Source organism: Centruroides vittatus, unplaced genomic scaffold (assembly GCF_030686945.1).
Source record: "Centruroides vittatus isolate TY-2023 unplaced genomic scaffold, ASM3068694v2 scaffold_769, whole genome shotgun sequence".
Classification (NCBI taxonomy): Eukaryota; Metazoa; Arthropoda; class Arachnida; order Scorpiones; family Buthidae; genus Centruroides; species Centruroides vittatus.
Genome location: NW_027122717.1, coordinates 2,527,555 through 2,646,112, shown reverse-complemented (window position 1 = coordinate 2,646,112; position 118,558 = coordinate 2,527,555). Strand labels below are relative to the sequence as shown.

The following is a 118,558-nucleotide window of genomic DNA, read 5'->3' as shown; positions in this document are numbered from 1 at the left end:
CGGAACGAGTCTGTCGTTCCGTGCCGTTGGAGGAGCGGGGGCTCGACGAGCGAGAGGCAGCGGGTGAAGAAGACCTTCCCCAAGTGCGCGTGGCGTGGCATCCTCCCGGAGTCGGGATGATGCGACGCTACACCCTGGGTCCAGTGCACTTGGCCAAGGTCTTCGGGGGTCATCTGGCCACAGACCTTGTCGTGGAGGATGCTGAAAATGACAGCTCGTCCGAGCTGACATTTTCTGGTTGGTCGCGTTCTGCCCGTTCGTCCGCGACGGCGACGCCACCGCCTTGCCGAAGTCGGAACGGGGAGGAGTCGAAGGAGAGAGCCGCCGAAGTTGAGGGACCGTGCTGTCCGTGGTTTCGTTGCTGCGGACGGCTGCGGTTCCCTTGGCCTAGGCGGTGATCCTGTTCGATTTCCTCTTCTTCACCCGGATGCGACTTTCTTACCGGAATTCGACACTTTTCACCCGGACTCGACACCTTTTCCCGGACATGACTTCTCTTACTTGGTCGTGGCCCACGGACTTGTCTTCCGAACGTGACACTCGGGAGACAAGTCCGACGACAACGGATTTGACTCCCGATTGCGACCACCCGGACGTGACACTTCTACTCACCGGACGCGACATTCGGCCGACCTTTCTTCCCAAACAGCTGTTATGAGGATTGAGTTTCCGGTTAGGGTAGGTTAGATTAGGTTAGGTTGGGCTAGGTCAGGTCCTTCGCTCTTCTCATAACACTGTTCGGGAAGAAAGACTGTCTGATAAAGGTAATAATATTAACCTTAGGTAATAAATGAATGAACTTCTCGTTTTCTCATTGCCTTTGTGTTTTCTAGGAACATTTGGGAGGGAGAAGAATCTCCCTCCCCAACTTTACCACGAAGAGGACCAAGTGGACAAGTGAATATTTTCCGAAATCTCCGATGGTAAGAACTCTTTCGTTTCATTTTTTAACACATCTTATTCTCGTATTGTAATTTACTGTTTTTCTGTTTATAGACATGCCGAAGATGTTCTTCGATTACACACACACACACGCACGGACATAACATCACTGTACACGAAGATACACACCGTTTAACCTTTACTCGAATTCTCGCACTCACGCACTTATACGCCAAGCACTTTGTTCTGTGTAATTCCACACAATGGAACAACCCGAACACTCGCTTCCCACAAATCCAACCCCTGGGTCCTCGTCCCGGGAAGTGGAAACGCCAATTTTAAAGATTAAAAGACTTTAAATTGGCGGCCGAAGGGGCTCTGGTAATTACACATCTTGCATGGATTAAAATCGGTTATAAAACATAAAACTAGTGAAACCTCACATTTTTTTCTTCCAATAACCGTATTGAATCAGAGAGATAGTGGGATTTAATTATTTTCTTTTTATAATTGACTTCTAAAATTGTAAAGGGTTGGTAAGGGGCCTTACAGAGTTCAGCTTAGGGCTTCGAAATGCTTAAATCCAATCCTGTGTCCCACACAAAATTACTAGCATTTTAAACTAAGAAAATACGTTTTAAAATTCTCAGCATAACTTGTTCATGTAAAGCTGGACAATCGGGAAACTGCCAATTTTTAACAATGTAAATCCTCTCTTTCAGAATTCAGACAAGCTGATAAATATAATTAACCAATTTCCGAATAATTATCTGTTTTCCATGTGGGAATAGATGAAAACTTATAGTAGGCTCCCGTAAATCTTTGAAATTGCAATTTGGAACGCAACAGAAAGCTTTGCTTTTTCTATTGCTATTCATCTTCATTGCTGATAATACACAAGAATTAATCAAACGACCCAGATAGAATAGTTTCGTTTTTAATCACCAGAGGGAGAGCATCCGGTGAAAAATGGGAATAATGAGTGGTTCAGAAAGGAACATTAAACCTAATAGTTCTATATATTATAACTGTCATAGATCTGGTTATTTCTAACTATCCTTTCCAAAATAATATCCAGACAATATGATGGTTGCGTATGTCATGTAAGTAATGAATTTATAATTAATGCAAACAGTAATGTTATTAGGCTATATACCAGACATGGGCAAATGCAGCTCTTTTTGAGTTACATGCGGCTCTTGCTGAAAGTGTTAATTTCTGCTTTTTATTATTATTTTTACAATTTTATTTCCACAATTTTGTGAAAATATAAAATTATATATATGTAATATTTAGTAATTTATTTCCAAGTTGGTGCAATAAATTAAATTGACATTTCAAATCTATTCTTTTAAAACAAGTTCCCGACCCGGATGGGAGACACCCTATCCTTCCTTGCCTTACCATACTATCTGCCACGACAGTACAGAACTGTGGCTCCCATGCATTTTGCAAAACCTACATTTCGGCTCCCACTGAACTCATGCTTGCCCACCTCTGCTATATACTTATGCAAATTACAGAACGTTCAATTACTACTAATAATAGCACTTCTCTCAGTGGGAAAATATCAAATTTTAAGTCTTCCTATGTTTTATTTTATTCGTAGTTCCATCTGTTAATCTTACAATATTAATTTTTTTATAGAATAATTCATTTTTAGCAATGTGTCTATTCATTAATTTATTTTATTTTCACTTTTATCTAGTAATTTCGAACAAAGCATTTATAATTTATAATTATGAATAGAAAACACAAGTATTGTACCGGTATATTTTAAACCACACGAACTACATTCCATTTTATTTAACGTGTAACGAGTTCAACAACGTTGACAGTATGACAAACAAATGATAAGCATATACTGCATTCCATTATTAACCAAGACTGAATAAACACAAGACCCACGTGTAACCACGACCCGAAACTGACAAATCCAGTTCCCGCGACTGGTGCTCTTCGCCGTAGCGGCATAATTTAAAACTAAGATTTACCAGGGCTCTATATCTTTGTACAAGGATGATGAAGCAATTTGTCCAATTTGTAACCAAACTCTGAATATTACTTATAAAGGGAAGACATCGTGTTTTCAATAAAATGTTCTTCGGCATGATGAATAACCCACATTTGAGGAAAAATTTTGATATGGGGTCTCGGGAGCTTTGCAGCGTACTTTTATTTTTTCATTTTCAGTCTCGTATCATTATGCAACACTGATTCGTGACGAAGAGCATTCAAACTAAACTTTTTAGAAATTCATATTTAATATTTTCAGAATAAGATCGTGTTATAATGTATAAAAAATAAACTGTTTTTTAATTCTCTTTGTTGCATTTCACAAACTGGCTTGACTTAATATTTGAATTTTTTGCTATTTCTGCCCCTGTACATCATACTTTTCTTGTTATCAGTAGAGTCGTGCCGGTCATCTATCAAACTCCTTTCGGGCATACATTTTGAATACGGCTTGTATCGGAAGATCGTATGTAGTTAATCGGGAGCTGCTTTCCGTAAGATTTCCACATCTGATCTCGAGTTTCATCTGTCTAACTCTGTTCTCGAGTTTAAGGAAGGAAGGACAGACAGACAAACGACAGTGGGAATTTATAACAAAATCGAAGATGATACTGTGTATCTACTCTACATAAAAAAATACTTTGCTTAAAATCTTCACGTCATTGTTTTCCATCACGAAATAGAAAAAAATAAAAACGATAGACCGGAAATCGATAAATCATTACAAAGAGGCCGGATGGCCGAGTGGTCAAGGTGGCAGCTTACTGCTCTTGGAAATCCGAGATCCAATACGAACGAGTCAAAAAATCCCCAGGAATTTTTTAGGGGTTGGTCCGTTCAAATATGTCGCGCCCCATCCCTTACCACCCAGCCGCCCCATTGTGAGCCTGGTCGAATCCATAATGGGCTTGCTAAAAAAGAGGCCCTCTTAGTGTCCAAGGGGAGGAAAGAGTAAAAAAAAAAAAATCGTTACGAAGTTTCTGAACAAGCGAGCGGGGGGTCAAAGTCCCCTTATATTCATCTTCGATCGTCGACAAATTCGTCTTATACGTAGGAAAAGAATTTAATGGAATTATCATTTAAAAACACAAAATGTTAAAGTACGTTTGCGTATGTAAATAGCAACTTCACTAGTTTAAAGTCTTGATTCATTTGCAGTTTTCTAGCGAAAGTTATTATGGACGAACAGATGAACCCGGCGTTGTTCGAGCAAAAAGTAACAATAGCAAAGATTAACATTATTAGATTATAGCCGATTTTACCCGTTTTCACCGGGTGCAAGAATTAGGTTCTCTCTTCCGAGAATTTTTAGATAGGTCTAAAATATGTTCGAATTCCCGCAATAACGCAAAACACCGCATCTAAAATAGTACAGTAGAAGCCGAGTTCTTCAGGGTAATTTTTAAACTTTTTTTCCTCCCCACAGTTAAGGGGAATTTCAGAAAATCCCTTCTTAGTGTGCATTCTCATGACGTACCGTAACTGTTCCAAATTTGACTCCTAACCGTTTGGTCCTTGAACTTATCATCATCATCATAAATCCATCTCGATTATATATATAGACTAGTAAAATGCAAACCTCGATATACAGCCCCAACAATAAATTACAAATGTTAAATATGTAATTATAAATAATTCATTATCTTGTTACAATGCGAAATACAGAAAATAAAAATGATTTTTCGTCTTTTCCGTATATCATGTAGCCTATGTTACCTGTAAGATATTGGATGATTTAAGGAGCTAGTAATTAATTGTTACTTTGGCTTAAATTGTTTCAATTTTAATTATCATCTTTTGAAATAATTTAAATACGATGCGAAACTCATATTAATTATTAGAATTTTAATTCAAATACCCTTAGAAATTTGACACATTTACTGAATAAATAATAAATCTAAATTTTGTTGGATCGGAATTAAATAAGTATAACATTTCCATATTTTTTAAGTCTGTGTTTCAAAAATACTTTTGAAAAGATATTCGTATAGGTTTGTATTTGAAAAGCATTCGTATTTGTAAAGGTTCAATAAAAATCTTTCTTTACAAAAATTTTTGTTCTCCTATATGTCCTATTGTTTACTTTTTCCTGCAGGAATTGTCCTTCTTTCGCATCTGGTTATTTGGTAACCCTAACCCATGCAAGTTTGTCGTATGTCGACCCAAACCCCATTCCTTGTTTTCGAGGACAAGTTAGCCCAGAGTCAGCTTGAGAAAGCACCGATCCGACGTTGAGTCGGAGTTTGAAGCTCCTTGCGTAATGTACGATGCCCTTTTTTTATAGCTTGTGCTTCCCCTTTTTCAGTCTGTGGGCGACGATTACAATTAAAAAACCAGTAATTCAATATTTTTTGATGTATATGAATAATTTTGTAACCCTTATATTTTTACATTTGGAGTGCCATGTAATTCTGGTAAGTATCTAGTTGTATCATGTGAGAAAAGGTTGAAGAGCCCTAGCCTAAAAACAAAACTGGGGGACTGGTCAAGCGAGGATCCACTGAGACTTACAGTACCCAAACAGCACCCTGTATAGTCATGTCTCATCAATCACAAGCTTGCTTCCTCCATTAACTTCTGCTTCAGTTTTCTTTAACACTGTGAAGATTTTTCAACTACAAAAACCACCATATGAGTGTTTTCATCCTCCACTGTAATGTGTTAAATGATTGGAAATGCTAGAATATGTCCATATCTTTAGTTTTACTAGTAAATATTTATTTAATTTTTACAAAGATTAAACTATGTGGTTAAGTATTACAAAATATCTCTGAAAAGAGTTATTTTCAGTTTCTGATATCAAATGATTCTTAAGAAAAAGTTTCATCTTTATGAATACAAAGCTTTGTTTTGGAACTGTATTTTGACTTTATGTTAGCAACCACCCAAAATTTGATATCAAATGTGACTGGTGTTAGCCGTATACTGAGTGAAGTGGCATCATGTTTTTCGTGGAAACAGCTGTTCATCAATGGTTACAAAATCTTTTAGTATAAAACATTATACTGTATACAGTTTTTGATAAATGAGTTACACACTGGTGATATTAGGCCGTTTTTTTTCATTCTGAAGTCTTTCGGATCAAGCAAACTTATGATTAAACCATAAAATTTGCATTTCACAAAATTGATTTTGAGACAGTTTCTGCAAAATTAAGAGTGCCCAAAATTTGTGACCACAAGTTATCCAGTTCTAAGTATTTAGCTCCATAAGTTCCTCGAGCATACAATATTCCAAAAAAGCATCTATTTCTTGTAATGAATTTTACAATCTTTATTTCAAAGTTGACAATGGGCTTTCACTTCTGAACACAACATTCTCAATCAAATATGCAATTATCTATGAGCAGTTATTAGGCACTGCCTATGCTGTCTTATATATCTTTTTACATATCCTATAGGACTTGGTGTTTCACATCTAGTATTTTGTAGAGAACATTTATCTGTGGTGCAGCCTGGTTCCATGGTTGTCTGTTTTGTTCCATCTTTACCAATGTAAAATGTGACATTTGCTAATGCGGTAGATAGTGAAGACATAGTAGTTTATAGCATCTATGTTTTTTCTTCCTTGATCACCCAATCCTATTGAGTTACAATTGAAATGTTTTACTTTGTAATGATTAAAAAGAATTAAAATATTTTTATCAAATGAACAACTTACTTTTCAAGGACTTTTCCTCATTGACACATCTTCACTATCAGTTTTTGCATTCAGTAGCAGGAACAAAGCCACTTCCTTTGCCACTAGTCGAATGCCACTCCTTTTTTTTTCTTTTGTTCAAGAACTACTGTGAATCAATAACTAGTGACGTTAAACAATCGGCGGCCTGCCGGCGGCTCCCCTACCGGGAGAGTCCGTCGGCAGCATGAACTGTCGAACGCCAGTTCCTTTTTTTCAAGCATCGCGACTCCCGATCGCGATCGCGCGGTCGGCTCGTATTACTAGCTGACCGCGAGCGATAGCGAGACTGAGGAGCCGTAGCCTCCGAGGTCAACGGGCGCGAGGGTGTGCAAAAAGGACTTAACTCGAACTGTAGACTATCGGTTTGCTCGTGGACAACATCTGCCTCTGTTGAAGGTATATATGGCCGACTTGCCGGACTGCCTGTTAAACACGCGATAGGCTTAGCGGAGAGAGCGACGCGACTTTCGATCATCGCGCGATCGCCGAAAAGAGTATGATAACTTTCTTATTTTTTGCCTCCGGCCCAAAAGTAAAGTACCGTTGGACTCGTCTCAGTCCTCTGAGTTCAAATGTATACTCAAAGTCCCGAAATTCCATAGGTGGTAATCTATAATACACCCTTCCATTTAAGAACTTTTTAAAAATTGGTTTAATCAATTTTTTAAAAATACCTTATGTTATTTCTTAAAAAAAATTAATGAAATACTACATAAAATAAAAAATAAAGTATATTTTGTTGGTTTGTAAAAAAAATGTTTATTACAAAATTCGACTTTAATTTTTTTTTGTACAAATGTTTGAGCCCGTTGAAAGTCGAAGCCCTAAGCAACAACTTACATAGCTTTTTACTTGTAAATCCGGCCCTGATAGGACAGATTTCGTAGCTGATGTTTTTTAACACAAAAGGAACAAATATGTATAGAACGATCTCACTCACTTGTTTCGATAGCACATAATGACGTGTCCCGCTAGCAATAATTGTTCTCCTACTATAAAATTTCTTGATAAACAGCTACAAGAAGCATATATCATTATGTCGGACAAAAATATTTGATTAATTTTACATTACTAGTTACACGCGACCCAGATAAAGTAGCCATTTTGAAAAAATGCAGCGCCCTCTATAGTTCATGAAAAATGCGAATAATGTACTGTACTTAATGGTATTTTTCATTTCATATTTCTGTTTCCATTTCTTAAAATCACTAAATGAATTATATGTCTGAATATTATTAGATATAAAAATGTCATGTACCTTGCCGAAATGTGACAATATTTTCTTTTTTCTGATATTCACTTAAACACAAACTACATTTAAATATTTTTAAACTTCTATCCTTGCTATAATCCTTTTCGTGCTTTTCTCTCATGCGTTTGCTTAAACTTTGTTTATATTTATATTTTAATTGGCATATAATGAATTCCATTATTAACCAAGACTGAACAAAGACCAGACCCACGTGTAACCACGACCCGAAACTCATCCGCGACTGGTGTTGTACACCGTAGCGGCATAATTTAGAACTAAGATTTACCAGGGCTCTAGACGTTTGTGACTTGACCCATGTGTCACTTGTCGGGTAGATGAGTGAGTGAAGTCTCCCACGTTCATTCCTTCAGAAGTATGACATTGGCTGTTTTTGTTTAAAGGACAGAGGACAGAGGACTTGAGGTCAAATTGTAGGACATGTCCTCCCAAAGTAGGACATGTCCTACAATTTGGTAGCCCTAGGGGTCAAAGAACAAATATCGTTTATTAATTTCTTTACATTTGCAGAATAGGCTAGAAGTCACGAATCTTTTGTTTTTGGGCCTTCTTGGATATTAGGAAAAGGGCAACCGAGACGAACGGGGCATGTCTCGTACACGCCCAATGTACAGGCGCCCTTGCTTGGGATGGCATAAAAATATTTGAAATTACAGTAGAGCATCGATTATCCGACTAAATTGGAGACTGGGGTTGGTCGGATAACCGAAAAGTATGAAAAAATACATTATTAGTATAATGTATTAAGCCTGGTTTAAATACTAGCCTCCCTTTCATGGTCGAGCCAGTGCTGCCAGCTAAAACATGCAAAAATTTAACAAAAATAATATTAAAGTAGCCGAGACATAACCAAATATTGTAGCGCCATATCACTAGCGGACATTTGAATTTGCCGACTAGAACGTGGTCGGTTAACCGATAAGTCGGTTAATCGGGGTCGGATAATCAATGCTCTACTGTATTTTATAATCGATTTTTCTTATTAATTAACAACCCAAAAACCACCCTGGATGAAATATCATGCAGTCCTAGTATGAAAAGTCCATTATCAGGGTCTTGCGATCTTAGGTGCATATGACAGTTGTTTATGGCAACGCAACACTTGGACGATCTGCTAGGGGAATGCCTTCCTGGAGATCTTTTTAAGGGAAACTGGCCCCTATTTAGGCGTTTTAGACGTGGAGAAAACCTGAAAAACTCCACGTGGCCAGCCCGTCCGAGCGAGGAGCGAACCCACGACCGAACTCCCAGTGTTCAGGGTACGAAGCAGTGGCGTAGCGTAGTGGGGGCGGCAGAGGCGGACCGCTTCGGGCGGCACTTTTAGGGGCCGGCATTTTTTCACAATAAATAGTAATAACTTGTGAAAATTTGAACCATTTCATTCATATTTTTATCGCACCTACGATTCGGACCGATTGAAATGAGCACGGAATTTTTCATTACTTATTCTGTGACGAAACTGGGGAATCCCCTTTCTTTAAATGAATGTATAATAATGACATTTTGCTCATTGTAGCGACTGACAACTAGGGATTGCAATCCAGCAGTGTTTTGAATCCAGCTGGATTTTTGCTGGATTGAAATCATTCCAGCTGGATCCAGCGCGGATCCAGCGTGGATGTATTTTTGGTGCAATAGTATTATCTGTCTATCTATCTATCCTTATGTTTTTTTAATGAAATAAAACATTTGTAAAAAATACTTAAGAAGCTTTTATTATTTAGACTGGTCACTATAAATCAGTAAAACTTTTTACACATTTAGGTAGTAAACTTAATTTTGGTTCGGTTTAACACTTGAGATAGAGATAATTAACTTTAAATGTTTAGTTAGATTATAATTATAATGTAATCTTTAAGTTAAATAATAGCAAAGGCAAATCTACTGATTAATTTATATTAATATATTATAATAATGTAAGGACGGATAATCAGTGGCTAAGTGGCTATCAGTCTTACCAGTTTTCATATATAGGCTCTACATATTAGTCTGTAGTTATTTATAAGTATATAAAAGCTATGTACTGGAAGTAGAATAAGTTAAATAAACTACACCTTTATCAATCCAGCAAAATTTAATAAAATAATAACGTTTTCAATCGTTTTTAACGATCTTCCTCGGTTACAAAAACAATAGAACATTAAATATAGAACATAAAATGTGTTCGGAATAAATATAAAAATTAACGGAAAACGTCCAAACGGACAAAATATAGATAAACAAAATAAATAGCGGAAAAAATATATACAGGGTGTTTTTTTTAAACTGACGGTACTCAGAAATATCTGTAGAGCAATCTAGCAGCCGGACTGTCGCCAAATTTGGGAGAGTGACTAAGGATGACATGGAAAAGAGATTCCGCGAAGAAAAAAGTACTACCTAAATTCGCCGGTAGAGGAGGATTTGGCGCTGTTGTAGCGAAAAAGTTACCAGCACTTCACAGAAAAAAGGGTCATCAGTCGCTTTTTTCCACTTGCATGGCCGCCTCGCTCCCCGGATCTAACCCCATGTTACTTTTTCCTGTGGGGTTACTTAAAGTCCAAGGTCTATCTTGGTAGTGTCCCAAACTTGATGACTTTGAAGGACAACATTTCTCGAACTGTGATGAACATTCCTGCGGACATGTTACGTTCGGCCATAGAGAACACGGTGTTCAGGATGCAATGAGTTGTCCAGCAGGACGGTGATCACATTGAAGAAGGGAGAAGGTTATTTGCTGATTAATTAAACTTTCGTTATTACACTGAAACCTCTGTCTGATTATTCATTCGTGTGTTTGTTAATTGCAGCTAGATTTTATGCAGATTCTTAGCTGTTTCGCTACAACAGCGCCAAATCCACCTCTACCGGCAAATTTGGGTACTACTTTTTTCTTCGCGGAATCTCTTTTCCATGTCATCCTTAGTCACTCTCCCAAATTTGGCGACAGTCCGGCTGTTAGATTGCTCTACAGATGTCTCTGAGTACCGCCAGTTTAAAAAAAAACACCCTGTACAGTGATACCTCGACTTACGCTACCCTGACTTACGCGAACCCGGAGTTACGCGATTTTCAAATCTCGACGATTCGTCTTTTGTTTGAGCGCCACGCAACCCTTGATTACTCACTCCCCCCAAACTATTGTTCAGCTTACAGGTTCGGACGTGTCGCGCGGAATCGATGCATAGCTACAATTTATTTTGTCTTATTTATTTCTGTGTTTGTTATATCTACGGAGACTTGAGGCTCTACTGTGTCATCCAAACAAAGTAGAACTGATTCTTCTGCATCAAACAAGAAAAGAAAAACTCCATCTTTAATAATGTTAACTTTACATTCCAAAGACTTCGATACAAAAACGAAAATTTGTAAATTGGCAAAACTTGATCCTTTAGACCCAGTTCAATCAGATGATCGAATGACGGTTGGAAACTTGACAGAAGGCCTCAGTTTAATTAAAAAGAGGTTACAAATTTTAGAAAATATAGACTCCAACGAAGAGCGCATTTCTTCTACAAAACGAGAAATAAAAAAATTATTAGCATGCTACGAGGAAATTTTGCGGGAGAAAAAAAATCTTTGAGCCGTCAGATGAATTTGTTAGATTTTAAGAAGCCTTCTATAACAAAATAACTTCGATTTACGATTTTAATAATATAATTTGTTATACATATGTATTATCTAAGATTTTATTAAACATTTTTTTTCTAAATTGTTGTTTTCTTTAGTCTCCGGCCCCAATTAAAAATAATTTGTATGTATTTATATGCGAAGTTATACCCCAACTTACGCGGTTATCGCTCGGTCCCGCCTATCGCGTAAGTTCGGGGTATTACTGTATATAAGATATAACAACGAAACCAGCATTGTCCGTTAATAACATTAATTAATGTAAAAGGATCTCCACATGGTAGGCAATGAGTCCGCATCTCTATGGTTTATACAACCAGTTGTCATGTGCGTTTTGCAGATTTCCAGTCTCTCAAGATTTTTGACCGTTTGCCTATTCGTTGTCGTTCTTATAATTGCCGTTTGATCCCATTGGACGTTAACATCCTTCTGTCTTGCGTATGATGTCAGAGCAGTGTTGTCAAGGTTCTTAACTGATTGTATATTTGTGCTCTTGGGCCTTTGTTTTAAACTGCGCATCGTTGCACCCACATAAACAAGCTTGGAATTGAAACGTTGGTTGTGTAAAGGCACCGAGTATATACCCATTGTTCAATTCCGATCCTCTTTCTTTTTATTGTTTCTTAAAAGTTTGAAAACAGTGGGATTACGTCGGTATACAATACGAAAATTATCAGACCTGGCAGTACATCTATGTATCTTGTTTAAAAAAAATGGGATGTAATTAAGCACTATTCTTTTTATATTTATTCGAAACACATTTTATGTTCTATAGTTAATGTATTTTTTTGTAACTGAGGAAGATCGTTAAAAGCGATTGAGTACGTTATTATTTTATTAAATTTTGCTGGATTGATTAAGGTATAGTTTATTTATGAGTAATTTAATTATTAGTGTTAGTAAAGTAGTGAGTAAGTAATTAGTAGCAGTCTAGTAGTTAGCAAAGCGGCAACGAGACAATGTAGACTTTTGCGCAATTATTTAGAAAGTTAATTGAGTATTTGCGGATCCGCAGCGCTGGATCCAGCACCAAGTGCTGGATCCAGCAGGCCGAAGAATGCGCTGGATCCAGCTGGATCCAGCTGGATTGCTGGATGAGGGATCCAGCAATTGCAATCCCTACTGACAACACGTCTGTACTGACTTGTAGGGATTCCCCGTACTTTATTTAAGAGGGGAGCGAAATTTTAAGGGGCGGAAAAATTTTCCTCCGTCCCGGGCGGCTGACACCCACGCTACGCCACTGGTACGAAGACCGCTTGGCAATTGGTGGGTCACATATGATAGAGATCTTCTTGCTTCACAAAAATTGAGATGGTGACTGTGCGACTCATCAAATTTACACACCCAGAGAGAGTCTTCATATGAGGGTTTGGAATATTAATTTGAAAGATGAGATGAATTGTAAATTAAAGATGGTGGCTAGCGTAAACATCAGCATGGTTCCATTTCAGATTTTTAATAATAAACTGATTTTTATTTGAAGCGTTTAAAATCGGCATTCATAACGAATTCAACGGAAAAAAATGAAAAAGTTTTAATAGTTTTTGGTATTATTGACTAACTTGTAAGAATTATTCATTTTAAATTTATAACTTGCATGCGCCAGAGGATGTTAACACAAAACCAAGCAACTAATTGGAGGAGCAACACACCATCGATTTGAGCAACTAATAGAAGGACTGACAGTTCATCATCTCCAGCATCCAAATATTCCAACACGGTGCATATATTTTAAAGATCAGCAAGGAGATACCGAGACAATTGTCAGGTCCCAGACGAGGTCCAAAATAGCGTAAATCGCGGAATTCTTGTGTTTAAATTATAACGATAGATTATATATAAGAGAGAGAGAGAGAGAGAACCATTGGTCTAAACGTGGCACAAAATGTAAACAACGAGTCCCGGGATGATCAACACGTGTTAAACGATCTGTCAATGTCAAATCGAAAGGTAGAACTCTGACACAAGCGCTCATAAATAGTCAATACAGGGAAACGATATCGAAAAAGGGGGGGAAGATTTAATAGATAGAAAAATATCACGTATGATCGTTAAAGTTCCCAGACGAAATCGAAATCACAAATAACGGGCTAAATTGTGAACACGAGTCTTGTGGTTTTATCAACAATCTCCGAGCACAATAGACAAAAAGGTGCCGGATATAGACACCCCGAATCGGACTTTTCCCGTGACCCGAATCGGTCTCGGTTTTCACCTGGAAGCAAAGGAGAGACCAATCGGGAAGCGAGGAATGGGACGAAGAGCCAATCAGAAATACAAATAGAGGGAGAAAAACTATAAAAATCGGAAATTCAAGGTCAAAGACAGTCTCCTCTGGATGAACTATATATGAACTTTCGATGCAGACCGGAAGTCACGTTTTTCAATTGAAAACTCCCCTCTGGAAAGCAGTTAATATGTTAAATCTGGAAGTGATAAATAAACCAGCAGAGATAACCAGTGGCGTAGCGTAGTGTGGGCGGCAGGGGCGGCCCGCCCCGGGCGGCACTTATAGGGGGCGGCAAAATTTCACAATAAATAATAATATCTTGTAAAAATACCTAAATAAAGGGGCGGCGAAATTTTCCTCCGCCCCGGGCGGCTGACACCCACGCTACTCCACTGGAGATAACTCAATATAGTAATTTTTCAGGATGAAGAGTGAAGTAGAACAAGAATAAAACTTTGTTTCGTGAATTGCTTACATAGAAAAATAAAACTATCGACGATATGAATTTTGCACCGGCAAATGAATCTCGTTATCCAAAACTTTAATTAAATATTAACATAATAAATTAGACCTTTCATGAGAAGGGAAGCAGTGGTATATCGAGACTAGAACACTTCAAAATTGAAACAATAATGGCCCATTAGCTTTGACATAATAGTTGTATTATTAATTTATGTTTGACCAAGAAAGAGTTTTTTAAAACTCTGCCCTGTGGGCACTAACAGGGCCTCATTTAGCAAGCCCATGATGGATTCGGCCAAGCCTCCAATGGGGAGGCCAGATGGTGAGGGAGAGAGGGAGGATTTTTCGGCCCATCCGGATTCGATCCTGGATCGGTAGGCTGCCCCTTGACCGCTCGGCCATCTGGCCTCAAATAGCAAAATGCTTAATTAATGTGTATGCCTTTCCGTTCTGAAGAATCCGAATTCGAATTTGATCTGGATTCAAGTTCGGATTCCTCAAAATTTTTCAGGCTATTAACCGTCCTATTTGCGTCTGATCGAATTCTTAGGAAAAAAACTAAGGGCATCTTATTTTCCACAAGATAAAGTATTTAATATTATTTTTTAAAAATGAATATGTAAATTATTTTAAATTGCATAAAAATATTATAAAATTTTAAGTAACATTGAAATGCTCCATATTGTCTTAAATATATAGAAATTAAATAAAAAATAACATTTTATCTTAATTAAAAATATATATTTTTTTTATCTAATTATCGTTTGGTCTTTGGAATGGCGCTGTTGAATTATGGGATTGTTCGTTTGTAAATTCGACGCCATTTCTTCCTCTGTGTTGTTTTATCAATATTATAAAGTATAGTTATTTCTAAATAACAAAAAATAACTATTAAATTATATAGGAAGAAAGAAAGGTGAAAACATTTATAATATTTTTAAACTTAAACATAAAATAACTTTGTTTATTGATCATAATTTTATAAGAGAAGCTTTTCTAAGATGGTGAAGAATCCATCTTGAAAAATGATAAGCATTTAAAATTTTATAATTTTACCTTTAATTCATTCTAATAGTTACTTTATGATTTATATTATCAGAAAATCAAATTTGTTAAATTTATATTCTTTATACGTTTTTAGCCGGAATATAATTATGATAAGTAATAAAAAGTTAATCAATTAATTAAATTAATCAATTTCAATATTTAGCATGTTCAGTTGAATTTATTGAAGAAAACAACATGTTACAAGAAGAATATGTTTGTTTAAATATTCCATATTGATCTAAAGGATGTACCAATAGGTGGTGTCAAATTTGAATTGTACATGATGTTTGTTGTGCTATTTTTTAGTCAGTGATATTTGGTATCTGGCATGTTCAAAGTGAAGAGGGAAAAAATGGAGCAGTACCAGTTGCAGAATGCATTGTTCTTGTTGAAATGTTTTATGAAAAACAGCAAACTAATAACAATGCAAAGAAAATTATTTACTTTTTTGGTAAGAATTTGTGTGCCTAGTACCAAAGGAATTCAAAAGTTAATTGTAATATACAAAGAAACTGGTTCTGTGGAAGATAAAGGAGTGCCTTTTTCCCCACTTAGAGTATGTTTATGAAGTTGTATGAGCTCAACAAGAATGACTTCATCCATATTTTTTCTTTTGCTGGACAATGGCTGTGTTCACAGTTACAATGGCTTTGTAACTGAGCAAAGGTGTTTTAATTGATAGCCGTTACATAGTTAATCTGCCTAACGATGAGTGACATATGCATTAACCACTCAGCAGTGTCTGACAGATATATCCGTCAAGGGCGATTGTGTGACAGTGGTGAAGGATGGATATATCCACAAAAGAACTAAAACTAGCCGAAAACTACCGCGGAAAAAAAAATTTCTTTACTAGACATAACAGTTATGTCTAGTAAAGAAAAGTCTTTTTTAAATCTTCTTCTGAAACGGTAATGAGAAAAAACGCATGGAAAAATACTTTAAAAATTTCCCACGTTTATTCTCCACTACATAGGGATTGCTCCATACCTGACTAACTCACTGTTGAAAGGTTAAAATTGGAAGTGGCCGTCGTTGGTCAGTTGCGGCTAGTGACGGGTAGCGTAAATGAAAGATGCTACTAAATTTAACATCAAAACACTATACGTGTTCTGATGTCGAAACAGTGCTACCATAGACGGTGTTATGTCAGGAAAATACTCAACAGTTCTGGAACTGTTGAGTCTGCTGAATGCAGCCATTATGTCTGATTTGTTTACAACAAACTAGATTTTTCTAAAATTAAAATCATAAATGTTGCTAGTGCATTCTTATCTGAAATATTTTTCTTAGATTGCTTAATGTGGTTAATTATTTGTATTGTTTCTCTTTTTAATCCACAGTATCACTGAGGATACTATTTTCTTCAAGATGTAAACTAATTCTTTCTTTGTGAATTTCATTAGTTTTCTTTGAAATGTCATCAATATTGAGCATAGGCACTGAGTGGAATTTGTACTTTATGACTGACTCATTATCATTATTAATTTGTTTAACTTGTTCAACTTTATGATGTATATTTCATGGATGCTTGGCTGAGAATGTTGAAAGTGTGTGAAAGGATTGTGGAAAGACAACCATCAAATTAACACAGCAACTGTGTTTCGTGTTCAGTGTTGCAGAGAATTTTGACAAACTTGCACGTGTTCATACAAGATCCAGTGGACTCAAATACTGCTAAAATAAAATATTCAAGCTTTTATTACAGAAATAGAACTTCAGTTATGAATTTATTTTGGTAACCACTAGAAAGGGAGATAAGTGAATCCAGCAAATATTGCTGATTTTAGCATTATTCAATTATGAAAAAATGTGATACAAAACATCATCTAAAGAGTACATATGTACTGAGAAGATAAGTGCCCATTTAACAGATATCTTATTTTGTGTGTAATTCCTCACTTTTAATAAAAGATACCAGATTTTTAAGAAGTTATTCTAAAAATATCTGATACCATCTATTGGTACACCCTATATTTTAAATACAAATCAACTTTTTTCTTCAAAATAAAATAACTGCTTTAATTGGAGTCTTTCAGTTTGATTAAAAATTCATCTTACTGCTTTAGAATGTACTATTCATTGTCAGGAATATAATTCAGAAACCAAACATTTTAAAATAATATAAAACCTCCAAAAATTAATATAATAAAAGTTGCTTTGGAGAAATGATACTTTCTAGTAAACACAATAACATTTTCAAAAGATATTGTTTTGTTAATCTTTGAATGTTCTATATTACCAACAGTAAACAGATTTTAAGGTGCAAAATTATGGGCAGAAAAGGTTTGAAAAAACAAAAAGTGCAAAAAAAGGTGTTGATGAAATGCATTTATTCAGTCTAAACCAGTTACATGAACATTTTTAATCCAACACTATAGCAAATATAAAGTAAACACGAGATTTATGGGGTTTTAACCAACTTGTTACAATGGATTATGCACACATTTTTGTTTTCAAAAGTAACTTGCTGGTGTTTTTAGCTGAGGAGGTTCTTGTATGTGAAGAACTCCACTCAACATTGACTGAAACCAATGGAGCATATCTTTAAATGCTCAGTAAGTGAGTTCAGTTGAAGTTGCAAAAGTTTCCACATCTAGATTGTTCCTCAAATTTGTCAAGATTGTCCCGTCATAGTCATCAACTTCTTCCACTGTTCCTCCTCCTCTATTCCTTCCAAATTCTGAATCACATCAGGCAAATACTTGTAGCCCTATGCTGCAAAAAGTTCCAGCTCTAGATTTTTGTCATTGAGTAATTGGTGGCTGATACATATGTTGAATCTAGGCACATATGAAGCATTTAATTTTTCCAAAGTTTTTGCACAAGAAAACTATTTCTTATCCAAGCATCCCATCTGGTTATGACAGAGAATAGTGGTAGGTGAAGCTCAGTTACTTCTCTGTATAAAACTTGACAGCTGGGGCTTTTACAAGAATCTTTTTCAAAGCAGTAATGAAGACATTTACCATACTGTGTTCTTCTCTGATACCTTCACAAATAAGATGATGTCCCTGTGCAATACATGTCACATGATTGAGGTTGAGGTGCATGACCTTCAGTTGTTGGAAAGCAAAAAACATATGGTGTGCTTGATAATTCACTACAAGCCTGACTTTTTCATATTGTATGTTCTCTGGCCACAGTTTCATGCATGAATCATTGATTGATTGCATTAATATGCAGCATTCGTCTTCTCGAGTCTTAAAAAGCATGGGTTTCACCCATTCACCAGCACATTCAATATATATCTTTGCAGCTTATTGGTAGTTTCATCTAACATGAATCCCAATTCCATCGATTATTTTCTCAAAGAAATTTTCATAAAATGGCTTTATGTAATTTTTTTCTAAGGGTGCTTTCATTTGGTACTGACTTTTGCATGTACTTCTCAAAAAATGATTAGTAAGCTCTACACTAAACTCATTCTATGATTGCTGCTTTTCAGATCCTGAAGTGAAAGCACATATCAAGGTAGTTTTCTTAGGTTTTAACTTGTAAAGTTCAATATTCTTTACATACTTGCTGTACCGGAGGTGCTGGTTTAATGTCTCTTTGATGTTTCTTATTGATTGCAATATTTTCATCGAAGAATGAAACCATTGGTTTTAATGAATTTCATCTTGAATTTAGAAAGTGCAAACAACTTTCTGTTCTTAACCTTTGACATGCTTTTATTGTGAACAATGGGTTTTTGTTCAGATTGGTACAACACTAACACTACCAACTATATAGAACAACTTTTCCTCAGAGAGTCTAAGGCTAGAATGAAATGCTGTTTTTTCTGAGCCTTCTTTATACAGTAAAAACCTCTTAACCTGTATTCAACAGGCACCTGTCAAAATGGACAAAAATTTCTGGCATGGAATAGTTTATACATAGTCTTCGTATAAGTTACTTTTATTAAACAATCACCTGTGTAATGCAACCGTGGGCATAGATTTTTGGTTGGAAACAACATACAACAACTGTAATAAGAGACCATTTCCACGAATATATCTAGTCTAAACTATTGTTTGAAACCATCTCAATGTTTCCCCCTCCTAATATAATGAATCAGTCTAAACTCTTGTTTGAACCCACCTTGGGCACTCTCCACTCTTGAAATCAGGTGCATGTGTTAACGAATTAGTCTAGCTACAAAGGAAATTCATTTCAGTTTAATAATATAAAATATAATACGACTTTACTAAGTAAACTTTGTCTTTTGTCCTTCTTTTTGCCGTTCGTACCATCAGCAGTCCTCAAAGCTTCACAATCCTCCGGAGACGACCTTTCTTTAGAGGCTACTGCCTCCGTGAAAAAATGCAAAGTAGGTAAAAGCGTCCTCTGGTATTTTGCCACAATAAAAATATTACATTTTAAGTAAAAATTAAAAGAAACATGGCCGGCCAGAAGGACATGAAGGACAAAAGACAAAGTTTACTTTGTAAAGTCGTATTATATTTTATATTATTAAATGTAATAACGCCGGCCATGTTTCTTTTAATTTTTACTTAAAATGTAATATTTTTATTGTGGCAAAATACCAGAGGACGCTTTTACCTACTTTGCATTTTTTCACGGAGATAGTAGCCTCTAAAGAAAGGTCGTCTCTGGAGGATTGTGAAGCTTTGAGGATCATTTCAGTTTGTTTGAAAATGTTCAAAAAACAAAGAAATGCAAAGTGCTGTCATTAGAAGATTGTGTTAAAGTTATCAGAGAAAGTAAAAATGGTTTATAACAATGGCAATTAGCAGCAAAGTTTAACTGTGAGAAAATGCAATTTATTGTACTGTAGACCTACAGTATTTTCCTTAGGGATATAAAATATTATAAACGATACAATTAATTGGCTGATCTCATCGTTTGATAAAATTTATTATTTTTGAAGCTCATATACAGTACATGTACGATAAATGGTTTCAGTATCAATCTACCTTATTTCCGCAATATTTTTAGAAAAATAATATCCAAGAAATTTTTGCACACAAAATATTTTTGAATATTCTGTGTGTGAAAATTAATTGGATATTAATGTGTTTATATTAACAGTAAATGCATTAATGCAAAAATTAGTTTTATAAGCAACCTTTCTTTTTTGATTTCACGATTCATTGATGTAATGAAATCATATTATGAAAAGAAATAATAAAAGTGTTTTATTATTAATTAATAATTATTATTACTGTACTTACGAGAATATCAAATATTTTTAAAGTTAAAATAAGATTAAACTAATGAAAACCAAAACCAAAGTGGTGGAGAGATATGATATGCTTCTACATAATACATGTAACTGAGGAGTGAACGAAGAGAACCAAGTTGAATTAAGTTGGAAAAAAAGAAAGTGTGCATTATAATCAAGTAAATGCGAATACTGTAGTAATCTTTAAAATATTGGTATTAAAATCTGTCTTATAAAATCATGATGATTCCTGTTAATCAAGTTATCCAATAAGAATAAAATATAGTACCAATATAGCAATATAGTACAAATATAGTACCAATAAAATATATACCAATACCAATATCATTGAAAAAATTCACTTATCTTTGCTCACCTTGAGTTTTTGCTTAGTACAAATTACTAAAAAGTGCACAAAATACGTGCAGAAATACAGTATTATATGACCACCTGTCTAAAAGACCACTTCTTGAAAGGAACCATGTGAGGTTGTCATAGATAGGTTTTACTGTTATACTACTGAATGCAGATCTCATAAATAGAGCACTACTGTTTTGTCAAAGTATGTATTTTCTCTTGAGTGGTATTGCTACATTATCTTGGAAACTATTGGGGATACAAAATCGTGAATATACCGTTTTATATCACTTGATCTGCTCTACAAAATAAGGATATGGGATTTTATGTATCTGTTCAAGAAGAGTGAAAATTATTTATTTTTCTGCTCAAAGTTTTAAAAACACAGAATACTGAGGAAAAAGTATTGAAGTGTCAAAGAGGAGGGTAAAGAGAAGAGAAATATGCTAATCTTGCAAAAAGGAACATAGTACGTTCATTTTGCTTCATTTCATGCCATAAAATATATATCTTGAACTATCTATATGAAAACAGCTATATTTTTGGAAAGGTGCTGCACCTTCAAAACCTTTTTCTAATTATCAATACAGTCAAACCTTTGTTTTTGAATATAATTGGTTCCTAAAAGTTGTTCTAAAGTTTAAACAAATTTTCCCATAAGAAAGATACTACTATCATTTTTCAATACACATCACAGTTGAATGAATTAATCTGTTCCCCAGATCTGTTAAATATGTTATGTACTAATGAGAAATAATAAATTTTTCTTATTTAATTTTTCTCTTAAGCACCTTTAAACACACATTCTTGAATGCAGTTTTTATTAATAAATTTGATTTAAATTCAACTGTTGTGTGCATTAAAAAATGGAAGTAGTATCTTTCCTGCATGTGCTTTCATTAAGTCCTGCAATTAATTCGTTCTAGACACTCCAAAATAATACCAATACACATTTTATAGAGAATAAATACAGGGTGTCCCAAAAGTTTCCATACGTACAAAGGTGAAAATGTAGCTTTATTCACAAGACATTAAAATGTTGATATTAAGATTTTTGTCAGTGGATTGATAGAATAAGGCAACAGAACATATGGGTGATCTGCCAATGGGGTAACTTTTAGCAGGACTTCCTATGTGGAAACTTGATCCTGTTTAAGTGTTAGACACATGAAGAAAATCCAGAACACTGCATAGTTGGTTAGGCATGAACCAATGACCAACTACCAGTGTTCAATGGTTTTATTTATCTGGCCCCTGATGGGCTTGATTTGTGTCACTGTATGGAGACTTTTGGGACACACTATATAATGTTTAATACTAAAAACAATAAGAAATTAATATAAAATGAATATAAGAGACTAATGTAAAGAATAAATGAACATTTAACATGGCATTCGAAGGGCTGCTGGTTCTGGAAACTTTCTTTGGTTCCATGATGGAGCTAAAAGGAAAGGAAAGCAATAGAATTGTTTGGCTAGTCATGCAGGGTAATGCTCACACAAGAAACAATGCCACACAGTGTAGGAAAATACGTGGGTCACCTTTCATTTTTGCAAAATTAGTAGCGAGATCATGTGGGCACGCTGACAAAATTTGAGGCAGCTGATGAAAACCGAGACAAGTTTTTTGCAGAAAAAATTGACAAAGACTGAAACCAACAATAACCAAAGTCAACAAAAATTGAGGTATCACTATATTTCCCATTTATCCAATGCAATATATAGCATTACGTACAGTAATGTTATAATCCTGGAAGCAATGTAAAACTACACCATACTAATTTATAAAATGTTTTTAATGCATTTATAAATAAATATTTATTTAAATGTCTTGATATAACAAATTTAGTCATCTTTTATTTTTATTTTTATTCAATTTGAAGTGATGATAGTTTCATAATGACATATTTATTTTATTACAGTAAGGTTTATTAAAAATATTCAATTAATAATAAATTTTATTTGTAATATAATGAGTTTTAAAATATTTTTGTTGAAATGTACTCAGACTTACATACTAAAAAGATAAATCTTAAACAAACTGATCATTTGTTGTTTTTTTTTTATTATATAAACATATTGGAATTTGCTGCTGCTTTTACTATAGAATCCTATTTTCAGACTATTTTAATAGTTTATAGATTTTTTAAAATATTCTAACAGAATGCTTAAATAATTTTAAGAATGTTTTAGATGTTTTCTGAAGATGAAATGTTAAATTCCAAAATTGTTAGGTAGGATAACACTTCCTTTACTTACTACTGCAACTTACTACATTATACAAAATAAGCAGACAGTATCTTTAGCAGTAACACATTCCAAACATATATTTAATATGTTAACTGCTGTAATATTGAAAAAAGAGTCGTCATTCAAATTGGGTATTTTTATTCAAAATCTTTAAATTTTATGTGATAATTTTTTAATGTATATGACGTGTTGCAAATTTTATTTATAAAGAACTACATATAACAATATTATACTTATTACATGCAATTTCTTGTTAACTAATTGGCAAATTTCATTTAACTGTGTTTAAAAATGAAGGTTACCTACACTATTAATATTTTTGTTAATATCTTCAGAAAAATTTAGTAAACTTCAATACAGTTTACAGTTATAAAAATGATTTACAGCTCTTAATGGTTAGAAATTAAATTTGAGATTGATGAAACTATGTTATAGCATGATTAGTTAATTTTAAATTAATAAAAACATGTGAAAATATAGTTTTTAATACTTTCAAAGTATTGAATATTCTCATAGTTTTAATTATATTTGCTATAATTTTGTCAGATATATTACTTTAATATTAAAGTGAATTAAAACAACAATTAAATAATTTTCTGTAGGTCTAATAATACAATTTTAATAAAAATTACTTTTCTTTCAAGTTTACATATAATTAATTTAAAAGTTAAAATATATAGCTCTTTCAAAATAATGTAAAATACTGAAAAAGTGTAATACTACAGTAGAAATAGAAGTATATTACATAAAATCAAGAGAAACAAACACTATAATGAATATTAAAAAATTCAAAAAGGGTTAAAGTACCCAAGTCTGACACAGCACAAGAAGAGATATTTGTATTGGCAGAAAAACTATCAAACAAAAAGAGGCAAATAATGAATATACTATTCAAAATATACTTGTACAGAATAAGTTCCATAATGTTTACATAAAAAAAATACATTCACTCATCTGAAATGCAAATTCAGTAGCAGTTGCACATTATTATTTAGATCATGTGGTTTTAATAAAATATTCCAATTATTATTTCCAAAATAGAAGTAATTGAACATGGGCAGATTTACAGGGTGTGCATGGGCACCTTTCTGAAAGTTTTCCTGAGTTAAGCTGGATACCATGGGTATTAAAAATTTTGTAAATCATATTGTTTCCTTTTTGCACCCCTTTGATGATTTCTGGATCAACTATTGACTGAATATAAAGTTAAATATCTTGTGGCATTTTCAATTTCAGATTGGTCTGTAGGCAGTGATGTCAGATTTGTTTGTAAAGTACTGAGTAAAAAAAGAATGCCAATATTGCTTTTGAACTATCGCTCGAAACTCGCAACCGTTAACCTAATGCGTACTTTATGCAGATTCGTGGTTAGGATGCTAGTACAGTATTTGGACTTTCGCGTGCTCCGTAAGTAACTATGTACAAAATCAGTAAAGAATAAATACATTTTAATATCAACTATGTACAAATTAGTAAGAACCAAAAACAATTTATTCAAAAAACAACTCTCAAAAACCAACAGAAAACAATATACTTTATCTACTAATATTTATCAACTATTCCCCTAGGACCTGGCAATGTTAATCAACTTATGACTAGATACAATGAATCTTAAAGAACTATGTTCCTATCTGTCACCTCAATACTAGGAACCTATCTTTATCCAAGTTTCCTTCAAATCCTCAACGATAGCTGCACTCAGGACTTTATCCTTATCTCTCTCTCTGGAGTTCTCCTCGATCTCTCTCTGTCTGGAGCTCACTTCGATTGTTGTCTCTGGTCTTGCTCGTTTTATGCTCTGAGGTGACGTCACAATTACTTCTGGAACCACCCGCCTTATTTACATACTTATACATCTAACAATATGTTTGCATTTTTTTCCTGGTCAGCTTATTTCCCAAAATTCTTCGCTAACTCCTTTTACAGTATTTTTTTTTCCTTTACATGTTTGGGATGTCTATTTTATTAAGTTTTTAGCGAGTCCTCTATGTTAAGTGCGTGTGGGGTTCTCCCTCCTGCGGAACTTCTTTTGAACTCCCAGTTTGGGAGCGCAAGTGCGCGTTAGTTTTCCTACGGCGCTTCATCAGGTTGGTGAGTTGGTTCTCCTCGGTTTTTTTTTCATTACTGAGGGTGAGTGGGGAACTTTTGCTGTAACTAAACATAAGCCCCAAAATAAAATAGAATAAAAAAAAATAAATAAAAAAACAATAATACAGCTCGGACTCAGTTCCTTACATGTTTGCTAAAATGAACTTTTATGGTCATTCAAAGAAAATTTACAGGCTTAAATTTTTCTGTAAAATATAAAGGAACAGGTTTGTAGGAAAGTATATAAATAAAGAAGAGATAGATAAATTTTCCAAAAAAGATGAAAGGAAAGAAAAAAGTTCAATGACATTGTCAATTCAAACACTGACATGCCTACAAAGGCTTTATGGCTACAACTGCTACAAACAAACAAAATTGTCCTTTATTTATAAGATTGAAAAATTGTTATTTTGATAGAAATACTTACTTGAGCTCCTTAATTTAATTTATTTCTATGCAATTACTTATCTTAATTTGCATGAATCTTTACTTACGCACAAATTGCACTTGCTCCAGGAACTTGACTAATGAATAAATTATGATCATATTGTATAGCTTCTAGATGACTGACTGTTATCAATATTAACATGATATAAATAGTTTATCTACAAAGAATTATTAGAGAATTAGAAATTATTGTAATGAAAATTTTTTTGTTTTGTTTTTAGATTATAAAATGGACCGTCCTCCTGGAACAGAATATTATGAAGAGGGAGCTATACAGTCAAGTAGTTTTTCTGGAGGGGATGTAAATGAACAGAGAGATTACTATAATAATCAAGATAATACTATTAATGATTATTATAAAAATATTTCACAACAACAAATTCATTCAGAATCTTCCTCACCATCATCTGCAACATTATCTACAAATCCCTCATCACAGAGAGATGCAGACAGACAACAAAGAGAAAGAGACAGGTATTTAAAACATAAAAAATAGTATTTGCAAATAAATTTTATTTATAATGTTTTACTAATTTTCTTTTAGAAATCGACGAAGAGATAGAATAAGAAGTAGAGATTATAAATATGATAGGGAAAGAGATAGAAGTCATGAAAGAAGTGACAATAATTTCTACAATTATGACGAGGTGATTATTTTTAATGAAAATTTAATGTGCATAAAATCCAACAATTATCTTTATTTTTAAAAACCATAAAAATACTTCATACATATATTTATTTCTAAATTTAAATGAAATTTTTTTATTTAGTACAGCATGATAGTTATAAATGTTTTACATTATTTCTAATGGTGTGTGATACCTACTTATAAAAAAAAAATATATTTTCTGTAAGTGAAATAGAATCTTTTTGTTTGATTATAAATATAGATAACCATATGTATTCAAAATCAAAAAGTTTTAACAAATATAAAAAATTAAATTGAATTATATTATTTTAAAATTTTACTATTACAAAAAACAAATTACAGAACCTGACAATAATTAAGCATAAACACCCTCCAAACCTTTACAAACTCAAGGTTTGGAAAGTGTTTAATTTATAAAAATAATAACGACAAAATTAAACAGTGAGAGAATGAAATTGCATCTTTTATCATTAATTCTGTAGAGTATAAATAAAATTTTGGTATTTATGAAAAATTGATAAAACAGAGAGAGAGAATGTAAATATTTAAAAGTTGAGAATAAAAATAATAAACTAATAAAAATAAGTGAATCCTGAATCTGAAGAAATGGTTATAATGAAATGAAGACAATTTTGACAAATTTATGAAGTTTTAATCAAAATCTGTTGGCAACTGTTTGCCCATTAATATTAATTTATGAAAAAATAGTTATGATGTGTTTTTATCATCAGGTTTGAGAAATAAAATATCTCAATTTGATAGTTTCTTCAATAATAATTTAGTTATACAAAAAGTAATTAATATTACCAGTAAGATGTTTTTACTATGATAGCAATTTTATATATATTCTTTCTTGCAATTTTTGCTTTTAACTGTTACAATATAATTTTTTATCTTTATTAAATTGCTTAAATCTTGGATTTAGATTTAGTATAAAATAATCTGGAGTAAAATTAAATAACTGAAATTTTTTATGAAATGATATATATTTTCTGTGTATTAATATATAATACGTATCAGCATTATGCCTATATCCATATACAGTATTTTTCTATAATATGTATTTCAAAATATCAATACTATATTAAAGTAGCAGAGTACAGTTTACAGGTAAAATTTTCTCTTGGTGATATATTTTATGTTTAAGATTGTAACAAATTTCCAAAGTAAAAACTGCAATGAGATGATAAAAAAATTTTGCATTTTTGAATTTTCTTTTGTTGTTAAATGTTAAAATATAAATTAAATAAATTTTATGCAAACTGCATAATTTCAAATTAAGGTTTATTAGTAATAATAATTGTTTCATTTTGCAGCAATCAAGTAATTATGAAGGGTATGGATATGATGAAAACTATAATGAAAACAGAGATACGTATTTTGAAGGTGAGGGGTATAATAACAATAATAATTATGATGCTGACAACAATTATGCCAATCGCAGAGATAATTATAACAACTACTCAGAAAGATCTGATGATTATGGAGAGAGAGATGATAGAAGAAGCCGAAGCCGTGGGAGAGACAGAGATCGTGGTAGAGAACGAGATAGAGATAGAGATCGGGATAGAGAAAGAGATAGAGATCGTGACAGAGATACCAGAGACAGAGACCGTGATCGTGACCGAGATAGAGATCGGGAACGTGACAGAGACAGAGACCGTGACCGAGACAGAGATAGAGGACGAGAAAGGGATTGGAGAGAGGAAATTCCCAATCATACAATTATGGTTAGAGGCTTAGCATCGAATGTTACAGAAGGAGATGTATGTTCTTTTCATTTCTATCTTAAGATATATATTATAATAAGTAACAAGCATTGAGAATTAAAGAAATTAACACATACATATATGATACATGCAATTTGATCAAATTTAGATCTTAAAACTAAAGCTTATTGAAAATTATTCCAATGTAGCAGTAATTTCTACATTTATATTAACTGTTAGCATTCAATTACAAATAGTTTTCTTTTTTTATAAAATACTGATAGGCCTATTCGTTAAATATTTGCAATATTTAGAATAAAGTTTGATTTGAAAATAAATAATTTTAAATCAAATTAGGATTGTATTTCAGATTATATTTGAAGATAATGATAAAATATATAAATGAACTAATTTGTATGATGATTATATTGTATGAATATTTTCACACACTGTCCATACAATTTATGATAAGTTATGATAAAATGCAAGTATTTCATCAAAATATATATAAATGTAGGACATCAGTTTTTTGATCAATTCTGTGTGTGGTTACCACATTCTGAAACTCAAAAATGAAGACATCCTCAACCTACTCCAATTTGTTACACAGCATAAAGTTCTGAAAAATCAATAATAATGTGACTGCAGGGTCAGCACCTCTTTAGTACCTCGTCAGGACTGATACCACCGTGTCCCAATTAGGGATTGCAATTGCTGGATCCCTCATCCAGCAATCCAGCTGGATCCAGCGCATTCTTCGGCCTGCTGGATCCAGCGCTGCGGATCCGCAAATACTCAATTAACTTGTTAAATAATTGCGCAAAAAGTCTACGTCGTCGCGTTGCCGCTTTGCTAACTACTAGACTGCTACTAATTACTTACTCACTACTTTACTAACACTAATAATTAAATTACTCATAAATAAACTATACCTTAATCAATCCAGCAAAATTTAATAAAATAATAACGTACTCAATCGCTTTTAACGATCTTCCTCAGTTACAAAAAAATACATTAACTATAGAACATAAAATGTGTTTCGAATAAATATAAAAAGAATAGTGCTTAATTACATCCCATTTTTTTTAAACGAGATACATAGATGTACTGCCAGGTCTGATAATTTTCGTATTGTATGCCGACGTAATCCCACTGTTTTCAAACTTTTAAGAAACGATAAAAAGAAAGAGGATCGGAATTCAACAACGAGTATATATTCGGTGCCTTTACACAACCAACGTTTCAATTCCAAGCTTGTTTATGTGGGTGCAACGATGCGCAGTTTAAAACAAAGGCCCAAGAGCACAAATATACAATCAGTAAGAACCTTGACAACACTGCGCTGGCATCATACACAAGACAGAAGGATGTTAACGTCTAATGGGATCAAGCGACAATTATAAAAACGACGACGAATAGGCAAACGGTCAAACATCTTGAGAGATTGGAAATCTGCAAGGCGCACATGACAACTGGTTGTATAAACCATAGAGATGCGGACTCATTGTCTACCATGTGGAGATCCTTTTACATTAATTAATGTTATTAACGGACAATGCTGGTTTCATTGGATCTTATATAGGCTACAGAGTGTTTTTTTTAAACTGACGGTACTCAGAGACATCTGTAGAGCAATCTAACAGCCGAACTGTCGCCAAAATTGGGAGAGTGACTAAGGACGACATGGGAAAGAGATTCCGCGAAGAAAAAAGTAGTACCCAAATTTTTCGGTAGGGGTGGATTTGGCGCTGTTGTAGCAAAACAGCTAAGAATCTGCATAAAATCCAGCTGCAATTAACAAACACACGAATGAATAATCAGACAGAGGCTTCAGTGTAATAACGAAAGTTTAATTAATCAGCAAATAACCTTCTCCCTTCTTCAATGTGATCACCGTCCTGCTGGACAACTCATTGCATCCTGAACACCGTGTTCTCTATGGCCGAACGTAACATGGCCGTCCGCAGGAATGTTCATCACAGTTCGAGAAATGTTGTCCTTCAAAGTCATCAAGTTTGGGACACTACTAAGATAGACCTTGGACTTTAAGTAACCCCACAGGAAAAAGTAACATGGGGTTAGATCCGGGGAGCGAGGCGGCCATGCAAGTGGAAAAAAGCGACTGATGACCCTTTCTTCAGTGAAGTGCTGGTAGCTTTTTCGCTACAACAGCGCCAAATCCTCCTCTACCGGCGAATTTAGGTACTACTTTTTTCTTCGCGGAATCTCTTTTCCATGTCGTCCTTAGTCACTCTCCCAAATTTGGCGACAGTCCGGCTGCTAGATTGCTCTACAGATGTTTCTGAGTACCGTCAGTTTAAAAAAAACACCCTGTATATATTTTTTCCGCTATTTATTTTGTTTATTTATCTATATTTTGTCCGTTTGGGCGTTTTCCGTTAATTTTCATATTTATTCCGAACACATTTTATGTTCTATATTTAATGTTGTATTTTTTTTGTAACCGAGGAAGATCGTTAAAAACGATTGAAAACGTTATTATTTTATTAAATTTTGCTGGATTGATAAAGGTGTAGTTTATTTAACTTATTCTACTTCAGTACATAGTTTTATATACCTATAAATAACTACAGACTAATATGTAGAGCCTATATATGAAAACTGGTAAGACTGATAGCCACTTAGCCACTGATTATCCGTCCTTACATTATTATAATATATTAATATAAATTAATCAGTAGAATTACCTTTGCTATTATTTAACTTAGATTATAATTATAATGTAAACTAAACATTTAAAGTTAATTATTTCTATCTCAAATGTTAAACCGAACCAAAGTTAATTTTACTACCTAAGTGTGTAAGAAGTTTTACTGATTTATAGTGACCAGTCTAAATAATAAAAGCTTTTAAAGTATTTTTTTAAATGTTTTATTTCATTAAAAAAAACATAAATTGCAGGATAGATAGATAGATAACATTTTATTGCACCAAAAATACATCCACGCTGGATCCGGCTGGATCCAGCTGGAATGATTTCAATCCAGCAAAAATCCAGCTGGATTCAAAACACTGCTGGATTGCAATCCCTAGTCCCAATAGACACGGAAGCCATGATGGCAGTTAGATTGTCACACGAGCAGCTGTGTGCGCAGGTGATCAGGTTCGGGATGGAGAATTGAGAGACGGCATACCGGAAGTGAATCACTTGGATGCCCTTAACTAAAAAACCATTTATTTGTAAAAGAAAATACATAGTATACAATTTTTTGGTAACGAGTTATAATAAATTGATAAAATAGGTCTAGATTGTGTTTGTTATGATTTTATGTTCAGTACACAACTAGAAGAATTAAAGTTGCTAGAAACTCTTATCCACCTCTACAGTTTAATTATGAATTCATTTTAGTGTTCAGAATTATTTAATATTAAAAAAAAAAACATTTTTATTGCTTAGATTTGTATTGCCTATCATCGAAATACATAATACATATCAAATTTTAAAGATGTTCAACATTTTTAAACTATTAGAGCCACACTGTTAAGAGTTCTAAATTTCCATTGAAATTTTGTACTTCTCAAAATACAGCAAAACCTCGCTAAGTCAAACTGCATTAACTTGAAGTCACATTAACTCAAAGCTGTCAAGATTCTGGGCTCAATACAGAATGCTTTCCATATAATACAGTCTCATATAGTCAAAATTGTTCATACAGTGAATCTCATACAATGTGTTTCCTATAATATGGATTTTTATAACATGATGAAAAAATTATGACCAGTACTCATAAAATGCAATAAACATTCCCAAGTAATGTGTTAAATAAATTTAACATTTTGACACTTTTTTTTTCTAAAATTATGAGATTACAGTAGAGCATCGATTATCTGACTTAATTGGGGACTGGGGTTGGTCAGATAACTGAAAAGTATGAAAAAATACATTATTAGTATAGTGTATTAGGCTTGGTTCAAATACTAGCCTCCCTTTCATGGTCGAGCCAGTGCTGCCAGCTAAAACATGCAAAAATTTAACAAAAGTAATATTAAAGTAGCCAAGACATAACCAAATATTGTAGCACCACATCACTAGCGAACATTTGAATTTGCCGACTAGAATGCGGTTGGTTAACTGATAAGTTGGTTAATCGGGGGTCAGATAATCGATGCTCTACTGCAGTGGTTCTTAACCTTTTTATACTTGCGGCCCACCAAATATTTCATAATTTTTTGTGACCCCCCCATTTTTTTAAATAATAATTTATATTTGTTAATTTATCTATAATAAATTGATTTTTTATTATTGCTTTATTTTTTATATAATAAATGTAAATCATAACTTTAATATTTCATTATCTATTTAAATAACATTCAAACTTCACAATTAAACATAAAAACTCATTTATTTTTAACAAAAAATAAAATAAACAATTAAAAATTCATAGAAAAAACAAAAAATATTTGAAAATAATTTAACGAGATTTTTTTGGGTTTTGTAATTCCTTGAACTTCTATGCTTACGAACCCATATTTGATATAATCACGATCGTATTTTCTAATTTTAATGTTACTTATACCTTCAGTTTCAGGACTTGTGGTTTTTCCGTTGCATTTTTCATTGTATCATCATTGGAATTTTCACTAGTATTTTCTTCACTGTATTTTCTTTTGAAGGTCCCAGTCCATGATTACTTACATTAAAAAAATTTCTAATGTTCTTTCTGTTTTTTGCTCATTTTTATGGGTTAATTATAAATAATTAAAACTAAACACACAATATAAGAAAGAAATGCACTATTATTCAATCCAAAGTCAATGCTAAAACTAAACTAAAACTAAAACACCCACAACTTGTCGTAAAGATTTTGCATATCTTTTGCAAAAATATTTAAATTTTCAAACCCTACTACAAAGCCTACTATTTTTGCATAATTATTTTTAAAATTCCAAGCATTAATAGTTTCTTAGAATTACTGTGGAATAAAAGAAGTAAATACTGCGGTGTAATTAGCATATTTGCATTTATTTCTTCTGTACTAACAAAGTTGTATGTAAGAAGAAATAAGAAATAAATAAAAAAAACTAAATAGGAAAAACTTTATCTTTCTTATTTCACTTTTCAATATGATATTCAGTTATACATCAATTTTCTTTTTATTATATTCTGAAGGAAATTTTGCATAATTTGGCGGCCCCCTGGCAAACTTCTTACGGACTCCCTGTTAAGAATCACTGCTCTACTGTATTGGCATTGCATCAGAAACTATGATTATATCTTTAATTTTTTCATTTCGTCCTTTCTTCTAACAATGAAAAATACTTGTGGATTGCTAAAAATTGTATTTTATTTTTTGTAATTAGATGCAAAAAAAAGCAAAAAATAAACATATCAAATTTTAGTTTGCTGTGAATTATCTCAACTTTTGCATGTTGACATTGGATTTGTTAATTGAAGAGAGAGAAATTTTCCTTCCAACTCAGGGTACTAAAACTTTAACTTAACAATCTCTGGCTAGTATAATAATCTAACTCAGACTACTCACTACTGCTAATATTAAAAAATTGCTAATTGTTTTATTGCTCTGTAAACAAGTTCCCTTCCTGGTTAGAAGTTTGTCAAATAATAGTTTTTTGTTGTAATAATTGTTTTCTTTAATAACAGTTAGTTTTATCAGATCTGATTACTTTAATTTAATTTGATTTTTAGTTTTTTATACAGTATAGTCATGCAGTTATCAAAAATGATTATCATAATTAAAATTTAATATTACTCAAAAGATTATAGAAAGTATTAAAATTTTTGCTGATTGCTTTTAATTGGGAATGCTTTCTGTAAGAGAAATAATGCTTGGAGCATTAGAAATTTTGCAATTTATGATGTTGAATGCATAAATTGCTACTTAATAACTTAAAGACATTTATAAGAATTTTTTATTTGATAAAATTATGATGTCTGAATAACACTGTTACAAAACAAAAAAATTTTACCATTTGCAAAGTTTGCCTTATCAAATTCTTTCAAAACCATTATGCCATACTCACAGTTCATACTACGGTTTCTCATTTCTCGGTCTTTTTTTTTGTCCCAGGATTCCGGGATAAAAGTGAACTGTTCCCTGAGATCCCCAGAAATCCTGGGATAGAAATAATTATTTTTAAGATATGTTGACAAAGTATCTTGAAATCAAATGATGTAATTATTTTTCATTTTTTAAAATAATTTAATACATTCTGCAACCTCCAAAATCAAATTAATAATGATGTGTAAGATATATATTAAAAATTACATTTGAATTACATAGAAATTTTCACAAATAGAAAAAATTCATTAAAGTTTGCTGGAAACTGCATACAACAACAACAAATGCTTTGAATTGAGTTGAAAATTTAAAAAAAAATGAACTTAGATCAAACTTCTAAGTTAGAAGGTAATTTTTAATATTTAATTAAACATAATACAAAATATTATTGTAAATTTTTATAATAAGATTTTAAAAGGCAAAAATGGTTCACTCTATCTGATTCTTATTTTAGTAATGAAAAATCCTGCTACCAAGAATGCCCTTTCCAATTTAATTGATGTGAGTGGAATAGTGCTTAATGCATTTAAGAGAAGACAGATGTTATGTGTTTTTTCACCTGTAGCCTGGGAGATTTCTAGTTTGTTTTCGAGATTGTAATACTTCTTTTGCTCTCTAGTATTCTCGATTTGTCTACCCTCGGCTGCTTTAATAGAAGCCCAATAATTCAGCAGTTTGTTTGTCTTTAATAATCAGGTTTATGAAGAAAAACTTCATGCTTGTCTTGCAAACTTCGTACCAGTTTGTATCCTTACCCAATTTGCACAACCTGGAGTTATGCAGTTATTGAAGCTCTACTGGGCATGGTTAAAAGACAGCATAAGCACAATTATTCCATATACTACAGGTTCTGACAAGTAAAGAATTTTCAGAGTCCTGTCACAAATAAGCCACATATTGATTATTGACTATCTGTCACCTGTGATAATCCTTAATGAGGAAAAATTAAAAAAAAAAAAAAACTAATAAGTAGGTTTAAAATTAATAAATACAAATGTATTCTGACAGTTTATAAAGTTAATTATACTTTCTATTTGCAAAATTTCCTCAACCTTAACACCAAAAAAAAAAAAATGTACTTATAAGAAATTTGCAGGATTTCCCAGGTTAAACAGCCGAGATCCCATTTGAGAATCCCTAGTTCATACATATAACATGTTATTTGTGTAATGCAGTTTCCTATAACATAGAACCTATTTTCTGCATTGTGAGGTTCACTGTACTTATAACTAAAACTTATTTTCTTGTCTACTCTCCACTCTTTGATAGGTCAAAGATCTTAATTTTCTCTTATATTCCATACGAATACAGGTGATTAAGATAAACAAACACAGAAAATATGCCATTACAACCTCATGTTGACATTCTTTTACTGATACAGTATGTGACTGTATTTTATTTGGGACATAAGAGGAGCCTTGATACTAAATTCAAAGCACAATAAACTGTATAGAATTTTATAAACATTCTGCAAACAGATCCTTGAGAAACTGCTTGATAATGGGAAATTTACAGCCATAGAAAATTTGTAGTAAACACACAAACTCAAAATTCTTTTAACTCATAGTTGGGATTTTTTTTAATACCACTTAACTTCAGCTTAACAAGATTTTACTACATGTTATAAATACTATAAATAAATCAAAGAAAAAGATTGCAAAACTATCTACAGATTGTTGATCATGAGACATAACTATGAAAAGTTCCATTCAATAAGTATAATTGAAAAATTTTTTATAAGGATATATTTCCATTTTTTACATAGATAGTTTCTTGTAACCATTAATACCCTGCTAGTCCAGTTGACCTAGTTCCTTACCTGTATGCTGACTGATTTAAGCAATTTTACAGTATTTTCTACTGAAAATAAAAAATGATTGATTAAAGCTAGGTAAAAAGTAAAAACAGTTTTTGAAATTGGGAACATTTATCTGTACATCACTCAATCTTGATGTGTGTGGGTGTTATTTTTTTGTATTATGGTTTAATGTTATTTTGACATGTTTTGGTTTTAGAGATAAAAATAAAATGAAAAAAAAATAAAAAATGCAATATAGCTTTAAAATTTGTATTTTTATGAATTAAATATATAGTACATCGGTGAATTTATTCAAAGTAATGATGTACTGTATCAATATTATTAGTACTTCTTTCTGACTAGCTGTTTTTCATAATTGAGTCAGTTCAGCAAATGTACCTGTACATAAGATGGCATTAGCACTATCAGAAATATAGGAATTTGACTTTTGTATTAATAATATCTAAAAAGCATATAAATTATGTAATATCATATAAACTGTACAGGTTTAAAATAACGAAATTACATGGCTTATTTGTAGTTTTTTATTTCAGTTAGTCTTAAATCATAATTACAACATTTTCGTCAGATAAATCAATATAATCGGCACTATATTTGTTGATTTTTTATTAATGAATTCGAACAATTATTGGTTAGTATGTTAATGTGCCATATCTAAACTTAACTCATATATAGAAAATAAAACGACTCGATATTCGCTTGCAAAATATGGTGCAGAACTCCAAATCAGATGATTGCAGTTGTATAAAATTGCTTATATTTCAAATTTCTGAATAAATAGTACCCACTAATTATTAATAGGCACACTAAAATACACAAATGAATCGTATTTTCACTGTTGAAAACGTAATGTTAGGTTTTAAAGCTAGAAATAACTTGATATATAATAGAACATAATATTATGTTTCTAGCAGGGTAAGTGTTAAAATGGTCTCTAGTCTAGTTTGACAAATTAGTTTTGTAATTAATAATTAGATATAAGTGGCATTTTAATTCACATTATCTTGTCATTTGTTACAGAATCAGTTTCAAATTGATTTAAGCCTATTAATATATTTTATTTTCTTAAAATTAAATTGAAATTCTTACACTATTTTCATCAGGCTGTATATTTTGGTTACAATTATATGAAATAAAATCAAAAGAATTAAAATTATTAAATAGATGCTATCTAAGTTTAATAACAAATCTGTATTATTATTTAATTATTGGTTATTTAGACAATTTAAAAAATTATTATTTTTATTATTTTATAGCTTCGCAATGAAGTGACAAGATATGGATTAGAGCCAAAGGACATCCGATTGATGAGGAAGAAGGACACAGGTATGTGTCATGATGTTTGCTAAATATTTAAAATTGATTGGAATAGCACTGGATATCTATCTACTGTTTATATCTGCTATGGCTTTTTGATTGATGGTCAGAAGACCACTTAATAATAATTTTAATATTTGTAATGCTGTAATTGAACTATTGATAATTTTAAACTTTATTTTTAATTTTTTGTAATAAATTGTTTAAAGCTGATGAATTTAATTTTTTAAAGTAAATTAATTTTAATATTTTAAATATAATAATTATGATTTTAATATTTTATATATAAATATATTCAAATTTATCTTTGTTGGTCTCTCTGAACCATAGATTTTGTTATAAATGTAGACTTATATCAATTAAAAATTTAAAATTTTTATCTAAAATATAATTAGCCATGGCAGAAATATTTGTTTGAAAGTTCTTTTGATTTTATGAATGTAAGAAACTAACACTTTATACCACTTTGTACATGCCCGTGTAGGTGCATCCCGCGGCTTTGCTTTTGTGGAGTTTCAGTTACTCTCCGAAGCCGTGCGCTGGAAGGAACTTACACAGGTGTTGTTATCGCCCATTACACTACCCCTCATACATCTGATTCTTCTGTGTTAACAGGGGATATTGGTAAAGGGTTTTTAGGGAAGGGTAAATATATGAAGGGGAGTGACAAGGAATCTTCTGAGATCATCATAGGAGCCACCACCTTAATATTAACAGTATCACTGAGTATTGTTATCTTTTATTTTGAAACTTTGTAGATTAAGCCTTATTATGTAACTTACATTTCTTTAACGGGAAAGTTAAAACTGTAAGTTACCGTATTTTATTTATTAAATAACTTAAAATTATTTTAATAAAATTTGATTGGCCTGTATATAAATTGTATAATTTTAAATATTAAAAAAAATACTCTATTATTTTTAAAATATTAAAACATAGATTAAATTTTGTTATTTATAGGATTATATATATTTTTAATAAAAAGTATTTAAAAATATATTAACTTTTGAAATTTTATAACATTGATAAATGCAAACAGTTTTTATAAATCTGAAATTTTGCATGATATTAAGATATCTATTAATAATTTAAATTTGTCTTGATAAATAAAACTAATTAAACTTGATATTCTGTACTAATAACTATTCCTTTTCAAAAGAATTATGTCTTCAGTATACCAAAAGAAAATAGCTTGGAATAATTTTTGTCTTAATAATAATTCTAGTTTAATAGCATTACATATCCCTACAAAAATTGTTAGAATTACAAAATAACTAGAGTATGATTTCTATAACTTGGGAGAAATTTTTATTTATGACAAATAATGTAAAATCATCATAAATTACACTACTGTTAACTTTAAATTACAAAAGTTGAATATTAATAATTATAGTACTTGAAGTAAATGTCTCTGAAAAATAGTTTTAATTAGAATTATCTCAATACTTTTTTGAAAGAACATTGTTTATTTGATTTAGATTTACTTTTTGAGAAAGAAAATTAGTTTAAGAGAGTGTTGAACAAATATCTTTCCCCTCCTTTCTTGAGATGGACTCAAAAATTCAAAGTATTAGAAAATAATTCTTTATGATGATTATCTGAACAGAGTTACAATTGAATGTTGTAAAATTAGATTTATTTGCTACTTGATGATGATAATTATAACAATCAATATTCATTAGATTTAATTTAAAACTTAATTATGACAGTAGAAAATTTTATTGATGGTAAAATAAAATAACTCTAAAGTACCAAAACATAAATATTTTGTTGTCAGCTTTTTGTTAATTTAATATTAAAAATAGTTTTTACACTTCTTGATACTTTTAACATTAAATTAAAATAGTATACCATATGTTAATTAAATAAAACTGAACTTCCATGTAATATAGTACAGTTCAATCCAGTTGTTATAATCACAGATAATGTTATCAATTGGCTATTATTATCATAATCAGTTGGTTCCAAAACACTATAAAATAACACTTTCAAAATAGTGGGATCATTAGACCATTACTTTCGATTGGATAATAGAACATCACATAGCCACTATAGAAATATTTTTTAAAAAATTTGTTATAGAAGTGACATGATGCAGCTATCATTTTTAAACTTTAAATTTAATGAAGTAAGTTTAAAATATGCCATTTGCCAAAATATTTAAAAATGCAACTTAAGGGAAATTTCCTTGTCAAGCATGAACGTCATGTGGTCACTGACTTCACTGCAATGTAAGTTTAATTATTGATCCAAAATTGATAAAACATTTATTTTATAGCTAATATTTCTGCAAAATAAGAAGCATATACTTTCCATCAGAACATAAAACAAATATACTAAAATTTCATTTGGATTGGACAAGAGGAATTCACATACCCACAACATCTTTTATATTAGTAATACTGCAAGGCATGAGAATTCTTAGAAAATACATATACTGTAGATTTTTACTTTACCTTTGGAGAAGAATGTTCCTGTTGTGATCTCTAGTTTAATTTTATGATCTGTTGACTTAAAAGCAGTTCTTTATAAGAAATATACCATGTATTATGTATGAAGTATATAGTTTGTAATAAATTGAGTTCAATATTGAAAATTTTTATCCTGTTTAATATTATCAACTGGTTATAATTATCAAAAGTTGCAAGTTTTCAAGGTGATCATAATAAGTGGATTCTATTGTATTAAAAACTTTTCTTCTTGATGAATTATATGAAATGTTAAAAAAATATATAATTTTTTGTTTTTTACAATGTATCGTTAACAAAATTTAATTCCTCTAACAGTTTTGGAAGCTAGATGAATTTAGAAAATATTGATTTTTCATATTGATGTCAAAATTGATTAAAATATTGACTCACTTCTCCAACTGTTACTAATGAATGGTTAGTTCATTGTATATAGTAATTCAGTATGTTAATGCAGTACATACATACTGTACCAACATAAAAGCCATTCAGTTTTGCACATATCTGGATAAATTCAAAAGCATAAAAATGAATTGTTACAAAAAATGTTCTGAATAGAATTTTTGATTATTTAAATAAAGGGAAAGGGGAAAGAAATATAGATGAAAATGACTATTTTTTAATATATGTAAGAGTACTTATTTCAGTCATAACATTTTTTTCCTCAAATTTAGTAAAATAAATACTATACCTTCTTTTTGGATTTTTTCATTTAAAATATATCATAAAAAATAAAGGTGTGTAACATGAATCTAAAGATATTTTTGTGTAAAATAAAACATTATTATAGAAGTTGTGTTTTCATTACCAGTACATTTCCATTTAACAAATTTTTCATATAATTAATTTTCTGTTCTTGGGAATAAATTTATTGTATAGAAATTTGACTGCATTATATAACTAATCACTATTTGTTCTTAAATTAAGATAGAAATTAATTTATGGTGAATAACTAATTTTAATATATTACTAGATAGTCTGATATTGGTAAATGCCACAAAATATAAAAATACAAAAATGTTAATTTGCAAAATTTTATTATTTTAGTCTGACAATTGTTAAGTGAAAAATACAGTTTATGGAAAAATTTAACAGCTTTTTGGCTGCTTGCTTTTTTCCATAAATATTGACAAGACTATGTCTTGTTTATAAAATTGCAGTGCCATCAATGGCTCCATACCTTAGAGGTCTGAAGGAGTTACAATTTGTCACAGAGTATTAGGTGCCCAAATCATGCATGCATAAAAAAAACCAGACTTGTAGGTACTCGGGGACGGAGAACAGAGTCAAAATAAAATACAAAATGGCGAAACTTTTTACAGACACTAGTGCGAGATTTGTGCATGCGTTGCTCGGTGGGAAGTTAGAAATGCAAATGTTGCGAAATCGAATTTTGACAAATGAATCTTTGAAAAAACCCATTTACCTGTCTCGTGTTATTCCCAACATATCTCTGGTCACGACTTGCTGACCTTGGCTGGTTGACCTGAGATATCTTGTTTCAGCATTGGAACATTTTTGAAACTAGATGGTGCTAGTCATTATAATTTTTTTTATATTACAACTAACTTTCAAAATATAATTTTTTTTTTATTTTTACATTTATTAATATATTTTGTTTGTGCAAAAGAAAAAAATAATTTTGGACAATACAATAGCCACGATTATTTTTTTCAAAACGGGAAATTTTCATTAGGCATGGACAAAAATTCAAGCCCGGGGACAACATTCAATGGAGATCAATTTTGACATTGGATGGGTTAATTTCACTGGAAATGCCTCGTGGTTGTGGCTGAGGCTGAGACCAGCAAAGTTTGAACAATCGTGCTCAAAACCAACAATACCAAAGAAGATTGGAGAACGAGGCCTGCTGTGAGCATTGGAGTGATCCTGCTTACTGTAGCCAAGAACAGGCCTGTGACAATGCAACCTGTTGTAACCACGGCAGCAGCAATACCTGCAGTAATCTACGCCAGGACCTCGAGTACTGGTGTCAATTTTTCCTCATTGGAGAGATTGCATTTTTCTCTTTTGCTTAGAAAATGGGCGCAGTTGAGCCATGAGTCTCCGAGACATGGTCTTGTCCCAAACATGGATTTCACATTTACTTGTTTGATTCTAATATAAAGTCGATTTTTTGTAGTAAAATTGTAGATTATTAAAAATAAGTTTTTAAATATTATATTGTAGAATATGAATGTGTATGTGCATTATTTTACTTGCAAATTGTATATAAACTTAATAAACTAATTTTTAACAGCATTAAAAAAAGCAACATAATAATAATCTAATGTTATATTTATAAAGAAAAATAAGATTCTTGATTTGAAATAAGTCATCTTTGACATTCATTTTCATGAAACAAATATTGATTGAAATTATCATCAGTTGTCAATAGTAATTGTGTAGAAAGTCTTTTTAAGGTATTAAATTCAAGGTAGTGACTTTTTGAGTTCTGTACAAATATATAATTGTATAAATATTATTACATATTTTAATGTAAAATTAATATAAGTAAAAACTTAAAACATATGTAAATAAAAATATTTTTATTTATTCTCTTTAATAAAAAATCTAGCAAAAGTTGCATAACTTTCCCAGCAACATTAAAATTTCGATGGTGCCATCTGTTATGATATTTTATTTTAAAAGTTTTTTATATTTTTAATTATTATAAAATGACAAAAAGCTTAATTTTGAGGATAGGGCTGGATTTATAAAAAATTTTAAATGCTAATAACAAGTAAAATCGTCATTTAATTTAAGTCCGACCCTACTTTAGATATGACTCATGATCTCCCTTCTATCTCCCCACCCTGTCGACCTTTAATCACCAAAATTTAATAGCATCAATTCCTCTAATACTCAAACCTCCCTGCAAAATTTCAGACATTTTTGACAAAAAGCACAGCAGGTGTTATTAAGCTTCGAAGATGGTGAAGAAAATTGTGAACCTCCCACACACACTTAAATCCATACATACAGAAAAAACTTAATTTTTTTTTTTTTTTTTTTTACATTTCTCAACATTTCAAGATCTCAAGTCTAAAAATGAAAAATCTTTGGGGTTATTTTTTGACCAATCACCATACTACTTTTCCTCTAATATATATATGCATAAAACAGAACTGGGAAAGTAAAAGTGAAACTAGACAAATTGTATTAGACAAAACTTCAAATTTCATGGTCTATTTGGGGAAATGACATACCAGTACTTTATAACACAGTATGCATAATTAGAAAATTTTAAAAGTAAGCTTTTGTTTTCAAACCATATTTTTCAGAATAAAAACATTAGCAAAATAACAACATAGACATTATCCTTGTGCTGTGAAGAAGTCAGGTTTGAATCCAACCCATATTCTCATAAATCATTATAAGTAGTATTAATTAAGACATTGTCATCTCTAACTCATACTAGTTAACCTTATTATGAATCAGTCATACCTATAATTTATTTGTCAAAGTTAAATTAAGTCTGGTTATAATCTTTAATTTTTTATTTTAAACTTTGTATTGACTGATCAGTCAATATAAAAAATTGTTTTACTTTTCCAGAAACAAAAGATGTTATTATATAAACTTTATATTATAAATACTGAAATTTTAAAAGCTAACATATACTTTCTCCATATCTAAAAGCACAATTTTTAGAGTTCTCATTGTAAATATAACAATAAATTCTTATTATATTTAGTGATTGTTTCAGAACTGGAGTGTTTTGTAATCTTTCTATGAATGTAGTTTTGCATGAGAAGTTTCAAATTAAACTTAAATCCCTGCATGTGAATTTTAATTGCTTTTCATTAAATCAGTAAACAGTATTTATTTTATATTGTTTTTAACCCTGGTTTTGTAATAAAATATTAAAATTGTGTAATTGCTGATAAATAAATAAAAATAATAATTAATTTTAAGCATTATTTTTAGTAAGTTAATAATTTTTTACAACTATTTTCACAGTATCAAACATTTTATAAAAATGACATTATAAATTTAAATAGCTGTTGCTTTCTGTTAATTTATTTTGATGTTTATTAAATGTTTGTCAGCTAATTCTACAATATGCTTTTATTTAATTTGTATGTTCAATTTAATTATTTTTTGAATTAAAACTATTTGATAGTTATTATTACAAAAGTATGTTAAAAAAATATTGTTTTAAGATTCATATAAAATTATGCTTTATATCAGGCCAATTATTCTTAAAATTGAAATATTCATATAATTAATTTTAGAAATATTAATAAATTGAATTATTAATTTGATGATAATATATGATATATTATTAATATCTATACTTTTGTGATATTTTCTATATATTATTATTTATATGATTTCTTTACAGAATACATTAATTTTGAGTATTAATGATATTCTTGACATTAATTTTCATAAAATAACAGAAATTAATCTTGTGTTAACTGTGTATTTCAAATATTAAAACTTATAACATTTTTAGTTTTCTGTTTGCCAGTAGTGACAGTTCCTTCAAAAAATTATTTATTGTTGTTAATGATTTTTCTTGATTACTAAATGCTTAGTTATTTAGATTTTACTAAATGCAAGATGTATCAACATGTAATTCTGATTTATGGCATATTTTTTCCATGAACATATACAGTCAAACTTCCATATTACAAACTTTTATATACAGAATTTCTCTGTATAATGAATTTTTTGCATTGTACATTGCTTTTAGCCAAAAATATATGTAAAATTGCTTATAAGTTAAATTTCCATAAACAATTTCTTTTTAATTTGTAAGGACTAGCAATCACTAAAAGTTGATTACTCTATTTTGGTTGAGTTCGAATTTAGGTTCAATTTCAGGTATCAATCTGTAAACCCTTTGTAAAACCACATCCTAGATGTGAGAGATACTGGTCGTTAGCTTTTAAGGCATTTGAACCTGAACAATTTATAATTAACAAATGTTTTGAGTTATAGTATTACAGTATTTGTGGATTAAAAATCAATAAATTTAATACTGTATTACACAGTATTTCTTAGTAATACTGTAACTTATAGTTAACATGTTTTTATTGAAAAAAACAATACTGCAGTGTATAAATTTTTGAAATGTCTTGTAATGCATCTCTATTCACTTCATAATACAATACTGTACTGTACAGTGTAATGGATTAATTTTGCACCAATTTTATTTATGCTGCTTCCTCTGGGAATGCATGTCATAAAATCAAGATGGCCTGTACAATGAATATTGATATTGGTGGTTTTTTTGTTGTGTACAGTAATGTATTTAACTGAGAAAGCAGTCTTACTTATGCAGGTGGTTGAGAAGAGTCATACCTAAGTCATTTTACAGTATTAAATGTTAGGTTCAAAAGAACTTTCCTAAATTTATCTATCAAAGTTCTCAGAAACATTTAAAAATTATTTTCAATTTTATTTTAACTTTAGGTTTGAGTGGGCAGTTCTATACTCTAGTACAAAAATGTCAAAAGTGTTTAAGCATTACAATGAAGGCTATTTCTTTTTCAGCCATCGATGGTTCATAAAACGAAGACAAATGTAAATAACTAAATGAATTTGTTACCAAAAGTTGGGTACAAACACTGTTACTTTTTGACATAATCACCATGAAGAGTGAGGCATTTGTCATATCTTTAGACGAGCTTTTCCATACCCTCTTTATAGAATGTTGGCTCCACTGAATTGAGATGGCCCTAATGACGTTGTTTTGAAGATCGTCATTAGTCACAAATCTCTGCCCTCCTAGCCACGTTTTTAGTTCAGGAAAGAGGTGGAAATCCCTCGGCACTAAACACTGGATGTTTAAAGGTGGTGAAGACTTGAACCTGAACCATCTATTAACCAAGTTTTGATAAGATTACAGTATTGGGATTAAAAATCAAAATTTAATACTGTATTACACAGATTTCTTAGTAATACTGTAACTTATAGTTACATGTTTTAGTGAAAAAAACAATACTGAGTGTTATTTTTGAAATGCTTGAAGCATCTTCAAAACAACGTCATTAAGGTCATCTCAATTCACTGGAGGCAACATTCTATGAAGAGGGTACGGAAATGCTCGTCCATAGATATGACAAATGCCTGAATCTTCACAATGATTACTTTGAAAAGTAACCATGTTTGTACTAACTTTTGGTAGTAAATTCATTTTGTTATTTACATTTGTCTTTGTTTTATGGACTGTCAGAGGTTGAAAAAGAAACAGCCCTTGTAAAAAAATTAATGTGTTGTGGAAAGTTGATAAAGGATCTAAAAAGAATGATGGTACAGCAAAGTTTGGAATCCTGCGAGTAATTTATCAATCATAATAAATCAGGAATCAGTTGTGAAATTAGTTGATGATGCAAGACCTACAGCAAAACATGCTAGAATTTGTGTTTACATCAATTTAGATGAAGCAGTTTTCATGCTCTTAAAAATTCACCAAAAATCAAATTATCATTATATTCATATGAAAAAAATCATGTACATTTATTAATATCTTTAGTTAAATTTTAAATGCAATATTTTTCAATACATTTTATTAGAAAAATTTATAAAAAAAAATAACAACATTTATCAGAACTGACATGAAAAACTTGATAATTTGTAATTTTTTGTCAAAATTAACATTGTCTAGATATCTAGTTTTTTGCTGGCACTGAGCCAGAAAGATGTAGAATATTGTTTTGTACAGCATATAACACTTATGCATGTACATTTATTTGTTGTGAAATTATCAAACATTATATTACATTTGTTTGAAAACAACTTTATTCTGCTATCAACTAATATAATGAACTAATATACTTTATTCACTTCTTAATCGAACAAGAATATAAATTTTTGTAATAAACATATGATTACCAGTAGTAATACATGTAACATTTGCTGATGTTTTAGATTAAAATAAAAAATAAAAAAATACATAAAATGTCAGAACTGAAGGTCACAACTTGAATATTTATGACATGTTGACTTATTATAGCTGAATAAACTTATTATAGTAATAATATTGCATGAATATGCTAAAAATGAAATAAAAAATTATCAGGAAAAAATAAATTAAGGAAAAAAAGCATCAATTAAAATTTCTTAAGTCAATAAAACACCACCTGGACAAAAATATGTAAAACAGACAATAGACAAGAAGCTGCTGTCAAGTGCTGACATCTGTTGTCGATAAATTTTATAAAAATTGATTTTTACTAAGATACTGATTGTCTACGAATCGGAACTTTTGAAGTTTTGCTTAACGATGGGGGATACTGACCAATCAGTATCCTTGTGAAGAAAGGGTTAATAAGTGTGAAGCATATTACAGAGAAAGAACATTTTTTTAAGTGTTTTGTGCAACAAAAATTTGAAAATTTTTAAAATGAAAATGTAGTTAAACTAATTTGTAAGCTTGAAAATAAATAAACACAAAATTATGATCATATTACATTATTACTGTAAATAACATTTATATTAATATAAATTATGTAAAATAACAAAAAAATTACTTTAAAATAATACTTTAGAAATTACACTTTTTGGTAAACATATAATGAAATTTTCCTATAGTGAATTTTTTCAGAATTTTCCGACTTTGTTATATAGAAGTTTGACTATTTTCATTAGTGAGATTGAGGCAAAGTTTTAAACACGAAAACATGTACATCGGACGTTCAGCGCTGCTTTCCTGTAAGCCTAGAAGTTTGACAATGGTGTTTGGAAAGTTAGTGGAATCGCGCTTGACATTCCAAACACCATTGTCAAACTTCTAGGCTTACAGGAAAGCGCCGCTGAACGTCCGATGTACACATTTTTGCATTTAAAACTTCAGCCTTAACCTCGCTATTATCAAATTCATGAACTGTAATACTACCAAGAAAATTATATTTAGATAATTAAAGTATTGAAGATGATAATGGGAATTTGTGAAATATAATTGTGTTACTTGATGGAATGACAGAATAAATATGATGTTTTTATAACCATAATAAACTGTTAAGTTTGAAATTTTTTGATATAAAGAAGTCAGATATATAAGAAAATGAAGCACTGAAAAACTTCTGAATTTTAATATTTAATCATTCAATTCAAAGGAAAACCCAATAACGATAAATTTAATTTAATGAAACATTTTATTTTCATTCAAGTGTTAATTAAGGACTTGAAATAAAATATTTTTACAGCATACAATATTTAATGTCATGTATAGAAGATTCAAATTGTTTTATTATTTAAAAGACTGAACACAAACACATTACAGCTAAATGAAATATATTATCAATATTTAAAATGTTACATGAGTTTATGAATGGGCATCATTTTTTCAAGAAAATTACATATTATTCAAAAAGTTGATAGTAGTAATGAAAAATAGAAATATAAAGGAAAAACTTTTTATTATTGTCACTTGCATATGCTTTGTAAATGTTGAAGATGAGATTTCTTACACTCTTACATTTAAATGTATCTGAGATGAAAACTTTCATCAGCCAAAGATAATTAATAATTTTTATACATTTCTGTCATGATTTTGAATAGAAAATAATCATTTTCAAGGTACAGTAGAGTCCAACAAATTCGACTTAATGTGGAGTGAGAATGCAATGAGTTACTGAAAGTGGTGAGTTTTACATACTCCAGAGTGAGTTAGTCACAACTCATAATACATTACTACAAATTAATGTATTAAAAATCTTTTAACACATTCAGAGTGAAAGGAAATCTACAGTACAATCTAACATAAAATAATTCCTTTGCTACAAAATTTATCTTTAGATAATGTTTTATAATACCTTGTAATATACATATTGTGTACAGTACTGTACATATGTAAATTTGTACATACATTTGTACTATGTACAAATTGTACATTTAATTTAAAAAATATTGGCTATTCAGTGGTTACTTTCTAGTTTGTGACATTCACATCATGGCATTTTAGAGAAAAGGATTATATTCTTTGTTAACACATGGAATTGATGATGTCTTGATCTTAGCGAAGAATGATAACTTATTTGATCCTAGTGTTGAGTTACAGTGGTATAAATTAGATTACATCCCCTGATTCCCCCTAATTATTAAGAGTTGAGTTTCCAGTACTCTACCATACTGTACTTGCAATTATCTTGATACTAATTTTTTTAAAATAAATGAAAATATAAAAACTGTCTATTGGTATTACTAGTAAATACATTTAATTAATGAGTATGGGCACTTTTGGCAGTATTTAACCATCATCTTCAAGTAATATGTCAGATGGAATGTTATAAATCTAGAGATAGAACAAAAAAAAAGTGTTCTATCTCTAGATGTATAGCATTCCATTTGCCAAATTACCTGAAGAAGTCAGTTATATATTGTTGAAAGTGCTCTTACTTGTTAGTTAAATATATTTACCAGTAATGCCAATAGACGGTCTTTATATTTTTGTTTATTTTTGGTAAGTGGCATCGCGTTACTAATTTTAACTGCAATGGTTAAACATGCATTTTAATATTTGAAATATCAAGTAATACATGTACTAATGGTGATTTAAATAATTCATTATTTAATTTTTTTGTTTGATATTGTTATAGTTCAAAACACTTTGTAAAAAACAAATCATTTTGAAGCAATTACAAAATATATCTGGTGAAGTTATTTTTTTTCTGCAAATAATAATGATGAATATCTGAGTATTTTGTATGAGACAGTATTAAAATGGAAAAATATTTTTGTGCATTGTATTAATTAATGTTCAGTAGTAGTAATATGTTATAATTGCAGTTGTTTCTAAAAGACCTGATTTAATTAAAATTTAAAAAGACAATATTTTAATTATAAATTTAATGCTTTATTGCTAAGAGTGCTATGCATTTGTGCCATACTAAATTGTATAGTATGAAACTATAACAGCAATCTATGTAATGTACTATAAAAATATTTTTCAAGGATTTGATAATTAATGATTACTTATTTAATGGAAAGTTAAATATTGTGTGTTTAATGTTTCAGTAGTCTCTTCTATTTTCCAGGAAACTTTAAATTGTTCTAATACTTAAGATTTTTAATGTACAGTAATATCTCATGACAGGAACAATTATCACTTGTTTAAAGACTCATAATAATCAGAGAACTCTATAGTGATATCCAATTGAGAATTGAAAAAATCTAGATTTAAGAGGTACAAATGATGATGATATTCAGAATGAATTCAGCTGTATAAGAGGATAATTTCCTTTTCAAGTATGATGATAAACAAATTTCTTTAAGATTGGTTTTTCAATGATTATTAATAAAATTACATGCATTTTGAGAATATCTGTAAATACTTAATTTTATATTGCATTTTCAAGAGTTAGAATATCAGCAGATATTAATGAAGATTATAGTAGAGTGAACAAATAAACATTAAATAAATGATATTATTATTTATCTATCTAATGTAAAATTATTTTCAGGAAACATCATAAAACTTGTATCATTTAACCAATTAGTATTTTAGTTAAACAGTATTTTTATTTTCTCGTGTTCAGTATCTGCAAATTGATCATGTAGACCATGACTATAAAACTTGATGAATTCTGTATCATTGTGGTGATAAATTCGTTTGATCAGTTTGACATAATGATATAGGTTTGTCAATTATGAATATATATGAATAGAAATTATGATAGGATTCTTCTATCTGTTTCAGTAAATCAATTGTTCATAATTTACTTTTCAGGAATATACAATAAAATATCATAGAAAAACAAAGCATTTAATTAAAGGAAAACTCAACATTTTTGTTGAATCATTCATTACCAACATTGCACAATTCTCCTCCATAATTATGATGAAAACTGATTTCGTCAGTATAAATTCAAGGGGGGAAAATACAGTAAGGAATGAATAATACAGAGTTATTTGTAATAAAGAGAATGTAATCATTTGTATACAAATTGATCTTATCAGTTTTTCATTTGTCTGAAGTGCTTAATATTGAAGAATTATTTATTCGAGAATTCTCTGTAATAATATAGTAAAATAGAATTATTCCTAGTAAATAATGATTCCTGTTCCTCCCTTGAAATGTTTTAATAACTCTAATTAGAGCCTTTAAGCATTGTCATCAAGTCTATTTTGTGACTTTAAAATCAATTTTCTAGTTTTGTATTTTTATTAGTGAAGAGTTTTTGTAAGTGCTTTTAAAATTCAACTTTACATAAGAAATAATGACAATTGTTCAGATTATTACTACATCTATTATACAAATGCTCTTCAATTTAAAATGTTCTTGCATATGATATTTCAGACTTAGAATGGCTGATGTGAGTGAAGCAGAGACATGGTAAAACAGTTAAAATTTAAGAATTCAAGCTGCTCTATTGATGTGTTAATGATCTTTCTTAAGAGACACACATATATAAAACACTTGCAGATATAATGGGATAATTAATGGGTATATTGTAAAACACAAGATGATGGTGTATGTGTATATACCATCTTGTGTTTTACAATATACCCATTGTATCTGCAAAGTGTCCCACTGTCTCAATGAGAAACTTAAAATAAAATGTTACTCACGAAAAACCTGTAACCAGTGCGGAACATACAATATCAGTCACTACGAACATTTTCAAAACCCCTCCTGGGTTCTTCAGGTTAAGAAAATTGACTGGAACGATTTTTGAAGATGAAAAAAGGAGCCAAATCACGTGCCGAACAGCATCGAACGTGGAAATTTTATGTGTGGCCGAATGTTATTTTAAAAATATCAATGTCACAAGGCTTGATGGGAAACAAACCATCTAATCTTTAACATAAGTTCGAATGCTGTTTTTGAAATATCAATGTCACAAGGCATGATGGGAAGGAAATCATCATATCCCTAACATAAGATCGAATGTTATTTAAAAAATATCGATGCCACGGCATCCCAGGAAACAAATCGTACATTCTTCCCCAGCTCTTCCACAAACCATCCTTTATGTAAAAGATACTGTTAAAGCTCTGTATGCATCAGGGCCTGCCAAGCCAAGGAAAGCATTAGCTCATCCCTAGAATTGATGGATGAGGAAGTACTATAAGCCTTATAAATCTCCATCTGCTCCAACCATTTGATATGGTCTATGCGTGTTGTTGTGACAATCAATCTAGCTTTTGATAAGTCTGCTGTAATATCAGGATCAGATGCGTAGGTTGATAACGATGTGGAGCATGAAGTTGTTCATCATGAGAAACTTAAGATAGTATCTAAGCATAGTAATTATGACAATCACTCATGAGTTTGGATTATCACAATCAACATTAGCCAAAATTCATTATGTACAGTACTGTATAAACTTGCATGCAACTTATTTTTAATCTCGACTTATGATGTGTTTTTGGAACATAAGTCAAGGAGAGACTGCAATAGCAAAATTTTTTTGATTGGTTTAGTCGTCATTAGAAGTAATAGTACTGCAGTACTCTCTTTTAGAAGCAATAATCATCTTTATTATTAATTGTAGCATACTGATTTTAAAAATAAAAGTATTTATTCCATTTTTTATTGAAATCATTAATAAATAGGTTTAAATCAATACAATTATTTGTTTATATTATTAAAACTTAGATATATCCTTAATTTTATTTTTAACATTTTGCAAGCATTTTAAATTATATAATTTCTACTCTTTCTTTCAATCATGTTGAATATAAATTTGAAACAAGTTGAACTATATTAATCATAAGTTCAATATGGGATTAAATTATATATTTAGAATAGATGTTATCATTTACATTTAACTTATTATTTATTGAATGATCAAATCAATAAATATCAAATTTTATAACTATTATTTGTTTAATAATTTTTAAAAATTTAAAAGTATTAACTGAAATTTTAGTCAATTTTTGAAAAATTTTAAATATTTCTTTTTATCTCCTACAAATATAAATATTCTTGAAATTTCTAATGATATCCTTTCTTCTTCATAAATTAAAAACTATTAAAATATTTATGTTGTGGAAAGGAAATTTGATTATAGATTTTATATATTTATTTTTAAATAAAAGTGTAAATTTTTCCAATTATTAGATATATTTGGAAAATTTTGTACTTGCATAAATAATCTTGAGTTTTTCTCATAAAGATTCTTGAAAAATAATTTGTATATTATGTTTAATTACAGAGTATCTGATTAATCTTTACTTAATCCTTTTTAGATATTTTTTAACAGCGTTATGTTCCAATTCTTTTATAACACTTTTTATAACACACAAAATATATTAAAATTTTGAATGATTAAAACTGAAGTTCTGTATTAAAAATTAAAAGGATTGAAAGAGGATTAATTGTGTTACTTAACACTATGATTTTTAAATTTATTATTAATGTATAAATATTATCTTTAGCATTTACAGTTTTTATAAAATAAAATACGGTAACAATTATTAATTTTTATTTTTTGTTTTAAAGTGGTGGTACCTTATTATTAAGTTTTTTTTATATAATTTTATTCATTGTAAATTACTGAAATTTTCTATCTAAATAGTCTACTTAAAATTTTAATTTTATAAATAGAAAGATATGTAATAATATTTAGTACAGAAAATTATCTTTGATTTTAAGACTTAAGCTGAATTTTATTCTATTTATTTATTTGAATTTTGTTTCATTACAAAGAGAAGTGTTTGCAGATTTCTTTTTTGTAACAATTTTTGTAATCTATAACAGACAAATGATACTTTTATAATCTATATATATATATATATATATATCTGCTTATGTATACAATCTTTGCTTTATCTCATTAAAAATTCCTTAAAGAAATGTGTGTTTATATATTCAGTATATATATGTAAGGAGGTGTAGAGTATAGCAGCATAGTTCTGGACTCTGCTGAACAGATGAGCTAGGTTCAAATCTTAATGACATGTAGTTTCTACATGTCTGAGATCCTCTCCTCCTTTCTGGTGGGTATTTGGTGTGTTGAGATGGCCACCTTATCCACTTATCTGGCAGGACCATGAATAAAAATAACAGTACACTCAAACCTGTTTTTGTGCGGTCTTTTTTGTGTGATTTTTTATTTGTGCAATTTGTTTTGTGTGCGGTATATGAATTTCAATCAAATTGGTATACTGCACAAAAATAATTGCACAAAACACATTGCACATATAAAAAATCGCACAAAAAAAGACTGCACAAAAACAGGTTTGAGTGTACACTTCCCAATGTGCCTTCATGAAGTGTTTAAAGGGTTCTGTCTATATGAAATGTAGTTTATTTGTAGAAAACTTTGTATTAAAAAACTTGAAGTTTTAAACTAAAATATATAACAATATAAGTATTGCATTGTATTGAAATTTATTTTGATACAGTAAACTGAATTTGAGATGAGTCAAAACATTTTTCCATATTTGACATAAAATATCAATTTAAAGAAATGATTTATTATTGTAAATATACAGTATTTCACAGGTTGCTTTAGTATATTATATGTAAAGATTAAATAATAATAAAATAGTTGTATAAGATTTAGAAGAAAATTGTCATTAGTGATGGAAAAATAAATATGCTTATAAAAATTTGGTGGGTTTTTCCTTCATATTATTTGAATAAATAATTATTTCTTAGCTACAAGAGTTAGTCAAGGGAATAGTTTATATTTAGATTAATAGTTTGTTAAATTATCATTCATAACTATAGCCTTAATTTAATTTATCTTATTAGGGTAGATGTACCAGTTTTGGCCAGTGTACCAGTTCTGGTCAGAAAACGAATTTAACTTAAAAATATAATCACCACATAGTCAAATCTGTCCAACAAAACAAACTTTTATTGTTAACTATTCACACAGTTAACAATAAAAGTTTGTTTCATTTGTGATTATATTTTTAAGTTAAATTTGTTTTCTGGCCAGAACTGGTACTACACTGGCCAAAACTGGTACATCTACCCTACATAATGAAATTGAAGTGAGGGCTTTGTTATTAATGTAGTTCTTTTTTATTATTATTATTGGTAATTGCAATTTTTCTGGTTTGTTAAGAATTTCTATATTAACTTTCTAAATTATTATTTAGATGGCAAATTGAAAAGATAAAATAATTTACTGTACTAAATCAGAGATGATTTCAAGTAGTTTTTATAATAGAAGGAATCTTTTTTAAATGAAAAGTAAAATTAATTTGATTGATATTTTCAGATTCTGTTATTAAAAATTTATTTTAAAATGCAAATTGACTGTTAATTTATATTTATTATAGTTAATTGAAAAGAATACTATTATAAGAAAATTTCAGTATTTTATTTAAATTGTTTAGAATTTTCTGGCTATTATTATTATTATTTAGAGCATGTATATATTTGGACTTACTGACACAGCATGGTCTGATTCATTAGCATGAATTTCATATAATTATATAACTATTACCACACACAATTGGGAATTTTAGTCTTACTTTATTAGAAATCAGTTTTTGATGGATGGGTTTTAAATAAATTCATGATTGGAGTTTTTTGAATTTCCAAATTATAATAATAGTAAAATCAAAGGCAATTCTTAGTTCTTGAAGTTTAAATTGTAATATGTACAGACAGGCATGAAGTCACTAAAGGGAAAGGCCTGTGCCTTACATTTAAATATTCGTCAACAATAAAAATGCCCCGTGGCTTATATTTTACTGTTATGCTAGAGGGAGGATAAATCTGGAAGGATTTATTACTTCTTGCCTTGTCATTGTCGGGTTCGCGGAACTAGAAGAATGCCTTTGCTCAGTTCATGATTCCTCTTGCCTGAAGATACCTTTTGTGTTCTGCCGAAAGTGTGTGGTGGTAACAAAAGGGTATTTATATTATTTTTATTACTTGAGATTTATATGTATATATTTAACTTTACAGGGTGTACTGGTGTTCAATGGTCAGCAGCGAGCAACATTGCATTACAGTATCCCCAAAGAAGGCAGTGGGCCTGAAAGGGGAGGTGGTAAAGCAGATTGGAATTGCAGCAAGGTTAGTAATATAAATGAATGGTATTTAAGAATTTTTATATATATATATATAATTTTCAAATATTCTTTAATTTTATATGGAATGTCTGAAAAATAATAATTTTCTTTGCTAAGTGTTAGTAACCAATTAGGCCCTGGATCTTTAGGACCTAATTGGTTACTAACACTTAGCAAGGGAGATTATTAAGGGAAAAAGCACTGCACCACCTGTAAGTAACTAGCTAGATCTGTCATTGATAAATACTACATTTACTTAAGGTGTTTGTGCATATTTTATATACAAAAACCACTAAAGCATCATAGCATTGTATATTATAATTGAATTCCTATAATTTTCTAATTCTGTTGATAAAATAAAACTTGAAGAGTGAAGTTTTAATCTTTTGATTATAAATTATGTGAAAAATTCTTAAAATCAATAAAACAATTGTATTGTATGTTGATATTGTATATAACATAATTTTAACTTCTTTTTATATATTTCAAGTTTGATGAGATGCCTCTCTTTTAATTTATATAAATATATATAACTGTATATATAAAGTTTTGACTGATACCATATATATATATATACTGTATTTACTCATATATAAGATGAAATTTTTATTCATTTATTACAGCTTCAAATTCCTAGGTTGTCCAAGTAAAAGATTCTTTGTATGTTTGAAATAATTTTTGTGAACTGTGTGTTCATATTTTTACTGGATGCTTACCTTGTATTTAAAAACAAAACTATTTTATTTGGGTTGTTTCAATCGTTCTTGTGTATTGTCAGGAGTAAAGATAAATAGCAATAGGAAAAGCAAAGCTTTTGAATTGAATTTCAAATTGAAATTCCAAAAATCACATGGTAGCCCAATTTAAGTTTTAATCTATTCCCACATGAAAACATGATTATTGGAAATGAGAATTTGGAGAAACTGAAATTCATAAGTGTAATCGTTGGAGAGTGGATTCGACTGTTATGAATTGGCAAAAAATGTTTCCGATTGTCTAGCTTTACATGAAGAAATTATGTTATCAATTTTATGCAATTTTTCCTTAAAGTTTAAGATGCTAGTAAGTTTTGCACAACAATGTGTGCATTTACATTCATTTGATACTTTATTTGTGATTAAACGAGATAAAATTAGAACTGTATTAATAAACCTAATTTTCTTTATTTTGATCTTTAAAGTCACACCTCGTCCTGTATGCGAGTAAATATGATATATATAGTAAAGTTTCTAACCAAAGTATGTTTTAGATGTTATAGGTATAAAAGAATGTTATCATTGTTCAGTATAGTCTCCTTGCAGTTAAACACACTTATTACATCTTGGAATTACTATTTCAATATTCTTGAAAGAAATAGTCTGCAGTTTTGTCTGCAAAATGGTCATAAACTGTCTCCTGCAACTCTTTGTCTCTTTTTTGAAGGTCTTTTTTGAGTTTTGGAAACAGATAATAATCACTAGGAGCTAGGTCTGGGTTGTAGGATGGATGGCCAAGCTCCTTGAACCCACATTCCTTCACAGCAGCTTTGGCAATGGTAGCCTGTTTGGCAAGAGGTGAACATGATTCAAATTAATGCAACAAGTCTAACTAAAATACATGTTTCCAAGCAATTTATGCAAATTGGTGGGGAAAACTGTTTTATTAGTCTGTATACAGATGGCACTATCTGATATATCTGATACCATCATTATTTTATTCCTATCATGTCTAAAATATAGTTAGGCCAGAAACTTATTGACTACCTTGTATATATGAAACTCTGTATTTAAATAAGTGTACACAGAATTGTACAGTATGCTTATTTATCATTTGAACACACACAATATTTCATTAAGTATTTTAATATTTAAATTCAAATTTAATAATTTTTTTCTTTTTCCAGTGTGGTGTTAACAATTTTCGCAGAAGGAATCTATGTTTTAAATGCAATGCACCTAGAGAAGGTTTTATTGGATTGGTTTTTTTAAAAAAATGAAATCAACAAGTTTTTTTTTTTTTTGTTTTGATAATTTATATAAATTTTTCATTACAGAAGCTGAATGTACTAGACATTGTGGTGAAGGTTTTGATGAAGTTAGTTCTACTCCATCCAACAGTAAGTATATAATACTTTTACAGTTTAATTTTTTGACTCGTTAATTTTCATTTCTTATATTTTTTATACAAAAATTGTTACAGCGCTTTTATTTAGAAATCTTGATATTCTTACTACTGAAGAACGAGTACTTGCCGTATTAGGCCAATTAACAAGTTTACCAATAAAAAGCTTGCGCGTCGCAAAAGATCCTTTAACTAACACTTCTCGTGGATTCTGTTTTGTTGAACTTCATTCCACATCAGAGGCCACTCAGTTACATGATCTGTTGCTTTCAATGGGGGGTCAGTTTTATATAGATGGCAGACAAGGTATAATCTATATATATATTTATGTATTATAAGATATTAGTTTGAATCTGAAATCTCATTTGTTTAATAGTTGGAAGTGCATCACAAGAGAGTTTACCAAACACAAATTTAATACAACCATATGGTATTTATTTAATTTATTAATAAATAGCATATTTATTTTAATAATAATTTTTATTTATAAGTTTATTATTATCACATTTTTAATAATATTTGTTTTAGTTACTGTATCATATGCAAAAAGGTCGCTAACTGCTATGAATAGGTAATGAAAATTTACATAGAGTGAAATATTAAAAATTTTATAATTTTTGTTGCTATATTCATATTTGTTATTTGCAATATCAATTTAGTGCTGCGAGTGCAAATGCTGCAAGTGTTGCATTAGCAGCAGCTCAGTGGACCAATCAGGTAAAACAATGTTGTTAAAGATTTTGATAAGGTTTTTGTTTGTTATAAAGATTTTATTACTACTATTTTAATATGTAATTAATTTACAGGCAGCTGGTGCAGATTCAGGACAGTATCAAAATTATCAACAATATCAGGTTGGTTATGAAACTTTAAAAATTTGAAAAATGATAATATACATTTATTAAAAGAAATTAAATTATGTTAGGGAAGTGAATATTCTTCTTATGGTCAGTATTATAATTACAATTATGGCTCATATTCTTCAAGTGGAACATCCAGTCAAGGTATAAACATATCTTATATATTCCTGTACTTTTTATTTTCACGCTAAAATAATATATATCACCATTCAATAGGATCAATTTCACAAGCAGCTCAATTACAGGTTAGTTCATATATAATTAATCACAATTATTAATATTAAAGTGATTAACGCTAATAATTTTGAAATTTTAAATTTGTAGAAAGATGCTGATAAAAGTGAAAGTGGAAAGAAAAACCAAAATTCTTCAGAAAATAAGTCTAGTAATTCAAATGCTATACAAATGACTGGTACTACTCATGTTTCACAAGTAAGGAACATAATACTGATTAGTGTAAATAAAATACAAAATTCGATGTGTTTTTTTTTATTTTTTTTTGTGACTAATGTTCTTTCTTTGTAGAAAAATATCTCCAATTTAGGAACTGTAGTAGTTGATGGTGTAACATATCAGAAGTATCCTGTTCCAGATGTATCCACTTATCAGTATGATGATACCTCAGGGTATTATTATGATCCAACAACAGGCTTATATTATGATGCCAATTCTCAATATTATTATAATGCTGATACTCAGCAGTATTTATATTGGGATGGTGAAAAGCAAACTTACCTTCCAGCTCCAACAGCTGCTAGTAATTCAGGAATGGCTGCTGCTGCTGCTGCAGGTATTATTTAATATTTTGAAAGTTTACAGTTATTTGCATTTAATTAAATTATTTGCATGTCTCAAATAAATTTTTTTACAATAAGCTGAAGAAGCTATTCATGATAAAACTAAAGGAAAAGAGAGAGATAAACAAGATAAAGTAAAAATTGCTAAGAAAATTGCAAAAGTAAGTTTTGTAATTTCTTTTATCAATTTATTAAGTTATGCAAATTTTATTTAATAAAATCACACAATTTTATTTGATACACAAGTAATAACTTGCATATCAAATAAAATGAAAACAGTGTCTATGTAATAAATTGAACTATATGAAGTATTAAAAAATTTGGCAACGAGTTGTGTAACTTCCTGGCTGTTATGAGATTTTATTTAAATAAAATTTGTGTGGCACCATATGGTATGAGATTTTGCTATAAAAACTTTTCTAAGTCTATATTTTTAATTATTATAAAATGGCAAAAGACTTAGTTTTGAGTGTAGAAGTGAGTTTTATTAAAAAAAAAAGTATTAAGTCCAACCCATTGGAAGATATGACACTTGATCACTCTCTCTGTCTATCCCCTCAACCTTTAACCACCAAAATTTAATAGCATGAATTCTCCTTATACACAAGCTAGCTACCATGCCAAATTTCTTAATCTTTACCCAATCCTGTGATATTAAATGAAATAGATGCTAATACACACACATCCATGGATTTTTTTTGACTTTTTATGGTTCAGGGGTCTCAAAACATGAAGATTTGCAAAAAAAAAACTGAGGGTCAAATTTGACACAATTATCTTATTATGTATACATAACAACCAGGAAAGTAAAGTATAAAAAATTTAACATTAAACATATCTGGAATGTATTGAAGTGACAAAGTAGTTTTTTTTAAATTAAAACATGCCAGGACAAAATTCATACATTAAAATATTAAATGCGTAGAAGTAATGTGTCTTCTTTTAAATCTTAACGTCCATTTCACACTCAGGAAATAACTGTCTTTACAGTGGAGTTGACCTTCTTTTGTAGGCTGCTCTTCTGCCTCAATATGTAAAACACAGTTTTAATTATATTTTTTAATTGTAAATTAAATTTAATGATTGTGCCGAAAACCTTGGGAACATTTTTTAACTATGTTTTACATATTGAGGCAGAAGAGCAGCCTACAAAAGAAGGTTGACTCCGCCGTAAAGACAGTTATTTCCCGAGTGTGAAAAGGATGTTAAGATTTAAAAGAAGATACATTTTTTTTGTGATTACTTCTACACATTATATGTATTTTAATTACAATATTAAAAGACAATTTTGTAGCTTCAGTAAATTTTATTTGTTTCATCATTTTATTTATATGTAGTTTTTTTAAGTTAACAGTTTTTATATGTATAAGTTTATAGTGGTTGATTCTAAAATAGAAGAATACTATAGAACAATTTTTACTACAATAAGTTTTCATTCAATGTCATTTTGTTATAACATTCATGAAAAAATAAGTGCTTTTATAATCATTTATGATTATTGTTGTTGAACTTTTTCTTTATAAACAGTAAAATTATTCTATAAGGTGGGAAATAAATGCTGGCTGTTGCAAACTCACTTCAATAAGAATAACATTAACCACAATTTTTTTTAAAAATCTGACTAATATAATTTTTCTTCATTATATTTTCATCCTTTTTTTTTATTAACAATGCATAAAACATCATTGAATGTTGATGTAAATTATAAACTTGCCCTGTCTGTATTTACCATTTTAAATTTATACAAGACCCTTCATGATTTATAGCCCATTTACATCCATACATTTTTTGAGAGAGACAAACTTGACAACTACTTCATTAAAGAAATTTGCTGACAGCAGATCTACAGTTGCTGAATATGATAAATGTCCATAATGGACATGTTTTTTTTCTCTTTTTCTTTTCTTGAATAATTAATATTAATCATCTGTATGTGTACATTATTAAAGTTGGCCAACAGTATTTACATTTTAAAAACATAAAATAAAAAATATGAACAATACAAAATATCTTCACATAACTATTGTTCACATGGATTTGTGAAGACATTTTGTATCTTTCATTTACAAATAATCTATTAACAGACAAAATCAGCTTATCAAAATTTGATAGATAGTACCCCAGATGTTAACCTCTTAACAGTGAGGGACGAGAATAGTCGTCCAAGGCGATCGAGTGGCAGTGGTGAGGGACGACTATAGTTGTTAAAAAATTCTTATAAAATACCTGGACCATTTCGTGAAGTCGTAGAATTTTCATTAGTAGTTGGGTTCTCCAACTTTGTTTTGGAATATCCTTTAGTTCTCGAGAAATTACAATAAAAGAGAGAAAATTAAAATAAATATGAAATTTTAGACACGCTAAAATAATATATATCACCACTCATATTCAAAAATAAAAAAAAATTATAAAAAATAAAATAAACATTGCATATTTATTATTTATTTGTGCATATCGACGTCTTTCGAAGAAATAATCATTTATTGTAGAGTTTTTATAAGCTGAAAATTATGTTCCACTGTTAAGAGGTTAATGTAAATGTGAATAAATAAATAAATAGATATAATAATAATTTTTTTATGTTGTCTTTTTAGTGATAAATATTTAACTGGTTATTTCAAGATGCAAATGTTTAATTCTTACTTTTTTTATTATATAATATAGTTTTACTGTATTGTAATAATTTTTTATTTTAGGATATGGAGAGATGGGCAAAAACATTAAATCAGAAAAAAGAAAATGCAAAATTAGGTCTAATAGGTAATATTCCACAAAGTATATTTCTTAGCGAGTCATTTGGTAGGCAGTCTGCTGCAGCAGATGCTGGTTTTGCAATACTTGAAAAAAGAACAACGCCAGCAGAAAGGCAGGCATTATTAACAGATGCTTTAAAGAAAAAAGAAATGGAAGAAAAGAAATTAATGAGTTTTTCAGGTAAATATATAAATAAAATTTTTGTACTTAAATTGTTTTTGATATTAAAAATCTTCTTTTTAGTACTTGCCAAAGAAAAACCACCAGCACTTGTAGCAGCTTATGGTGGTGAAAGTGATTCTGAATCTGAAGCAGACCTTCCTGAGGAATGTTCTGCTCTTGATGCTTGGAAAGCAGAAGAAGCCAAGCTTACAGATTGGGTTAAAATTGCATGTTTGCTATGTAAACGTCAATTTCCAAGTAAAGAAGCTCTTTCCAGGCATCAGCAACTTTCTGATCTTCATAAAGTAAGTTGGCTGATTTAATTGTTTCAAATTTTTATCATTTTATTTTAAAAATTTTGCATTTAAATAAAATTATGAGGTCTTTATCATAGCAAAATTTAGATATGTTAAAAAGAAGTAAACTTACACCAGACCAATTAGAAGAATTAGAGAAAAAAGAAAAGGAGGTAATAATTTATATACTATGCTGTTTTTAATTAACAATAATACATATTTAAAGTTAAATTCAAAATTTGGCTTGTTTCTTTTGTTAAGTTAAAAAAAAAAACTATATTTTCATAATAAATTAATTAATAGAAATTTAGATATTTAATAAGTATTTGAAATACATTTATTCAATGGAAAAGATTATGGTAAAAGAAAATTTTTTATCAATAAATATGTTTCTAGTCTATTTATTCTTTGATTTTTATTGTAACTTTGAATTCTAAGTGTTTTTAATATAATCTTTAATTCAATGATTATTTATAAACACAGTTGAAAAACTTGTGATACAGGCAAATTATGTAGGCACATTAATGTTTTATGACACGTTCAAAATTTAACAAAGAATTTATTATTTAGTTATACAATTTTAGAAAATTGAATATTTGTGAATGTTTTTATGAGTATATTGTTAAGAATGAAATCTTTGAATATTTAGATATTCTCTGATATTCATTATATGATAAAATTTTATCATTATGATAAATTACTTTCGTTTTAACAGTATAAAGTTTATCAGTAAAATAAAAGAAAAATTGTAGAAATAAATATTTTAAAATATTTGTGTATTTACATTATAAAAATAGAATTTTGTCTGGAGATAAAATCAAAATTTGGTGAGATTTAAAATATAGAATGTAACATTATTGAAGTATGTAATGAAAAGGAATATTTATCATTATCTTTTTGTTATATTAAATGTTTATTTTGTGTTTTAATTTTACAATTTCAGAAACATGAGTTTCTTAGAAAAAAATTATTGATTTTAAATAATCTCTATGAGTACTTAATATATGAGAATTCAATACAACAAACTGCATTTTGTCTCATAAATGGAGATTCCTGTCTCCATTTACAAGACAAAATATTTAATCCAATGAGTACCAGTCAATACAGTCAAACCTCACCACAACTGGGACCAGGACTATAGTATTGTTACACCACAGTTATTGTTGTTGTGAGGTTTTGAAAGTTAAAAACTGAGATCATTAAGAAAGTGAAGATTAGTTTAAATATTAAGCACTTCAATTTACATAATGCTTCTCACATCTGGGTTTTGCTGATCTTCCAATTACAAGAGGTGTTAATTTGTCCATTCCTGTTTGAGTTGCAACACAGAAGAACAGTGATGTGCTGTTTTAATTGTTCCCCTTAAATGCAAATATTTTTTTGGGCATCATTTGGGAAATTAATCCAGTTTCATCTGCATTGTAGATGTTGTCAGGTTGATACTTTTCAAGGATTTATTTCATTTTTTTTCATGCCAAGAATTTGCTTCTTCAAGTGGCACTGATTTTTCTTCCCCTGAAATAACTTTGAAGATAATTCCATGTCTTTGTTTGAAGCAATGCAGCAACCCATTGCTACTTTTAAATTCCATGTGTCCAATCATCCTTGTGAAATGTATTTCTTTTTGGCACAATACTGGCCCATTTATTGGCACATTTTAGTGTTCGCGTCTTGTTAAACCAATGAAATGTTGTATTGTCAACATCATCACAATTAGGTGTTTTCACATGTTTCTGAGAAGGATCCATGTTTCCATCTGCTACACTGCACTCAATTTCCTTCTGTTTCTTTAAAAATATTGCTAGAGTTGACTGAGCAAAGCCATACTTCTTTTCAATTTTTATTTGTTTCATTCCACTATCAATATCTTTGAATGCTTCTAACTTCATTTCTAAACTTATTTGTTTACATGCTTTTCTCAATTTTTTATTCTTGCTACCTGCTAGTACAGCTACTTTCTTCTTGGCCACTAGGTGGAGCTCTTATCTGGCAGGAAAAGGAAAATTTGCAATTGGTCGGTGCTTGCAGTTCCTTGTAATAGGATGTGATAGTGATGACAATCACAATGTTGCCAATTAGTTAAATGAGGACAAACCATTCTGGAGTGTGGGGAGGAGTCGTAGATAACACGATTAGCGAATAGGTACTCCTAGTTCTTTGTCACACAGCTCATGCATCGGTCAGCCACAGGTCATGCCAACACATCCCGATAGTCGTGTCGTTGTATCAGGGTTTTTGTTATCATAGTGGGTGATAAATTACAGTATTTGTATAGGACTTTGGCCAGGATCGCAGAAGTTCTATCATACTGGGGTTTACTGTTGTAATGGGTATCGTTTTAGAGAGGTTTGACTGTATTTAGAAGAACAAAACATTACAATCACAATTGCAATAAAACTAAAATTCCTGCATGCTTTAATTAGATGGTTTAAGTTCTAGTCTGAATTTTCTTTGCTTCATCTTTGTTTTCAGAATAACAGTTGTCGTTGTTTACCTTTAGCAAAGACAGCAATTATCTTCTTCTTCTTCCTCAGCTTTTCCCACTCTATGTAGGGTCGCTGTTTCTGATGAGTCGCCTCCACTGCTCCCTGTCTTGGGCTGCCTCCACATTCAGATGCCTCCCTCTCAAGTCCTCCGCCACAAGATCCATCCACCGTCTCCGCGGTCGTCCCCGCCTCCTCCTCCCCCTCACTGACATCTGCATAACCCTTCTTCCCACATACTCTTCTTCTCTTCGTACCACATGACCAAACCACTTCAACCTTGCCTCCTGTATCTTTGCTTCTATGTTCGTAACTTTCACAGTCCCCCTCACACATTCATTTCGAATGTGATCCCTTCTCGTAACCCCACACATCCAGCGGAGCATCCTCATCTCCGCCACCTCCATCCTTTTGACATGGGTTTTCCTCAAGCTCACAGTCTCAATAGCATACAGCATAGCTGGTCTCACCACCACCCGATAAACTTTCCCTTTCAACCTAAGCGGCACCCTCTTATCACATAACACACCTGACATATCCCTCCAATTCCTCCAGCCAGCCTGAATCCTGCCTGTCACCTCCTTATCCACACCTCCATCCTCCGCCACAGTTGACCCCAGGTACTTAAAGGTATTGACTCTGCGAAATACGTCTCCCCTCAACTCCAGATCCCTCTCCCGGGCACCATCCACCTCCCCACTACACATATACACTGTTTTACTCCTACTCACCCTCAAGCCCCTCCCTTCCAACGTGCCCAACCACCTTTCCAATTTAACCCTCAGCTCCTCTTTAGTCTCGGCGCACAGAACGATATCATCTGCATACAACATGGTCCAAGGCGCCTCTTCTCTGACCCCGTCCGTGATCACCTCCATCAGCATGTTAAACAAGAAGGGGCTCAGTGCTGACCCCTGATGTAAACCAACTCCCACCTTGAAGCACCGGGACACTCCAACACAGCTCCTAACCTTTGTGGCCACATCCCTATACAGTTCCTGTATCAATCTAACATACTTTTCAGGAACTAGCTTTTCCCTTAGACACCTCCAGAGTTCTTGTCTAGGCACCGTATCATAAGCTTTCTCCAGGTCAATGAATGCCATATGCAGCTGGGTTTGCTTCTCCCAATATTTTTCCAACATTTGCCGAAGGGCAAAAATGGCATCGACTGTTGACCGTCCTGGCATGAATCCAAACTGCTCTCCTGCAATGGTCACCTCTGCTCTCAACCTTCCGTCTAAAACCCTTTCCAAAATCTTCATCGTGTGGGACATCAACTTTATTCCTCTATAGTTTTTACACTCTTGAACATCCCCTTTTCCTTTGTAGATAGGTACAAGTATACTTTCTCTCCATTCGTTAGGTATTTCCTCCTGCTCAAAGACTTTTTTGAATAGGTCCCATAGCAGGTCAATGCCCTTCCTCCCCAATGACTTCCACACCTCTACAGGAATTCCATCCGGGCCCTCCGCTTTACCGTTCTTCATCCTCTTTAGGGCCCTTTCCACTTCTTCTCTGGTTACCATCTGTACCATGCCCATGTTTTGGCTTCCTTCCTCTCTGTTCTTTGTTTCATTCTCTGTATTCAAAAGTCCCTCAAAGTATGCCCTCCATCCTTCTCGTATATCGTTCTCCCTTCGAAGGACCGTCCCCGTTGTGTCCTTGATCTGCCTTACATGCGAGATGTCCTTCGTTGCCCTATTCCTGATTTTGGCTAAACGATATATTTTCTTCTGTCCTTCCCTTGTATCCAACTCCTCGTATAAATTCGCATATGCTCCTGCCTTTGCCTGTGCCACTACTCTCTTAGCTTCACGCTTTGCCGTTTTATACGCAAATCTATCTTCCTCAGTACGTGACCTGTCCCACTTCCGTTTTGCCTCCTTCTTTACCTGAACAACTTGTTGCACATTTTCATTCCACCACCAACCTTCCTTTTGCACCCTAATCTTTCCAGATGTTACACCAAGCACCTCCTCCGCACAGTTCCTGATAGCCTGGGCATTATATGCCCACCAGTCCTGCACCCCCTCCCATTCTTGCGAGATTTGTAGCAGCACCCTCTCCACATACTCCGCCCTCGCCCTCTCCTCCCTCAAACGAAACCACTTGATTTTCTTCATCTGTGTATTTCCACTTTTCCTATACATTCTTAACTTCATGTCTATGCACATCAACCGATGTTGCGCCGATACCTGATCTGTTGGTATAACCTTACAGTTTATCACCGTCGCAAGGTGCTCTCGTCTAGTAAGGATATAGTCAATCTGCGAACTATGAGGCCCACTGTTGAAAGTTATCAGATGACTTTCCTGCTTGGTGAAAAACGAATTCACAATCCCCAGATCAAAAGCCACAGCAAAACCCAATATACTCTCCCCCTCCTTGTTGGGTTCCCCAACCCCATGGCCTCCATGGATCCTTTCATAGCCCATGTTCCGCCCCCCTATGTGCCCATTGAAGTCGCCTCCCACAATTACTCTCTCCCCTCCTTCCAGTGTCCTCATTTCTTCATCCAATTCACTCCAAAAACATTCTTTCTCCTCTGTTGCACATCCTACCTGGGGTGCGTACACACTAAACACCACAAGTAGATCATCTCCAAAACTCAGTTTCATTCGCATCATCCTATCACCTCTCCTGTACACCTCTAGTACCTCGCTCCTCCACTTGCCAGCCACCACTATTCCAACCCCATTTCTTCCATTCCTGTTTGCACTGCTATAAAACAATTTACATCCATCTCCAAGTTCCTTCGCCTTGTCTCCCCTCCACCTCGTTTCTTGCACGCACAGTACATCAATCCTCCTTCTCCGCATCATATCCACCACCTCCATTCCTCTTCCCGTCATACTTCCCACATTCAGTGTTCCCACTCTCAACACCTTTTCCTCATGTAGGGCTTGCTTCTTTAACCTCATCCGCCACTGGTGAGGTAGCCCTTGCCCACTTTTCGCAGTTTTAGGGCGATCTAGCTGCGCGTCGCCTACAGGGTACGCCCTAGTTCTCCTTCTATCACAGTTTCTGAGACTCATCATGTAGTTTTGGCAATAGATAGATAGGCAAAGACAGCAATTATCTCATTTTCCTAAATAAGTATCACTTCTTTTCTGTGGGCAATTACAATTTTGTTAATTGTAAACAATTTTATTTTACTTGTTTTCTGCTTAATTATTGTCTTAACTATCATTTACTTACATCATATTTGCTTTACTCATTTTATACTGGTTTCATTTACATTGGTTAGCAACCTAATCAAATCAATATTTATTTATTTTATTTTTATTTAGAATCATTGATTGATGAATGACTTTAATGTTATTTGAGGAACATCTATAAGGTAACTTGGTTTTGTTAGAATGTGGTATAGATTTTAGTCATAAGAAATAATGGAAAAGTTCACCAGTTTTGAGATTTTGATTTATAAGTGGTTTTAAGAATGAGGTACACAAAAATTAGTCACAATGTATCATCAATGCATGTTCATTTTATTGATGTCTGATTTCCATATTGATTGGTATATACATTTTTTAGTATTAACTTTTTCAAATCTTAAAATCTTATAATGGTTGTAATTTGTAATAAATATTACAAATTGTTTATTCTTATTGATTATTTAATTTTCATTATTTAAAACTTTTTACAATTCTAATTTTATTGAAGGAATTTTCACCAAAAAAGAGGAATAATTAGTCTTATTTACAACAATTAATGCAACAGAAAAAAATTGTTGACATGAAATTCTTTAATTTAAATAGTAGCAAAGTTATATTGAGAATTTTGATTCTTTAACATAAATTTTGTAGAAATTCTGTTTATTATCCAATGTAATTAGTAGTTCTGACCTTGTATAGACTGTAACTATTGCTTAAATACTATTTAATTGTCTTGATTTTGTTTCTACTTTTTGAAATGGATTAAACTATTATCAGATAAAAATCATCAGTATAAGATATTGAAGAAATTCCCTTGAACAATTTGTTATGGAATTTGTAATTTAAAAAGTAACTTTTTTTAATACATAAATTACTGATCTACACATATAAATAAATACTTTAAAATTAACATCCTTCTTCCTTCTCATTATAGTTTCATTCACATCCTTTCATTTAATACCAGATCATTATCTTGTATTTATACACCATATTGTTGTCTTAATGTAACAAGTAGATCATTTTTTTAGCAATATCAAAAACAGCTGTGAAAATTGAAGACAAACTATTTTTTGATATATTTAAATTTAAGATTTTCTGTATTAAAAAAAAAAATGCTCTAATTTAAATAATACCTGTTGTTTTGCATGTTTTTATCTAGTTTCTTCTATCTATTGTTTTATCTAATTATCTATTGTTGTGGTGGGAATGGCATATATTGTTTTCAAGAATCACCATATTTAATGAACAAAATAAATTAGAATTTAAACTAGGATTATATCTATTGTGATGTATTCAAATTACAAAGATGAACATATTTGATTAATGAAAAACATTTTATAGCTGATAGGAAGATAAAATTTGTCCAGAAAATTTTAAAATTTAATTAACATTGTAACAAATTTTGGAAATCTGTTTAATACCATTGAAAAGATTATATATCATAAATACAAATAATATGATATATGCACTTTATTCATATAATTTTCTCATACAATATTTAAAAATGTTTTATAACAATAACATTTATTATGGAATGATATTCTTTGAGTCTGTACATGCATAAGTGCATATGTACAAACTAATGAATTCTCTGTTATCAGTATTACCAATGTAAATCATTAATAATAATGATAAAAGAGAATTCATGAAAAATTTTAGGAAAATAAATTTTCTTTAATTTTTCATGCATGATACTTTTGTTCAAATGAATTGAAATATTGAGCCAATAGCAGTGAGTGGATAAAATCACCAAACATTAGTCATGGATTCACATCTGATCAGCTGGCTAATCACATGGAGTTTTTGAATTTTCTTCAAGTCTAACACCTAAATAAGGGCCAGTTTCTTACAGGAAATCCTCCTAGCAGGCATCCCCTCTTGGCAGATTGTCCATGTGTTGCATTGCCTTATTCCATCAAACCAAACCAATTAAAATATTGAATTAGTTTGTTATCTTTTTACTATATACATAATTTTTTAAAGCCCATTTCATTTTATAAAGTGTGCTATTTGAATGAAAATAAATTTGCCTTTATCACCAGTTTATATTCTGCATTTGTTGTTACTAGAGGTAAATAAGTATGTTATTTCAAATTTTATTATTTTAAAAAAGTTTATTAAAAATTGTATAAAATTTTTAGAAGTTTGTTTTAATTGTAAATTGTATGGTTTATTGGTAAGTGTTACAGCAGTAAATTTTATAATTTTAAAACATTTAACTCTTATCAAAAATTAGATGGAAAAGTCTTGACAAATCAAAAGTGACTGCCTTTATTCTGAGTCGTACCAATTATTATTCTCATCACTATAATTTTTTTCCTCTGAATAAAATATTGTAACCAGAAAGAAATTTATTCTTAATGAGAAATGAAATTATTGTTCATTAAGGTTGTTTTAATTTATGTTGGCAATGTGATCTATATTTTTCTGCATTACAGTAAAATTTTAATATAAGATTGTTCTCATCTGATATATAAATGTATAGAATCTTAATAGAAATCCTATACAACAGTATTATACATTGTTATAGAAATGATTTAATTTTTATATCAATATATTAAACTTATATTACAAAAATATTTGTAATTTATAAGAAATTTAATGACAATTTTTATTCTTTTATACTTAAATTTGTTCATAAAAGTTGGCCATTTCGACCTAACACTGTACACGTTCAGTTTTAAATTATCCTTAAATTTAAAACCAGAATACATATTTTACCTTTTTTCTTCTAAATATTTAATTCCATTACTGTAAAACATTTATAACTGACTTGCATTTCCATTCAGCATTAATTTTGATTTTAACACATCCACACAATATTTGAACTGTGAACTTTGATATATGAGCCACTCACTTGCCAAATCGATTAACTCCATAAAACAAAAAGTATAAAAATTGATAATATACATTATTTTTAAAAATTCCTTTAAACTTTAAATTTGAATAAACATTGTAGAATGTATCTTTATATACCATTATATCAAAGCATAGCTTTAATGTAACAATATATAAAATCAGTCACACAAAAAAATGTAAAAATAATGATTATATTAAGGATTTACAAATGGACTTAATTGATTTGGTCTGTGAATGGCTCATATAATAATATACTTTTATTTTCCAAACAATTTTGCTAATCACAACAAACTGAAAAATTTGAAAACAGAATTTAAAATATTTTACATTTTCATATTAGTATCTCTCTTAAAGAAAGGGAAAGAACTATTATTAGAATGGAATAATGAAAGTCAGAGTTTAGGATATTCTGGTTTTATATGTCTTTTAAAACTACATAAATACAAAATTTATTTAAATAACTATTGAATGTTTTTTATTACACTGCTTTTATAAAGAACAGTTTAAATTAATTAAATTAAAATTATAAGTTGACATATTTATTTTATGAGCAAATTGTGGTTTGGAAATGATAAAAATTAAAAAAATATGTTGCAGAAACGTACAATAAATCTATTTAAATTTTATGTCCTTTTATATCAAATAGCAGCTAACTTAAATTATTTTTAAAATGAATTGTATGTGTTTTCCAAATATCATAAACTCTATTCACTCTCCTAGAATTGATTAAATCTGTTCATAAGAAAATCAGTATATAGTAATGTAAATATAATCTTTATTTTCCTTGGAAATATATGATTCATTTATGTTAAGTGCCTGACATTTATTGGTTAATACATATTAAAATTGGAGTTAATTATCTTTTGGTTTTAGAAGTTTTATTATTGCTGCTTTGTTAATCTAATTATATTAGAATTGTTGCTCATGAATATTTTGTTACTGTAGTGGTTGCCACCTATTTTAATCACATTGGTTTGATCATGGAGCTATAACATCTAACTGGAGTGACATCACCTGTTGCTACTAGTGTGCTTGAAGCCAGAATGGCTTCACTGTAAAACATTGCCATATTGTGAGAGGAAGAAAGCTTTGTTTTGCTTTCAAACCTGATGTTGGAAAAGAGAAGGCAAAGATAAAGAATAACATAAAAAAGCAATAAAGAGAACTTTTAGTTATGTTTATTTATCATAGCAGTGCAGTCACATTTCCAAATAATGTGTTTTATCCTTGTGTCTCACACTTTTGCAAACCTTCATCTCACTTTTTTCAATTTCTACTTAGCCAATTATAATTTTAAAAAAATGTCCTTATTTCACGCAGAATGGAGAGCACTGCACGATTATAACAAGAATACTGACCGCTGACATACGTGTGGCCAAAACTATATAAATCTCAAATTTACATCTAAAGTCAAGATTAATAAATTTTTATGTGAATTTTTGGGTATAGCACTTAGTATATTTATCCAGCATTCTAGCTGGGACCCTCCTAGGAATACTTTTTGATGCTCTACTCGATTTTCCAACTCTGTAGTTTCTGTTACATGGATGTTGAGCTACACCTTATTAAAAATCATATGACTTTGATTTGGTATAGTTCAGCTAGACTACATCAGATTGAAAAATATCCTTGAAATTATCCTGTCTAAGGATATTTTTTAAACGTGCTTTTTGATTTTTGTAATATGTAATTTTTTGGCTGAGATAAGGTAATTTTTGTAGCATTATAAAAAAATTATTAAGAATGAAAAATTTCAGCTACATGATGAGATTTAACATTTAAAAAAAATCTCTTATGATACAAAAATACTTTTGCCTGAAGTCCTACTGTAGACATTATAAGTTGGTTTTTAATAAGTCTTCATTTCTATGTTATGAGATTTTACATTTTCTCATTGATATTTCACAGAATCTTAGTCACATACACACAAAAGATAATATCTGCATACAAAAAAACTTTGGATGTAATATATTCTTTTTGTTTGAAAATGCTTTTCAATAAACTAATATATATTAATATTAAATATTTACAGTGAAAGAAACCTTGCAAAGCACAAATCTACGATGAATTGTTTATCATCTCATCAGAGTTTGCCTGCTTTTTAATAGCATAGTGTAATTACAAACATCAATACAAAGAGCAAATAATTAATAGTTGGCTAAATAATAGCACCAACCAACAAACACAGCTAATATATAAAAAGTTAGGTGGTGGTCCCATTTTATTTGAAAAAAATGTAAAAATTAATGATATCATATATAAAGATATAAATTTACATATACAGTAAACATATAGTTCTGCTACTCAGTTCATTTTATTTGTGTTAGAAGTGGTGTGTTGTGTCAGGTAAATAAAAGAAGTTAAAAACACGTTTTTCTTATTAACTATAAAATTTATTTTTTGTTGTTAATTTTAAAGCTTTTCTAATGCACACAGAGGTAAATAATACTTATGCAAATCTTTCAAGTTAATCAAAAACATTAATAAATAAATAAATAGCAGAAGTGCTTTGTTAAATTATAACTTTAAGCAATGAGCTTACTACATTCCTTCCAAGCTCAAAATGGAAACTTCTGTCCCGCATATGCATTTACTGGCTTTATGTAATTATCGGGCAGCCACTCCACTATTATAGCCCCATGGGTTCAACACTGTTTTGATGATGATGATGATGATAAACAGCTGATGATAATATCTGGTAGACACCATCATGCAGGGCAGCCAGTGTACAAGAGCACATGTTTACTGTAGGGCTGGTCAACTAGTCTATTGCAATAAACAGATAAATCTCAAAAAAGAAAAAATTGAATAACACTTGCATTTTTATTGAATTAAAAAAATTTCCATTAAATTATTTTCAGTAATAAGTAATGCTTTTCAAAAGTTACTTTAAACTAATTGTAAGTTGTCAGTTATAAATATCATAAATGTTCTAGTTTAATCTGATAACAATAAGTGACAAGATTTTAGACAGGAAATATAGAACTAGTTTGGAAAAATGGATTTTGATTACATTAAGTGCCTGATGCATTAGCCAGTAATCACAAAAAGTGGTGACAACTGAATTCATTAATAATTATAATGTTTATAAGATTAAAAAAAGTATTCACTAATAGAAAGTTTGCTTTAAATAAAAACAGTATTAGATAATTATGGAACAAAAATGCAAGATGAGATGTTGCAAGGTCGAATTATAATTTTTTATTTTACCACCAGTTACTTGATTTTCACTGATATTTTATCTAAATCCATGTACAGTATGCAATGAAAACTATTATTTATAATCTAAAATTTCAATGGTGTTTGCTATAGATTCATGGATGTAAATTGATTTTAAAAATGACAATTTTAAGCTAATGCTATGTTGTTATAAAATTTAATTATTTCCAATATTAATTTCAAATTATATAATTATGCTGTGAAGATTATGAAATCATTTTAAGGTTAAAAGAACTATAAACATTTAATTTAAGTTATTTTTTTAATACATGTTTTCCTTGTATAAATTTGATAAAGATGACAACTGGTACATTAATACTAGTTGTCATCTTTATCAAATTTATTGCAATATATTTAAAAAGATTTTTTTAGTAAACTTTTACACTGTATGAGTATATGATATTTGAAAAAGCCACATGCATTCACTGGGGTTTGTTTGGTTGTATTATTATTATTATTAAATATAACTTTTGTAAACATGAAACTAATTGAGGAATTAAGAGTTCAGTAAATTAAATATAAAACAATAATTTTTAAGTTTAAGAAAGTAGGCTGAAATAATATTTATATAAATACTGAGATATGTTTATAATTGATAGTTTAATTATTTTGTAAGATGAATAAACAATATTTAACTAAATATGTTACTAATTTTTTAAATAAAATATTCAGTTAACAAAGATGCTAAATTATAATATTTTGTTCAGATCTTGGCTTAAAATTTATAAGTAATAATTATTGAAATTTATAGTTATATCTATTTTAATCTAATTTGTTTCTTGAATATGGAAATTAAAAAACAAAACAAAAAAACATTTGATGATAAATATTTATAATTATCTAGTTTAATTTTCCATAAATTTTGAAGTTAAGAGCTTTTTGTGTTGAAAGTTTAAAAAAGAATCAAATCTAGCTTTAAACTTTCAGCATTACAGTGGAATCTGCTTATTATGATCACTTTGAGAATTACAATATTTGATAACATTAAAAAGAAGTTGAGTCCAATAATGAAATTTTTTTAATTTTATTACAATTATGATATTTGTATAATTTATATTTATGACAAACAGTGCACTTAATACAACATTACACAACTATATATGCTACATAAACAACTGTTTTTAAAAACATGACAATTTTCACTTTAATTCACGATCCCACTTAAGTAGCCAATCTGTTGAAAAAGACATTTATACTAGAAAAGTAACCAATAGACAGACTTTTCACTTGTTTCCGAAGAGTTTTACTTTTTTCACAAAAAGGTCTTGCTTTTTGTCTGTCATATTAACACTACAAAGAACTGTCACCTGATTTTTCAAAAATATAAATTCTTTTGCAGTTACAGTTTTAAACAAATAAGTATGCTCAGGCAGTGCATGAAAGTAGAGTGCAGTTTCACCTGTGTTGCAATCAAAGGTGAATATTCAGCAATTATTTTTGGCCACAGTGTCTTATTTACTCATTAACTGCTAACTAATCTACACTTTTTTTTTTCTTCACCATAAAGATGTTTTTATATTTTCTTGCATTTTCATCTGTTGAGTCATATACCAGTTGCAATGAAATCTTTTTTGCTAGTTCTTTTGCTTTTTGACATATAAATTTCATTAACCAGAGTATTCTTTTCACGGACATTACTAAATCAAATTTTTATTGCTGACTCAGCTATCCTTCCCAGATTGTTCTTTCTTCAAATTCATGTTGTTAGAAAGAGAATAAATGTCTATTTTTTAAGATCTTACACAAGAGTGGTTGTGAAATTTTTAAATGCATGACCATACTACATTTAGTAATTTTGGGTAACTTGCACTCTAAAATTCTTTGCTTTTCTTGAAATCTCTATATGTTTGCTCTGCTTCTGCTATGATCTAAAGAGTTTTTAAAGTACATTAATCAGTCTTAACTCAGCAGATAACAAAATTAACTAGAAAAATTACAACAGACACACATGTTTATCCCCAATCAATGCAACAGTATGTTCTGAAAAGAAAGAAACTATTTGAAGTGTATCCTTTAAGAATTCTTGTCATGCACATGGTATGTATTGGTTAAAAGTAAGTTTCGAAGAATAGGTTCATTTACAATAGTACAAGTTTTCTACGGATTCTTATTGTTTGTCTTCAAGTGTAAATATTGCAGTTGGTAACAATAGCCAAAGTTTGATTATAATAGGTGGATTACTTTTAACAACATATTATAATTGGTTGGTTCCAAAAAAACTCCATAACAGTATCTGATTGATGATGATAACCAGATTCCACTCTGAATTGAAAAATTAAATGTATTTTAGAATTAAAGTGCTTTCCTTTTTTTTAATATATCATTGAATTATTTGATCTGTTAAATATTTATATCTAATTTCTTCTGTTTTTATTTTGCTTAGGTTTTGATTTTTGTATCTTATTCAGATTGATATTACAAAATCTATAAAACTATTATCTATTTAATTTAACGAGCATAAATTTTTCTTTACTAATTTATTTGTCTTGCATTATACAACTTATTGAAGCTTCATACTTTTCTCTTTGCAAAGATTTTGGTATCAGTTTACTATCAGTATCAGAAAGAAAGGATGTAGTAATTAACATATATCATTAATGATACAGGTGTTTTTTCCCCTACCCTTAATAAGAATTTGAATTCTAAATTATAAGAGAATGAATTTAAACAATTTATCAAAAAAACACAAGAAAATAAATGTGAAAAGCCATTTTAAACAATTTTGTTTATTTTGGAACTAATTAATCCTCTACAACAGTGCTTCTCAAACTTTTTTGGATCAGTGTCTCTCTTGGTTTTTTTTATCATTATTTAAAAGACACTCTTTTTAAATTATTTAAAGATCACAGAATAATTAAATTATCATTTTATTTTCTATTTACTTAACATAGCTTGATGTCATTACTAAAAACGTAGGTAAAAATTTTAGTGCTTTTATTTCTGTTAAATGATAGTATTTTACAAAATAATTAATTAATTTTAAAAGTTTAGTTTAGAATTATAAATCCTGCATGTTGCTGATTGTTGCAAATAACTTATTTTTCTATCATTATATCTTTTATAACAAAAAAAGATAATTTCCCACATGCAAATAACTGTCTATAACTTCATCATGTATCACCAAGGAATTTTATAACAAAATAATGTTGCCTTTCAACCTTGCATAAGTTTTATGTTAATTTGCATACATATTGATACTATATTTCATTCTTTCATTGGCAAATTATTTTGAAAATTAATTTCTCTATTAATTAGACTAAGTGATTTACTTTTAAGAAAAATGTTACTATGAAAAAATAGCTTACATTGCCAAGTAGGACCCTAAATTATTATTACTACTACTACCCGAGAAATAATTTTGTCAATATTAAATTTCCTTTTTGTGTATCATTTCAACGTAACAGTGTCGAGGTGTTCCCATTCAATTTTCCCCCTTCTGTTTGTCTGACACAATATTTATAAGATTATATTGCCATTTTGGATTTGAATGAGTAGAGCAGAAGTAGGAAAGCAGATTTATTTTCAATGAAAAAATAAGTTTGCCTCCTTATCAATCAAACTATTCCTACAGTGATTTGTTTGTTTGTTTTTTTTTTATAAAAACTTTCAAGGCATTCATCTTTGCTGTAGACAAGACCTTTCTTCACCATATGGCACCTGGGAGTAATAGAAGAACTAATGAATTTTTGTAGCACCATTATAAACTTTTAGTATGACTTCATACTAATATTGATATCTAGTAATGTTGGACAAGAGTAAATTGATGCTTTATAACAATGAAATGTATAATAGAGGTTTGTTTTGTGACTGTAAAATTTTAGGCTGGATATCGAGATAGAGCAAAAGAAAGAAGAGAGAAATACGGTCAACCGGATCCTCCACATCCTAACAGGTTGAAAGATAAATACATGAAACATTTGGAACAACAACAGGCTGCGTAAGTTAGTCACTGTATGAAAAATGTGTAATGTTTTTATATTCATTTATTTATGGCACACCTCTTACCTTGCCGTGACTTCTACGATTATCGTCCTTAGTTCTCCATCTGGTCGACTGTGTTTTAAGTTTGTCGTATCCCCCCTTTGCTCAAAAGAAGAAGTCACATCGTATGGGACTTTTTTTTTAAGCCAGTGGTTTCAAGTCAAGAAACCATTGTATAGACTTTTAGGAATTCATTATTGAGCAAGTTGACGTAATATTCGAGATAACAAAAGTCAAATAGGATTCTAAATTTTATGGAGAATTCGGGAGATTTCCTGCCATTACCAGAATTGTAATATTGCTTTTTTTGTGTTTCGGTTTAGAGCGTATGAAGAACCGACAAAACAAGGAATCGGTAGCGATAATATAGGAAATAAAATGCTAAAGGCAATGGGATGGACGGAAGGTCAAGGATTAGGAAAAACTAATCAAGGAATGTCTGGAATTGTAGAGGTAATTTTTTTTAGTAGATAACCATTCTATACGATTTGCAAAGTATGAGTGACTAATATCAAGAATAACCTAGAATTCAAACAGATTATTTGCTGAACAGTTTTATAAAATAATAAAATTTGATCTATAGCATGCTAAAAATTGTTTTTTGTATAGCCATTAGTTCTATGTTAATTTGGTTAAACACCATAATTTTGATTCAATTAACTGTACAGTATTATTTGAATTTTTAGAACAATTCAGTATCAAACTTCATGTCATTATAGTACTTTTCCTGAATGTATTTAGATAATTCATATTTTTTCTGATCTGAATCTTTATAATATCCTTAGTGAAAGGAAAAACATTCTTCACGCATGCCATCTATCCATCCATTTTGAGAATTAAATTTCAATTATTTTTCTACACAGTTCCTTTGATGATTAAAGCACTTTTCATAACATATGGTAAGCTCATTAATGCCAGTTTTGTAAAACGATTGGCCCCATTCACCAGCCACATAGTCTGTTACAAGATGATGATGATGATAACACAGTAGCCTACTATCAGCATCTTCAGAAAATTGTATAGCTTTCCTTCAGTCTCTCAATCACTAATTTAATGCATATCTTCTTATAATTTTGTAAATATCTCTTTACAAATTGTTATTGAGAATAAATTTCCATAAAAGAATGATTAAATTATATCTTCCTGATAACAGTATTCATATTGATGAAAGAATGTGATTGCTGTCAAGAAGTTATTTTACATAATTTTTTTTTGCAGTTTTTGTGACATTATTTTTGTTTAGAATGAGCAATTTATTGTTTTGTGGATATACTCATCAACAATTTTAGCTTTATCCCTTGATCCTTTACCAAATGTTGAATCATTATGTATATAATTAAATGTATTGATATGTTGTTTAGAGTAATACAATCATGTACTTCTTTAAAATGCACAATGAAATCTCCACAATTGGTAAATCATTGATTACAGATCCAAGTATTAGGTGTGTGATTAAAAATGCTGATATGATATTTAGAGCAGTATAATTAAAACAAACAGTACACAATGTTACAAACCAGTCAACAGTGTCTTTTATTACATGTAAAGTTAAGACAATAAAATGATTCACTGTACATTTAGCTTAAATGTGGCTATATTTGGAAGACTATTGTTGGAAAATCACTAGGGATAATTCTGAACAGGTACAAAAGTGACAGGAAAAGCAATGCTAGGAGTAGAAGTGGGCATTAACCAATACATAGACAGAATAATCTTGTTTTGATTACTAGGGCTACTGAAAATCATCTGTTCCAATAATTCACTTCTTCACAAGCAGTGGTTTTCCACTGTTTGTGAAGTATTGGAACAGATGATACCCAGAGAAGTTTCCATTTTTTAACTTTCAATTTTTAATTACTTTAAAATCTTTCTTCTTTCAGCAGATCTATAACTCAAACTTGGGATTAGAAACAATTTGCATGTCTCTGTATGATCTTGTAACATGTGCTACAGAGACATGTTACAAGATCATACATTATGCCGTATATGTATATGATAAAGCTGACAAACTGTCTTTTTTGTAAACACAAAAAAGACTGTATGTACTGTGATAAAGCTGACAAACTAAGTACAGTACGTATGCTTATTAGCACTTCAATTGACTTCATTGTTTGTTTTGATGCTGCTTTTCTGCCCATTGGATGCAACTGCTTGATATTAGCAAAGTCATACATGTATGACTGCTACGTTAAACTTGTCAGGAACATCTTTAGGTATGCCCTTAAGGTCTCAGCCAAGGTACTTCCAAGAGTCCCCAATGGTGGTACTTCCAAGATTGTGGCATTTAATTATCTAGCCCACTTGATTGATTGTGGAGTACTTGATGTTATATTGTTTTAAGCGATGAGTGATAGCAAGCACTGTGGCACACATCTACACACGTGTGTAGAGTAGGCAGTAGACTGATACATATTAAAAACTGGCCTTTGCACTCTAGGGACTAATTAGGTGAAATTGTTTCTAATCCCAAGTTTGAGTTATAGATCTGCTGAAAGAAGAAATTATATAGATTTCTTGCCAGGTCCTGCCAAATCAATTGTTTCATGATCCATTAAAACAAGATTCTACTGTATTATTTCAACAACTATTAAAATTGGCTATGGTTTGAGATATATGCAAATTTTCATATTTGGCAGTTCAAAATTCATAAGAATTGGGTATTTTCAATTTGAGGAAAAAATTTCATTTAAATTTGTTGGCTAGTACTATTTGTGCACAAAGGACTTGATGAGACCAGAAGCAAGTGAAAGTAGCCCAGTTTCCAAACTCAAAGCAAAACAATTTTTGCCCATTTTCCCAGTATTTCAACTAAGATGTAAAATATGTAACAAAAATTTTGTCCATATTTTTGACAGGTCTTAAGGCCAGAATTGTCATATAACAAAATCATAACAAGGCTGAAACCAAAAAATTTTAAATTGTAATAAAATTAAAATGCTATGATGGCAAATGGTGTTATAACAAAATTAGGATTAATGTTCAGCCCGTGTTCAGTTATTTTTAAGTGAGTAATTAAAATATTCAATAATAATTTCTCCATTTTAAAAGTATTTGTTGTTGATTGTTTTCAATAATTTCAATTTCATTTGCACTTAAAGGAACACACTAAGATGAATAATTGCAACTTTCCATAAGTGTTATAAAAAAATATTCTATTATGATATTGTCCTAACAACTTTTAAATTGTTTCAGGTACAAAGAAGAGTTCAAGCTGCCGGTTTGGGCATGAAAGGAGCCACTTACGGAGCAAGTGCTGGCGACACTTATAAAGACGCCGTCAAAAAGGCCATGCAGGCAAGATACAACGAAATCTCTTAGTAACACGTTCCGAGAGAATCCTGTACAGTGTCCGTGACGATCATCATTGTGCGTGTAGATAATTTTTTTAACGACGAAAACCGCCACGTATTTTTCTTGTCAAAAGAGCCTCCGGTCTCATGTATCATTGTTTTCATTAAACATTCCTTTGCAAGAATTTAGATTGTAAGATGAACTTTATTTAATTAAAGCTTCTTAAAAATAAAATTACAATAGGAATTTGTTCATAGAGTTCTTTCTGTTGCACTGGTGGTCATTTCTCCTTGGCCTTTGTTAATATCGCTGATACATACCCACTGCCCGTCCAGTGATTCTTTCCAGAGACTTATCTGCAAGAATAAACATAAGGGAAATATAAAAAGTGTTTTTCAGAATTACTCCTTTGTTGTCATGGCTACATTAAAATGACTGTTTTTGGAGGATGTTTAGCTATCTCAATTATCTAATTACTAAATGCAAAACATCAGCTATAACAGAAAATTACTAGTTACATTTTTCTCACCTTATTATCTCCTGCCGAGACAGCCAAAATGTTTCCCGTTATGGACCAGCTGACCTGCCAGACTACGTCATCAAACGTATGAAGTGTAATATTCGTCCAGTTATTGTTTGTTCCATTATTTGTCCAAATCATAACTCTCCTATCCTGAAATAAGTTAAATAAATAATCAAAAATAAAATATGCTACTGCAACAATTGCCTGTAAAAACTCATTAACACTATTTATGCAGAGTAAATACACTTTAGCCTTATAATAAAATAGAAAACAAATGCATATCATCAGAGCAACGAGTTAATTTTATCACCCCAAGTTTCATCATTTCAATGAAAGTAAGTGTAATATATTGTAAATTCTTACCAAATACAGCTTTTGCAGAAAGCAAAAGTAGTTTCCAGAAATTTTTATTCATCAACTAACATAACAAACTAAAAGAATTTGTCCTTAAGAGACTTGCAAACTTCATACAGGTATGTCTATTTAAATCAAAAAATAATATAAAGGTCATTAAGGTCCCACTAAAAAGACAATCAGGAAAACATCAGATTTTCATTGGACTTTGTGTCCAGTTTTATTCACAAATACTGAAGTTTGTCACATTTTTTAAAACATTTATAATTCTCTAACCATAAGTTCCCTGTGTTTTGTAAGAGCAAGTGCACATTATATTTAAAGGTAAAGATTTAGTATTTTCTAGTTTGTAGCTTGATTCTTTAAAGACTAACAACTGTTGCAAGAATCAGTTATGGTAGTGACTGGATGAAGTTTTGCAATTGTTTGTATTCTGGAGACCTAGATGCGTCAAGTTCCATCTTAACCCATTCATTTCCTTCCTATTTTGTGTTATAAATACATTTCATTATTATTGTTTAATTATTAAAAAGTAGAGGAAAAAATTTCTAAAATCATGTTTGATTTAACTTGTAAATTTTCTTAACTTTGCAAAAGTAAGGATAATGTTCAGCTCTGTCAAAGAGAATTTTGCAAAAGTGTCAGGTTTTTATATAATCATTTTAAAATGATTTGCAAAAATTTTAAATGGCAATTTGATGCAAATGGTAGTACGTGTTAAATGTGGATTCAGGTCCACACAAATTGTTTATTTGTCCAGCTGTCAAAATTATAAAAAAAATTCTTAAAATTGACTATTACTGGATTGCATTTAAATCACACCCTCACAAATCAGTTTTACTGTTTTTAGAGGAAAAAAATAATTGCAAATGTACTTTACATTTTTCTGAATTTGCAGCAATAAACACATTTGTAAGTTATTGCTGTTTGCTTGCAGAAAAGTTAGGTTTATAAAAATAACAATGTTAAAATGAAAGTTGAATAAGTTTTGAATTTAAAATATTTTAAAACGTGTGGACAATACAACAGTGCAATCCTTGTTATTGAAGTTCTAACACCTTTAACATGTTAAGAAGTAAAGAATAGCAGAAAATCTCTTAGCAAGATTTTCTCCACAAAAGCTACTGTTTTTGAAAATTCAAAAATTACATCTTCCCGTTTTGTGAATCCCTGTTGTATACTCATCAACTATTTTAACACAGGGATCTTCCAATATTTTTTTAAGTTCTGTACTTCTGAATTGTGCTTGTTTGACATCATTAAATATAACTTTTCAGATATTATTAAAAAGTCATTTTGATTTTTATCTAACTGGTTATTAATTTTTTATGAATTAAATTCCAGTTCTAAATTATATCCAATAAAGTTTCCTTCATGCATGGTGTTTTACATTTACTGCTCTACAATCAAAAGATGCAAATTTTAGGTTGTCTTGAAAAAAAATGAAAAGATATCATGCAAGGGTCATAAAGAAATGATTTAGACTGGTTACAATTTTGACCCAATAGCTGGAATCAGTCTCATTTCACGTAATCGTAGTGTTAACCTTAAAGGTCGTGTAGCCGTGAGATGATGCCATTTGTGACAAGGGCTTTGGACTGTCATTTAATTGTACAGTTCATTCTGACAAGCTATGGAGAGCAAACTGCATAGTTCTTATGAAAGGAGTGCAAGAATTTCATGAATAGTCATAGACAATTAGTGGCAGCGCCTGATGACCGTATTTCTTCACCTACATACGTGTTCAACTAGATGATGGGCACACACCAACCGACAGATTAGATTGGCTGCAATCACTGGGGGTTTACTGGGTGTACCAGATAGTGAAGCTTTACACTGGGCTGTCCGGGAATGGGTACGAGATACCCTCAAACAATATTTTTCTGAAGCAATACAGAAGTTGTGAGAGGTGCAATTTGAATATGTTCCATTTTAAATAATAATTTTGGTAAAATTTGGTTTTGAATAATATTTGTCAGATCATGATAGTTTGTTACTAACAAGCAGAGGGTCAGATGTTAGTCTCTCTGATTCAAATGAAACTCAGTGAGCATGTAGCCCTAACCACGAACAGCTCCTTGTCCAAAAAACGTTTGAGAAGTGGGTTGTAAAATTTGGATAAGGAGCTGTTTGTGGTTAGGGCTATATGCTCACTGAGTTTTTGGATCTTTGATTCAAACGTCTGACCCTTTCCTTGTAAGCATAGGACAACTCATTGAAATAGAAATCCTACATAATTACAGCTGCAGGAGCATAATGTTACTTTGTATTCTATAATAGTCCATATCAGCTCTTCTGGAACAATCTAGAGCATCTTCTGGAACAATCTAGACTTATAAATTCAGGTACTTGACACAGTGAGGTCAGACACCAGAGGTTCAAGGGTCTCCAAGTTGTTGGAACACTTTTCTTATGTCCTTGTAACTGGGAGTGCACTGAATTGTAATCTAACACATGTAAGTTTGTGGTGTAAAAATAATGTTGAAGTGCAAATGGTCTCAGGTTTTATTTTATGAATAAATAGCTACAATTGGACTTAGTGTATGGAAAATTAAGAATGGCTAATTGAACAACAATAACCTGAAATACTTGGAAATAAGCAATCTTTAAAGCAAGAAGTGGTGGCTTATTTTTTCTTTGCACCTGACCAAAAAGAAAACTGGGAAAGTGCAACTAGACATCAAAACTCATCAGGATTTGGGATAAACCATGGATTCCCTAATTGTCTTCAGAAACACAAAATTGCATCTCTTGGGGAAAAAAACTTCTGTAACTGTCAAAAGCTGAAGTAAAATGAAAAATGTCAAAGATCCAAAACACTGAAGAAGAAACTGCTTCCAGAAACAGCCTCAATGAGATTTTGATATAGCACAGGCAGAAGTATTATGCACAATCAAAACTGAAGATGAAATCAAGGAGAAAAAGAGAGGTTGCGGCTGAAAATGTCAGCCGCAACTTCTCTCTTTTTCTGAATGTCGACGTTCACATTTTTGCGAACGTCGACAAGAACGCAAACATCAAAATGTGAACGTGAACAAAAATGTGAACATCAGGCATTCGGCGCCGCCATCCTGTAAGACTAGAAGTTTGACAATGGTGTTTAGAACATCAGTGGAATCATGCTCGACCTTCCAAATGACATTGTCAAGCCTGGACTTCACATTACCTGAAAACAGAAACTCAGAAACAGAACTGAAACATACAGCGTTTTCATTTCAGTTCTGTTTCGTTTTACCTCAATGCTACTAGCATCGAAATGAATGTTACGTGGAAATGCGCTGCACCATCTGTTGATCAGTTCTGTAATTGTTGTAGAGAGTCAAACATGGACGACGCTACAGATTTTGCCATGTTTTCTCTGTATTTATTAACAATTTCATTGTTAATAATTTTTGAATTACAGTCAAACCTGTTTTTATGCGCTCTTTTTATGTGCGATTTTTTTAATGCGAATTTTTAATTTGTGCGGTATAGTTGGCGACTAGTCTCGTGCGATTCGTCGTGTCTTACGTTGACTTATTATAGCTAAATAAACTTATTATAGCATAAATGCACTTATTATAGTAATATTATTGCATGAATATGCAAAAAATGAAATAATTTACTTTTTAAGTCAACAAAACACCACCTGGACAAAAATATGTAAAACAGACGATAGACCAGACGATGCAGTCAAGTGCTGACATCTGGTGTCAATAAATTCTATTTCGTACGGTTTTGAGTTATTTTCTATGTGAGACTTTTTTTATGCGGTCCCTGTTGACCGCATAAAAAAATATTTTTTAATTGTGTTGCGAAAACTATTATTTACAGCCATTCGTAAAGTTTCGTGAGATTTTTTTTATGCGTTTTTTTTAATGCGGTCCCTATCCCCTGCATAAAAACAGGTTTGACTGTATTTACATTTTTTGTCAAACAGACATCTGTATTTTCTAACTTCTTTGATGAATAATTTTAAATTTATTTGTTTCCTCGTCCTTTTCGCTACACTTTCCGTCATTACAACAATCAAACTACATGTGACTAATACACATGACTACACACCAAATCCTTGCGTTTTTATTTTGGTTGCAGCACGACAGAAGCGCAAAACAAAAACAAAAAAGTTAAATAATTTTTAACTCTGCTTTTAGTCTTGTTTCTGTCCAACTGAACGTTCCAAAACTGAAAATTTTGTCAGTTTGGCTTTCAGTTTTACGATTACGTTGCAGATTCCGGTAATGTGGAGTCCAGGCTTCAAACTTCTAGGCTTACAGGAAAGTGGTGCTGAACGTCAATGTCCAACATTCACGTTTTCGCGTCGAAAACATTGGCCGCAACCTCTCTAATGACAGGAGTCATCAATAAGGCTCTAGAAAAAGCAACAAGCTAGAATAAGAGAGCATCATATTTGTTTCCTTTCTGCTCTTTTCAAGACTTCCTTGAAAAGAGAAGTAATATGACATTTGTTTCCTTCCTAATCTTCCAACAATGATTCTGAGAAGGGGGACTGTGGCAATCATGAGAACATCAAAACCAATTCTGCAGGTTGTTAGTGATCACAAGAGATATACAGACTTTAGGAAGCAAATACATGCCAATAAAAATTAACAATACTCACATAGAGGAATATTATGTGTATCTTGTGACACTAGCAAGAAAATTATCAACCGTAAATTTTAAATGCTTAGTACTGTATTACCTTACATTTCGATGAAAAGAAAATTGAATGTTTCAAACTTTAGATGAAATTTAGAGGTTGCTACCAAATTTTGGAAATACAGTCAAACCTGTTTTTATGCGGTTTTTATTTGTGCGGTATAGTTGGCGACTAGTCTCATGTCTCACGTTGACTTATTATAGCATAAATGAACTTATTATAGTAATAATATTGCATGAATATGCAAAAAATGAAATAAAAAATAAATTAAGTCAAGAAAACACCACCTGGATAAAAATATGTAAAACAGATGATAGACAAGATGATGCAGTCAAGTGCTGACATCCATTGTCAATAAATTCTACGTCTGTTTTAATTACGTTAATTAAACCTTGAAAGTGCTTTCACATTCCTGGACCATTAAGATAAGATTCATTTCAAAGCGTAAATTGAAGGTAAATGTACTATTATTTTTTCTATTTAGATATAAAATTTTAGGATTTTTATTTTATGTTTAGACATAATCCCTGAAAATGAATAAGGGCAAAAACAAAGCGAAGAGGAAGGTAATTTCCTTAGAAACTAAGACTACGATTTTAAAAAAGAGTTATTTTCTATGTGAGACTTTTTTATGCGGTCTCTATTCACTGCATAAAAAAAATTTTTTTAATTGTGTTGCAAAAACCATTTTTTATAGCCACTCTTGAAGTTTCATGCGATTTCTTTTTATGCGCTCCCTATCCACTGCATAAAAACAGGTTTGACTGTATTTTTTTCAATACTGGAGCAAGGTAAGACTGGTGCACCTATGCAAACTTTTGTTTTTAGCCTCTATAATAAGTCCCTAATAACATTGTCACACTATTTTTAGGCCAGTTTAATAGTTAAGTAACTAAGTCATCATCCTCTAGTGATTAATTTTATTTAAAATGTAACGTAATGTATACACATTATTTATTTTTGATAAACCAATGCAAACAAATTTCTTTTGCACAATTTCAGATTAAAATATCAATTTTGAATAGTTATTTCAGATAAAAATAAATGAGCTGTTGTTTTTGAAAGTGATATATCACTGATATAAATGGACTTAAATATCTCAATGTGTAATATCACTTACAAGGGTTTGCATTTGCCAATATTTTTTAGTTAATAAAATTGTTAATGTTTGAAACAACATGTTTATAGTTTTAAAAAACCTTACCTGAATTTATTAAAAAAAATAAATGATTTGTTTAGCTACAAATGGACTTATACCATTTTCAAAAAAAAACAAAAAGTTTAAATATTGGATTAAATATCTATTATTATTGTTGTTGGCAACATGACATTAATTTTGTTACTTCAACTATGAAAACAATGAATGCTCTGAAATTGATGCTTTTATTGTTCAAAATATTTAAATTAAAGCAGAATCAATAAAGAAAAATTATCACAAATTTGAAAAGCTGCTCCCATATTTTTTTTTAACTTGCGGCAGACCTCGAGGATAGCTTGAAGCAACTTAAGCTTGTTTGAAAGTGATATAAGTTGAGTTAGTTGTTTGTGGTTAAACCAGTTTAACCACAAAACAACTAGAAGGAAACAAACAACATTAAGTGAGTTTCGTTCACATTGCATACCTTAAGCTGACTTAATTGGCTAAGCTGGCTTAAAAATTACAGTGTATAGAGGTGTAACAATTTCACATGACACAACATATAGGAATCTATGGTAACTTCCCATGTTATACCAAGTTGCCTGTATTTAGAAATGGATTAAGGCATACTGATATCAAAAGTGTTTTGCAAGTCTTTGGAACAATTTAAGATCATCACATGGTACAATACTAAACATATCATATAAATAAAGGAAACATTATAAAAATTATCAAAAAATCATATTGATACAAGGTTTACATAATTCAAGCATTTCTTGTTTTCATTGGGGAAACAATGCAAGAACAACATTTTTATCTTTGTCTATTCGTTACACATCATAATGCATGACAATAATCATTTGAATCTTTTTTGCCATCTTAAATTCTTAAAAAATAGTTTATTCATCTTGCTCCATTTGTACCAATTTTTGCTTCCAGAGGGCTTCGATTTAATCAGAATTGCAAATTAATGAGAAATTTTGTCTTAATATGCAGCACAATTCACGATATATTCCATTTAAAGCAGACATGTCAGATTCATTTGATAGGCAATTGCACTACTTATGCTGGTACCTTAAACAGACCATATAAATGGCACTATCCATCGTTTATTCAGAATATTCAAAATACAGTAGAGAGTCGTTTATCCGAATCAATTGGGGACTGGGGTTGTTCGGATAACCGATTACGTACGATAAAATATATTAACCTGTCCGATGTTGAAATTTTTCTCTGTTGCGTGACACTGTGTTGAATTTTCGTCGATTTTAGGCCTAACAAAAATTTTTATAATAATAATCGAGGCTATTGTATCGTTAAAAACTATTTCTTTATTTTGTACAAACAAAATAAATATATTAAAAAATATAAAAACATAAGAATTATACTTTAGAAGTAAATCTAGTATCAAAAAAGTTCAATTCGGAATGATACGGTCCGACTGGAAAGCGTTCGGATAACTGACGTTTCGGATAACCAGTGTTCGGATAAACGACTCTCTACTTTATACAATAATCAACACTAGAACTAGTTCTGTAAAACTAATTGGACTGCAATTTGAAAAATTGAGACCTATATATATATTCCCAGCCATCTCTGTCTTTCCTTAATCTCGAAAATGGAGTTAGATAGTTGAAAGATGAGACCAGATACGGAAACCTTAGGGACAGGAGGTCCTGATTAATTATATACAAATGTCTGAGACAAACCAGAAGTCACATTATTTCAATTCAAAAATTTCCCATGAAAAGATGTTAGCTGACTGGCACAACTCTACTGTTAAAGGAAAAGTATGCCTTATTGCCCAGATAATAAATAAATAGTATTTAATTGGTTTTTACTTGAAAAATAACGAAGCAAATAAAAAATTTGCAAACAAAACTTATGACAAGATACATGTTTGACACTAATGATTTAATGGAATATATACTTTTGCAGCACTACCCAGTAGAATTTTAACTCTCTTTTGGACAATACATATTGACTTTACCATACTTTAATGATCAAAACTAAAAAGAAAGACTATTAAGTCTATGAAAAATCAATAATTTTAGGTATTTCCTTTTTCTTTGTTGCTTATAAAGCCTGCCAGCCACTTTATTGTGTTTTTACTTGTTTGGATGCATAGATGTGTAGAGTACTGTACATCCATTTTTATCATCATATTATACTTTTGCTAACCTCTAATTTCAATTTTTCATTGCACTGCACAACTACAAAATGTCAAACAAGAAGCTTACAGCTCTTGCTTTGTTAAGCATGTAATTATTGTGAATCTTTACTGCTAATCAAATGTTAGTGCTTGGTGTATTAAGTGTCAGTCTATTATTGTCGGAAAACTCTCCCTTCAAATTGAAAGAAGGATGTATAACATATTAAATCAGACAGCTCCAGGATGTCTTGATGGTATTTGTATGAATTCTTGATGTTTTTAAAAAGGAAATCCCTTAACGCACAGAAACATGGGAGTAATTTTATAGAGGGGTATAACGATTCGTAATCCATAACAGTCATGTACTCATCATCCTTGAGAGCAATGTCTTTGAGCTTCTCTATCAATTGTAGCGAGTTGTTGATAGTGAAAGGGTGACTTTGTTCTTTAGAACGAATAAATCTTACTAATTGCTTTTCGATGCGAAACGTCGGAGAATTACATTTTTCTATAACCAGTCGTATTTGGCAACCCGGTTTATGAGTTTTCCCAAAAGTAAATATTCTTGGTGCCTTTGGAGCAAGGACTGTAGCTTTCTGCATATGCAAAAGGCGTGCTAATGGGGTTGCTGTAAATCTTTTGACTCTCCATTGTGATGACTCCAAGTAGTTGCAGGGTGCTAGCTGGCAATCAGTGTTCTCGATGTATTCTAGTATTTTCTTGTTATACGTATCCCGTTTGGTAAGTACTATTCCCTTCGATTTATCTGCTTTCATGAGTACCACATTATTACTTTGCAGCCATTGGCGTGCTTTGCTTATGGTTGCCAAGAATTGCCTAGTATTAAAATTAACCCTTCTTTCATGAGCTACACGGAAACGTGTTTTCCACCGGATGTAGTCCTGTTCGGTACTATTCATGCCTTTGATGATGAATTCAATATCAGGAATAAGATTCTCTGGATTCGGTGAAGGGCCAGGAGCAAAGAGCTTTTGGGAAAACTCATAAACCGGGTTGCCAAATACGACCGGTTATAGAAAAATGTAATTCTCCGACGTTTCGCATCGAAAAGCAATTAGTAAGATTTATTCGTTCTAAAGAACAAAGTCACCCTTTCACTATCAACAACTCGCTACAATTGATAGAGAAGCTCAAAGACATTGCTCTCAAGGATGATGAGTACATGACTGTTATGGATTACGAATCGTTATATCCCTCTATAAAATTACCCCCATGTTTCTGTGCGTTAAGGGATTTCCTTTTTAAAAACATCGAGAATTCATACAAATACCATCAACACATCCTGGAGCTGTCTGAATTAATACTATTATTGTCTCTGCCCTACAAACTTCTCCACACACTCAATTTTTGAATTTATTTTAATTATGGTTAATAAACTTTAAATTGGTTAATTATCAAATTCTAATTTTATTTTTGAAGTTCATTTCTGTGATACTCATAATATAAATCAATTTTAAAATACCTGTGAACAACTTGCAATCATACTTCTTTGTAATCCAATAGATGGTGCCCAAGCTACATTCCTTATCCAATCAGAATGAGCTTCCAATTTCTGTTCTTCAATCCACTTATCATCATCATCCCTAAAATATAATAAATCATTCAATCTTTTGTCATTTCGATTTTAAAGTTGCTAATTAAAATTATGCAACTTACACATATTTCCAAATTTTGACTAAATTGTCACAGCCTCCAGTCACAAATCGTTTGACAGGTGCTGGACGAGGGGCGTTTGACTGTTCTAATGCAGAACCGGGCGAAACTGCGGGTGCCCAACTTACTGCATTGCAACCAATCTGTTCAAAAATACATAATTTAGAATGTTTTTGAGATGTTTAATAATTGTATAACGATTTGCTTACAGTGTGAGCATTGTTGATTTTCTTTTGTTTCCCAATTTCCATCCCCAGAGCTTGAAATGACTGAAACTGCACCATCAGAACTGCCGCAGGTTAGCATCAGACCAAATTCGTGTGGTGCCCAACAGATTGAATTAACTATTGGTAAAAATTTATTAAACATTTAGAATAACATTGGAAGAACTGAAATTCTAAGTTTCATTACAACAAAAAATGAACTAGACTCTGAACTAGGTGCCTATATTTAACATAAAAGCAGATTTTAAGTTCTAGAATTTAATCATCATATAGACCAGTGATTCTCAAAGTGGGGGTCGCAACCCCTAAGGGGGTCGTTGAAAAATATTTGGGGGGGTCGCTGAAAAATTGATGCCAAATCAATTTTTTTTCAAACATTTTATAAATTTACTATATATGTTTAGAAATAATAGAAATAAAAAATATATAAAATAATTTTTACTTAAATAAATTGCACATATAAATAAAAACAATATAAATATTTAAATACGAGCCTAAATATAATATTCATAAATTTGTGCGCTATTGGGGAATCCCCCGAGTTCCACTCTCCGCCTAAACTATGATAGAACAGCGTTGTCATTTGGAACAATGTTCGCTAGCAGCGTTGCGTCTGTAGGCAAGTCGACTTAGGTAGAGTGTCGATTATCCGAAAACCGATCAACCGAAAGCGTTTCAGTCGGCAAATTTGAATTTCCGCTAGTGCCGTGACTGCAATATTTGGCTATGTCTTGGGATACTCCGATATTATTTTAGTTGATATGCGTTTTTAGCTGGCAGCCTGGCGCGACCATGAGAGGGTACTTAAGGACGCGCCAGTATTTGAACGAGACTATTTTCCCATCGTGAATGGTAAGTTATGCTTGTTTTTCCGAGGACTGTGTTGTGCTGAATCGGAACATTTTGAGACTAGATAAACTTCCGAAATATAATGTTTTTTGTTTTTATATTTTTTAATATATTTATTTTGTTTGTGAAAAATAAAGAAATAATTTTTAAAAAATTTCGTTAGTCTTAACATTGACAAAAATTCAACGCAAAGCGACACGCAACGAAGAGAAATTTCAACATGAAATAGATTAATTAAACAAAAATTAACTTGTCCTGAATTTAAATTAACCCCCCTCCCTCCGGGATGTTTTTCTACACATACTCATTCTTCGGGGGTCCTTTGAAATTTTTAAGTGCAAAAGGGGGTCGCGGACCAAAAAGTTTGAGAAACACTGATATAGACTATTCTTTAACAGGAATAATTTATAAAACAAACATACCTGAAGAATCATGATTTCCATATTCATATATTTTCTTCCAAATTCCATCAGTTTCTTTCCAAAGAATTACTTTTCTATCATATGAACATGATGCCAATATGTTTCCAAACATGGGATGTGCCCATGCCACCTGCCAAACAGGTCCTTCATGTCTACAAAATAAATAATACTTAACCCAAAATTTCAATTGTTTCACATTACTTCAGAAATGAACCTCACTCTCTTAGATCAGCAATCAACTTTTGAGTGCCATTTCGGACATCAAATATCTTGACAGATCGATCAGAAGAGCAAGTGGCCACACGAGTTCCGTAATAATCCATCTCGGCATCATGCTGAAGAAAATTAATTTTAATAATGTTAGAAATAAATTAAAATTATTTGTTTGTATTACTGAGAAAATTTAAATTCTGAATGAAAGCTTATATATATAGTTGTCACACATTTCTTAAAAATCAATTATCATTATAAATGCGGAAAGAGGCAACAGCTTGCCTTTGCCAAACACCAGTTTTCATAATGGTTTAACAGCAAGAGATTCATTATAATGTTATTTTCGTCTAGAAGTACGTAGTTTCTATTATCAGGACTTATTAGACAGGTTTTAAGGATTCTGCAACACAGTTTCACAGATCAGAAATTTATTTTATTTGATATACCTGCACACATACATTTAACTATTGCATTTCGGACTTTCTCGTCCCCCTCAGCAGGTATTTTTCCAACCGACAAGCAAGTTTTACAGTTTTACTATTGTTGTTGTTTAAAATTGCTTGTCAGTTGGAAAAATACCTGCTGAGGAGGGACGAGAGAGTCTGAAATGCAATAGTTAAATGTGTGTGTCCAGGTATATCAAATAAAATAAATTTCTGATCTGTGAAACTGTGTTGCAGAATCCTTAAAACCAGTCTAATTAGTCCTGATAATAGAAATTACGTACTTGTAGACAAAAATAACATTAAAATAAATTCAGGCATATGAATTTAGCAAGAGATTCAGACTGTACTAGTCAGAAATGGAGCAGAATTGCTCAGTGTTGTTGTTTAACTCCACCCAGAACCTGATAGAACTGGTTGGTTCCAAGTTTGGATTAAAAGTGGAAGAGGTATTGACAGGAAGAGCATTCAACCATAGAGCAAAGTCAAATCAGGAATTTTGAGAATAATATGAGAACTTTCAAATGATACACGTTGCAAGAAATATTCTGTACTTAAGATAAACGTTACCTAAATATAATTTTTCACAGTAATTTCAGAGTACAACCACACCTTTTCTACAGTTCCAGCACAAAAATTAGGTTTTAATACCATACATTACAAACATTTTCAGCCATTTTCATTTGGTCTTCCTTCTTTCCTTTTTGCTAATGCCCAAATTAGCAAAAAAACAAACTTTTAAAACATATACCATAGGAGTATGGTGGGGCAACATTATTATCCAGATAGCTTAATTCAAGGTCTTTATTGTCTACAAACATTACTACAAAAGAAAAAATGTTCATCAGCAACCCAAGAGGACAGAGACCAAAAGATAGTTTGTTATAACAAAAATTTAGTCTTTATATTAATTGGCTGGGACTACAGGTGCCAGGAATGCATGTAGAAGAAACCGTATGATTTTCAGATTGTTGAGAAATGATAAGGACCACTTGGATAAATTATGCATCCAGAAGATTTATAGAGTATGGGCAGGCCCGGATTTAAGGCGATTGGAGCAATTGGGCCCAATCACCCGCATCACCACCAAAATTAACAAAGTTATTTTTCGAAATTTAAAGCAAAAATTGCTTTTGACGATAAAGGATAAATTATAAATTATTCAAATAATCAAAAATATATTTATTTTAAGTTCGCATTGATGGATTAGATTTATTATTGTGTTTATTATAATATATATACATTATAATATAGAAAACAGATACCCGTAAGTGTCGTTTTTGACTAACGTTTAATTAATCAGATAGTACTATCTTCTCTCTCAAATATTCTATTCTATATGCGTCTTACTCAGCGCACTCAATTCGTTTTTTGGCATTAGTCATTGCTGTGCTGCGCTCGCTATTAAGTAGATGTAGCTACTATCAAATGTCAATTGTTTATTGCATTTGCAGTTGTCTATTCTTCTAATCGTTTTAATTATTATTGTCGTATTTTGTGACTACAATTACTAATTGTTATTGTTAAAAAAAGTAAGTACTAATTGTATTACATAATATTTATTAACAAGAAATTATATTTAAAATTAAAAATGTAAGTATATTTTGTGATTAAAAATGCATTTAATTTTTTCATTAGATGTCGAATCCACTAAAACGAGAAAAAGATGTGGAAAGAAAATATAAAAGTGGTAGTCTAAAAAGGAAATTAAGTGCAAAAAGGAAAATCGAAAGTGAAAAACTCAGAGGTGCTTTGAACAAATTTTAAAAAATAGACAATGATGACAATAGGTGAAGAAGAAAATGATGATAAAAATAAAGAATAACAGGTAAAAAATAAACAAGAAACACAATTACACAGACCGGAACCGGAAGAAGCAAATATTGGAATGAAAATGGAAAAACTGAATATAACTGATGATCCCGCTTCTTGGCCCGGGATTATTACTCAACAAATAAGAGATTATTTAGTTAAAAAAGGTCCTACAAAAATTATCTTAAATGAGTTTCCGCAGCAAGAGGATGGAACACACTTTTCAAAAGTGCATCTGAAAAGAAAGCTTACGAATGGTGAAATAATAAGCCGTCCTTGGATAATATACTCTGAATCAGAAGACAGAATATTTTGTTTTTATTGTCGGCTATTCAGTATGGGTGCCTCAATTGCACTAGCCACTGTAGGATTTAATAACTGGCCAAATATATATAATAGATTAGCCACACATGAAAAAATCAAAAAATCATTTGGTAGCTATGTTAAAATGTACAGAGCTTCAAAAAAAGACTTTCTGCTGAGCAAACAATAAATAATGTTCAACAGAAGTTGTTGAACCAAGAAAAAGTTCGTTTGTATAATATATTTGAAAGTTTATTTTCTGTAGTTCAGTTTTTAGCTGAACGAAATATCATGTTTAGAGGATCCATCGAAAACCTAGGTGATGCACAAAATGGAATTTTTCTAGGAATACTTGAATTACTTGGAAAATTTGACCCAGTAATGCAGGATCATATACAAAGAATCGTCACAAAACAAATACATCAAAGTTATTTAAGCAAAACAGTACACAATGAAATAATAAACTTAATAGGCAACAAATTAAAAAATAAAATTATTGATAGAATAAAATATGGAAAATATTTTGCTGTGATTCTGGATTGTACTCCAGATGTCAGTCATCAAGAACAAATGTCTCTTAGCATCAGATATGTTTCGGATGGAACATTACCAGGCTCGAATATCGCTATATATGAACAATTTATCAAATTTATACATGTAGAGAGCAGCACAGGAGAAAATCTATTTTTTGTGTTAAAGAAAGAAATTCAAAGTTTAGGGCTTGACATCAACAACATAAGAGGGCAAGGATATGACAATGGTTCGAATACGAAGGGTAAAGTTTCCGGTGTTCAAGCTAGACTCTTAAAAGAAAATCCAAGGGCATTTTTTACTCCTTGCGTTTGTCACAATTATAATCTAGTATTGGGAGATGTAGCAAAAATTTGTCCAGAAGCTTTAACCTTCTTTGGTATTCTCCAACGCCTATATGTTTTGTTTTCGGCATCTTCAAAAAGATGGTTAATACTTCTCAAATATATAAAAGAACTTACTGTGAAGCCTCTTTGCGATACCAGGTGGGAATGTCGGATTCAAAGCGTAAAAGCAGTGAGATACCAAATAGGTGAATTTTATGGATGCTCTTTTCGAAATATCAGAAATTACCAAAGATCCACAAATTAAAAGCGAGGCAGAATCTCTTGGAAATGCAACGAAAGACTATAAATTTTTAGTATCACTGGTTTTTTGGTACGATTTACTGTTCCAAGTCAATTATGTAAGCAAGGAACTTCAAAGTAAATCTGTAGATGTATCCATTGCACTTTCTTCATTTGAAAAACTTTTAAAATGGTTAAGCGACTACAGAAATACTGGATTTGAACAAGTTTTAGTTCAAGCAAAAACTCTTGCAGAAGATTTGAAAATATCTACAGAATTTGAAATAAAAGGCTTCGGAAAAGAAAGAAACATTTCAATTCTGAAGGCGATGATGAACCTATTGTAGATCCGATAAACGCATACAAGATATCTTTTTTTAATTTTGTTTTAGATAAAGCTACAGAATCACTAAAAGATCATTTTGAACAATTGAAAAATCATAATGACTTATTTGGGTTTCTGGGAAAATTTCAAAATATGGAAAAAGAAGTACTTCAAAAACATGCAGCTAAATTAGAAATTTCTCCAACAGATTCTAGGTTCACAGAAAATGATGCACCAATAGTGAAGGAAGCTGATATAGATTAAAAAATATTAGTTGAAGAAATGGAAGCTTTAAAATCTATCCTTCCATCAGAATTTTTCGAAAATCCATTTAAAATGTTCAAATTTTTATCGGAAAATGACAGAGCAACTGCATTTCCAAACTTGTTTATTGCTCTCTGAATATATTTAACAATTCCAGTGAGCATTGCTTCTGGACAGAGATCATTTTCCAGGCTAAAACTAATTAAAAACTATCTGAGATCGACAATGACTCAGGATAGATTAAATAGTTTAGCAATTATGTCGATTGAAAGTGAAGAAGCAAGGAAATTGGATTTTCAAACTATTTTAGAAGAATTTACAGAACAAAAACTTAGAAATATGTAAATTCATATAATCATATTCAACGATGTAAATTTATATTCAATAAAATGTTATTGTTTTTGTATTTTGTGCATTTTTATTTTTTAATGTATTTTAATTGTAGAAGTTTACCTATCTTATGATCCATGACATTTTATATATATATAGTTTGCATTTTATTTAAATATTTAATATATAGAGGGCCCCGCAAAAAAAATCCAATTGGGCCCCACACTTATTGGATCCGGGCCTGGGTACAGGTTAAAAATGACTTATTTAGATGTGACCTTGAATAAATTGGCTCTTTATCACAATCATTAACCTACTCCCTGGTATTCCTGACATATCTCGGGTCACAACCTAATGACCTTGATCCGTGATCCCGAGATATCTCATTTCAACGTCAAAACATTTTTGAAACTAGATGTTGCTAGTCATTATAATTTTTATATTAAAACTAAAAAAAAGTTATATTTTGGAAGTGTTTTTACATTTATTAATATATCTATTTTGTTTGTGCAAAATAAAAATATAATTTCGGACAATACGACTATTTTTCAAAAACGTGTAATTTTCATTAGGCTTAACATTCACCATGTTGAATTTTTGTCAGACAAGTAATGGAGAAAAAGTTCCAACATAAAATAGGTTAAGAAAGGCTGTCAGAAAACAAAAGTATAAAATCAAAAAGGATCAACCTTTCTGGTACCTTATAACTTAACATACTTTTTAAAAATTGTAATTCAAATGTTACATACCATCTGCCTGAAGACGATATTTTAAAATGTCAAAAATATGTGTTAAAAACTTTTCAAGTAAACAAATGTCAAAAGACAGTATAGTTTATTCTTAATCTAAGTTTGGTGTCGTTAGTGAGCACATTTTAACTTTGGCTGATCCTTTGACTATATTCACTACTAAATGAAACACTACATTGGCTACAAAATATGTGTTAAAATTGGATATTTATGTCAAGTTACATGAGGTGAAAATTATCTGACAAATATTGTTTAGCAGAGTTAAAGGCAGTAGAGACTCTGGAAATACGCATATCATCCAGGAAGGGTAAGTGTATCAATGCAGAAAAGACAGAATCCCATCTGATGCATGGAAAACTTTCTACAACTTGAGAGACAGTCATCTACTTCATCTACTCTATTATGTTCATGTTTACTTTTAATTTTTGTTTTAAAAATTTTAAATCCTAAAATATTTAATTTGTATTTTACACCCTTGGTCAGAAAAGTTCCAGGACAGAGCTTGTAAAAAAATAGAAAACTGCAATTGCAAGTAATGATCCTAGCTCCTGTCAAAGTAGTTCCCTCAGCTATACACAATTGCCAATGTTTCTGGAGGTCTTGGAAGCAAGCAGAGAAAGCTTGAGCTCATTTCTTAGCTCATTTGTCACAGTTTGTTGGATGTCTGCGATATTTTGACAAAATGTCCCATCCCTTTCAGTTGCTTTTTCACTCATGGAAACAAGAAAAAAAAATCACACTTTTCTGACAAAGGATTGTAACTGAAAGGGATGTTTCATCAAATATCGCAGACATCCAACAGACTGAGACAAATGAGCTAAGAAGCATCTTCACTTCAAGCTTTCTCTGCTTGCTTCCAAGACCTCCAGAAACATTGGCAATTGTGTATAGATAGCTGAGAGAACTACTTTGTCAGGAGCTAGGATCATTACTTGGTAACTGCAATTTTCTACTTTTTACTAGCTTTGTCCTGGAACTTTTCTGACAAAGGGTGTATTTGAATTATATGTCTAGAATGTGTTTTAAATAGTCAAAATTTTGTATTCATTTAGAAATTTTGTATTCATTCTAAATAGTTTTAATTAATCGTTCCGTTACTGGTTTTTGTGGATATTTTTAAAAAACCTAAAGTTTTTAGCTTTTAAAAGCTTTTTTTTGACTAAACTTATCACCCAAGGAACACTTATTGACATAGGATATTATTAATGGAGGAAATGTATTTAGAGTCTTAATGACTCTTCTTCAGTCTTTATTCTTTACAAAAGAAATAATAGATATAAATTACATCACATATAATAATACAGATAATCTTTTTTTAAATCTTTTTTTTACTTACATTGGTGATTATTAATTACAAATTGAAATTAAAAATTGAGCAATTGACTTGATAAAATCTGTTTAAAAAAGGGTGCTGTATAAGATTTAAAAAAAATTCTAAATAGTGCTGTTGTTCCACTTGTTTAAAAGTACTTGAACAGTCATACAATCCACATCTGTCTTTTCAAAGTTATATTATATTTTCAATATATTTCTTTATTCTTGCATTAATTTTATATAATATATATATTTTTTTAACTCTCTGCCAAGTGGGATTAAAAGAATTTTTTTAACAAGCTCATTTTGGGTTTGGCCAGGCCCACAATGGGGCAACCAGAATGGTGAGGGACAAGGCAGGTCCAACATATCCAAATGGACCATCCCCAAAAAATTCCTGGGGGTTTTTGACCCATCCAGATTTGATCCCGGATCACTAGAGCAGGGGCTACCACTAACTACTCAATCAGCTAGCCAACATTGATTTTATTTAATCTATATTACAAATAAAATAAAAAAATTTCAATGGTTATATTTATCAGAAAAGTTAGAGATTATGATAAAATCTTATTGTGAATTACAAAGTAAATTAACTTTTTGTATATAAGTATATCTTGATTAATGTGACTAATTGCCACAACGCTGCCAAATATACCAAATTCACATTAATCAAATACAGTCCTACTTCAGTACAGAACTGAACAATCACCACTTGCTTGAACAAATTTTTGGTTAATAACAAATATTTTTATCTTAATTTTGTCATTGATAAAAGTTTTCTATGATAAAAATGAAAATAATTTGAAAATAAAATGAAACCTTAGAGCTGTCAGTCAAAATTATACACGATGATACACTAAGATTTTTTGAAGTTCATGAGTTGTTATTTGTTGATTTTTAATAATTTCTTCTTCAAATTTCTCATCAACAGTTTTTAGATTCCTGTACATTTTGTATCCTTCAGTTTAAAATTTCCCAAACAAAACTTTCAAAACCATATTTGACACATCTGATGTTTAGAAACACCTTCCCCATACACACTATGAGCATTTTTTACTGTTTGTATAGCATTATATCCTTTACAAAACTTAAAAAGTATACATAATATGCATTTTATCTGCCAACAATTCGATTTGATTTTACACAAACGAAATGCAAAGTAAAGTTTTAAAATAAGCTTCTAAATCAAGAATAGAATATCACATTAGTAGTAACGTATTAAATTTCACAATTATTATAAACTACATATCAGAAATCACCCTCCACAAAAAAATAGCAAATCAACACCACCTTATTTGCTGATAAAACCATATCTATGTTAAGTATAAAGGCAGCCATTAAAGCTGTGTTAATTAAAACTTCTGCTGCATATATAAAAAGGATTGTTGCAATTAATTTTGTTTGTTAATCAAATCCCATATTTAAGCAAACCAAGGAATACCTTTAATGTTTTATTTTGTACAATAACTAGAATTCATAATCATTTAAACTTAAAGATCTTTATTTTATAATAAAACATAATATACTCACAATCATATCTTCATGAGCTGTATCTACAGTCTGAATAAGCGAAACCTATGGAAAAATTTAATAAAATAAATAAATTCAAAAGAGAAGTTTAAATGTAATAATAAACTTAATAAAAATGGATAACAACTCAAAAATTTTCAATTGCTCAATTCTTTTTTCATTTATATTAAAAAGTATCATATTACATTAAAGACTGAAAAGTTTAAATAAATAAATAATAATAAAACATTGTTCGGTGATAGATCCAGAAGAATCCAAAGGGAGACTAGATAATTTGTCTGGAATATAGACATTTCGATAGTTCTTCGGAGGGCAGGTAGGAAGGTTGACCTAGGCGGCAATCGGTGGCAATAATGTTTGATAGGGCAGTGGAATAATCCAAGACGGGAGCAAACACTAATCAACCAAGTCTCTGTTACGGATAAACTCTCGATCGTCATCGGACCCATTCTTTTATTTTGGGGGTCCTCCCCCTTGCTGTTCATTCCCTTTTTTGGAAATTTTAAAGTCTGTGTCCAATAGTGATTTTTTTCGTTAGTTCCCGGCGGTGACACATCCAGAAGATGCATCACCGCTGGACAAGGAAGATAGTCCCTGAAAAAGGATATAATCATATCCTTTTTGATTTTTCTTCTTTTCAAAAATTTTTAAATAAAATTTTTTGTCAAGTCCAAGCCCTCACACTAGTACAAAAATTTAAAATCTAATATATAAAGAAATCTAATATATAAAGAAGAAAGTTTGTTAGTTTGTTCTTTACACATTTGAAGACAGTTCGAGCAAATGCAATTAAACTTTTCCAAGACCATTCTCTCGTTTGGAAGGAGGCCAAACATTACTTTTGGTCAAATTAAGTTCAACTCCATGCTTACATAACCAGAAAGCACAAAATGTTTTTGGAGTTTGAGGATGTGAACTTTAAATACTTGGTCCATTCTTTGTGAAATTTGACTGTTTGACCAATTTCCATTTCACATTTGTCTGTGAATGATACATTAAAGTTAACATTAGAAAAAATTTGGATATCTTGAATTATCTTTATGTGCAGATGGAAGTCAATCATTATTTTCTGTTGAAAAACATCAATACCTGTCTATCTGACCAATAAAATTGTGCCATTCCATACCATCCAAACATGACAATAGTAAGCTAACCAAATTCTTAATATGGTTTTCATTTTAATATTTGTTATTCTTACTTTTTGTCCAGATATACCTGCTAGTATTTGAATAATTACATTTTATTGACATGCAAGACTTGTATCGCAGATGGTCTGATAAACCATATTTTCCACCATGTTTTGAAATGTGTACAAATACATTTTTTGTGTCAATGAGTGGGCTTAAGCCCATGTAGCTCTCATGAATCTGCTGCTGATTCAAAAACATTTATGCAAAATGAAACACATTCTTGATATAATAAAAATAGCAAGAACCTACAAAATTGTTTAATATATACAGTCAACTTTTGATACAGTAAATGATTTAACTTGGTCTTTTGAAACTCCCCCGTATCAAAAGTACATTATAAATAGAGACTATTTGTCTAAAACGTTAAAATTTATAATGCTTCATCTGCATAATGTATTGATTTATTTAAAAATTTATGACTGGTTACTGCTAAACAAACATGATTCATTCTTAAACCACATAAAAAGACTTAAGATATACAATCACTCATTATAAATTTATAAACTGAACAGCACTGTAATCGTGTTGAGAATTAAAGTAGATGTTTTCCAAATTACATTGACTGATAAATACAAATTATAGCCCTCAGGACATATAGTGCTAACCCTCAGTTTGTGGCATTTTGAGTTATTTAATTATGATTAATGTGCCCTAGTATCAGCACACATCCATATCCATTGGAGAAAAAGTACACTGAGACATTGCTGATTGCAAAAAATTAAGTGAATGATATTACATCTCTGAAGAGATGGGTTCCCAAAGCATACCAAGGTTTCTATTACTAGATCAAGACAGATGACACTGTTGTTGATATGGAAAATATTGATGAATAACACTGAGAAAAGTAATGTAAACAAAAATATTAAGTGGAAATAAAAGTATTTTCTAGATGATATTCTTTGATTTTCAATAAGCAATGCTGTGAGAATTGCAAAAATTCTTGCAGACACACACTGTTATTCCACATTATCTTGTTCTGCAAAATCTTTTTTTGTGGGATTTTTTTTATCAGATAATCATAATCTTTTGTTTTGAGCATGAGATGACAACCATGTCTACAGGCAAAGTTAGGAGAGCAAAAATATTAACACATACTATTCAAACAATTTTAAAGAGTTTTTCGAACATTCAAAACAAATTACCTCAGAAATGTGATTCTGAGGATTAGTGCTATATTACCCCAAAGATTTCAATTTGATAGCAATATAGCTTTTTTCATATAGTGTTTAGTGCTAGAGACTGTTATTCAAGTCATATCTTCCTAGAACATCTCAAATGTTCTATTGGATTAGAATCTGGTTGAATGACCACTCCATTCTCCAAATGTTTTCACTTTCAAGATATTCTTCTACTGTATGTCCTGTTCACACATTATTATCTATGAAATAAAATTATAATTGAAAACCTCTTAAAAACATATGATTTCAACATCTCACAAATACTGCATTGGAAAAGGGATCTAATTTTTATGAATTTATAAATCAATACAAATTGCATATATTCCCTCCAAACCATTAAATCATCCCTTCCACAAATCTCATTCTCTAATATTATGAAAAGTTATTTATTGCCAATTCTTTCTATATCAAAGAAAACTGAGAATTACTCGCAAGGCTGAATCTAGATTGATCATAAAATAGAAGTCTTGCCTGTTCATGTAATCATAATATTTACAAATGGAATTAAGATAAACTCCTCTTTGAAAGAGTGCTAATATAATACACATCATGCACAAAGAGTTCATCCAAGCTATAAATGACCTTGAAATGTATGCTATAAATGCTGCAAGTTATAGACACAGTTGACATCATTCAATATCTAGAAGTCAATAGTTAAGATACCAGATCAAATCTGAGTGATCTTAAACATATCTACAAAATATATTTCTTAACTTTTAATAGTCTCTCTAAAACAATCAATATGGGATGAGTTGATCTAGGATCAAGAATTATGTTTTCCAGTTCCAAATTATCAAATGAAATCCATTTTATTTGAAAGATATTCACATAATGCTGTGTTATTCAACTACTTTCTAACAGTAGTATGCAAACTTTGCTATTTTTTCTCGTGGCATCCTTATTTCTTTATCAATGTTGCATTATGTATATTACTAAAAGTATGCAAAGCCTAATAAGTATTATGGCATTGCTCAGCAGCATCCCTAAAGTGTCATTTCTTAGTTTTATTATTCAATTAAATTCAATGTATTAGTTATTATACTATACAAAAAAAACTGTGTGCAGCACAAATTATATAATTTCAAACCGTACTAGTAGTGTTAAATCCATATTTAATGAAAATTTTTATTACTACTTTAACATTAAATCTTTTTAATGTAAAATGTTATTAATAAACTCTAAATTTACTTTCCAATTTTTCAAAAATTCTAATAAATTCATCTTTTCTTGAAATAATATTTATTACTGAATTTAAAATGAAAAAACTAATTATGTTTTTATACATTTTGTAATGATTAGTTTTTTAACCAGCAATATTCAGCATAAGGTTATTATTATTATTATAAAGATTATAATAAACTAGCGGGTGGGCCCGGCGTTGCTCAGGCAAAAGTAACAATACCGAAGATTAAGATTATTACCTTACCCGTTTTCACAGAATGCAAGAATTGGGTTCCTGTGTTTCCAGACTAATTAGAGAATTTTTAGATGGATCTAAAAATATGTTTAATTTCCTGCAAAAAATAAAAAACACTGCATCTGCATCATGAACATCGCTTTCTCTTAACACTTCCATTGTTGATGCAAGTGTTAAGACTTAATCCTGTCCCTCTTCCCCGTGGGGAGGAATTTTGAAAAATCCCTTTTTAGTGTGTGTCCTCATGACGTACCCTAACTGTGTACCAAATTTCAACTTTCAACTCCTAACCGTTTTGGCTCTGTGCTGATTATTATTATTATTATCAACTCGTCTCAATTATATATATAGATAAATGAATATTTGAAAAGTAGTTAAAGTTCTATTTCTCTGGATAGTCAGATGAGGCAAGGTAGTCAAGAGTCAGCCAGTCTAGCAATCTGGCTGACTCCTTGATTGCCCTGCTCATCTAACTTGAAGTTATTCAGCTGTGTAAATTTGATTATATGTCCACAGAGCTATCTAGAATCAAGTTTAGACAGTCAAATAACTACAGGAATTTTTTCATGGGTGGTCCATTCTGGATATGACCCTACTACCCAGTCTCCCCATTCTGGTGGGTATAAAAAAACCCCTCTCAGGAGTGGAAAGAAGAAAAGTCTATTCTCTTTTATACGATGAAAGCTAATATTTTGTAACTAACATATTAAATATAAAATAATTAAATATAATATAATTATTTATAATATAAGCTATAATAAAAATCATCATTTTCTACAAGAAAATGTAAATGTTCAAAATAATAACAGTCCCAGAATATTTTTGAATCTGATTGTATGTTTATTACTTTCTACAAACAAAATAATATTTATTGCAACAAGCTTTCTTTCCTTTCCTATTTCTCTCTTTCTGCCCTATGAACTATTACGAGGGACCTTTATCTGTGTTCAAGGGGTGGGTCTAACCAGGTCCATAATGAGGAGGCCAGGTGCAAATATTGGCATTAGAGTGTTAAGCAGACATATCCAAGACAGACTATGTTAAAATATTGGGTCCACCCAGTTTCAGTCTCATCTTCCAGAGTGGCAAGCTGATATCTTTACTACCTTGGTTATCATCCAGCTGTTGCAACAAGTGGTAAAAAAAAAACAGTTTATGCAATGTGCTAAACATTATTATTAAAAAGAAAAATAATTTATAAATTTCCAGATTTTGTTCTACAAATTTAGGAAGAATATAAATGAAAGGGATGGCAGAATCTGATGCAGTAATATCTTCCTAATGCAAATCACAAAAATAAATCTCAGAAATTAGAAGAAATTACTTATAGAAAGGAATTAACTCCATACATAAAAACAGCACTGAAACAGATTCAAGTATTGGCATTAGAAGTTCTAAAACATGATAGGTTTTAAAATATTCCAGTTAAAGTTTTAAAGGATTTAAGTCTGTTTCAAATTAGAAATTAATTCACAAACAAATTTTTAAACTTTAATTAATTAAAAACATTCTAAATTTTTATATCAATATCTTATCTTGTTCACATGATAGTAAATTAAATTAAATTTGTTTGAGTGAGAAGATATGTTATGTCTTCAAACTGTCAAGTGATATTTTAACAATACAATCAATGCATCTCCAAATTTTTAAGAATTAATAAATCATTAAAATAATTAGAAATATTTTGCCAAAATGTATTTTTGACATGTCAATTTCCATCATGATAATTTAGTTCACAACAATGTAACCGAATTCCTAATTATGAAGAAATGTAAGTGATCTAGTGACTGTGTGAGTACTTTTCAAAATACTTTTGAAAAGTACTCACACGTGTACTTTTCAAAATATATTTGAAGGGGAAAAAACACATTCAAGAAAACTTTTAGTACTGTTATTGTTATTTTACAACTTAAAATTTTTAATTTCGCAAATTTTATTAAAAATAATGTTTATTTAAATGTATTAACTTTATTGAACTTTTACGGTGTACGTTACTTTTAATTAATTTGCACATATAACTTATATAGACCAATTAACTGAAAGTGACTTCTACCAGAAAATCGAAGCTAGCTACTTTGAGTTTATGTTCGATTGCCAATTGTAAATTTTTATTATTCTTTAATACAGATTCAATCATTTAATTTATTTTTCATAATTATATATTTATAACTTACCATCATCTATCAATTTTCACAACTGTATCATAACGTGGCACATACGAAGCGCCCTCTTATATATAAAAATTAATTTTTTTAAATAAATTTTTATTTTCCGTGACGTTTTAATTTATTAAATAATAATAAATATTATCAACTAATGAATTTATTAAAATTTAAATTGGAAATAATTAATATATCCATTTCTATTAGGAATCGTTTTATTGAAAGTTAATCATCCACTTAGGTAGTGGCATGGAAGTATTGTATTTTGTATATACTGTACCGGTACATTAAGATGATTCGATTGGGTTCTCTTTTGTGTTAATTTATTCCTTATTTTAGTAAGGTTTATCTATATTTATTAGATTCTTATTTCTATGAATCTGTTTGAATTTGTTAATGCGATGCATCAATAAATGTTTTGATCGGACACAATTATATGATTACGAATAGACCTGAACCGCATTGCGATCGGTCAGCGTGTATGCAAATTAAAGGACGATACTTCTATTTAAATGACTTATGATAAATTAACTATTAGAATCAGACTGAATTCGAACTGAGTCCTTAGTGACTTTGTCTTTTTTATTTTTTTAACTTTTTCCGAGGCCCACCAGTGGCCAAGCGATCTCTGTATCCTGAACACTGGGAGTTCGGTTGTAGGTTCGCGCCTCGCTCGGACGGGCTGGCCACATAAAGTTTTCCGGGTTTTCTCCACGTCTGTAACGCCTAAATTGGGGCCAGTTTCCTTTAAAAGACCTCCTGGAAGGCATCCCCCTAGGCAGATAGCCAAGTGTTGCGTTGCCATAACTTAAACAAACGCTTTCCGCCCTGTGGGAACTAACAATGTAAGAGGGCCTCTTTTCAGCAATCCCGTTATGGGTTCAGCCAGGCCCATAATGGGACAAGCCGGGCCGGGTGGTAAGGGACGGGACCCGACATATCCGAACTGACCACCCCCGAAAAATTTCTGGGGATTTTTTGACCAGTTTGGATTCGATCCCGGATCCCTCAGAGCGGTAGGCTGACCTTTTTTTTTTTTTTTTTTTTTTTTTTTTTTTTTTTTTTTTTTTTTAACTCTTTCCGCCCTGTGGGCACTAAGAAGGCCTCTTTTAGAAAGCCCATTATGGGTTCGGCCAGGCCCACAATGGGGCGACCGGGTGGTGAGGGACGGGGCCCGACATATCCGAACGGACCAGCCCCCGAAAAATTCCTGGGGATTATTCGACCCGTTCGGATTCGATCCCGGGTCCCCCAGAGCGGTAGGCTGCCACCTTGACCGCTCGGCCATCCGGCCGTCGGTAGGCTGACCTTGGCCGCTGGGCCATCCGGCCAAAGGTCCTTTGCAACTATAAGTAAACACTTTATCATGCAGACTTTCCTTTCAGGAATCTCAGCAATGGACTGAAGCTTCTGTGAGCTAAGATAGATTTTTCAATATTTCAGATTATATTTTATATTGGACATAGTGCTTCAACAGCCGGTGGCCGAGGCGACCACCAGACCGTTAAAACCATTAAGCTCCAGCTTACCGCTTTGGAAAACCTGGAATCGAATTCGAGCAAGAATTTTTTATGTCCCGGTGTTTTCTGGATATGTCGGATCCCTCACCACCGACCCAACAATGGGTATGAAAAAAGCACCTCTTAGTGACCAGAGGATGAAAAGAACTAAAATTTAAATACTGTAAATAAGTAAACAGAACTTTTATATTTATAAAAGCTAGAAATCTTTCTGGAAGGTTCCTTAATAATAATTTTTTTAATAATTAATCGTTTAATAATTAATTCTTTGTCGATAATAATTATTATTATTATCGACAAAGAAAAATCATGTCGAAAAGAAAAAATTTTCTTTGCCGAAACAAGTTTTCTCAATTACATTTAAGTTCTTCATTTTTATGTAAAGTTGTGTTTTAACCAAAAAATAGATCACTGAATTTTAAATTAACTTTTTATTTTTTCTGCTTTCGAAAATGTAGTTACTAAATCATGTTATTTTATTTTATTTATTTAAATTATATTGGACCATGCAGACCACCCATGAAAAATCCCTGGGAGACGAGCAACACCCCAGAATTTTTTATGGCCCAATTCGATTCCGGGTCCTTTTTTAGCGATAAGCTATCGGACTGTCGATTGACACAATTATGTTTTAAGCAAGCAGTCGAAAAGCGATTTTCATGGTAACTCCTGTTTATCATCTAGTTTTTCGACCTGTCTGTCCAGGGGTGGATCTACATAGGGGCTAATAGGGCTTATGCCCTGGGCCTCCAAGTGTCAAGGGCTCACAAAAATTGAATTACCATCATAAATTTTAACATTTATTAACAATGAGTACTTATCATTTAGTAAATATTAATAATATAATAATGATAATTTATAGTATTGTTTGTTTTATTGTAGTAATTCTTAATCTAACAAAAAATGGGACCCCGTTGGACTTCAATAAGCCCTAGGCCCCAAAAAACCTAGATCCGTCCGTGTCTAACTCGTAAGTAACAATCATTTTTATGCCTTCCATTCCCATCTTCGTGTTAGAGACTACACATAACTCCAAGGTTAAATGCATTTTATAACTTATCAAAATACAGTATAGACCTATTACTATAGTGGCGATGGTCGGATGACCGAGCGGTTAAGGTCAGGTCTACCGCTTGAGGGACCCGGGATCGAATTCAAACGGGTAGAAAAATTCCCAGGAATTTTTCGGGGGTGGACGTCCGGATATGTTGGGCCCCGTCCCTCACCACCCGGTCGTCCCATTGTGGGCCTGGCCGAACCCATAATGGGTTTGCTAATGGAGGTCCTCTTAGTGTCCTCAGGGCAGAAAGAGTTAAAAACAAAAACTATAGTGGCGAAGATAATGTTGAAAATAGAAAAACGCATCAGTAGCTCTGCTTCTAATCTAACAAATATTTAGACCTATAAATTGCATTTCGGCTCGCTCTGTGAAGTAGTTGTCACAATCGAAATTACCTTCCGTTTACCAGAACACAGAAGAACACCAGTGATTTCTGTTGCTTACATCGATTTAATGAGTTCATAAAATTACAAAATTAACAATAAATCAATTTAGATTTACAAAAATTAAGTAAAAAGATAATGAATTATATTTTTGTGTCATACAGAAAATAGCGCTTCGTTTTCATCCACAGATCATTCCGCATTGATCAAATATTTAGACTCATTTATGCAGTTCTCTCATGGTACAGTTGGTTGAATCATGAAAAAATGAAAATACAATCACAAAGAACAAGTTTCAAAGAAATGAAGAATCCTACCTTTTAATAAGTCAATTAAGGAGCACTTAAATTACATTTACTTAAAGAGATGTTGTTTTGGCTTAAATATCAGGAACAAGTAAAAGAAAGAAAATACTAAAATTAAAAAGCATGACTTATTCAAGAATTACACATCAGAGCATTTATTTGATAAACTATTTTATAAATAACTACATAGTTTAAACAATAAAATTTATTTTCTTAGAAATATCACAAACTAGCAGGTAGGCCCGGCGTTGCTCGGGCAAAAGTAACGATAGCGAAGATTAAGATTATTACATTATAGTCACAAAAAAGTAATTTCATCAACGAACTAAGTTTTTCTAAAGAAAGGTCGAATTTGAAAATCGAATGTTCTAATATTGTTCGATTTTCATCGAATGTTCTAAAGAAGAAAGGTCGAGAAAAACCGAACTAATGTGTTTAAATTTGAAAATCGAATATGTTCCAACATATTACTCTTTTTCTTTTTCCCCTTTTTTCCAGCGCCCGTAAATCTTGCATGTCGCTTTCTCTTGTTCTCCATCATTACTTAACACTTCCATTGTTACTTAACACTCTCATTGTTACTTAACACTCTCATTGTTACTTAACACTCTCATTGTTACTTAACACTCTCATTGCTACTTAACACTTTGGTACTTAAATCTGGTACCCTAACTGTGTACCAAATTTCAACTTTCAACTCCTAACCGTTTTAGCGAATATTAAGATTATTACGTTATAGTCAACCTTACCCGTTTTCACAGAATGCAAGAATTGGGTCCTCCCTGTTTCCAGACTGATTACAGAATTTTTAGATAGGTCTAAAAATATGTTCAATTTCTCGCAAAAACGAAAAAAAAAACTGCATCTGCGTCTTGCACGTCGCTTTCTCTTAACACTTCCATTGTTACGTAACACTTCCATGAACAATGGAAGTGTTAAGACTTAATCCTGTCCCTCTCCCCCGTGGAGAGGAATTTCGAAAAATCCTTTTTAGCGTGCGTCCTCGTGACGTACCCTAACTGTGTACCAAATTTCAACTTTCAACTCCTAACCGTTTTGGCTCTGTGTTGATTATTATTATTATCATTATCATCATCAACTCGTCTCGATTATATATGAAGCGTGCAATGCCATAAGGTTGTAAATGCCATTTTTCTCAAAATACGTTTTATTGAAGAAATTAATTTTAAATGCAATGTTTTTTCCTACAAAAAAATCTTGTGGCGATAGTGGTTCTCTAAGTGACTATATTTTGAAGATGAATTTATGTGCAAGCCATAACATTTTAAGTGCCAAAGTGCAAGCCACGTGACTTTTGGCGCGTAAAATGTTATGGTTTACATTTACATCATTTTGTTATTCCAATTTGTAATGCAGTGAGTTTTTTTATGCAGAACCGGATAACTGAATGCCAGTTTATTAATAGTTAACTTGTATCACCTTATTATTTGATATTTCAAAATGATATTCGGACTTCCATTAATCTTTCAAATTTGAAGTTTTTAAATACATTTTAACTTTTATTACACTAAATTAATACCTTATTGTTTATTTTTTCCTTTATTTATCATAATTCTATTACAATTGATAAAGATTACAGCCCAGTTCAAGTACCAAAACTGTGGGCCCAACATTGTTGAAGCCAGGAAGCAGTCACTAATAGATTATTGCCAGTTTTTAATGTTAAAATTGATATTGAATTTGCAAATTGTGTTTAATAATTTAAATGTAAGTTTCTAGTATTTAAAATTGTTTTTCAGCTGTAGAAACATTAATTTTATGATTGCAATTGTTTTTGGCATTTACAACGTTATGGCTCTACCCTTGTTTTTAAACATTTTTTGTTTCCCTACTATTATACTTAGGTGTTTGAAATTAAATCCAATGTTTTATTTCAAAGTGTAAATTGTTAAAATAATTTTTATAGCATTTGATTAAAGTTTGTTCATTAGAAAAAGTGTTTTTTCTCTATCCTGAAAAGTTTGTTTTTTGGCATTTACAACATTATGGCATTGCATGCTTCATATATAGATCTAACGCTTCCGTAAAATAATCAAAGCATTGTAGAAGAAAAAAGAAGCCACACCGAAATAGAGCGCAGCCGGCAAGGTATTAGCATAATAAGGAAGAGATACAGCGGCCTTTTATCTTTGTAAATAAATTAATTAAAGTAAAAAGCAATTAACTACAGGAAAAATATTTGAATGTGACAAACGTACTTGTGCACATGTATATACAATACAGTAGACCCCCCCTATAACACGGTAGATACGTTCCGTGTTATATGAATCCGTGTTGTACGAATCACTTAAATACATGAGCCAATCACAGCCCGGCACATGTGCAGTTTAGGGGCTACGGCTGCTTGAAAGGTTTTCTTCCATAAAATTAATCGATTCTAGACTAATTTGACTCAACATTTGCAAATCACGTATAATTTTTTGGGAATAATCCATATAAACTATGCTATAAACAAAAAATTGTAAGATTACTTACCGAGTGTGCACCGTTCGACGACGCCAGTGCTTAGGCTTATTTTCGTCGCGGAGTGGCTCGTCGAACGGCGGGCGCGTGTTTCCTGATCAGCGATTTTTTCGCAGAAAAATAACTTAACTTTGGAGACATCATAAATAAAAATATAATTTTTATGGCCGTTGAATTATAAATGTTTTTTAGTAGGTCCAGTGCTCGTTTAAACTCAACGGTTTGTACAATATCCGCTATTGGTCCAGATTCGACCAATCCTGTCGCAACACGAGTCGGCGATGACGTTTTACCGTGTTATACGAACACGATTGCAATTTTTTCGCCGTGTTATACGAATCCGTGTTATATGAACCCGTGTTATAGGGGTCTACTGTATTTAATTACGAGTTTAGTCTCCATTCACAACGCTACATCCACAGCGATACAGACGTTGCACGTTCTGATACGGGCTCCCATCATGGGCGTCTGTAGAAAATTTTCCAGGGGACAAGCTTGCAAACAGTTATATTAATAAATTTTTATTTTTATTTTATTAAAACTATATAAAGTACGAAAAAAAACTATCACTTCTGACTTTATAGGTGATTAAAAAATTCAAACAACACTTAAATCAGGATGAGATTGTTTTAATTATTATACTTCAACATACAATTATAAGCTGCCTATTTTTATTACAACTTTATTTAATTATTTAATTTTTTCGGGGTATTTTTTCACAAGCAGATTAAAGAATAAAGGATTGCATCAGAGCGTCTCATGTCGAAAGGCGTAAGATTAAATATCTTAATCATTTTTACGATTATAATTTGTGGAATTTTTTACTCGATCCCAGGGTGGGGCAAGTGTACTATTTGCATCCTCTGCAGAAGCTCATGAATCTCACTAATATTGGTTCTAATTACGTTATTGCAGTAAGGCGAATTGACTCGAGTCTCGATTGTAGAGGTTTCAAAATTTAGATTTTTCCATACAATAAAAATAATAATAATTTCAAAATGGCTTAAATTAAAACTTCTTTTGATAAGTGATGGAAAATCTATTGTCGATTTTAGTCATATATTTTTTTATAGTTCTCGAACCGGAGATGATGCCATATTTATCTTTCTGGTGCCTTATATGCGATCTATTTCAAAAACGTTTTTACTTAAAGCTCATTGGTTTATTTTAATTATCACGCGGGCGCTCTATCGTTGGCTTGGCCGAACCCACGATGAGCTTGAGTAAAAGGCCTCTTATTGGTCACAGAACAGAAAAAGTAAAAACTATGAGATGAGAATGATGATCTGACCATTCCCAACTTTCATCTGTTCTGGTCCTTATCAAGCCATGACCAAATGTCGAACTTAGACCTGGAAAAACTATAAAATTGCTTACAGTCCAAATATAAAAAGTAAATTACTCGATCCAGAAGTAAATACAACTAATGGGTTGAGTTGTTTTGGGAACCCAAATCGCTAGTTTTACCGTAATTAGTGCTCCAAATGTCCTTAATCTAATACTGTTCCTGACTGTAATTTCTTAGTAACATCCATTACTATATTTCTCGGTTAATGTTGCCCTAGTTATCGAATATGGCGGCGTTTCCGGTAATCTCGATGGCATGTGTGCTTGCAAGAAGTGATTACACGAAATAAGCGTAATACGTGTGAAAGTGTGTACTAGATCGAACATGCGATTTCATGAATGCATGCAGACAACATACCGTATTTTACGGACTTTAAGACGCTACGGACTATAATATGCACCCTAATTTTTAAGCAATTTTTTTAAAAAATAACTTTTTTACCATTTTTATTATTAGATTGCAAAGCCAGACTACAAAAAAGTTCTTAGTTTATAAAACCGAACTGACCTTTAAAATCCCTAAAAATCGTCTTTCTTCTTCTTCCTCTTCGTCGTCATCGTTGTCCTCTTCATATATAAGATGGTCTTCACTGCCATCGAGAGCGTTACTTATGCCGCACTTGAAAGATTTAACAATAATGTCTTCTCTCACTCTAGACCACGACTGTTTTATCCACTGACACACTTGTTTGATTTTAAATCAAACACTGGACACTTTTATATTAATTTCGAGTATAAGACGCACCTGAATTTTGGAGGCAATTTTTCGAAGAAAAAAGTGCTTCTTATAGTCCGTAAAATACAGTATCACACATGCACGGTATACTGTGATTATATAGTATCAAATATGCTAACTGCCTGAAAACACATTATACACAAGTATAACACGTGTATCGTGTTTTCAGGTAGTTTGATTTATCGAATACGGTGTCGAACCGCTATTTACAGCCTAGACTCCTAGAGGACAGTAACAAACAGAAGTCTTCGTGTAAAATATAACGTCATAAGCTGACTACTTCCTGCGTATATCTTTCTGAACTTAAACTTTGAAAACTGAACTTTAATTACGTATATTGTAAGATATTATCTATAAAATTAATTTATTAAAAACAAATTCCATTTTATAAAAATTTGTATTATATAATTCGTATTTATACAATATATTCTGGTTGTAAAAATGAATTTTAAGTCACAAAATATTACTTAAATCTCCTAACTTTAAATACTTTTATAAATTTTTGTTTTTATTGACATGTTTTCATTTAACATTATTCAATTGAAAAAAACAAGTAGCTCTTCGCTTGCCCTTCGTCATTTCCAGACGAATGACAACCCAGAACTCACCACGTGGAGGTGACTGCTTCAGAGTTCCACCAAGAGTTGCAAAGAATGCCACTCCACAAGTGACTAACATTACTTATGGAGTTTCATTCGTTCTGACTCACACAATGAAAATATTTAGAACTACCTCTGAATACTTCAAATTCAAGTATACGAAACTTACCCTATTATTACTATCTAAACTAAGGCACGCAATATTACAACAATCAATAGTAAAGAAAGACAGAAACTTATAAATATACTTCGAAACTACTGCAAACTCATATTTGAATCTCATTATAAAAAAAAATACTCGCGTTGCGCGGAATTTAATAAGATGAGACACAAACAGTCTACTCCCCCGTCGTCTGCGCCTTCTGTCTTCACCCGAGTGGGCTTTAAAGATGCCAGACACGAAGAGCCCTTTTCATCTTTCGTCGGCATCTTCTGTCTTCTCGAAAGCGGTCCTGAATTCAGCTGGACACAGAGAGCACAGCTGGACACACTCTCTGCCTTTTGACCGCGTCTTCTATCTTCTCCCGAGAGGGCATTGAATAACTGGGAGCTGAGACACTGATAGCCTTCTCCGCCTTTCATCTGCGTTCACCCAAGCGGCCCTGAAATAAGCCGGACACGGAGAGTTCTCTTTACCTCTTTTCGGCGTCTCCTGTCTTCATTTGGCGGGCCTTAAAAATGAGGACCCAAAGAGCTGTCTCCATCTCCTGTCGGCCTTTTTACTCGAGCGGGTCTTAAAGAAACGGGACACAGAGATCCCTCTCCGCCTCTCGTACATTCCTGAAGTATACTTACTTAATCACAATTTCTTTGGTAAATCTGAAAGAAAGAAAAACGTTAAAATTTCGAATAAATTTACGCTTAACAATGGTCACTTACAATAGAGAAAGCTAGCAATACACTAACAATACATTTTAACAATTCGTTACGTATTGTTAGAATATATTTTTAACAACGCGTGACGTATTACGATTTCGTCACGTTTTTATGTCACGTGTTACGTAAACACATCGATAGGTTAAAATATTTCAGAAGGGATTATTTTATTAAAAATAATATTTATTAGAAACAGGATTATTTTAACTTTTTATAGTTTATACAATGCTTTTCACTAATAAATAAAATTATAAAAGTAAAATTTATACATGTCGAATTATTTATATATATATATATATATATATATTTAGTAATGTTATCTGATATTTTTGAAAATCCGAAGAGGAATTTGTAATGATTGTGATACTTGCACCAGGTAATGCTATTAGAATGTCTTAATCTTTTTATACTCGCGCCCACCAAATATTTCATAATTTTCTTGTAACCTCCATTTTTTAAAATAATAATTTATATTTGTAAAATTATCTATAATAAATTGACTTTTTTATTATTGCTTTATTTTTTATATAATAATTGTAAATCATAACTTCATTATTTCATTATCTATTTAAATAACATTCAAACTTCACAATTAAACACGAAAACTCATTAACTTTTAACAAAAAATAAGATAAGAAACATGTCGATAAATCGATCCAAAGCCGATGCTAAAACTAAACTAAAACACCCACAACTTGTCGTAAAGATTTCGCATATCTTTTGCAAAAATATTTACATTTTCAAAGCCTACTATTTTTCCTAATTATTTTTAAAATTTTTCCTAATTATTTTTAAAATTTCAAGCTTTAATAGTTTCTTAGAATTAATAAAAGAAGTAAATACTGCGGTGTAAGTAGCATATTTACATTTATTTCTTCTGTACTAACAAAGTTGTATGTAGGAAGAAATAAAAAGTAAATAAATAAACTAAATAGGAAAACTTCATCTTCTTATTTCACTTTTCAATACGATATTCAGTTATACATCAATTTTCTTTTTGTTATATTCTGAAGGAAATTTTGCACAATTTGGCGGCCCCGGCAAACTTCTTATGGACTCCCAGGGGCCGCGGCCCCCTGTTAGGAATCACTGATATACGGATCTAGCTTTTTTCAGGGCCTAGGTCTTATTGAAGTCCAATGGGGTCTCATTTTACCAAATTTAATTTAACCTAACCTAACCTATTAACTATTTTTAGCACGATTCTCGGTAGTGGTAAAGTGCTTACGTTAGGACTTTTGTCGATCTGTCCGATTTCCACGCGCATGCGCAATGACTGCACTTTCGTCACCTCCGTCGATGGATTCGATTCAAACTTTGGATTCAAATTAGGCTTATAACTTCAGCTTAAACTCGGTTAACTACAAATTTCCAATGTTAGACTTAGGAGTCAGCTAAGTGTTATGTTCCGTACGAATAATCAAAAGAAACTTTCAAATCATGTTTTTTTACATAGGCTAAATCTCGAGCCCTTGACTCTAGGTAAAGTTGACATATAGAAAAGTCTGCCATTCTCGCCATCTGAGAGTTCTCCACACCTCA

General features: G+C 31.0%; 2 protein-coding genes across 5 annotated transcripts; one reads left to right on the top strand and one right to left on the bottom strand.

Moving 5' to 3' along the window:
• The first annotated feature begins 14,932 nt into the window (after positions 1 to 14,932).
• Positions 14,933 to 81,638, top strand: LOC136989868 (RNA-binding protein 5-like). Of its 4 annotated transcripts, XM_067288155.1 has the most exons (26): positions 14,933 to 15,069; positions 25,730 to 25,982; positions 26,053 to 26,155; positions 27,474 to 27,543; positions 27,625 to 27,923; positions 36,983 to 37,052; positions 37,528 to 37,601; positions 55,338 to 55,448; positions 57,327 to 57,387; positions 57,477 to 57,539; positions 57,623 to 57,850; positions 57,921 to 57,974; positions 58,073 to 58,115; positions 58,204 to 58,261; positions 58,351 to 58,398; positions 58,470 to 58,548; positions 58,621 to 58,649; positions 58,729 to 58,836; positions 58,930 to 59,194; positions 59,280 to 59,362; positions 61,898 to 62,135; positions 62,199 to 62,422; positions 62,512 to 62,586; positions 77,954 to 78,069; positions 78,437 to 78,566; positions 81,306 to 81,638. In XM_067288155.1, the coding sequence occupies exons 2-26, from the start codon at positions 25,738 to 25,740 to the stop codon at positions 81,429 to 81,431; spliced, it is 3,000 nt and encodes a 999-aa protein (XP_067144256.1). In that variant the 5' UTR covers positions 14,933 to 15,069; positions 25,730 to 25,737; the 3' UTR covers positions 81,432 to 81,638. The 4 variants fall into 4 exon arrangements, with proteins under 4 accessions (XP_067144256.1, XP_067144255.1, XP_067144257.1 ...); XM_067288154.1 differs by having other exon boundaries at positions 27,474 to 27,923; XM_067288156.1 differs by lacking the exons at positions 77,954 to 78,069; positions 78,437 to 78,566 and having other exon boundaries at positions 27,474 to 27,923.
• Sec13 (secretory 13) lies at positions 81,589 to 107,780 on the bottom strand. The gene is given in 10 exon segments (XM_067288182.1): positions 81,589 to 81,760; positions 81,934 to 82,077; positions 91,694 to 91,814; positions 91,888 to 92,027; positions 92,094 to 92,120; positions 92,122 to 92,228; positions 93,380 to 93,531; positions 93,599 to 93,714; positions 101,760 to 101,804; positions 107,719 to 107,780. Coding segments are annotated over 10 exon segments (963 nt in total). The 5' UTR covers positions 107,725 to 107,780; the 3' UTR covers positions 81,589 to 81,655.
• Positions 107,781 to 118,558: the final 10,778 nt, after the last annotated feature.

Excerpts from the sequence above, each read along its gene's own strand:
- LOC136989868 (XM_067288154.1), top strand. The coding sequence starts at position 25,738 with ATGGACCGTCCTCCTGGAACAGAATATTATGAAGAGGGAGCTATACAG. Across the intron at positions 25,983-26,052 it reads CAACAAAGAGAAAGAGACAG|AAATCGACGAAGAGATAGAA; the intron begins GTATTTAAAACA and ends ATTTTCTTTTAG. Across the intron at positions 59,195-59,279 it reads GGCTGCTGCTGCTGCTGCAG|CTGAAGAAGCTATTCATGAT; the intron begins GTATTATTTAAT and ends TTTTACAATAAG.